This window comes from Aricia agestis, chromosome 1 (genome assembly GCF_905147365.1).
Source record: "Aricia agestis chromosome 1, ilAriAges1.1, whole genome shotgun sequence".
Classification (NCBI taxonomy): Eukaryota; Metazoa; Arthropoda; class Insecta; order Lepidoptera; family Lycaenidae; genus Aricia; species Aricia agestis.
Window position 1 is genome coordinate 13,869,614 of NC_056406.1, and position 144,179 is coordinate 14,013,792.

General features: G+C 38.5%; 4 protein-coding genes across 12 annotated transcripts; 2 read left to right on the top strand and 2 right to left on the bottom strand.

Moving 5' to 3' along the window:
• Nucleotides 1-21,630: 21,630 nt before the first annotated feature.
• LOC121728066 (dynein axonemal heavy chain 7) lies at nt 21,631-95,795 on the bottom strand. 2 transcript variants are annotated; one of them, XM_042116175.1, is made up of 76 exons: nt 95,721-95,795; nt 92,266-92,498; nt 90,963-91,167; nt 90,188-90,323; nt 89,875-90,041; nt 89,415-89,568; nt 88,721-88,870; nt 88,247-88,435; nt 87,780-87,908; nt 87,063-87,310; nt 84,197-84,418; nt 83,803-83,884; nt 83,113-83,237; nt 82,289-82,466; nt 81,063-81,184; nt 80,426-80,710; nt 80,104-80,226; nt 79,718-79,871; nt 79,038-79,264; nt 78,271-78,415; nt 77,442-77,570; nt 76,634-76,796; nt 76,251-76,366; nt 75,815-75,974; nt 75,348-75,484; nt 74,766-74,996; nt 73,876-74,041; nt 73,036-73,181; nt 72,530-72,655; nt 72,311-72,433; nt 71,300-71,460; nt 70,759-70,930; nt 70,265-70,447; nt 68,711-68,842; nt 66,854-66,967; nt 66,121-66,228; nt 60,424-60,621; nt 60,151-60,274; nt 59,693-59,868; nt 57,539-57,690; nt 57,263-57,410; nt 56,678-56,890; nt 56,061-56,233; nt 53,555-53,696; nt 52,823-52,936; nt 52,359-52,469; nt 51,736-51,924; nt 51,399-51,628; nt 50,989-51,214; nt 50,678-50,860; nt 49,511-49,522; nt 49,177-49,402; nt 48,514-48,855; nt 47,600-47,670; nt 47,313-47,470; nt 46,946-47,099; nt 46,682-46,815; nt 46,321-46,594; nt 46,076-46,217; nt 45,499-45,677; nt 44,940-45,103; nt 44,274-44,415; nt 38,842-38,908; nt 38,130-38,275; nt 37,817-37,969; nt 37,463-37,592; nt 36,889-37,130; nt 36,131-36,287; nt 29,991-30,157; nt 29,046-29,054; nt 28,943-28,963; nt 28,040-28,277; nt 24,314-24,465; nt 23,237-23,374; nt 22,816-22,959; nt 21,631-21,850 (listed from the first exon to the last, which is right to left on the bottom strand). In XM_042116175.1, exons 2-76 carry the CDS (start codon nt 92,471-92,473, stop codon nt 21,644-21,646), a joined length of 11,964 nt encoding a protein of 3,987 aa, XP_041972109.1. In that variant the 5' UTR covers nt 92,474-92,498; nt 95,721-95,795; the 3' UTR covers nt 21,631-21,643. The 2 variants fall into 2 exon arrangements, with proteins under 2 accessions (XP_041972109.1, XP_041972117.1); XM_042116183.1 differs by lacking the exons at nt 28,943-28,963; nt 29,046-29,054; nt 49,511-49,522.
• LOC121728120 (elongation factor Ts, mitochondrial) lies at nt 90,584-97,916 on the top strand. 5 transcript variants are annotated; one of them, XM_042116265.1, is made up of 4 exons: nt 90,584-90,603; nt 96,377-96,526; nt 96,843-97,094; nt 97,304-97,916. In XM_042116265.1, the coding sequence occupies exons 2-4, from the start codon at nt 96,377-96,379 to the stop codon at nt 97,826-97,828; spliced, it is 927 nt and encodes a 308-aa protein (XP_041972199.1). In that variant the 5' UTR covers nt 90,584-90,603; the 3' UTR covers nt 97,829-97,916. The 5 variants fall into 5 exon arrangements, with proteins under 5 accessions (XP_041972199.1, XP_041972191.1, XP_041972176.1 ...); XM_042116257.1 differs by lacking the exon at nt 90,584-90,603 and adding an exon at nt 95,564-95,684; XM_042116242.1 differs by lacking the exon at nt 90,584-90,603 and adding an exon at nt 95,587-95,669.
• A 3,618-nt stretch (nt 97,917-101,534) lies between these two features.
• LOC121728100 (villin-like protein quail) lies at nt 101,535-116,999 on the top strand. 3 transcript variants are annotated; one of them, XM_042116218.1, is made up of 16 exons: nt 101,535-101,657; nt 105,640-105,732; nt 110,247-110,360; nt 110,450-110,688; nt 110,883-111,081; nt 111,192-111,494; nt 111,585-111,881; nt 112,199-112,399; nt 112,565-112,651; nt 112,733-112,826; nt 113,211-113,447; nt 115,018-115,155; nt 115,329-115,484; nt 115,693-115,799; nt 115,870-116,049; nt 116,742-116,999. In XM_042116218.1, the coding sequence occupies exons 1-16, from the start codon at nt 101,643-101,645 to the stop codon at nt 116,853-116,855; spliced, it is 2,574 nt and encodes an 857-aa protein (XP_041972152.1). In that variant the 5' UTR covers nt 101,535-101,642; the 3' UTR covers nt 116,856-116,999. The 3 variants fall into 3 exon arrangements, with proteins under 3 accessions (XP_041972152.1, XP_041972145.1, XP_041972158.1); XM_042116211.1 differs by lacking the exon at nt 101,535-101,657 and adding an exon at nt 102,177-102,631 and having other exon boundaries at nt 116,742-116,997; XM_042116224.1 differs by lacking the exon at nt 101,535-101,657 and adding an exon at nt 102,622-102,731 and having other exon boundaries at nt 116,742-116,998.
• A 3,154-nt stretch (nt 117,000-120,153) lies between these two features.
• On the bottom strand, nt 120,154-141,105 carry LOC121728083 (rho-associated protein kinase 2). 2 transcript variants are annotated; one of them, XM_042116193.1, is made up of 13 exons: nt 140,517-141,105; nt 138,397-140,325; nt 136,808-136,968; nt 135,641-135,850; nt 129,176-129,366; nt 128,654-128,828; nt 128,142-128,299; nt 127,683-127,884; nt 127,102-127,370; nt 125,246-125,403; nt 124,796-124,921; nt 123,110-123,320; nt 120,154-122,299 (listed from the first exon to the last, which is right to left on the bottom strand). In XM_042116193.1, exons 1-13 carry the CDS (start codon nt 140,695-140,697, stop codon nt 122,206-122,208), a joined length of 4,065 nt encoding a protein of 1,354 aa, XP_041972127.1. In that variant the 5' UTR covers nt 140,698-141,105; the 3' UTR covers nt 120,154-122,205. The 2 variants fall into 2 exon arrangements, with proteins under 2 accessions (XP_041972127.1, XP_041972134.1); XM_042116200.1 differs by having other exon boundaries at nt 129,176-129,253; nt 135,831-135,850; nt 140,517-141,104.
• Between the last annotated feature and the right edge of the window lie 3,074 nt (nt 141,106-144,179).

Genomic DNA, 144,179 nt, shown 5'->3' on the forward strand with positions numbered 1-144,179 from the left:
AAGTCGTACGAAAAAAAGTGTTTAAAAAGTGTTTTTTTCGGATACATATACAAAATATTTATTTTCTAGAGAATTTCATGATCTACAACCTTGTCTAACTTATTTTTACGATAACATTTGCCGTATAAGAGAAAAATGAAAAAATCCCAATCTCAAACATTTGACCTTTAATAAAAAAAATTGCACGATCAATGATTTTGGTATATTCTTGATAATGAAGTACTTAACGTCTCTATCACTTTTCAAGTCCATGCGAATTTTCCCTGTGTTATATTTTTGTCTATATTGTCTGGGCTAAAATGTTAGGTCTATCGCTGGAGCGAAACGAGACCAACACATAATTTTTGTATTCTCCCAAAATTAATTTTACTAGAGCGTTTCTATGTTACAAATTTGATTAATAAAAAGTTTTGTAAATCGTGACCATTTTCGAATTTAAGCTATGCAAGTCTGTGCTGTGATAAGTTTTTCATTATATTCACATTATCCTTATGAAATGGCACAATATTATAACGTAAAGTAACATCGTATCTATAAAAACCGAAACGTGAGTAACGTAAATAAGGTTCTGTTGAATATTTACGATAATAATTGTCAGTGTTCGCACGTGAAATAGTATCGTAATAATGTCTCAACGAAGCGAAACCACTCCTGCTAGATGGAGCTAGAGCTCAATTTCTCGAAGCGCATTTTCTAAGTCAGATAGGTCCTAGGTTAAAAGCGTGTTGGACCACTGCCAAAGTGGGGAACGATCTTTATATTTTATTATAACAATGTACATTCGCAGGACGCAAGGAAGTTTCCACGTACCTGCACAGGAAATTCAGCCGAACGGCGAAGCGACGACACATACATTCATTCGAATCGAGTTCACATCGATATTTCAAACGCGGGCGAATAAAAGCCGCCGAAGAGGACGCGATACGGATAAGATTCGATATCCGGAGGAGCGGGTCTCGGCGAACAGAGCTCACCCCGGGAACTCCGCCGAAGATAACAATACCGAGCCGGAGCTCTGCCCGGGCCGCGGGCTTTGCGGTGCTCGGCAACGCGGCTGTCACTACAAATGGAACTGTTGCGCGCCGTAATACGGTCCACGCGACGCGGCGGGCTGCAGCCGTGGCGAAGTGCATAGAGCGTGCCGTGTACATGTGTGAAATATGAGCCGCCGGGCGGTGCAGGTGTGTGGGTGTGCGGCAGGTGAGCGGTGCAGGCTCCGGGGCGGGCGGCGACCTCGTAGCCATAGTGACAGCCGGAATCAAATATACCTGTAATAAATTATATTGAAACGCATCTCCCCGGGTTCATGATATTGCGGGTGAAGTGATATAACAAGTTGGCATGTTTTTGTGTTGATGTGAGTTGCGTTGTGATCAATTATGAAAACGAATTTTTAACTTGAAATTTTGACCTTATACCAGTGCAATTATAAACTAAAATTAGATCAGTTTAAAAAAAAATATCATCATTATGTAAATCTTCTGTTTATGTATTGGTCCTGTAGGAATACAATAATTTAGTCGTTTTTGCATTCTCGACGCCGCCCACTGGGAGTTAGGACTTTGCAAACTGTACTGTAAAAATATAGTTCAGTATATTTTTCAGTTTACACGCCAGTAATGAGGAGGTACTAGACTAATGTTGTTTCAATAAGTAGCAGGGCCCGGGGAGAGTGTAGGGTGTAGGGCGGTAAAGGTGCGCGCCCACCTGCCTGCGTCGCGCCGCTCATACGACACAACGAACTTCTTTCAAAGCAAAATTAAATGGACCCGTCTCGTCTGAAATTTTTGAGCAAATGAGTTGAAAGAGGGAATTAAGCTGATTATTACCAGACATCGGCTTTGTCTTGTAAAGAGATGAGATTTTATAAACGAGGGACGCCGTCATGTTTTGAATGCATTTGAATTAATTAGCTTAGTCGTCTCTTACAAATTAACTGTAATGGTATATAGGTATGTTGTAGGCCCTATTGTTAATTTTACTATTAATGGTGTGAGTTTTGATGATAGTTTTTTCCAAAAATAGTACATATTATCATTTTGCAATTATAGAAACACATGTTTGATAATAAGCTATGTAGCATTCATTTTATTTCCTTTAGGTGTTGCCTTAAAATGTTTCCGTAAACATTGCGATTATTTGCCATACATTAGTAGTTATTATGTAGGCTTTAGTTGTATATTTCATAGTGAGTTAGAGGTTAAATATTTCATGTGCAGCATGTTTAATAAAGCCTATAGGTCTATTATATACAAGTGGGTAAATTTACCGTACGCACTCCGAGCTGCCTACACGGAGAGAGAATTAACGAGCTCTATTTAGCAAATGTGTGGAAATACGGAGAATTCACGCACTCATTTCTAGAATAATTATTATTTAAATCAATAATTATTGAAAGCGAAACGAAACCCGAATATAGTGGTAACGCTATAAAACCTACGTAGCTACCGCATTTATGTGTAGACTTGTGAGTTGTAAATGAAAATTCAGAACACAACGATACATGTATCAAGTTCCAAGCGCGACAGGTTAGGTACGAGTGTGTAACGGTCGTCTGAGACCTCATTAATGTTTTCGTTTCCAGTTGATAGAAGCCACATCTGGGCTCAACGAGCAAATATTGTGAGTTGTGTTGTGTCAACGCTTTCCCAATACTTTCCACGCCATTTATTCCATAAATAAAGCCAGAATTTGACGAAGTTAGGCCGACTTCGAGTGAACCCGCAAAATAAAGCCTCATCGACTTCGAAGTTACAGCAAATCGAGCGTGACTTAACGCGTGCGTGGTGTTTACCGTTTAAGAGTAAGTATAAAATTTCAATTAGTTGTGTGCTTTTATAATTTTGGACGTGGCGGTAATATCGTGGACGTCCGCGGTAAAACACTAACATAGGAAAGTAAAATGTATGGAAATATATGAGACGCTTTAAAATTTCCGTCCCTTCCGTAAAAATAAAATGATAAAATTATGGCTTTCTAAATTTGACGACCTCTGTGGCTCAGTGGTGGAGCGCGTGGCAGCTCCAATCCCGCCGACGGAACAAAACCTTTTCAATGTTCCCGGGTCATTGATGTGTAAATTGTGTAATAAATATGTGTATAATTATTATAAAAAAATTGAATATGTAGATTGTACATAATATAATATTAAAAATTAAATATATTTCCGTTTTCTGGTACCCGTGACACAAGTCCTTCAATTACTCAGCACGGGGAGAAGCGTCCATAGATATTTATTTATATTAGCAGATGAAAAGGACAATATTGTTACAATTTTAATCAGCGCCAGTAAATCCTAGGCTTAAGGGAGGATAACATCAAACAGACGGTGGCGTATTCGGCTGACAGACGTCCATGATTGAGTGGGCCCCGATAAAGGCCCAAATGGGCCCCCGATACAGGCTCTAATGGGCCTCATGTGACGCTGGAGGCCGCGTAGACAAATGAGGTTTGCGAAAAACACGACTCCCTAATAGCACCCGCCGGGGTTCGCTTAAGAGAAAACGATAATTGTTTTTCGCAATACATAGATAGACTGATTATGAATATGAACATTTCGCTATGGATGCCTTATTAGCAGAGATCGGAATTGGGTGTGTGAAAATACCTAAAGTTTGCAGCGGGACATAATATGGAGCTGTTACAACCACTTAAGTTAAACCGGTTTTGGATTTTACCGGTTCAGTTTTGTATAATACCTAATGTATTCTATGACAGTGTTAAATTCCGACTTGTTACTATTGTAACAAGTCGGAATTTAACTCCGTTGAGGTCAAGTAAGCAGGGCAAGTAAAAACGGAGCGATGCCATTAAATTGAACGCTGCGCTTACATGCGCGAAAATGTTCGTTTTCCTTGCATCAATCTGTAGCAAAACTTTTTAACTTAAGATACAGGTCAAAAAAAGATTAAAACCACATTAGCATTTTGCAGACATGTAAAATTCTGTGTTTGGCCGACAAAGTAAAATTGAGACTAAAAAATTAATTTAGAACTGTATAAGCAGCTTGTAAATGTTTATAGTTCGGTGTTTCAAAGGTAAGGAACATGTTAAAAAAAAATACAAAACTGAACCGGTAAAATCCAAAACCGGTTTAACTTAAGTGGTTGTAACAGCTCCATATTATGTCCCGCTGCAAACTTTAGGTATTTTCATACACCCAATTCCGATCTCTGCTTATTAGTTATCAAATCAAATCAAATCATTTAATTCAGGCATCAGAGGCCCATATAACAAATACCTTAAATCTAACATACATATAATTATATAATAAATACCTTAAAACTAACATACATATTTTTACTTAAAAACTAACACTGTCACATTTTGCCGGCGACGTGACTCGCTTCGTTCCGGAGTCTCCCCCGGAACCTCCGATAGACTACATCCATCGGCCAGAACTCCGGCGCCTCGAAAGTCGACAGAAGATTCGTCGGTACTCTCACCACAAAGGTGAAAGTTATGAAGTTTTAGAAGTACTAGTAGTAGCAATAAAAATAAACAGTTTAAATCATGATCATTTTAATGAAATTGTGATACTTATCATAAAATTGTGGAACAAAACAAAAATCCCCGCTGTGTAAACTATAAGCAAAGTTTCCCGAATAATAAAAGAAATACCGAGACCAAAACTAAAAAATATCGAGCAAACATACCACGTGAAGATAAGTTATATATTGCATGAAATACGTATGAGCGAGTCGTTTGAAATATGCGGCGCGCGTACTCCGACCGCAGCCGAGCCGCGGTCACCGCCGCTCGCTCCATCTCAAAGGAAATCTCATTTTCCGACCTCCACGCCACCCCCCGCGCCCGCCGCACCGGCACTCACCCCCATCCGGACCCACAAAGGACGTCTATTAAAATCATTTGAGAAAATTCAACACTCCACTTACACGCGCTGTTCTTTGGGTTTTTGCAATATGCGTAAAAGAAGGAACATCTTGGTTCTAGTCAAATATTACAACTTTTTTATGCCGACTCTAATGAAAATTCAATAAGCCGTTAATGCACACGTGGGTTGACGTGGGCCAATATGACACGTTAAAAGGTTCAACGTTTCGTTAAAAGGTTGAAAGTAATTGTTATTTTAGCAAACGCTAAAACGCTTGAAATTAAAATTTATATTAAAACTCGAGCTTACCACGCTCAAAGCGCTGAAGCACTAAAAACGCGGCGTGTTCTGTGTTATCATAAAATAAATGAATTTGAATACATATATGCAGGCTTGAAAATGTTCGTTACGGGGAGCATTATAAATTTTTTAATGTTTTATACTTAGCTTCATGTGATTTTGACACCCAACCATCCTGTGATTGTTAGTTTGTTACTAATATGTATTCTGTGATATTTAAAACGGTAGGGTAAACAAAATTCGACACCATAGCCTCTCTTCATATTTTTACTTTTCAAAAATTTTAAAAATACGTCAACACATCTATTTTTCCGTTTCGGTGAACTTTTTCTTTGTTTTTTCGAGTTTCTACTGAAGTTTCCTATTAGTTTTAAGGTTTTTAGATATAATTACCCTATATAGAATTTGATCGAAAAGTTCGCCGAGAAAGTATACTTTGCCGAATACATGTTTTTTATTTGATCGATTATTACTTAATAGCTTTGTCCACACTGTGCCTTTTTCTGTTCGTCAAGGGCATGCGTTATAGCGCAGTCAACAGTGAACGTGATGCCCGCGACGCATGCCCTCTGACCGTATCCAAAACTTTCGTTTTAGCTCGTAGCAACGAACGGACCGTATCCAAAACTTTCGTTTTGGATACGGTCCGTTCGTTGCTACGGTGCGTTCGTTGACGCATTCAATTATTGAATGCGCCAAAACGAAAATTGAATGAAAGAAGATGATGAAAATGACGAAATGACGATGACGAAAGCGCATAGTGTGGACATAGCTAATAACTTATTATAATTTATGAAGTCTTCTTAGCCGTGATAGGGTAAATTACGAGTAGAAGTCATTGGAAAAGCACAAAAACACCATATTTATTAATGTTGCTTTAAAAACTTACTGTTTTTCTTTAAAAACAAGCGTTCTTTTACTTTAAAAACAGGAAATCTAAAGGCAAAAAATTTCACCTTTAGATTTTTTAGGGTTCCGTACTCAAAGGGTAAAACCCCTACTCTTTGGGTACGGTATTACTAAGACTTCGTTGTCTGTCTGTCTGGCTGTCTGTCTGTCTTTCTGTCTGTCTCCAGGCTGTATACAACTCAAGAACGACAATAGCTAGAGAGTTGAAATTTTCACATATTATTTAGGTATATCTGTTGCCGCCTAATTTTGATCTATAATGGTACGGAACCCTTCGTGCGCGAGTCCGACTCGCACTTGGCCGATTTTTTTTTTTTAATGTACTTAGTAGCAATATACAATATAGCTTTTGCACGTATATGTATCAAAGTCTCAGGCCTCTGCCCGTTGACAATGTTTCATACAAACTTTCATCCCCTATTTTATTCCCTTGGGGATAGAATTTATCAAAATCCTTTCTAAGCGGACGCCCACGTCATAACATCTACCTGCATGCCAAATTTCAGCCCAATCCGTCCAGTGGTTTGGGCTGTGCGTTGGTAGATCACTATGTCAGTCAGTCAGTCACCTTTGAGTTATATTTAGGTATGCGCAAACTAAACGATTAAATTTTATTTCAGCCTTTTTACATTGCCATTTTCATTCCAGCCGCGTAAAAATTTCGTTTGGGTAATTCACCCAAACGCTACATTTAAAACAAAAACAGTCAGTGTAGAAAATGATTATTACGGAGTAATTTTTAACATTATGTTATCCTCAATGAAAAATAAATTCTGTGTAATGACAGTTTACTTATATTTTATTACCTGTAAGTTACAGGTAATATTATGAACTAAACACATTGGTTTCAGGCTGTAACCAATGTGTATTGCCCAAAAAACAAAAAACTCTAAGCTTATAATATAAGATATTAGATAGATATACCACACCACAATATACCACAAAGAAAAACCTACATTTATATAGGAAAATCTATATAATTTCCTGCTGCTACGCTTATTCCCAGTATGAAACGTATTACCCAGGTGAGTTGAAAATGTCTTCAACAGGAACATCGTACAAGCGGGGGCTTCATTATATCTGGAGAGGTCGGACGAGCACTCCGCGTGATTATAATAATCTCTGCGAGCGCCCTCCCGGCATTAAATTCTATATCTAAATCTTTTGTTTTAATTTTTAAATCAGTAAATGCATTCAGAGATAAATCATGCGAAGCATTATAACCCGCTTGCTTTTTATTTTTATCTGAAACTTGTATTTTTGTCGGTAAAGTTTCGAGTTTTGTTAGTTCTCGGTATGTCAGATCAATTTAGATAATTTCGTGTTGTTTTTCTTGATTATATCTATTTGCTCTTAATTCTTCACTTTAGAACAAAGAGTGGAACCTTTGTTTTGTGATCAAAGGTAGTTTTAGAATTTAGGGTCACGTCAGAGTACACCTCCCTGAGGCTTCACCAGGCGAGCCTCTACCAGGGGAGGTATAAATTTCATGCAGCGAGTGAATTCTTCACGAAGTCTCCGCCTTCCTCGTTAACCCGTTTATTACTCTAACGTATACCTTGTAACGAGATATCTCATCAGAGAATTAAAATAAATCACTTGCGGTAAACAGTACAGTCTACAAAGTTACAAACTAAATCAAATTGTGACAACAATTGCCAAAATTTAAGATACCTAAAAATTACCTTAAAACATGCTTTTAAGAAGTTTAAAAATATAATCTTAAGGTAAAAAGAAAATAAAATATTTCCAGAGCTTATTATTATAAACTACATTATTTTCTATAACAAAGTACACGTAGCGTGTTGTTCAAAGAAAATACAATATACAAAGAAGGGTAGATGGAAAAATATGGAGAATACGTAACATTGACGTTAACGCTCGGCGACGTTCAATTTGAGAGGCGGTGTATCAGCTTTTACACTTCATAAGCTCTCGATAAAGGGTCTCGGCTTGTGCCAAAACATTCGCTTCGTACGCTTTTACTTAAGACGCCCTCTAGACGCTCTCGGCTACGTCTGAGGCTCTCTCGATCAAATTTAATGGGCTTCTCAGTGATAAAGTGAGTTTCAATTACCGCCACCGGTTATTGAACACTGATTAACCGACGAACTTAACTCTGGTTTAAGCAATTTGATGCTTAACAAAAAGTTTATCCTTAGGTAGGATGGAAAATGGTTTTGCGGTAAACGTGTAGTGTGTATTACCTATTTATTTTACATATGGATTTTCTTATCTTTATAAAAATATATTATATCACATACCATGATAAAAGTACTAAAATAAAGTCAAATTATTTGATTTTATCCCTATAATGTTACGCAAAAGGTACACTAAACAACAAACACTACCGAGTGTTTATGTTTGCCATATTTTGGGTTACAACATCCTTGAACAGTCTTAACAACAATGGATTACTTAAACCACCACGAAACCAATATGGAAGGACGAAACGAAAGAGCCTTTGATAGACAAGCCTTAATGGAAATTGTTGGAAAACACGTGGAAAACACCCAGAGGCGTCGAACCTCCGATACTATCTCTGATGTATAATTACGACGTTAGAAAAGTTGATGTACCTGAAAATAACAAATTGTTTTAATATAAGCATAAAATAGTAATTCTACACTTGCTACTCGTAGAGCGTCGTAAGTGTAGATTGAATTTATTTTCCTGGTGGGATGAGGTAGCTATATTTTGGACAAAACATGTTTCTATAAAATATCTTGGTCTATAACTGTATGAAGTTATAATTATTTGTTACCGTTAATGCGCGTTAATCAATTACACTACAGGTATTCTGCAGATTATCTGGGTGAGTTAGTTAAAGTGCAAAAAGTTTATTCTGTTTTCGTTAAATTACATAAAACAATATATTGTTTAAATAGAATATGTTATTTTGCTGTAGAGAATTGTTAAATATTATTTTTTGGACATAAACAAAGGAATAATTTATTATTAAATTATTAAATTTAATATTATAGTTTAATATTAATACATGTTATAAAATTTTAAGTTAAATGTTATAGTAGAGGAGACCTAGTAGGTTTTGTACTCAGAACAGGTTTTGTACATTAGGTAAAGCTGATAAAAAAATAATAAGAGCGTTTTTTTATTTTAGCGGTGGGTTCAGAAACTGCAGCCATTTTAAAGTTTTGAAAAAAAAATATTCAGAAAACTGCTTATTTAGGTAAATTATAAATATATTTTAAACAACGAGGACTAAATCATTTAGTTTAGAGCAAAATAAAATATCTGCGAAGCTTAGTTAAAAAAATATGAAGCTTTATTTTTTTATATTTTAAAATGTCCCTATAGGCTTACCTAACCTTTGAATCGTCAGTGCTTTATATAATATGGAAGCTTCTTTGGGGTATACTAAACATGCCCTATCTTAATCTGACAGACCCGACGACATTTCAATATTTAAAAAAAAAATTATACCCTATTACTATACGTGGGAGAGCCATGCTTCGGTACGAATGGGCCGGCTCGACCGGAGAAATACCACGTTCTCACAAAAAACCGGAGTGAAACAGCACTTGCGCTGTGTTTCGCCAAATGAGTGAGGTTACCGGAGGTCCAATCCCTTACCCTATTCCCTTCCCTACCCTCCCCTATTGCCCTATTCCCTCTTAAAAGGCCGGCAACGCACCTGCAGCTCTTCTGATGCTGCGAGTGTCCATGGGCGACGGAAGTTGCTTTCCATCAGGTGACCCGTTTGCTCGTTTGTCCCCTTCTTTCATTAAAAAAAAAACCCACCACCTGAGAAATCTGATTTCCATACCATGATAACTAGACACTTGTCGGAAGCCTATGCAAGCTTAATCTGACACGCTCGAGCTACTCCCGAAATTCCCTCTTCCCCTCCCCAACTATTACTCCAAAATATAACAGATCGTATCAACTAGAAAAAAAAAACAATTAAAACCACAATAGTCTTAGGTTGACAAGCTTAAGTCAAAGTTTAAATAGGACTTTTACGAAGTGAAAATGCAAAGTAACTAGGTAAACTGCAAAAATAAGCTTTTTTATTTAAAAATTTCACATTTTAATGAATGGAATGTATCAGGGAATCTGCAGATTACCTGGGTAATGTACGCGTTAACGTAGCATTCTAACGAGTACATATCTTATTCTCTGTAAGATGTTACTCTTCATCTCGCGATTCGAAATGATGATGAAAATAAAGTTTTATCACGAGCGGCGCTTTCCACAAACTTGAACGCGGAATCTCTCGGAATAAAGTTGGAACAAGCCTTAGTGGATTATGTCGCCTTCGGAGTGGGATTTGGTGAGGAATTACAGCTTTCTGTTTGGCATACTTATCTTTTATTATATTACATAAAGGAAAAATACACTGTACCGCTTTTATTTTTTGTGTTATCTAGTGTCTTAGCGACAGTGTTCTTGGCTAGCGTATTACTTATCATTCCATGTTTATTGTATACTGAATTGTTACGGACTATAGTAGCACAGTATAATAGATACTGAGCTATGAAATAATAATAGCTACTGAGCCATTATAAACTTACCTTAAAAACCGGCCACGCGCAATGTAGGATTCCGTAGTACCGCTAGTTTTTGATATTTTTTTAATAGTCAATTAATGTACCATCGAGGAAATTAATCTCTAGGCAGTTGACAGACCAACATCATTTGGTCGGATCATGTCAATTCAATGTTAATTGTGATAATATGTGTGCTGCGTTTGACGTAACTTGACCAAACTGCGTAGGGGGACCTACGCAGTCTGCCATCTGCCTAGGAATCAACTTCTCTGATAGTACATTTATAGCGTGTTACACTGCTAACAACATCATCTCAGTTAAGTTTAAAGGACGAAATGAAAAGTTCCTTTATTTTTTTCACTTTAAAACTTCATATTTCACAAATGGACCCCTAAATCGGAAAATGGTCTTAAAATACTCGTAATATTAAAAATAACAAATTATTCAACGACACCCCACACGGTAAGGTGGACGCGAAAAAAAAAAATCATCCTCGCTTGATGTGTAAGGGAGGTACCTTATTTTTTTTTAATATCTTATATACCATTTTGTCGGCATCATCAATATAATATGTGCATTTATGACAAATTACAGCTTTGTAGGACCTATATTCTCTGAGCAAAACCGCGGACAGAGAGATGGACGGAGGGCCGGACGGACGGACGGACGGACGGACGGACGGACGGACGGACGGACGGACGGACAGACAGACGGACAGACGGACAGACGGACAGACGTACAGACGTACAGACGTACAGACAGACGGACGGACAGACCGAAACTATAAGGGTTCCTTGAATACGGAAGTTGGGGTGGAGTTGGCTTGAAGTCCCGCCATAAAGTGAATTTTAGCTCCTTTGTGGTGAGAGTCCCGACGCACCATCTACCGACCTTCGAGGAGGAGTTCTGGCCGATTGGAGTCGTTTACAGGAGGTTCCGAGGACGACTTCCGAAAACGTCGCGCCCCACGTCGCAGACAATACGTGTTTAGTGTTTTGGTGTTAGTGTTAGTTTTTAGTATAATTGTATGTATGTTAGTCTATAAGGTATTTATAATATGGGCCAAGATGCCTGAATTAAATAAATAAATAAATAAAAATAAAAATTAAGTCCGGCAATGCTTACTTACAATAGGTACTTTAATTAGGTTTTCTCTAAGTAGACGTTTTTCATGTAAAGTTTAGGCTTTCGCAGATTGAGTGGACAGTAATTTTAGGTATCCACGTTTATGATGTATCATGGTCTGTCTGATGGTCTGGTATAATTCACATTCAAATGTCGTCAAAGGTGAGCGCAAACATAAAACAATAGGCCGTCATTATAAAGGATTACGGAGTACATTCGGCTGGAGCGTGCTAAATGTGCTTATGATGTATCTACCCACATTCATCAAATTCCCAGCATTTGACGAGCACCATTATTCGACGGCTGCGAAACAAATGATTACAAATGAATCGGGCGGCGCGCGGGGGCTGCGTTGTCATGGCGACGCGAGACGATCGATGCGTCCCCCCGCCGCGCGCCGCCCCCCGCCCCCGCCCGCGCCTGTGTCTTCAATTATACAATGATTCACACGCTCTCGCAATGATGAATTACGCTAACGCGATTTCGAGCACCCTGCTGCCTGCACTATTCATGCAACTATTTAGGGAACCATTTGGGCCGTTTTAATGATTTTAGTCTCTACTTTCTGTATTTTTTTATATAAAGTTGAAATGAGTAAAAATGTGAATGAATTATGTGGTTGAAGCAGTACTTTGCTTTAATTTTAATTGCTGTGAATTTTACGTGCTAATGAAAGTATATTATGAAGTATGTTAAAACACATTACACAACCGTTGTGACTTATTGTCTGGGTATAATGCTAATATATATAAGTAACCAATTAAAAATAAGTATAACTTATTATATAGGGCCCCGTGCGTGGGCCAAGATATTATACTTGAATGTGACATGCAATACTGCCGTAGATACGTTTTAAATTATTATTAATTATTATATTATACTAGCTGTTACCCGCGACTTCGTCCGCGTCAACAAAATGTAAAATACATAGGTACAAAATAAAAAAGTAAAAATATGTCCTCCTCCTTTTTTAAAGTCGGTTAAAAAGTAACCCAAGTTACTCCTTATTACATCAGCTATCTGCCAATAAAAGTCCCGTCAAAATCGGCCCAGCCATTTTGGAGATTAGCCGGAACAAACAGACAGACATACAGACAGACAAAAATTCTAAAAATTGTTATTTTGGTGTATGTACCGTCTAAATATTCATATGCATGTAGTAAAAAATTATTTCAATATTACAAACAGACACTCCAATTTTATTTATATGTATATAGATGTATAGATTGACAGCTTTATGCTATAACAATACATAGGTGTATTTACATTAAAATAAATTGGGATTTACGATTGCTGTATCCTTAATGGTGTTCCAAATACAATAAAATTTATTAACTATTTGTGGTTAAAATATTATACAACAAAAGCGATAACCACAATAATTCGAATGTTACATATATTGATTGATTGTATTTTATTGAATAAAGTAATATTATTTGAGTATTTATAGTCATAATTTTAACATTCTCTGTGTTATGAATTTTAGTTAATTAAAAAAAATACATGTTTAGAATGCGCAACTTGTTAATGCCCTATTGATTCTACATAATATAGACTTTTATATTAATTTAGGCAACAAAAACTATACAGTAGAAGCACAGGTATAAGTATCTACGTTAAGCGATTGTTTGGTACAGCTGGCACTTTGTCACAGATTTGTAAAGCGATACAGACAAACCACTGCATATAAGAGGCAGAAGTTAACTATGCATCTAATACTGAAGAAACTTTTAGGAACGTATCGTGTTCATATTTGCCATTTATATACCTTTTAATTATTATTGTTAGTGCTAAAACATACAGTGTTTTGTTGTTGTCATTATTTACTGGATATGCACGACAAATACCACCACGTAGGCGACAGAAGATGACATGTACACGCGTATGCCTGTAGCAGTGCGATGAAATTACACTCCACTATATGCCTGTTTCTCTGTACTTGTGATCTTTTACTCTATGTCATAGAGATAGAATATAAAAGTACTACGATACTATCGCTACGGAGCTACGGAGCTACGAGCTCCGGGCTACGACACGCACTCGCCAGATACTCGCTTGCTACAACAATGCTACGAAAGATTAATCTTAAGGTATACGATTTATTGCATAGTTTTTGTTAATAATGTGAAATAATAATATGCCCATCGAAGTAACTAATATAATAATAAATAAATAATAATATCTATGGACGCTTCACACCACGTCAGTCTGGCCCCGTGGTAAGTACCTGAAGGACTTGTGTTACACAGGTACCAGACAACGGAAATATATTTAATACTTTTATACTATACACATATTTAAGATTTTTATTATACAATACACATATTTAATACATATCCATGACCCAGGAACTTTTGAAAACTTTTTGTTCCGTCGGCGGGATTCGAACCCGCGACCCCCGGCTTGAGCTATCAACAGCCCACCAACTGAAACACAAAGGTCGTCTATATATATTATAATAAATAATATTACAGTATTGCATTTTTTGCGATAACAAAATAATTGAATGCTGTCCTCATTCAACAGTTAACTAAAATGCAACTATCAATATATTTGCCCAATTTCAATATAAAATAAAGTAATCGGTAAGATAATAATTGTAATTTTAATAAGTAAAATCTGAGTATTACGTTCGTACGTTCTCGTAGCGGAATAAAACAGACATAACATCGAGTACGTGCATAAAATGCAATTTGTGTGTGCCCCGGCAGGCTTAATTAAAATGAAATATGAGAGGCGTGTAAGGGTTGTTTTAATCCTACTGTAATTATTTTCCATTGAACAGTAAACCGATTTCCGAATCAAAGCTTTAATTTCGATTCGCATTACCGACGTGATACCACAGAACTCGACGTACCCGAATGTTTACCGGGCGATGTGCCTAGCCGCCGATTTAATTTGTTCCAACGTAGGTTCCGACTATATTAAAATCGGAACCGCCGGAGCCGACGAGGTGGTAACTGGTAGCTATCAGCCCGGCCGGCCAGCCGACATCGAGGGCCCAAAATAGCCACTTAATACGACGCGCCAAAGCGAACTGTATGTAGGCTTTTATCGGATCAGAGTCTAGCCCGAGCAAATTCATCCAGCCCTGGAGCTTTTGCCTTTCAGCTGATACCTACAATTGATTTATTCGAACCACTAAAACCTTCTGAGTAACATTTCGATGTCATTATAATACATTTTCTATCGGAAAGGATAGGACTATGAGACTCTTCATTTTGATTGATTCTAACTTTTTAAATTTACATGTTTTCCTTCACACGCATCGCTAGTAAATAGTTGAAAATTCATTACAGTAAGGCCAGTTACAACACTTATGTTTTTTTTAAAAACTCATCGTTTAATAGTAGCAGATCAGACGAATTAAAAATCTTAGAAAGAAAATAAAAACCTAGAAGAAGTTTTGCTACAGCGAATAATTCCTAGTTCCCCACCTGAGTACTGGACCTGCAGCTGAGTCGCGCAAAACGACGACCAACAATGTAATTTATTACGTGGCGACATTATTGTAACTTCCTAGTTCGTGCCGTTTCGAAGGATTAAAAAATAATCACTTTTTTCTATGTGCCATTAAGAAATTGCTTCATAAGTTAGTTAAAGCAGGTTTGCCATCTGCATATCGTCGGGGATAGTGCAAATGCGCGAATCTACCATACGTAAAGTCCGCGTATCTGCAATAGATCAAATTTTTACACATCAAGTAACTATTTATATGCTCTATATAAATAGTTACTTCGTAGTCCGCGTATCTGCAATAGATCTAATTTTGACGACCTCTGTGGCTCAGTGGTGAGCGCATCGGTAGCTCAAGCCGGGGGTCGCGGGTTCGAATCCCGCCGACGGAACAAAAAGTTTTCAATGTTCCCGGGTCTGGATGTGTATTAAATATGTGTATGATATAATAAAAATCTTAAATATATGTATAGTATAAAAGTATTAAATATATTTCCATTGTCTGGTACCTGTAACACAAGTCCTTTAGGTACTTAGCACGGGGCCAGACTGACGTGGTGTGAAGCGTCCATAGATTTAAAAAAAAAATTTACACATCAAGTAACTTTTTTTTTTATGAAATAAGAGGCAAACAACTTCCGGCGGCCATGGACACTCGCAGCATAAGAAGAGCTGCAGGTGCGGTTGCCGGCATTTTAAGAGGGAATAGGGTAATAGGGGAGGGTAGGGAAGGGAAGGGAAGGGAATAGTTTAGGGTAGGGAAGGGAATAGGGTAGGGGTTAGGGGATTGGGCCTCCGGTAAACTCACTCACTCGGCGAAACACAGCGCAAGCGCTATTTCACGCCGGTTTTCTGTGAGAACTGGTATTTCTCCGGTCGAGCCGGCCCATTCGTGCCGAAGCATGGCTCTCCCACGTATATTACTATTTATACTAATTATGAAGATATTTTCCAGAAAGTATAATAATAATAATATAATTATTTATGCTCTGCGACACTTACGCGGATTTGATTTGACCTAACTACTTTTACTAAAATGGGCACCTAATAGCTAGTTATGCGGTATTGAAATAAGAAGATAAGTTAATTTTATCAAATGTACCTATAATAGTCAATTCAACGCAAAAAGAAATCTACTCACAATGCTTATTTCTTACTAAAGTTTTATTATTAAATGAACTTAAAAGAAAACTCAACTCTTTCTATAACATTTCTTTGAAAAAACAGAATTTGACAAAAATAAATAGAAACGATCATAGTAAGAACAACAACATTAATGATAGTTTAATCTTATTTTGATTCAGACAGTATGTAACTATCAGCCTTTTTAAAGGTTTGCTTGAATTACAAGCCTCTCCAAGCTGTCGCACAGGTTTGACAGAGTCTTGTAAAAATTTTTTATCACCAGTTTTTCTCTTACCGTAACAAAAGTAAGTATTCCTGACCTAGAATTCTTAATCCCGTATTCTTAAGCCTTTTTGATAACATGCTGTGTGCTGATTTTCGTTTCCTTATATGCTAGACTCAACTTCAAGTTCCAAGTTCCTGATTCCTGTAAGAAACCTGGAACCTATTTCCTTACTGAAATAGCGAGTGTTGCAAGTTTATCCCCATTAGGAAGTTGAATGTAATTTATATCCGCTGTATTAGTCGTCTGATGAAAGTAAAAGTTTGATAAAGCCTGTACCATGTTAAAAGTTGCAATGCAGTGCAATGTTGACCATTTAACGCAATTTTTTTTTTATTAAATCAAGTAGTTCCTGAAATTAGTGAGTTCAATCAAACAAATAAACAAACTTTTTAATATATTAAGTATAGATAAAATATTGGCTGTGGTTTACATTTTCAGCAATATTAGGTACGTTTTCAAGAAGACTTGTATAGGTTTTAACGATTCACAAACACTCACCCGGTGACATTAAGTCATGTACGCGGTTTTGATACTTGCGGGCGGCACTTTTTAACTTGCAGATACGCAGTTTTGTTATTTGGCGATTTCTGGCTTTCTAATGGCCGAATGAAACTATATCAACACAGTTGCAGACAATCAAATTTGAGAATGGATTCCCCGCAAAAACTCATTTTAGCTACATCTGTCAGATACTCGGAATTAACCAATGCAGGTTACGCGGATTTGCATTATCCCCGACGATATGCATACATTTCTTTGGAGGCACATGCAATGTACTCTTTTTACTTATTTACAAATCAAAAGGCAGAACTGTAAACAAATTAATTGCAAAAAAAACTTGGGAGGTGTCAAGGGACACCCGAATAGAACGAAGTTATTTAGCTTATGTTCAAAAAACCTGCATATACATACACTCAAAAAAATAATCGGCCAAGTACGAGTCGGACTCGCGCACGAAGGGCGTACCAGTATAGAGCAAAATTATACCAAAACTTGTGTTTTTTGTATTTTAATTGCCCCCCTTACATTTTTATTTTATTTTAATATTATTTAAAGTACAAATATTTATTATTATAACTAAGGATTTTGTGGAAAATTCAAGTACCTACCTTTGCCATTATTGATATAGAACAAAAAAGGCCCAAAAAATGACCTATTTGACTATGTATTCGATAAAACTTCGATATCTGCCCTATTACTAAGACTTCGATGTCTGCCCGTCTATCTGTCTCCAGTATGTAAGAACGGTAATAGCTAGAGAGTTGACATTTTCACAGATTGTGTATATATATATATATATATATATATATATATATATATATATATATATATATATATATATATATATATATATATATATATATATATATATATATATATATATATATATATATATATATATATATATATAAAATATTTTAAAAAACGCCATCTATTGACGCCCACGAATACTGACAACACGTCGCTGTTTATTCTCAAAAAATCATGATAAAAAAAGTATAATTTTATCAGGATTTTGCTTGAACGAGTTTTCCATATTTGGCACGATCCAATGATTCGGAGATTTTACATTAAAGTCTGTTTGCGTGTAAAACGATCTGAACCGTGACAAAGCGACTCATCTGCAATTGTATAATTTAACTACGACTGGTTTCAAACATCGTATATTTCATATTAAATTATACCCGTAGGTATCTACTATCCTACTGACCTTACATTATTATCTAAATATTTATCTACACCTTTCTAAGTTCAAGTCAATGAAACTTTTAATCATCTGCGATCATAATGGTTCGACACGTTTAGTCATTAACCGAAGTCATCAACGCGCTTATTCATCACCAGGGATAACGCTGAGTCGGCGCGGCAAGTGGTGCTTGCTCCGTTTTGCCTGTGACCATTTTGATTTCATTTACATAGTGCCGCCGTCTGCAGCCAGATGTAGCGCTGCATTTTTTAATAATTCTTCATACCGAGATAGCGCACGGTGCTGTCTTAATTTCTTTTTAATTTTCCTGCGGTTTTCCTACTTTAAAATACGGGGAGCTGGGTTTTTAATCAATATTAATTCAGTATCTAATTGTACTAATTCTTACTCGTGATCAAGATATATTTACCGTCGATTCAGCTTAATAATCATTATTATACTGATACCTTAAGGCAGATTTATAATCCTACTAATAGAACATTTGTCGACTGTAAAATATGTTAGAGATTACATGATATTGTGGAGTCTAAAATTTTCTTTCTTTATTATTTTTCACATTATAAATCCTCGAAGGAGTTTCTCATTTTCCACTAATTAATTATTAAACCTCTCGGAGCGCAAACACAATATTTTCTTACCTATCTTGTTTCGAGAGCGGACACGGAGCGGGCACAGAGCGGGCGCGGGGCGGGTAGCGAGAACTCGGCTAATTAGGTGCCGTGGGCTCCGGTATAGAATACTTTTTATGTGCCAGCTGTAATTACTTTCACGTCTGCAACAGTAATTAATGTCTTTGATGAGCGCCGCTGTAAAACTTGATATAAAACTTCGTAAGATAAAGTGAAAAATCAGTCCAACAGAGTGGACAGAGCAACACGCCTTATCTAAAATAGGAAGTTTGTGTTCTTTTATAAAGATACTGCTTCAAAATATGTAAATTCATTTCTAAATTTAACGGCGCGCAAGTACCTATAAAATAAAATGTAATCTGGGAGAAAATGTATTCACCGCGATCACGGGCTATTCAGTGAACTTGGACAGCTGCCATGTTACTTTAACAATACTTATTGACGGGGGAATTAAAAATTATATCGCGCAGTTCGCAACGCTCGCAACTTGTGGTTAGCTTTCTTTTGTTTTAATATTTTTATTAGAAAACCTTTAATCTTTTATGAAACGAAAATATTTTCAGAGCAATTACAGTTAAAGTTTAACCATCAGAATATTATAGTGATTTAATAAATTAATTAACATACTGAACTGAAATTATAACCAAACCAGTAAATAGTTAGAAGTACGTAAGTATAATTAATTACAAAAAAGCTACGATATGCTCTGAACTCGGAACAGAATGTATTTGCCTGGAGAGCACGCATATCATGTCCTTAATTACTAAGAATCGTCATTTCATTATATATATTTTGAACTTCCATAATGTAGGGACACCTTCTATATAGTTATATGTTTTATTAAATTATGCACTAAGAAAACTCTCGAAAGGGAGGCTCAACCCGCCTTAACTAACTCAATTGCTGATGCTCACATGCACGTATTTACGAGACTGCTTAATTAGATGGGGCCATTATAAAAAAGCAAGGCACAAGTCTAACAAGTGAAATTTCTTCATTGGATTACGTGGAGTATGTTGTGTGAAGAGTAATAAGTATTCGTATGGGGTGGGCGGCGGGGCGGGCGCGGAATCAAGGGCGTGTGGGGGCGGGCGGGGTGCGGGGGATGCTGCGCGGGGGGCGGGGGCGGCGCGCAGATCAATATCTCGCGTTGCCGGGGCGACGCCGCGCCAGACCGAGTGCCTCCCGTACTACGCCCGGCGGCGCGGGGGGAGTGCGGGGGGAGCGGGCCCCACACCACCCTGCCCGCTACTCGCTTATTTAATACATGCCGTATCTGCGATGCGAGCTTTTTCATGCTAAATGACAGGGCAGCGTAATACGCTTAAATTCTGAGTCATCGCGCCGGTAATGGTCGCCGGGCTCGATTAGAGCGAGCGACATATAAAAACGAGCACTTACTGACATTGACCCCGAAACGATGGGGTGCACTCCCCCCGACTCTCGTAACACATTTACGATTACAATCGAGATCACGGCGGTAAGTAACGGAGACGAGCTGATAGTACGAGATATAGGTACCTACCCGCGAAGAACTCATTTAATGTTATCATACAATTTTCATTCGCCTGCCCTACTTCGTGCTCCTAAATAAGATTATCGGTTTTACCTGGGCAGAAAATCTTCAGTTTGCTCAGTTGCCACTATAATATAGTTCATTATAATAATAACTTTTGCACTGTCTACCTCTATATCAGACGCGGTTATGAATCTTTACATTAATTAAGCAGATCCACACCACTTTAATCCCCGCTGCGTTCCATTTTTATATCGCTACGCAGCAGCCGAACCCATCGTAATGAATTAGTTACACGAGTGTAAAATCACACGGCGGAGGGCCATCAGTCTCGCGGCACAGAACAATAAATTATATTAATAGCGGGGACGGTGAGCCGGGACTCGGGAGGGTGCACCCCGTGTGGATTCGGGAATCGTAAAACATTCTACGATAGAGTTATTAATCCTTTACTATCTTAGCTCACGAGTGAAATTATGTAGTTCTGGTTAGGAAATATGATATTATATGTTAGAAATGTTGTTAAAGTTTTAAAATGTAGATGAGCATTATATCACAAAGTGGATCAAAAAGACGAAAAGTTAAATCTCGTGTCATCTTCGTTACGTTATTTCTTTAAATATCAAGAAACGGAAAATTAACGGTACTTAAAAATTATTAACTTGCTCTTCATTATCATTTGTATGTCATGCGTCAGGGATTGTATGGTAATATTTATACGTAAAACTTTTTATAGACCACTAGCGACCCGCCCCGGCTTCGCACGTATATAAAATATGATATAGCCTATGTCACTCACTGAAAAAATTATTAAAATCGATTCAGTAGTTTTTAATTCCACCAAAAACCTAAATGTAAAAATGGACAGCCAAGTTCCATACAAACAAGCTCTTGTCTATGGACTTCGCCGTTAAAAGGATGGAGATATGTATAAATGAGTGCCAAGTTCTATGGAAAATTGAAATATATGATGTTATTTAAAATATAATGTTAGACCTTAAATCACTCTATCTATTAAAGAAAACCGCATTTAAATCCATTGCGTAGTTTTAAAGATTAAGGAACAAAGGGACATAAAGGAAAAAAGCGACTTTGTTTTATACTATGTAGAGATGTTCAGCAAGAGGACATGACGAGACCAATAAAAAAGATATAGATACAAAATATATTTTATTATTATCATTAATTAAGAAAAGTTTAAATAATAAATGTAATTAAAGTAACAATAAAATTAAATTCTGAGATCAATAAGGCAGCTGCGTGAGGAGCGCCACGCCGCGCAGCACCCAGTGCGTGTGCGGCGCGGCGGTGGGCAGCAGCGCGGTCAGCACGTAGTTGGTGGAGTGGCCCGTGGTGGACAGCACGCCGCGCCGCGACGCCGTCTTGTACAGCGGGCACGGATATACCTGCCCACCGCCCACCTCCTCGCGTTTCTTCGGCAGCAGCCACATCTGACAATCGAAATCAGATCAAGTTGATTTGGATTGTTTTTTACAGTCCGAAAGCAAACACCCAATTGCACCACTACCAATGGGCATTGTCCAAAAAAAATCACATGTTCTTTTTATATTTTTTTTTCGTTAAAATAGGGTATTTTAAGAATATAAATTAAATAATTTTGAAATTCATTGGCTAGTTTTTTCTCAATAAATTTTTAAAGTTTCGCTCTGACGTCATCATCTGCCGCCAATTGACCTCTGCATATGTTTTAAATTTCCTTTCAATGTTATTTATAATGGCTGGTTCGTCAAATGCAAGTTCTCATAATGTGAAAGCTGATACGAGAAGCTTACCAAAAGTTCGAAACGTAATGTTGGTCGAATTTATTGCTAATTTAACGCCATTGAAGGTCAAACAAAGGTTAAACGTATTTGTTCAAAAATATAAGTAACTAATGGGTATTTTTTTCGTTTATCTACAAAAAAACGATCACTGACCTTATTCCTCAAAATGTTTTTGTAATGAGCAAAATTAAAAAAAATGGACAATCCCCATTACCAAATAATATGAGCAACGAGCATCGAAATTGACAAATAAGAAAAAAAAAATGATACGAATACAGGAATGGTAGAAACTAGAAACAGACGCAAACTCCTGCGAAATTAAGGTTGAAACTAGGTTAGTATGAAAGCACCCACTGGCGCTGTCACTAAGGCGTACTGGGAGCAATGGTAATATACCACCCAGTAATAGCTCTCGCTGTATACTACCCAGCACAGGGCCTGTAGACAAGTGGCAAAGCGCTAACGCTGACGCTAACGCTAGCGCTACAAAATGTATGCGATTTGACATTAGTCATCGTTTCGCTAGCGAATACTAATGTCAAATCCATACATTTTGTAGCGCTAGCGTTAGCGTCAGCGTTAGCGCTTTGCCACTTGTCTACAGGGGCAGGGCGGTAACGTGAAACACCAACCACAGGGAACTCGTCGTACAGCACTTTGGGGATGGACTCGTCGACGATGAACTTCTTCATGTTCCAGCGCGCGCCCTCCATGAACAGCCCGTTGATGAACACGCCCTCCTCCGGCGGCGTTGTGATGTTGGTTTGTCGTTGCACCTAAAATCGTTCAAATAAATTTAAGTCTATGAATCTTCATAAACTCGTATAAGTGTAAAATAATAAGCTGTTAATTTTTTTATAGCCATAGAAAAATACAAAAGTTATGTTTATTCAAAAGTATAATCCTTTTAAAAAGTTTAGAACAAAAGATCACCCTTTACAGTTAATGTAAAGAAACCATCAAAACAAAGAAAACGATCAGCGATAACAAGTTCTTCGTACAATGATAGTCTAATGTCGTGTATGTAATCAATTGTAGTTGTAACTTAAATACCTCAAAATGGAAGGCAAGCTGGTCGATGGGTATCTTGTACTTGCGGGCGTAGCTCTGCTGCGCGGCGGTGAGGAAGGCCTGGGGGAAGTAGAAGCCCGACAGCCAGAACACAGGCGGCGGACCCAGTGAGTGCCACTTCTATAATATTAGACACTTCTTGAGAAACGAACACGAAAACAAATTTCGATGATAAAAATACATGGTGGTAATTGGTAAGCATTGTTGTAGACATCGCCGTTCAAAAAGTTTATTAAATTATGTTAAATTAAACTTACATAATATAATATTATGACTGTTATAATCTTGATGCCGTACAGACACGTAGGTATTCATACATTTTAGGAAAGAGTTCATCCTATCAAAACCAATCAAGTCACAAAAACATCAATTAAAATGTAGATAACTACAAAAAATACAGCATTGAAATGTTTAAGCAACTGCAAAGTGGCTTGTATTTCACATTTCCTAATAACGAAATTGCGTAAATTACATTTGGTTTGGATTTACAACAATAAAGCGAAATTAGCGAGCGAAACCGCAGGCCCGCTAGCATCTAACAGAACAAACAAACTCGCGAAGTACAAATGTTGATGGAATTGGAATAGCACGGTCTCGCGTCGACCACGTGGAATTGAAAATTGGACTATTGGAAAAGAAAATAACATTTATTTTACAACATGTGAAGCCTATACGGTTCCCAGATTGTTACACAAATTGCCTCTACGAGTTTAATTAAACTTGAGGTTGGGTGTTTGTGCGAAATATTTGAACTGACGTTTGATGAATAGGGTCTGCGGTATGAATTATACCCACGCGCCAGGTCTCGCCCATGGGAATCTTACCCGAATCCCGATATTAATGAAATTTCACTTTTTAGAGGTGAGGTGTGTTACGTTGAGTACGGTGAGGCACTCTCGAACAGAGATCGTAGTTTGTAAAAGATAAAGATACTGATCGAAAACAAATGGATATTTTACGAGCTTGTAAAGTCATTGAGGATCCATTTTAATATGCTGTTCTGGAAACTTGTGTTCAGTGAAAAATAAATAAATAGATCGTGATTTGAGTGGGACTCACCTGGAGGAAATTCAGTCTCTCCAGCAGATCGTCGAAGTAGGATGCCAGCGGCTTGAGCGAGGGGTAGCTCTTGTCGGCCCAGAGCGAGGGTACGCGCCCGCGCACCATGCTGGTCAACACCTCCTCCGTTATATCCGTCAACACGCTTACACCTAATGGAAAACATCAAAGAATTATGCCTATAACATACGATACGAGTATTCTTGTCATCACAAAAAGAAAAGGATGCAAAGAAATTTCGGGTCTTTCGCTGGTTCGCACCACAGAATTTCGAACCACGGTTCGAAACAGCGAAGAACCGTTTTTAAAAAATTTTGTATTCCCGATTCATACCGCGGTGATTGGAGTGGTGTGAAACCACTAATTAATTATTTTTTGCTATGGGTGGATTCGGACCACGAATTTAAGCCAATAATTATTGTAACAAACTTTTTTTAGTCTCATTTATTTATTTGTACAGACGTATAGAAAAGTGGTTTCAAAAAGGAATTAAAACACATTTTTAATAAAGAAATTACATTTCTTTCAAAATCATAAAAAATGTGAAACTTTAATAATAATAATAATAATAATAAGGTTTTAATTTAAAATAAAAACCTTATTATTATTTTAATCACAGTCGTAAATTTTAAATATTCAAAAAGAAAATAATCTTTATAGAAATAATTAAAACTATATGATTGTATAAAATCACAGTAAAAAATTAAACAAATCAACAAGAATAGTATTTAAGTAATGTAAATAAAAAAAATTAAAATAATCAAAAATAATAAAAAAAAAACAAAGTAGTAAAACAATCAAAAGGAGTAAAATTATTATTATTATAAAGTTAATTTTAAACCCTTAACTTTAACCCTAACAACTCTTTTATGATGTTACCTATTCTTTTAAGTCTTAAAAGCTTTTATTTAACTTGCTCTGTATGTATGTAAGTATGTATATTCGGGTGAAATCTTGGAACTCAATTTTGGAGTAGATTTATTTAACCTATCGAGCTGAAATTTTGCAGGCACGTTTAGTTTGGATGACAATACATGATATTGTATGTGCCATCACTCTAAATCCAATATGGCCGACCATCCAAGATGGCGAAATAGTTATTTTCTATGCAGTTCTACAATATGGATATTAAATGAAAGGGAATTTTTGAGAGTAACTCGAAAACGAATGTCATGTCATACTACATCCAATATGGCACCTCATCCAAGGTAGAGGTATAGTTATTTTTAATGCACTTTTGCAATATGGGTATCAAATGAAAGGGCTCATTGAGAGTAACTTGGGAACGAATGTAATGTCATTCTACATCCAATATGGCGTCTCATTCAAGGTACTCGTAGGAGGATATAGTTACTATTAATGCACTCCTGCATTATGGGTATCAAAATATGAATAGGCTCATTCAGAGTAACTCGGAAACGAATGTAATGTCATTCTACATCCAATATGGCGGCTCATATAAGATAGAGGAATATAGTTATTTTTAAAGCACTTCTGCAATATGGGTATCAAACAAAAAGGCTTATTGAGAGTAAATTGAAAAGTCATGTCGTGTCCTGTCGTGCCGTGTCGTGTCGTGTCGTGTCGTGTCGTGTCGTGTCGTGTCGTGTCGTGTCGTGTCACGACTTAACAATATGTCAACATTTAATTACTATTATAAAATAAATAATATAATATCAGTTTACTCAGTTAAGTTAGCACTTACTAGTTTATTATTAACAAATCACGCGACAAGCTTTTATAATAATGAAAATTGTATAATATATTGAAGTTATAACTTAATAGTTAGAATTTTTAAGGGGAAATTTATTTTCTTCTTTTTTAAGTAAGTATATTTAAATAAAAGCTTTTTTTCAAAAACTTTTTGCTTATAATTTATTTTTACTTTAGTTTGGTCTTAAGACTTGAAATTAATATTTTTGATTTCCTAATTATGTTGAGCTTAACTGTACTTAAAGGAATATGTAATAATAGAACTATCTACACTCCGGTTCGAATCCACTAATTCAAAAACGGGTCTTCTCTGTTTCGAACCGCGGTATGAATCGGGTAATTAAAAAACCAATGTTATTTAACCTAGCGTTAGAATACATAATAAGGAAAGTAACAGACCTTGACAGGGGCGTCCAGCTTAATGGAAAACATCAAGTAATAGGCTATGCAGATGATCTGGCTCTCATGAGTGAGAAAAAGTCTGATGTCGTGGATATGGTAAGGACCCTTGAGAAGGAAGCCAATAAAGTCGGACTTAAAATCAATCATGGCAAAACTGAATACTTGCACATGCGGAGATACAAAGATAAACGACGACCACCTGAAGATCTTTTAGTAGATAACATCTCATACACAGGAACAGCTAAGTTTAAGTACCTAGGTTGCACTATAACCGACACAAATTCTAGAGTAGATGAGATCGACATCCGAATCCAAAGTGCTCTTCGGTGTAGTGCGGCACTCCATAGAATTTTAGTGTCCAAGATCCTAAGTAGAGGTACGAAGATACGAATATATAAAACTGTAATTCGACCTATACTCTTATACGGCAGTGAAACTTGGACCCTAACTCAAAAGGAGGAAACAAAGCTGTTAGTAGCTGAGAGAAAAATACTGCGCAAGATTCTCGGACCGACGAGGGATGAAGATGGCAGTTGGAGGCCACGGAAAAACCTTGAGGTTGAAAAACTCGTGGCAACGCCCAATATTATCGGGGAATACAAATCTCACCGAACCCGCTGGCTCGGTCACGTAGAAAGAATGAATGATGACCGAGCGGCTAAAAAAGCGTATGTGGGGCAAATGACTGGCAAACGACCGGTAGGCCGTCCCAGATACCGCTGGAGGGATGAGGTAGAAAAGGACCTGAAGGCGTTACGAGCCGGATCATGGCAAGATGTCGCACAGGATCGAAATAAATGGCGTGTGCTTGTGTCAGAGGCCAAGACTCAATTTGGGTCGCTGCGCCGCAGTAAGTAAGTAAGTAAAGTAAGTAAAAAACAATCCTTCGCTGTATCGAACTGCGGTTCGAAAAACTGTGGTGTGAACCAGCGACTGACCCGAAATTTCTTGCCCTTTTTTTAAACTTTAAGCTTTAACATGTAGATGGATTTTTAGCGTGAAGCCAGAGCCATACTGCGATAATGATAGCGACTGTTTAATTAATGTATTACGTATCATGTCAGATCTATGCCTCCTTCAGTTCCTATACGATTTTGATAAAAATATTTAACTTTTCTCAAAAGGAAATCATTACAGTTTCCAAGAAGTCGTGAAACGTGAAAATACATTTCCCGTACAAAATATCGAAAGCTTTTTATAATCAGCACGCTCCAGTCGCCTGGGCCCTGGCTATAAGCCAGAAATCCTAGCAGTGAACAAATCTAACCCAAAACAAATCACATAGCAAATATCCATTAAAGTCGAGTAAGTTTTAACGAAATCAAAAACGATTAGGAATATTTAGCCATTTTTGTTTTCTAATTTTCTTCGCATTTCAATAAAATTTTGATAATAATTATTATTATTTTGTGTATGAAGAATTTGGTAGCGACAAAAATATGGGCTTTAAATTCTTCTGCCCGCAACGCACCTGCAGCTTTTCTAATGTTGCGAGTGTCCATTGGCGACGGTGGTTATTTTCCATCAGGTGACCCGGTCGCTCGATTGCCCCGTTATTTTATAAAAAAAATATAATAGGTTAAAAAATAGAAGAACAATAGGTTGTCATACCTTGAACAGCGCCAATGACGGCTCTCGCGCTGGATCTGATGACGCGGACGAGGCGCTCGTACCGGGCGGCCTCCTGCACCACGACGATGGACATGGGCGTCATGTCGGCGGGCCGCACGGCGCCCTCGTGCGACGGTCCCCACACCACCTGCTCCGGCAGCCGCGCCAGCACCTCCTCCGCTATCACCATCGCCTGCTCCTCCGGGGATACCTTGGACTCGCCAGCCGCCATCGTGTCCTAAATAGTTTTTGTTCTTATATGAGGAGACATCCTACAGGAAAGGACGGAGTCCCAGAGTCAGAGCATAATGCGGTTTCATGATTCTAAGGCCAAAAATAAACTTGAGGTTAATAAGAGGTCTTGATGACATAAATTATAATCCCTGATCCTCAGGTAACCCAGCACCATTTCCTGTTTTAGTTTTACAGCATGAATAATATTATTATATCTGAGCTATATTATAAACAAGCTATATTCCTTCTCCCGATTGAAACATGCACAAGCTTAGATACATCTAGAAGCATTCGCAGCAAAGCATTTTCCTGAATGCAACAATTTTAATCTATTTGAAGCGCTGTGACAACACTTTAAACTGATGAGCCGGAGCGGAGATCGACTGCTACGTTACAAGCGCCGACGCCCGCCGAGAAACAAAATTAAATACTTAAATTAAGTTTGCTTTAGGAGAGACGTGTTTGAAATTCAAAAAACCCGCAACCCAGTACGACGAAAATTACATTAAATACGTCATAACGACATTACAACACCACCACGCTCAATAGCTTTCGGGAATCATCGCTTTCGTTGTATCATTTTTATTTAACAAAACAGGATTGCCGAAGGCTATTAGTAGACGGATCACGTATATAGACACATAATACACGACTTAGGTATATACTTACGAGGTATTGTTGATAGAGGTCCTTTGTGCATGAAAAGTAAAATACAATTACAAGAGGCTCAACAAATGAAATACATTACGATAATGTCAAAGCCTCCACTCACCGTGCGATCCTGTGGGACGCGATCGATGAAACAGAATACATTATGAGAGTATTGTACCGAATTGCTAAAATATGCTCATGCTAGAATACTGAAAACAAAAATGATATTAGAACAAACAAAAATGAATTCATAGATTATGATGAACGGCGATTAAAAAGTACTGTAACTAGAATGAATATTTAACTAATTAATTATTATTATTAAGCATCTATTGATATCAGACTGCAATATTAACAATAATAATTAATAACAAACAATTATTAAAGTTTAATATTTTATAAACTGTATTTTTTATTTGAATACATAATTATTATATTTTTTTTTATATTCTGTTAGTCTCACAACTTTAGCTTAATTTTAATTAGCTTACAAAAAGACAATGAAAAACAAACAAAGTCCGAAACGAGGAAAAAAGTAATAGCAGCTTTTTGAAAATTTATGGCGTACTTTAGAATTAGTTGGATCTTTATTTTAGCGAAATAGTAGCGGGTGGCCTCACGTTCATTACCTGCCCGGTACTTAGTACGTAGTTTGGCTGCGACCGGCGCGTTATAAATTTTAAAAGAAAATTAAGTGCTCGCCCGGGAACAAAATAGCACGTAATAAAAGCCCCAAAGGAATAAATGCAAAATCCTGCTACACGTTTCGCAACAAAAATATTTTTATTGCAATACTTGCTTGAATATGTTTGTTTTAAATCTTTACATCTGCCCTGAGATTTAAGTGAGCATTTCGTTTCTTGTCAAAGTTTTTCCTGAGACCCACATGCATAATTATTATGAGTAAAAATTTAAAAAGTAGTGTGCTATGTTTAACTAAATTCAAAATTTAAGTCTAATTATTATAATACGACGTTTAATACAGTAGGTATAATATAGCATAAGATGATTAACTACATTTACCGACATTATCCTGGGGGTTCCTCAAATTCAGTCTATCGAATACCTGCGTGAGCAGCGCTGTATCTAGCAGGTCGGCGGTCTCGCGGAAGTGCTTGGTGATGTCGGCGTTGGGGTGGAAGCCGAACACCTGCGGCGGCGTCGCCGTCGGCAGCGACCGCGCGTATGACACGAACTCCGAGTGCTCGCGCACGTGAGGGATGTAGTACACGCCTGGACCATAAAAAATAAAATAAAAATAAAGCACATATGGGACGGTGCAGTAAGGCAAGATAAGATTCTAGAGATTCATTCAAAGGCAAAAGGCGGTGACGTGATTCGGCAGGGTCTTGTCAATCCTAGGCGGCAGATCACGATGAACAATGACTTGCTATAAATCGTCGAAATAACGTAGGTCCATCCATCTGCTAGTGAATCTATTTCTTGAATAGTAAGGTACCTAAGGTTTGGAGGTTAGGATTCCTCTTATCGACAACATCCAAAACGATAATATTAATTATATTTCGCGCCTCGTCCTCGAGATTGGTATTGAATTTATTTATTTTTACTTGTAGTAACACAGATTGACCCCACTCAGTTGAGAATTTTCGTGCAGATTAAAGTTTTTATGCTGGTATCCCAACCCCGCCCCGTCGCCTCACCGCTGTCATAGCTGTGGCTCCTCATTGACACTTTAGTGCCCGACCACTCAACACGTTTTTACATTACCTGTGAAAATGCCGAAACGTTCGCGGACGTGCCAAGAGGATTTGGATCGACTTCTGAACAAAGTCCGAAAATTAGAGAAGAAAATTCGTGAGCGAGAAAATGTTAACCCTGCGGCGGCGCGCGATCATGCGGAACCGGCCGCCGCCAAGCTGGCGCCAGCGTCGCCCGCGCCACCATCTACCCTCACGAATCATGCGCCGACAGGTTAGTTTAACCTCAATTTGATTATTATATCAATAACTAAATATAGTTAGTTTTAAAATATTAAAACGGAAATTAATTATCAATTTATTAAAGTTTATACGTATGACAGTTGGCGTTCAATTCATTGGGGATTGTACCTAACTTGTTACAGCGTATTAAATAATTTAAACTTATTATGTTACAATAATATAATCGGCGTTCAATTCGCTCGGAATTGTACCCACACAATTTAATGGTTTGCGATCAATTCGCTTGGGATTGTTCCTTACCTGATTTACGATATAATATGAATGTAAGCGACAATTACTTATTATGTTACAATAATAATATAATCGGCGTTCAATTCGCTCGGGATTGTACCCACACAATTAAATGGTTTGCGATCAATTCGCTTGGAATTGTTCCTTACCTGATTAACGATATATGAATAATGAATGTAAGCTACTAGCTAGCGATCAATTCGCTGGGAATTGATCCTAACTTACTGTTTATCCTAACTACTTTTCAACTTATGGTTGATGGCGCTCAATTCATTTGGAATTGTACCTAACACAAAATTATGTAATCAGAAACCATATTTAGTTGCTTGCATTATGTCAATTGAGATGCTTACTACTCGTATAGAGAAATTAATTTTCTTCATTGCGTTATGCTCGTGAAAATCGAAATTACATGATATTTTTATATCTTTATAGGTACATACGGAATCGAACCGTCCGACTGGTCTCAGTATGACTTAGACCAGGTCATTTACGATCAAAACTATGGAAATAGTATTAATTTCCAAGAGGCATTCGTCGAAGATGTAGCAGAGACTCCGGAGGCTAATTTCATTGGAGATGATAACCCAGAACCAATAACGCCACCTATTATAGTAGGCGAAAGTTCAGCCCTAGATGCAGATGCCCTCGAAATCCTAGGTGACGATCCGTCACTGACTGAAAAACATGGTAAGGAAATTATTCCTGAACTGGCCTCGCGCCTTCAACACATAGCAACCACAGGCATTAGCTATGAGATGCGCAAGGATTTATTATCAAAGTATCTGATCCCATCTAACTGCTCTCATATTGACGCTCCAAAAATTAACCCTGAAATAAAAGCTGCTATTCCAGAAACGGTAGCTAAAAAAGAAAAAGGATTAGCTGTCAAACAAAAGCAAATGGCACACGCCATTTCATGCCTAGGAGAAATTTTATCTAATGAAATGAATTCTAAAAATAAAAATAAAGAATCATTACAAAAACTTATGGACTTAGCGAGACTTTTGTGTGACATTCAGCACAATGATTCAGTCACAAGACGGAATTTTATAATATTTTCACTTAAGAAAGACGTAAAAGAACATCTTTCCAATACGAAGATTGATTCCTTTCTGTTTAGCGAAGCTCTACCTGAAACGCTAAAACATGCCAAGACAATCAATAAATCTATTACTGAGCTTAAGGCAAATACACCTGCCAAACCTAAAAAGCCAGTTACCTCTTCTATGAAGCCTTTAAACCGCAAGCCCCCGGGTACAGCGTACAGGCCGCAGACCCAGCCAGGGAGGAACTACCAGCCTGCAGCCCCCCGCACGCAGCAGCCCGCGCACTCATCCAAGACGTTATCGCGTCAACCAGCAGCGAAAACAGCTCCACTGCGCCGCCGATACTAAATACAGTTAAGTACGCTGGTCGTCTCCATTATTATTATAAACAATGGTCTCTTATTACAAAAGACCGCACCATCCTATCTTGGATTAATGGTTACAAGATACCTTTTATAGGCCCTGTACATCAAGAGTCATTACCTCCATTGCACAAACAATCAGACTCCGATAAAGCTCTGTTTCTTGAGGCAATTAGCGATTTAAAAAGAATCGGTGCCATTTCAGAGTGTAACCCTTGTGAGGGACAATTTATCTCGAGTGTTTTTCTAACGCCAAAACCGAACGGTAAAATGCGCTTTATTTTAAATCTTAAGAAATTAAATCAATTTATAGTAACGGAACATTTTAAGTTGGAAGGTCTTCGAACAGCAATTAAATTAGTTACACATAATTGTTTTATGGCAACCATTGATCTCAAGGACGCCTATTTTTTAATAAAAATTCACGATGACTCAAAAAAGTATTTACGCTTTATTTTTGATTCTAAATTATACCAGTTTAACGTTTTACCGTTCGGTCTTAGCACCGCACCTTTTGTCTTTACAAAAGTTATGAAACCAGTAGTCAAATTGTTACGTTCTGCTGGTCTGATGTCTACAGTATATTTGGATGACTGGCTTTTGTTTGGTCAATCCCAAGAGCTATGTCTTGTAAACATTGAAACCACGAAAGACCTACTATCTTCACTTGGTTTTATTATTAATTTAGACAAAAGTAACCTCCAACCTTCCATGAATTGTAAATATCTTGGCATGATTATTAACTCCTGTGCAATGAATTTAGGCCTACCAGCCGAGAAGCGGTCTCGAATAAGACGAGAATTAGAAAAATTTAAAAATGTAAATCGCTGCCAGATTCGTAAATTAGCTCAACTCGTAGGTCTCCTTGTATCCGCATGCCCTGCGATCGAATATGGCCTTCTTCATACCAAAGAAATGGAGCGTTGCAAATTCCTTAATTTACGATATGATGATGATTATAATAAGATAATGACCGTAAGTCCCACAATATATCCTGATATACAATGGTGGTTAAATAATATAAATAGTTCCGTTCATAGAATTTTAAACGATAACTATGTATGTGAAATATACTCAGATGCCTCAACTACGGGGTGGGGGGCTGCGTGTGATGGGTTGACGGCAAGCGGCCAGTGGTCTGAGTCCGAGGTACAAAAACACATTAATTATCTCGAACTCCTGGCTAGTTTTATTGCCCTCAAAACTTTTGCGCGTGATCTATACAACTGCCAAATCCTCATGCGTATTGATAATTCCACGGCAATCGCTTATATCAACCGAATGGGTGGAATCCAGTATCCTCACCTGACGGAAATAACGCGTAAAATTTGGCAATGGTGTGAGGATCGTAAACTTTTTATTTTTGCGTCTTATATAAAATCAAAAGACAATATAATTGCCGATTTTGAATCGCGTAAATCTCACCCGGATATCGAATGGGAATTGGCCGACTCTGCTTTTTCCCGTATAACTCATTCGTTTGGCAGACCAGAGATCGACTTGTTCGCCAGTAGAATTAATTATAAGTGTAAAAAATATATTTCTTGGCATCGAGATCCAGATGCCATTGCCATCGACTCATTTACGGTGCCATGGGATAATTGTTTTTTCTATGCTTTCCCTCCTTTCTCGGTTATCCTAAAAGCTCTTCGTAAAATTGTTTTTGAAAAAGCACAAGGTATCATGGTAGTTCCTTTATGGCCTACCCAAGCCTGGTACCCGCTTTTTCAAACACTTGTTGTGTCTAATATTATAATTTTTCCACCTCATGAACATGTCATAATATCCCATTGCAGCTCACGTCGGCTACACGAATCAATTACCCTGGTGGCAGCAGTCTTATCCGGAGCGCATTATCAAAGCGTGGCGTGCCCACTGGTTCGCTCGACATAGTATTAGCTTCGATTTCTAAGAATACACTCAAGCAATACGAGGTTAGTCTTAAAAGATGGTGGAACTTTTGCCAAGACAATTCGTCTGATGTTTTTTCTGCGTCAGTCCCAAATATTATTTATTTTTTGACTCATATGTATAAGCAAGGTTGTCAATTTGGGACTCTAAATTCTTGCAGATCTGCCTTATCGCTGATAATCGGCAGTCATATATGTAATGATGATAGAATACAGAGATTCCTCAAGGGCGTATTTCGTCTTAGACCAGCATTGCCGAAATATACGGCTACTTGGGATGTAAATATAGTTCTAAATCACTTGGGTTCGTGGTACCCCAATGAGGATTTAAATTTAGAAAATCTTTCAAAAAAGACTATTACTCTTTTAGCTCTTGCCACTGCCCATAGAATACAGACTCTATCTAAAATAAATATAAAAAATATACAAACTTCTCTACGATGTATTAGTATACCAATTCCGGACATCTTAAAAACAACTAGACCTGGTTCGAATCAAACTATACTTTACTTACCATTCTTTCCACATAGGGACCAGATATGTCCAGCGAAAACCCTGAAAGCATACTTAGAAAAAACTCATCCATTAAGAAAATCTGACATATTATTCATTGGTTTTAGAAAGCCTCACAAACCAGTCGGTGCGCAGACTCTAAGTCGATGGGTGAAGTGTACGTTGGGTGCTTGCGGAGTAAACACAACGATGTTTACTGCGCACAGCACGAGACACGCCAGTACATCGCATGCGCATAGGGCGGGCGTCAACATAGACGCCATACGCAGCACGGCTGGCTGGAGTGACAACTCGCTTGTGTTCGCTAAATTTTACAATAAACCTGTAATCAATGATAATTCCGAATTGTCGCTAGCCAATTCAATTTTCAACGGCGAGGAATCAATTAGAAACAATAATGTTGTATAATAATTATTAGAATTACAGTTATTGATCAAAAACATCTATTACTGTTATAAGAATATTATAATTATTATATTAATAATTTATTTGTTAAGTTCATTTAATTGGTTGTGACAAATATGTTTATTGTCAATACCTAATTCTCAATAAAACACTGATTTTGTAAACATATTTTGCAGTTTAGATTATTATTGATGATTTCCTTAAACTCTTACTCTCAAAGTCTACAAGTAAAAATAAATAAATTCAATACCAATCTCGAGGACGAGGCGCGAAATATAATTAATGATTAAACGAACTTACCTGTACGTGAAGTTCTATCATAATTATATGAAGCGCCTCGTCCGAAGAGATTGGTAACCCGCCCGCCCAAACTAGTCGTTCTCCCAGAACATTAAGGAAATACATCAATTAATAATTATTGGTGTTTAGGTAAGTCTCTAAACTTAATGAGGAGCCACAGCTATGACAGCGGTGAGGCGACGGGGCGGGGTTGGGATACCAGCATAAAAACTTTAATCTGCACGAAAATTCTCAACTGAGTGGGGTCAATCTGTGTTACTACAAGTAAAAATAAATAAATTCAATACCAATCTCTTCGGACGAGGCGCTTCATATAATTATGATAGAACTTCACGTACAGGTAAGTTCGTTTAATCATTAATTATATTACTTTGAAACTCTACCGTCTGCTACACCTAGATTTCACAATCTCAAAATAGGTTTTTGGCACTTGTTTTATGTGTGACAGTTTCATACTACTAATAAAAATATTCACCGCTTGGATCGAGCTTGTGGTTGTCCTCGGTGATGACACTGGGGTTGTAGAAGTTGTCGAGGATGGTGTTGAGGCAGCGGCGGTCCCAGTCGTCCGTGACGCGCCCGCCGTAGTTGCACTCGCCCGTCAGGTAGCGCAGAGCCACGAATTGCACGTCCTGATTCAAATATAATGTAGTTCTTATAGCTCAGACCTTGTGATCTACAAAGTGATGAAGCTTTAAGATATTGTAATAATATTATGGTCGTCCGATTTCGCAATGCTATTGAAAAGTGCGCGACGCGTCGAGTTTAAGGAGTGAGCACACTGAGACGGGCCGTACCGGGGCTCAGCGTGCCGGGGCTCATCGCAAATATCCGCCTCAATACAATTTGTATGGAAGCGGAAATCCACTGCACCCCGACACAGTGTGCGATACGCGCATCCGCTTCCATACAAATTGTATGGAGGCAGATTTTTGCGATGAGCCCCGGCACGCTGAACCCCGGTACGGCCCGTCCCAGTGTGCTCACTCCTTTAGAGTAAGCTGCCGTAACAAATTAAAATCGTCTAAATTGATATGACATAAAGAAAGCTAGGCTAAAAAATATTAACCTGATGTTAGAATGTAAAACCAAATTGTGGGATCTATAAAGTAATCACGTCAATTTATATGAGGTGAAACAATATAACGTGGTATTTCCTAAGAAAGCTTTATCCGAGCCCTATTCACGCCGTTTTCATGATGACACATATTTCCAAGACAATGTAAAACTAACCTCATACTCGTTCAAAAACATGTAGAGCTGAGTAACACTGATCCTCAGATCGGTCTCATTGAACTCGTATCGGATGTTCCAGCCGAGCGGGCCGAACTGGCGGCGCTCCTGCACCACGGCGTGAAAGAAGCACAGCGCGAACAGCAGCTTCTTGAAGAGCTCCGGCTGCTTGTTGCCCTCGAACCACTCGGGGTCGTTGATGGGGTCGCTGTTGTATGACCGCGCTATGTTCGCTCGCAGTCCTGTAAAGAAAAAGTTGTTTTTCGTATCTCAAACATTTAAAGTGGCTTCTCTTTAAAAAAAAAAACACTACGAAAGTCATGTCGCCTGATACAAAGAAATGCGTCCATCGACCTATCCTTATACGATTTTTAGGCTTACGAAAACGGCTGATATAGTTCAATGGCCGAATTTCTATCTTATTGGCAGACCGAACTTTATCCAGTGAACATTTTGAGTAACATAAAAATAATGAGTTTAGGTACGTACAATTATCGCAATATTTTGTCTGAAGGGTTAAACTATTTGATTTAAAAATTCTTAAACTTATCGTTTTGCAAATAATAATTACAACCTTGCGGCGGCTCGTTGGTCATTTTGATTCCATTCTGCAGCACGTAGACGGGGAAGTGATCGGCCGGGTACGATGTAAGCCATAATCGAAAATCGGGATGCGTCGTGTCCGGAGATAATCCTTCGCAAATCTACACAATACACCTCAATAATTGTAAATAACGTCCACTGATGTAATTTCAAATGAAGTGCTAATAAATCGCTACCAATTCCTTTCAAATAAAAGCGATTTAATTACATTTTTTAAATATGAAAGTAATGTAAATGCCCGTATAATACAGGCATATTATATCCTCACATACAGAAAATACGACGAAACAAAGAAATAATAATTATCACCATAAATCATAATCACCTTCTCCAACATCGGCATCCAACTTTTAGCGAGATGACAGTTCTGCAGCACAACCCACGTGCCGCTTCTCACACCCTCGTCAATCAGCTTCACCGCGATAGGCCCTTGGCCTTGGCCCAGAGACAACGAGTATAGGCGAGAGGAGCCGAAACCCTGAGAAAACCACTTTCTTTACGGGTCAACGCCAGGAGAGTTTTTTTTAACCCAAAACATTGATCAAAGATAACAGTTTAAATTGAATCGACGAGTAAAGACACAATTTTAAGATTATTTAAAGAGCCAAGTTCCTAATAATATAAGAAATGCGTATTACCTGGTCATCAGCAAACTTCAACAGAGTACCCATTGGATCCGATCCAGGGGTTAATACGAATAGAAGTGGAATACAGCAGTGCGAGTCTGAGTAAGAAGACTCAAGGTCAAACAGAGGTGGCTCCACTAACTCGCGACCCAAGTGACCTGAATGGTTTATTAGAATTTATAACATATATCTCGCAAGAAAAACAGTTATATTATCCGTAATATTAATTAATAATCGGTCAAGTGAGAGTCGGACTCGCGCACGAAGGGTTCCGTAGCGATATACAGCGCAAATAGGAAAAAAATGTGTTTTTTGTATGGGAGCCCCCCTTAATTATTTATTTTATTTTTATTTTACTATTTAATATTAAAGTACACATAATATAATAAATCATGTAAAAATTTCAAGTGCCTATATGTTACCATTGTGGATTACGAGCCAAAAAGATAAAAAAAAACGTTTGCTGTATGGGAGCCTCCCTTGAATATTAATTTTATTTTGTTTCTAGTATTTGTTGTTATAGCGGCACCAGAAATAATAATCTGTGAAAATTTCAGAAGCTTAGCTATAGCGGTTCTTGAGTTACAGCCTGGAGACGGACAGACAGACGGACAGACATCGAAGTCTCAGTAATAGGGTCGTTTTTACCCTTTGGGTTCGGAACCCTAAATAACTAAGTAAATGAAAGAACGGAAGCAGATACGTAAACATACAAAAATCTTACTTTCCACGTATTTTAGGACACCAGGCACCATCATATCCAAGCGCATACATCGAAGCACCATCAATTTCTAAAAAACGGTAAAATAAGAGTAATTATTAAAAGATTTACTAGTTTTGAAATGAAAAGACTCTCTCTCTCTCTACTTACAAATCTTCATGCAAAAGCGTTTTAGAAGTAAATTATTCCATTTGCAATTTTATTTATACAGGTAAAAGCTTTTTTTTTTTTTTTTTTTTTTTCCTTTATTCAAAGCATTACAATAAACTTACAGAAAAACATGACATAGTTTCCCATACAAAAACCTAAAAGGTTTATCGGTTTGGGAGAGACGTTCTGTTTATATACTATTCTTAAACTACTTTAGTACCTATTTAATATTATTTTATGACTACTCTTACATTACATAACATTTTAAGTTAACAATTACTTTAATTTTTAAACTATTTTAGTACCTATTTGATATTGTTTTATGACTACTCTTACATTACATAACATTTTAAGTTAACAATTACTTTAATTTTTAAACTATTTTAGTACCTATTTGATATTATTTTATGATTTCATATCATTATAAGTTAACAATTACTTTAATTTTTTAAACTATCTTAGTACCTATTTGATATTATTTTATGACTACTCTTACATTACATATCATTTTAAGTTAACAATTACTTTAATTTTTAAACTATTTTAGTACCTATTTGATATTATTTTATGACTACTCTTACATTACATACATTTTAAGTTAACAATTACTTTAATTTTTTAAACTACTTTAGCACCTATTTGATATTATTTTATGACTACTCTTACATTACATAACATTTTAAGTTAACAATTACTTTATTTTTTTTAAACTACTTTAGCACCTATTTGATATTATTTTATGACTACTCTTACATTACATAACATTTTAGGTTAACAATTACTTTTTTTTTTTTTTTTTAAGAACTAAGGTTACACAAACATGTTATTATTAATTGTATTTCCACTTGTACACCTGCACATGCACATTGCACATGCATGGATGTACAATGTACATATGCACATGTAGTAGGCATACATACAATATGTACACCTCACACCTGTACTCTCTTACATTGAATTTAAGCACAGATTACTAAAAAATATTTCAGTTAGTGCTCAAGCTTGGATTTTTTAAATAAAATTTTTTATATTTGCCTTTATAATTAATTGTATTTGAATACATGTATTGTAAATTGGCAGGTAATTCATTTAGGTAAAAAGGTATGATATGTTTTAATGTTCTAAAGCCATAAGTGTTTGTTATTTTTGGTAGACAATACTTCTTAATATATGATACTGGTCTTAAGTGGCTAGGTCTTACATGTTCCTCTAAGTATTCAGTGATTCTCATTTCAGTTAGAATACAAAATTTTATTTTATCATACACATTAATGACATTACAGTATTCAAATAATTCTTGATCTTTATTTTTAAATTTATTAACTATGTTTTTGGGTGTTATGGTCTTTAGTATTCTTATTTGTAGTTTGTAAATATCTTGGATGTATGACTTGAATGTTAGACCGTAACTGCTAAGTCCATAACTTATTACAGAATCTGCAAGAGACATATAAAGAAGTCTTAGAATTTTATATGGTAGCTTATACTTAAGAACTGCCAGTCTACTTAATATTGATCTTAGCTTTGTACATACATGGTCCTTATGAGCTCCCCAGTTAAAGACATTATCAATAATGAGGCCTACATACATATGATTATTTACATTTTCAATTGGTGTACATGCGCACTGTGCTGCAATACTATGGAGGCACCTATGAGTGTGAGCAACGATGAGGGGCTTGTATTGGACTTTATTGTGCGGTGAGTGTATGTGCATAAGTTTAGTTTTTTCTGCATTCAAAACAAGCCCCACATCGTGTGCCCACTTACATAAGTTATCAAATGTCTCCTGCAGTTTGGCCTGTATTTCCACAATACTACTCCCGGCCACGAGCAAGCAGGTGTCGTCAGCAAATTGATAAACTGAGGCTTTGTTCACGACTTTATGCATATCATTCACATAGAGGAGATATTCTAATGGACCGATTATCGAGCCTTGGGCTGTTCCTGTAGATGTAGGAATATGAATGCTGTTTTCGCCTGCAATCTTTACTGAAGTAGCACGATTTGTATGGTAATTTTTAATCAACTGTAGAAGGGGGCCCTGTATACCATGTCTTGATAGTTTATCATATAGTGTTTTATATTTTAAAACATCAAATGCTTTACTGAAGTCAATAAACACAACAAGAATGTGTTTTTTCCTATTTAAATTCTGGTTTATTTCATCAGTAAAGTTTCGAATCAGTTGGGTAGTGCTTTTATTTTTCTGAAACCCATACTGGTTAGGGTTTATAATGTTATTCTTAAACAGGTAGCTGTTAATTTGATCACATAGAAATCGTTCAATTATTTTATCAAGACAAGATAATATTGTTATGGGCCGATAATTATTATAATCTGTGTGATTGCCTTTTTTATATATTGGTCTTACAATACCTATTTTTAAAAGATCTGGATAGATTGAAGATTCAATACAGCAGTTTATCAAATGTGTAATTATTGGTACCATTTTGTTTGAAATATACTTAATGTCCGCTGCTCTAATTCCATCAAAGCCTGGGCTTTTTTTATCATTTATACTGAGGATAATTTTTTTAATTATTTCAGGGGTTGCTTTCCGAAGACGCATGCATCTGTCTGGTACAGTGGAATAGGTATCTCGTGAGAGAATGGGTATCGAGCATGAATTTTTGTTGGTTAAATTTTTAACGTTTTTATCAAATTCCTTTGCAAAATTATTGGCTATTTGGAGGGGGCTTAACTTGAATGATTTTAAAATAATGGATTCTATGCTGGATGTAACTTTACCGGTTAAATTATTTATAATTTGCCAGATTTTACGAGGATTTTTAAAGTTATCACAAATATTTTTCATTGTATAATTATTTTTAAGTGTCTGTACATATTTATTTACTTTATTTCTATATTTATTGTATAATAATCTATTTTTAACGTTATTTGGATCTTTATGCCAAATGTGAAAGAGTTCATCTCTTTTTTTACACATTTTCAGAAGGGTTTCATTACTCCATGAGCACAACTTACGCTTACTTAGCTGGTTGCCAGGACTAGTACTAAATATTATGCATTTATCATAAATTGTGTTAAAAATTTTGTGCATGTTATTAACAATGTCATTTGGATTTTTTAACAACATCAGAGAATCCCAGTTTATACATGACAACTCAGAACGAAGCTTCTCATTATTTAGTTTAGTAAACATTTGGGCCGTAGGCTGCTTTAAGTTACATTGAGCGCCGAGTATCGCACAGCCGGTTATACAGTGATCAGCTGGTGCGTCACTGATAACGGCCGTATAGACTTCGTGCGCTGTAGTATTTCTAATCAGAATGTGATCTATGCATGACTTGGTAATAATATCTCCGTATTTCTCAGTACGTGTGTAGTTATTAATACCACATATAAAACCCAAGCTACTAATCTTATTCAAATATTTTGTGATAATAGGACTCGGCTTTTTTAAGTCCAGGTTCATATCACCCATTATGATAAAATTTTGTTTGCTGGGAAAGTTATCAATTAGACTAGACAATTCTGTGACAAAGTTCCTTTTGTTTGAGGTAGGTGGCCTGTAAATTGCACATATACTATATTTAGCATTTAATACACTTATTTCACCTGATACACATTCAAAGTTATTCACTGTAAAGTTGGACTGAGTAAAGTTTAGTGAGTTATGTACATACAATAAGACTCCACCACCTCTTCTTTGAGTTCTTAATTTAGAGAACATAGTATAGTTAGGTAAATTATATAAATTACACACCTCCTGTTTTATGTTAGCTTCTGTTATCAATATCAAATGAATTGGATGTGTAGAATTAGTAACAATCCATTCAAGACTATTAAAGTTTTTGTACATCGAACAAATATTCACATGAAAAAGTAGTAGTGATTCATTATTAAGCGGTAGTTTATCTGTAAAGTCATTCCAGTGCGTATATTTTAATTCTGTTAATTTACCATCAATTTTATCATCTAAGTCCATCTAAAACATAAGGACTATATTATATATAATAAACATAAGGACTATATAAAGTTTTTTCAGGCTAGTTAATTCAATTAAGGACATAGATTATCTTTTATACGTAAAAAAGGAATATTGAAATAAAAAGTATGAAAAAGTTTCTCAAACCGGTTTATCGAAGACTTTTTGGGCTCCTTTTAATGTAGCTATATCCGCCTCTGAGCGCACCATGAGAATCTTGCTCTTCTCATGTTGCCTAATCAGGACTGCACCATTTTTGCACCAGATGTAGGAGTATAGTTGCTTTAATTCTTCTTTGGATTTCCATAGCAGATATGCTGTGTTAGGTGACAAGACTTCCCGGAGATACATCTTGTCGCTGTCCTCTCGTCCTATGTGTGTAGTGGATAGCGGGATGGATTTTGCTGTCTTCAGCCATTGGTTTCTGGCTCCTTCTCGCAGACACACTACAATAGCTGGTTTTACAGGTTTCGTATTCTTTTGATTCATGGCCTTTGGCCGTTTTCTATACGCTTTAATTATGTTTTGTGGATTCTGCTCTAGAACAGTGGCTAGTTTTGAGGCAATTTCCTGAGGATTTTCGTTTTCCATTTCCGGAACTCCACATATTTCTAGTTGATTGGCTAGTTTCTCTTGTTCCATTTGTTGCAGTTTAATTTCAAGCTTTTCGTATTTTAGACTTATATTTTTAAGGTTGTTTTTTACATCTATGCACTGGTTCTCAATGATTTTTAGGTTATGTTGGTGATTTTTCATTTCTGCGTTAAAATCATCGATTTTATCCGAGTAGTATTTCAAGGTGCGCTGTAATTCTTCTGTGATAATTTTTCTAACCTCCTGTTTAATCTCCTTTAACACTTGTTGCACAAGGTGTTGCTGCGTGTCTATTTTATTTGGATCAAATGTAGATGGGGATTCGATTTGATCCTCGATGTCGTCTTCCTCGGGAACAATGAATGATAAACGCTTCGGTTTTATGGAATCGGTACAAGTTTTGCACTTCCAATCCGCCGAGTCCGCTGAAAGCGCTGTCAATTGTTCGACGGACATGTTGGCACAACCGGCATGCAGCCATTTGTTGCATTTATTGCATGACAATCCCGGAGATTTTTTATTTATCACTTTAGAACATTTACTGCATTTAACCATTTTCTTAGATTTTATTAGTTTTTATTGCAAACACAGTTAAATTTGTGTATTTTGGCGATACGTAACGATGTTTATTGTGCGCGTGCTCCGGTGTTGCCAGAACGAGTGGATTGGATGACTATTTCTACATTTGAATTCCTATTAAAGTTTGTGCATAAAATTATATAGATAAATCAATAGTTACCTCGAACGAGTCTAACTGAGTGTCCCAGGGCGCTGGCAGCGGCTGGTTTTGAGGATCGACGGCGTTACAGAACGCTTCCCACTTTTTCATATTAGACTTGAAGTGGTCAAGTATGCCACGGAATTTTTCCAATTCGTTGAGCCTATACGAAAAATGACAATTCTCGATTTATCAAAAAATAATTTCTTTACAAAAAACCTTCTTAAGTTCTTATACAGGAGATTTTTCTGTTTACGTGGCAGTCGTTTTCTTTCTTATCCTTTTAATTAGGCTCTATAAAGCGACGCATCACGACGTTTTGAATTTAATTACAAAGCCAACCCAATTATGGTGTTGTGCATCTGTAATGGCACATGTGGCAATCAGCCCCGTGGAAATTACCAGCCAATTAAACGTGAATTAAGTTAGAGCACTTGATGAAGCGGGAACGGGATTCACACACAAGCCTTTCATCATCGTGGTTTCGTGTCAATTAGTACAGTATCGAATGAATCAATGTATCTATATATTTTATATTTACATATTATATATATAGATACATTTATCTAAGTTATTTGTATTCCGGAATGTTTTTTTATGGATCATAACTAATTTGTATATTATGGTGTGTGCTGAATCTGATGATAGTTCTTACAAGCTAAAACTTACGATTATATCCATACCCACCCAATAAAGTCCTTCCATGCCTGAGGTCCTAGGAAGGAGGAGGGGTTATCGGGCACATGTCGTGGTTGCGCACCCGCCAGTAAGAACAGCACGTGCGCCGGCGACAGACGGCCCTCCGCAGTCTCTATCGTCATCGTCAGCAAGAGGGAGAATACTAACTTATCCTATTAGGGCAAATATCGGAAAAACAGATTAGAAGTTGAAAACTTTAGAAGAAAAACTTGTTCATAGAGGCACGTATTAGGGTGCGTTTCCACCAGAGCTGAACTAAACAGTGTTAATAGGGTATATTTTTTTGAAAATCAATAGAATCGCTTCATTGGCCTGACCTCGCTCGGCGAAAATTGGATTTTAAAAACACATTCATCGCACTGCAACTAAGCTCAGCTCCGGAAGATATTATGCAGCCTGGAAATAACGAAGTATCAAGTATAGCTTAATACAAATTAAGGTTTTCATTATTTCACAAGCTAACTTAAAAATTAGTATATTTCACAAGCTTAGATAAAAAGTATTCAAGGAATAAATCAAGCATAATATAAGAATCATCGTTGCTAACCTTCTCAAAGAGACTTCTACAGATATTATTGTAGAGCGAGTAAGTGAAGTGCGTGCGTAGTATGTTGAGGCGCTGCGGGATATCGTCCACTCTGTCGGTGTTGTCGATGGACGACGTGAACAGACCCTCGAACCAGCCCAGTGAGTATTGGTACATCGGGTCGATGCTTGCTAACGAAGCTGTATTGAACGATAATAGAAGATAACTTTACAGTTATAAATAAGCTAGCTGTCCCGGCAAACGTTATCTTGACATATAAAGTATATCGCCCATAATATTATTTTATTGAAGTGACTAAATAAGTATGGCACCATGGCAACATCCATCGCTATCCCGTCGCACAAACAATAGTCGCCGTCAGTCTCGAGTTGTAATAATTTAGTATTATTTATTCAACAAATGCACTTATCAATATAAAAAGTAGCCAGTAGCCGATTCTAAGACCCACTGAATATGCATATAAAATTTGATGAAAATCAGTAAAGCCGTTTCGGAGGAGTACGGTAACTAACTTTGTGACACGATAATTTTATATATAAGATAATATATTATAGGATATTGAACTACTGTAACTTACCAATCAAGAAGAACAAATTCGTACAATGGACAGCAATAGGCACGTAGTTGTTTCGAGCCTCATCGATAGCTTTTTCTGTGACCGCAGCTACCTCCTGTTTTTCTTTGATTTCATTTGACGTATCTTTAGCTGAGTTTAAAACCTAAAACAATGTTCTTACTCTAATGCCCATCACCCCCATACATAATGCTGACTGCTGACTTCATTTTCTATCACTGCAGCAAGTAACAAATCACACAAGTTACCTGAACAGCTTCTTCGTCTTCCAGCAAGTGTTCCGACGTGGAAAGAACATTTAGTATCTTCTTTTCGATCTCTTGCAATTGGCGGCGATGCTCAGCGCCTTGAGTGGTCAAGTCTGACTTAGCTTGCTGTAAGTCAGGTCTTTCCCTCGCCACCGTGCGCGCTAGCAGTTGCGCTTGAAGACCGTCGACAGCGAGCATGAAGTTTACCAACGTCACTCGTACGCTCACTTCTGGTAGGTAATGGGGATTCGCTAGCTTTGTGCTTATATACAACCTAAAAATATTTTAATTAAGATTGATGTATATTATAGTATCATTCACAAAATTGTCTTGAGTATTACGTAAACCATTTACGCTTTACCTGAAACTTTTACTGTATTCCACGATGGTATCCCCAATTTTTATACACAATGCTCCTCCTTGACGGAATGTCTGTTGCTGAAGTAATGGTTCGAGCATTGGGTCGAGATCTTCCAATACATTTTCTAGAAGCACCTAAATAAAAAATAATTTTTCTATAAACCGGTTTAATTTTTTTGTAAGTATACAATTATATTTTATAAAAAGACTACAACATTTTTGTCAATACTAAAAAATAATGTTACGTAATTTAAAATCAAATTACCGGTTGTCCGAACTGCACCGCATTTTCCATGACTCGACTCAAATCAGCCTGAGTCATTCGAACCACGCTGAGATTATTCGGCTTTTCCATATTTTTGATCCAACGATTGGCCTGACCCTGCGGATCAATCATCAGGGGCCACCGACGAGCACTCCTGCATTACACATTTAATATGAGAATCCTTACTAATATCATTAACGCGAAAGTGTATCTGTCTCTGTCGTCTGTCAAATAAGTTAACCAATCTACAACGCTAAGAATTTAAGAAAAAACTGGGAGCTACTAGGCAGTTCTGGGTGTAAATCCATAATAACTTAAAGCTCATGAAAAACCTCTTGTGAGTTTCAAAGGACATTAAAAACATTACTTTATAATAATAGCGCTCTCGACACTGAAATCGTCTGCGGGTAGGCCGTCGATGTTCCACTGCTGTATCGTGACCGGCTCCCCTAACGACTTGATCAGGCTGAAGTTGAGCGTGCACACGATACCGCACTCGTGACACGCTTCAGCCCATTTCTTTATCTAGTGAGAAGATACGTCGCTATTTTAGGAAATTCTACACGAAACAAGAAAAGGTAAAAACATTTTAAAGATATTTTTATGTACTTATTAGATCATTGTATGTATCAGGTCTGAAATATTTTTAATTACCTGTTCATTCCTAAATGATGCCGTAAATGGTCCCAAGTATGCAATAATACCAGACGCAATAAGAATGTCCCCTGAAATAAAATACTCATGTATCTCTAAACTTTTAAAACTGTAGAAATGACAATTCTGTACCTTAAAGATATCCAAAAAATAATAAGCGGGGGCTGTTACTACATCGCTATAGAAGCCAAAACAAACAAACAAACTGTGGTTAGTTTTTTATCTGACTGTCTGTCTGTATGTTTGTTCCAGCATCACACGAAAACTACTGATCCGATTTGAATACGGTTTTCGCAGATATGTTTATCTTCTTCCAACTTAACATCTGGTGTATAAAATTTTTCCCCCACACCTAAGAGGGGGTCAGATATTGTATCAAACTTTTTTTTAACATGAAAAATACTGATCCGATTTGAATATGGTTTTCGCATATTTGTCTTCTTCCAACTTCATATCTGGTGTATTCCCCCCCCCCCCCCCCCCCCCCCCAACCCTCAAAGGGGACCAAAGAGGGGGCAGATTTTGTATCAAACTTTTTCTTGAATAAACTTACATCATATTATAAACTGCATTTGCCCCCCCCCCCCCCCCCCCCTCCTGGTAATGTTGCCAAGCAAAAACATGTTGCGTCGTTAGTGTTGAGTTAATTCTTATTTCTTAGAAACAATATTATAAATGCGAAAGTGTATTTGTTTGTTTGTCTTTTCTTCGCAGCTTAACGAAGCAACCAATTGACTTGATTTTTGGCATCGACTTAGTTGAAAGGATAGAGAGTAACATAGGCTACTTTTGATCTTGGAAAAACATCATGTTTCTAAAAGAGATTTGCAAGAATATTCGTATTGTACACGATTTTCGAATTCCACGCGAGCGAAGCCGCGGGCAAAAGCTATGCAAAATACAAAAATACATACCTGTCAGAGAGTTATAAGTATCACGCATTGTCTTAGCAATTTCTGTCCATCTAATCCTCTCCCCTCCGAGACCCGATATGAGCATTTCAGCCCTCTTCAGTTTGTTGCTGCAGTCCAACACTTCCTCGTCCAACATTTTCTGTTGCTTACTCTGCTCAGTTAGCACGTTTTCTAGGTTAGCTAGTTTCTCCTGAACTTCCTTGAGCTGCGCTTGTTTGACAGCCAGGGCCGCCATCGCTTTGTCATACACAGCTTGAGCTTCGGCCAGCCGCTGTTTCTTTGGGGCTACTATCTTCGCCACTTTGTCGTATTTGGTCATTGCAATCACCCATTTGCACATGCCTGTTAATTTTATGTTTTAGTGAGAACCTATTATTATTAAAAGTATTATGTAAAATGCTAGATGTTTTCCGCGACCCCGTCCGCTTTCAATAAAATACTACGGGAGATGTACGTTTTTTCATGATAAAAAGTAAATTCTGTTCCGCTGTCAACTGTATATTATTATGTATGAAATATCATCAAAATCTTTGAAATCATCAGAATCTTACCAAAGGCTAAAATTTGTTTCTTAAAAATACTCTCGATAAAAAACTCATTGGCAAATTCATGTCAGACAATTTTCACAATGTACCGTATGCGAAATAAGGATTTTCCACATACCCTCGGCCGCGACGGACACGGTTTTAATTTTTTCTGGCACGAAGCCATCGTCCTGCATCACTGTCGCCATGAGTTTCTTCATTACGGCCGGCGGGATGTTGTCCTTATCGTAGTTCTGGAGGGTTTCCAAGAATTTGATGTCGTTGAGCAGCTTCTTGGATGGACCCCAATAGTCTTCTATAGTACCCACACCAGACGGGTTCGGAACTTTGTCTGGTTTTACCTCCTAAATATTGGTGTAGGTATTAGATGCCAATAAAATGGAAGTGAAACTACAATGAAGTTGGCAGATCTTTTACGTCCTTTTTAAAAGCTATTGAATTTTTATACTTACCGGGTCATCCCACTGAGTGTGCATAAAAATAAAACTTTTAATTAATTGTGTTCATACACTTTATTCAAGTGTAGGTAGCAAAAATTTACTAAGAAAACATTTATAAATTAATAATAATTGATAATAATAATTAGTGTTTTAAGAGCGCATATGACCCTAACTTGACTACATACTTTAACCTAGATCTACAAAATCTGTAAGGACTAGAAAACTGATTTTTTGACACAAGTAACTTCAGTTCATGAAGATTAAATGCTCAAGACGAAAACACGATTACTCAAAAAATGCTCGATGGTTTCTTTTTTACAAAAAACCTTGTTTTAGACACATTTTTGCTCGGATCTTCGAAGTTTGCTGTCTTTTCTTTAATATTTTTTAATATCTAAAAAGGTATTGATAAAACCTAAATTTGCTCAAAACACTTTTTTCATAATCATTATAGTTCGTCTTTTATTCAAGTAAAACTAACTAGGCGATGATTCCGCGCCGTCCTTTTTCACCTGGCATATGAAAGACGGGCGTGAGTGTGAAGAGAGAAGGACGATGATGGATTTTTAGAGTCAGGTGAGCTCTTAATATCGTACGTGATAAATCTACTTGTATCAAAATATATTTTGCAGCCTCGCTCCAGTCTTAGCTAATACTCGAACGACCTAAATATATCTGGGTTATATAAACAATGTATTCAGGTCGGCTACAACCTAAAGCTATAGCCCAGCATCGCTTTACTACCGAGTTCTTGTTTTTCTATGTTTCTAATTTTAGTGGAAATTTTATTTCCCGCAAGCTTGATTACTTTTAATACTTTACACAAATATTGTAAGCCTAAAATTAAACTATTTGCTTGACTATTTTAGTCAAGCAAATAGTTTAATTTTAGGCAAGCATTTATAAGGTTAATCAGAGTAGGTAAGTCTAGATATAAATTAATTTAAGTTAGCTAAATCAGCGAGTATTTTGTTTCCCTGGCACCACGATGCGCGGTGACACAACAAAAGATCGTAACCATAGTCGTAACTGCACTATGGTGCCAGCCAAAATAATTATTGCATTTATTTGGCATTAACCCGAAGCATTAACCTGAATTATCTGGATTTGCCCTGACAAGAGTTAGAGGAAATCGGATACGTTTGGAACTTTTAACTTTAAATTTACATGTTGACTTACCCTCAATATGCATATGGCCTCCATGACCAGGCGGATGCCTTTCGGTGGACTCTTCATGGTCTTGATGAATGTGATGTCCTGGGGAGTGAGCGTGTCCAGGGCAGCTAGAGCTGCGTTGAGAATTGGCATCGCCTCAGCTAAGTCCGCGTCACATTCGTCTTTTATTTCTTGGGCTTCTTTCGCCTGTTGAAAAAGTAAACCCATTTATGTGTCGAAACAATTTTTATTGTTCTGATTTATTTGTATACGTTTTTTTTAATATACTAAATAGCTTTATTATTATAAATTTAAATTTTATATATAAAACTTGCCTGTTTTTCAGCTGCAGCTTGGTCGACAAGCACTTCGGCTTCTACCAAAGCAACTGATTCCTTTTCTTTCTCTACTATAGAGGTAGTTTCGGCCACGGCTGCTGCCGCTGAAGCTAGTTTTGGTTGTAACACCTCCAATGCCTCTTGCAACGCCGCCACCGATTTAGCAGCCACGGCGAGTTGTTCCAAGCCAGTTAGATACCGCTTCTCACCCGATAGAAGTTCCCTATATTTTGTGAATTGATTTCAGTTAAGAAATAAACTCCGTGAGATGATGCACAAAAGTACCAACCAACCAACTATATTTTTGTATTGCATGTAGTGTTTTATATTACTTTACTGCGTTTGCATATCACGAAATAAAAAGTGTTCAAAACTCTATAAATCAATCGCTCAATAAAAGCACTTACGTTCGCTTCGAAGCGAGCAACGTTTTAAACGTGTTAATAAGCTCGAGATACGCTGTGGGTGTGACGTAGTTGTATCTCTTGAGTCGCAGCAGGAACTGGTCGGTGAGGTCCCTGGTGTCGGTGTGGAACATCTGGCACAGCTTGATGGACGTCTCCCGCTCCAGCTCAGTCAGCTGCACGTCCTTTAGAAACCTGGTGGCCACGGCCAGGAGCGCGTCGGCCGGCCATTCCTATAAAAATCCTTATGTTATGAAACTTTATTTCAAAGATTTCTTTTTATGTAAATACGTCATAAAATCATCGTGCAGCACTATACGATCAAGTAATGCTGCTTCACCTGGAACCAATCTATAGTGCAGCAGTTGACGAGCGAGGGGAACCGCCGTATGCGCGTGCGCAGTGCCGTGCCGGCGGGCGACATCGCCAGCACCACGTGCAGCTGGTCGCGCACCACCGACACGAAGTACGCGTACAGCGCTGGCGCGCTGCCGTCCGTCTGTAGCGACTTGTCGCGCTGACGGTCTATCTGTTTGACGAATATTTTTCATAATATAGCTTATATAGCGTGATTAAAACATTTAGCGCCTGTTTCTCCACTTGCTGATAAGTGACGAATAGGATATCCACCAACTAACTTGACAGATCAAGTAGGTATGAAGAATCTGTCGAAAAAGTTGTGAATAGCCTATTCGGCACTTTATCAGAAAGTGGTGTAACAGGCCCTTAGTATGTTTATGGCTAATAGAACAATCGTAATCTTGTCGAAGTCCGTATGTCCTGAGAGTGCAGTAGACACATTGATGAGTTTTATGTGACAGGTCTTCACATAGCCGTCCTGACAATATTAGGTCGCATACGGTATTATATCATGTATCATGCTATACCATTCATTATGATCAGAATATTACAAATTATAAAAGAAACATTAAAAAATAAGGAACTTCGTTCTAAAAGACTTACAACACGCATCTTCTCGCATAACTCCGATTTTTCATCAGCATTAAATATATTGGGCACCTCCCCCGAGTTAAGCATGTTGTTCACATCTTCCAGGAAACCCTCCTCTTTGATCTTAAAACAAAACCATAGACGATACAAACATTAAAATTGTGAATTTTTAAGAGATATAAATCAACAAAATATATAGTACAGGAATTACGTCGTAGTCAAACTTATGTAAATGAGCATGTTCAAATCCTAAAGCTTCCTTGTGGAATTTTAATATACGAGTAAAACCTGAATATTTCATTTTTAACACATTCTCTTCAACACACAGCAACGTGCTACGGTATAAATTGGCTCGCCATAAAATGTAACGTCGGAAATAGGTTCCGGGCAAAATACAGCTTCTCACTATTGATGGGAAAATCAATTCCATCGACGCGTCCAGTGACAGCTCACAGCGGTGAGAGCGTGCGGCTTACCTGCGACTCTATGAACAGGAACACCATGTGTAGATCCGGCGTACTCGACTTTTTCAATAACGTTTTCAAGTCCTCCCGCCACTCCGTTTTCCCATAAGTTCTACTCATTTCGACCTAACATCAAACAATGATATTATAAACTCGAATATAAATAAAACGTGTCCCAGTTTAAATAACATAACATTATAATAACCGTAGCGAAAACTGGCGTCGACACTGCTAGTATTTGCTTATGCAATTTTAAAATTCATGCTTCTAGTTGCGGGCTTAATCTGAATGCGAACATTCGCTAGCTCCAGCGCTCGGAGGCCATAATAGAGAAAATCCTATACGCCGTGAACGTAGCGGCCGCAGTAATATGCTCCGAAGTGGCGCTCACGGCCGTTAGACAATAGATATTACCGACTTTAATACCGCAACATTCAGAGCTGTTGTTCCACTTATTTCTATCAGCACAAATGTTAATTTATATTCTAAAGAGTTGCAATCAAAGCTTATAATAAGCATTTACCGAGTTTTATTAAAATAAACATTTTTTGTATTTAACTTCATGTTGTTCTCGAGGCAATTTGACTAACACGGTTATGGTTATTTTGTGAGTCATTACGGTGACTGAATTTTTTCATTCATTCAAGATTTCTGTGAAGTCATACCAAATTTCTAAGTAGATGCCAGACAAGGCACGGGACCTCGTCTCAAGTTATATAATATACCATAGATCATCATCATCACCTGGAAGAGGTCGTACTCGTTGATGTGAGCGGCGAGGCGAGTGAGTGACTGCCGGCCGGAGCCGCCCAGCCCCACCAGGAGCGCGTGCGAGCGCGGCTGCGCCAGCACGCGGCAGATGCGGGATACGTGCTCCACCGCGAATCTGCCCAAATATAATCAGGAGCCTGATTGACTATACGTGCTCAGATTCAGGTACAACAACATGATCGCGTAACAGCCGCACTAAGCGTTGATCAATGACCGCGTTGTAATTTTAGTGACCCACTGCACTTGACTGAAATCTATATAATTATAAAAATGAATCCAAATATCCCTAGGTCACGACATCACGGGTAAACGGCTGGACCGATTTTTATGAAATTTGGTATCAAGATACTTTGAGTCCCGGAGAAGGACATGATAGGATACATTTTATCCCGGAAAAATGAACGGTTACTGCACAATATACTTTTATGATTTGCGCGTAAACTATTCAATCGATTTTGATGAATTTTGGTATGGAGATACTTTGAGTCTCGGGAAAGAACAAGGGATACTTTTGTTCGCGGAAAATGTACGGTTCCCGCACAATAAACTTTCATCATTTTCGCCTAAACTATTCAATCTATTTTGATGAAATTTGGTATGGAGATAGGTACTTTTAGTCTCGGGAATGGACAAGGGATACTTTTTGTCCTGGAAAATGTACGGTTCCCGCGCAATAAACTTTTATGATTTTCGCCTAAACTATTCATCTATTTTGATGAAATTTGGTATGGCGATACTTTGAGTCTCGGGAAAGGACAAGGGATACTTTGGTCCCGGAAAATGTACGGTTCCCGCATAATAAACTTTTATGATTTTCGCCTAAACTATTTAATCTATATTAATGAAATGTGGCATGGTGATACTAATTTTAATCTATTTTTTCTTAATTATACCAATACGAATTAAATAATCATCGTTAAGACAGGACGACATCTATCGGGTCAGCTAGTTGTAAATAAAAAGGCCTGCAAGTATTTACAATCGTTGAGACGTTTAGTATTTGGCTGTAACAAAAAAAAGTTCAAATCATTTGGAAATGGAATTCCTTCACCGTGTTATAATATTATAGTAGGTAATTACTAATTAGAGATGATAGCTTATACAAAATATATTTACAACTATACATTGTATCCTTCATTATAAATATCTACCTATTCTGCACTTCGTATTATTCAATTTAAAAACTATTCAATGTTTTTTATTTATCTTTACTTATTCCTTGTACTAAAAATACTTTTATTTGGTTGAATAGAGCCTGAGCCCTGAAAGGCATGGCAAGAAAATATAGAGCCAGTGTATTTATTTCATGAGAAAGTATGCGTTGACTCTATTGCTCTCGTATTTTTATTAAGTTCCCATAAAATCCGGACGATGCATCTTAAAAGTACACGAAGGAAACTCGGGACGAGGAAACGAGGAAAAATTTTCTTACTTTTACGTAAGAAAAAGTCCAAAGGAAAAAGGCGACTCGCGGCGGTAAATTGTGTTAGCTCTTGCAAAGTTTAGAAATAATAATAATATAGCTAGTAAATGGATAGTAAAACCGTGTTAGCGCATTATATAATATATAAAGTAATAAAATAAAATAAGTCTTAAAATGGCCAAAAATTGGATTTAAGAAAATAAATAATGAACGTTTAAAAATATACAAAAAAGTGTAGTTTATTTTCAAACTTTGCCGTAATTTTATGTCGAGTAAAATGATTAGCTGATACGTGAATACGTAGGTGTAGGGTATGCCGTATGTAGGTGTATTAAATTGCAGTCAAGTATCAAATAACCCGGCGCCCAATTAGCGTCAAACGTGTGCGCCATGGAGATGAGCTGACGTGTAATACACTACACCTGATATTAGATCACACAAGTAGGCTATACATTTACAGTATAGTGACAGAAAAGTAGGAGGGTACATTTTAAAATTCAAAGGATTTTTACATTCGTGACATAATATTTTAGCTTTACACACTAAACTTCCAAAATTAAATTAAAGCTACAGTACTTTTTATATGTTACTTTACATTGAGACTTTGAAAGTACTGAACCGATTTTGGTGAGATTTAACACAATCGATTAACATAGACATGAGACAAAATTAAAGTTATAGACAATATTACGAGTATTACACGTGAATTTTGGTAGCGCGATGCTAATACATCGTAACATGGAACAATAAATATATCTCGTACAACCGAATACGTCTGTAATATAGTATCAGAAGTTACCCATAACCTCATGCCGAAATTCGCTCAGAGCCGTACATCTTTTCTAGATCAAAACTAAAAACTATCCTCTGTTATCAAAATCAGTTTAACTCAAAGACTCGGCAACGCACCTGCAGCTCTTCTAATGTTGCGAGTATCCATGGGCGACGGTAGTTGATTTCCCTCGGGCGACCCGTTTGCTCGTTTTCCCCATTTATTTTATATAAAAAAGTAGCAATATACTCAATTTCGGTAATAATAGCTTAGATACACGGTACCTGAAAAGAACGAGGTTCATGGGCTTCTTGGACATGTTGTTGTACTCTACGAGGAAGGCGTCGACGGTGGAGTTGAGGTGGTCCATGTTGACCGTCTCCATGTAGAAGCGCGTGTCCACCTTGGGGTTCGCGAAGTCGCAGTATATCAGCTTGCGGAGGTGGAGGTCCGTTATCTAGAACCAACCGGGTATGAGTCTAGTAATAGTAATAATTATCGCGTAAATCCAGTATCCACGTTTGATATATCTGTCGGTTTATGCTTAACCTTTCATTCGTACACAATAACTATATTGCTGAGTATTAAAAATGTTATTGTACTGTATAAAATGATAAAATCGTCACTATATCATATTAAGGCTAAAGTTTTAGAAAAATAAACGGTAATTAATGAGCAACCTAGTTTAATAATAATACGACTAGCACTATATAAAGTAATTTATGATATTATGATTTATAATAATTATTGATATTTCTAGCCAGCAGGCTGATTCATAAAATAACACTTATTTGGAAAGGGAAATCGACTCAATTCACTCATTTGCTCATGCAAAGCCATATCTCGATATTTACATTACAAGCGAAAAATCTGCAACAAAGAATCTGTATATTAAGCTTACCGGTTCACCCTCGTTGTCAGCAAGCCTCGCGAGCATGGTGTCGAAGTCATCATTGAGGTGCTGCGCGGTGGCGCTCCGGAGACAGGAGACCAGCCACTGTCTGTCGGCGTCTTCCACCAGGCGGTCGGAGAAAACGCGCAGGCACTCGTGCACCCACAGACGCTTCATGGACTGCAGGTCGGGAGTCACCTCGGGCACGGAGAGAAGCACGCCCTAATTAGAGAAAAATAGGACTGTAAGGCACATTGGCCGAGTCAAAGCTTAAGTCAACGCTTGATCGCATATATTCTAATATTTCATTTTTTTTTTATGTTAAAGAAATTTACAAAAAAAAACTTTATTTGATTGGTCAAGTAGACCTAATTATATTTAAGCAAATAACAATGGATACTTGTACGTAAATCTGCCTACCAAATAACGAAACGATTACTGAAGTTAATACGCTTTACAGTTTAGAATTACTAAATTTATTATCATTGCTTTAATTTCAATTAATATTAAAAGTTGCTGCAATAACATGCAGTCTTATTATATGAAAAAAATCAATACAATTATCTACTGAATAGTGAATGCTCTTGTATTTACCAAGATAACTCTTGAGAAGTCTCTCAAGTTGAAGGTATAATGAGACTTCGACGGCGTGGGCAGTAGGTTGAGACGACACTGCTTATATACCTCTAGAGTCGCGTCTACGATTTCTTCAATGCACGGATCAAAGTCCTTTGAAAACCCTCTAGAAGTACAATGAAAATATAAATGTATTTTTATTTCTTATTTACGCCCATACTTTACACATACTTATAAGTTATAACATACACACAACATCAGATGTCTTAGAAGCAATAACTAAAACATAGTCACCTTGTATCCAAGTGCCATAACATAATCTTGCCGAAAATGACTCGCAATGTTTCATCATCAAACTCGTCAATACAGAAGAACGAGAAGTGTCTGGAAAAACGTGGCGTCACCAACTTCGCACCGGGCGTGGGCTTAGCCATCGCGCACATGAACTGTACAAAAAATAATATAAATTGGTCAATGCTAAAAATGGAAACTTTTTGTAAATGTTAAGAGGATACAACAGCGGCTAGAGAAATGAAAAAAAAGTACGTGTAATATCTATAGCTGTCTCCCTTACCTCAAGCCTATACCGCAGAACGCGATAGAGACAACTGCAGAAAATCCAGAAAATCAACGATTCGTTGTCTCCTGATTCCTTCTCCAAAACTTAACCGATTTAAGTACTTTTTTCATTAAAGATTAAAAAAAGGCTTGAGCTGTGTTCCTATGTTTTGCTTTTTTTGTATAATCTAGCCAAATCTGTTTTCTGGACGTTTGAACACAGCGGAAAATCTGGCCATTTTTTTGGGTTTTTGAACGTTCATATCTTATTTAATAATTAAATTATGAAAAAAAAGAAAACATAGGGACATTGTATTAGTGGCCGTAGATATTCAGGGAAAAAATTATAACTCTACTAGCATTATCCAGGGAGGAAACAGGGGACAACGTTTGTATGGAAAAAAGGGCGATGTGGAATCCTCTTAATGCTGCGTTGATCTCATCTGTAATGAACGTAGCGATGTGCTACGCCACTACGCTACGCTTGCTACGCCGCAACCGCTACGCGTCGGCGTAGCTAGATAGGACAATAAATAAATTTAATGTAGACAGACGTTCACACGTTCATGTTACGTGTAACGTAACGTGAACGTGTGAACGTGTTTGTAAATAGGCATGTTTCGAATAAGATTGAAGTATAAAATATTTACAAGCTAATCGAGTCCCATGTGTAAACTCGCATTTCACATTGCACAAACGAGTCGTATGATAAGCTCGCTTTAAAGTCGATAAAAAAGCGCTCGCGACGAGTACAAGCATTTATTTTGTAAAGTTTAATATCGTAACATAAATCCCGCGTGATATTTTATCAGGATTACGGGCGAGAGGTTGGCGCGCCGCCAGCGCCGGCTCCGGGCGAACAGGTGGAAACAGAGATCAATTATAAAGGTGCTACGTGACGCTACAAACGACTGCCGGTGAAATATGCTCCGACTTTACACTCCAACTTTGTAGCTCACAATGACGCGCTTGCAAATGATAACGTGATATATGGACTTACAGAATAATGGAGGAGTTTTGTATCGGGATTTAGGCTACATTTTTAAAAATGAGAAATTCGATACTAGTGCTTAACAACATAAAGTAGCTCCTAATTTTATATTAGTGTGAATTTAGTATTAGGTAAAAGATTTTTCACGTTTTTGGTATTAGTAAGTACCTGAATGACCGAGCTTTGCTCGGTATAGCAAACACTCATTGACTTCGTGTTACTTAATAACGCCATCTGCTGGTCGTTAAAACAATTAGTTGCTAACAAAATAGTATTATTATTCGCCAATAGATGTCAGGAAGAGTCATATTTTTCAGTTTATCGATTATCGATAAAACACGAATAAAAAGACATTTTCTGAAAATGATTCCTAGCTAAAATATATATATATATATATATACAAGAATTGCTCGTTTAAAGATATAAGATATACTAAGGTCCACTTGCGTAGATGTGGGTTAAAGTTAACCCCGGATTAAATGTTATCACTTTCGTAAAATATATGAAGAATGTAAGAGACAACACACTATTTAACCCGGTATTAACTTTGACCTGTATCTACGCAAGTGGCCCTAAGTGTTTCTTTTACTCTCGTCTCTCACACATTCCCTCCCTTTTCAAACTTGCAGTCTTTTAGATAGATCATCCATTTCTCTTCCTTATACTATAACCGTACCCCCAGTGGCGAGGCCGTGTTCGCGTTCGTGGCGAATGCCCTGTTTGCCACCCCCTAGGGCGTGGCGAACAGGGCATTTGCCAAGGGCCTCGCTCTTGCAGGGGCCTTGCAATGTATTTTTTCGTAAGGCAAAGGGCCTCGCAAAGACCTGCCGCCCAGGGCCTCGCAGAGACTTTCGCCCGGGGCCTCGCAATGGGTAAGGCCGCCACTGCGTACTGCTCACCTGAACATCCAGCAGGTGCAGTGCAGCGTTGGTCTTGCGGTCGTACCACAGCTTGAGGTCGATGGCCTGCCGCAGCACCTCGACCGGGGGCTGCGCGCCGTAAGTCTCCGGCTGCGGCATGCTCACGTCGTCCACGAACACCACGCAGCGGCACCCGATAGGCGGACCGTACACACCTAGTGGGGAGTAACTTCAGTGCAGCCGGTGTGATAAGTGTAGTGTAAGTTACTAGTGACTACTACGCGGCGGTACCCGATAGACGGACCGTACATAGTGAGTCGTGAGTCATAGTCAAATAATCGTAAAAGTAATAAAAGTCTGTATTTGTTACTACCACCACAGCAGCACCAACAAAGGCAAATTACAGATGCCTGAGGTGAGGTGAGGAGTTACGTGAATAATCCGATGTGCTATGGTAGTTTATAATGCTTTAGCAAAAACACATCTTCTTAATTTACCTTTTCTTCTCTTATCTAATTTTCCCATAATTATATCTTGCGTCTGGTTGCAATTCGTTTGCGCGGAGAAGGCCATTAACAACGCTTTATAGACTTTTGTGTCCACCCTCCGCACTAAGTAATCCTACAACAAACAAAGAATGAAAAGTGACTCGCATTTACGTTCCCGTTGGGCTACACAGACACGATACAGCTAAATTCCAAGCGACGAATCGAGCTTAAAGTTATTTTAATTATTATAATATTATCTATTAATTTAGAAATATGACATACAATGATATAGGAGGATTTCCCGGTACCGGTGGGGCCGACCATCATGACGGGCTTCTGGTGTGTGACGAGCAGGCGGAACAGCGCGAGGTAGCGCACCACGTCCACCGTGCTCACCAGGATCTGGTTGGGCGGCGTGTCGCGGCTGATGGGCGCCGCGGACGCCACGTCATCCTGCCACGGCTTCCACTTGCCTTTGCCCTGCATCGTGACATATTATATAGACAAGTGTCGTGAAATGTAGGCTAAAGCTGATCGCGCCTATGTCAGCACCGAACGCGCCGTACGCGTCGAACGTACGTGCATAGTACACGAAATGCGACGCGTACGGTGCGGACGAATGTGCGAGGTTCCAAATCATTTCATACAACGAATTCTAAAATGCGGCGCGTATTACACGTATACCGACTTAGGCCAGTCAGATTTAAAGACGATACTTGATTAAATATTATTATTGTGTTTCATATTATTCTCTCTTGTTCTTTAAATATCAGATATAAATGACAGAGTGGCCGTGACTTATAATAATAATTAACTCAGGGTAAACCATATTAACCTACATTGGCAATAACGAATTTTTTTTCTTTATTTATAGGCCTTACATCTTAAGATTAAGTCGGCCTTAAAACATTAATAATTACAAAAGACTTAGATCTAAATCCCTTAAATACAATGAGTGGATTACATAACTTAAAAATATATCACTGCATTCAACCTTAAAATTAGATGACATAATGTTATGAACAAAAAAGAACAAATTGTTACATTTAGCATGTTGTACAAGTTCCAGCCTGATGCCTTCGTTCCTCCTACATTCCATGAGCATGTGATAGAGGTCCTCGTATCGGTTGCAAGCGGTACAGTTGGATTGTCCGTTTTCCCCATAAGGTAAATAAAATTATTCAATGGAATGTGGTTTGAACGGCGGCGGAAGGAGAGAGTTAAATCTCTTTTATTGAGATTGGCGTCTGCGAACCAAGGACGTTTCGGTGGTTTGTCTAATAAGGTCCTATACCAAATACCCGAATTTAGAGATTTTTGTTGAAAATATTGGTTCCACATATCAAAACATTTTTTCTTAATAGTTCCTAAATAATCATAGCAAAAAGGTGTCACAACAGTAGACGTACCGACGGATCGTGCCGAACTCGCCAAAGCGTCGACAATCTCGTTTCCGGAAATACCTACATGAGAGGGCACCCACTGCAGGCGAACATTAACCCCCTTTACGTATTAGATTGTAAATACATTTAATAACGAGGAAAGCTTCGGGACTACCCGTGCTACCCTTACTACAAGACATCAAATGTAAAAGTCCGCTCTTAGAATCAGTAACGATGACAACACGTCGATAGATAGTAGTTTCTATGTATTGCAATGCTTTAAGTATGCCTATTATTTCTACACTCATGATCGGAATGATATTATTGTCAATTAAAAATTGACCTTTGATCTTAGATTTAGAGTCGTAAAATGCACAACCTGCGTAGTCAGAAGATTTCGAACCGTCCGTGTAAATATGTACGTAGATACAGTATTTAGTGGACAGTAGCTCAACACTAGCCGTTTTAAGTTCTATCGGGGACATTAACTTTTTAGCCCTATGTACGACGTCCTGAAATGGAATATCGTAACTATGTATATCGAGTTCGTATGGAGGCCAAATGTTGTATCTCGAGATTGATAAGTGATTAAAATTCTTGTAACTTTCGACGATCACAGGAAGACCGTTCCTGTTCCAATAATGAGTTCCGGAATCAATCTCACTTATAAAATCGACCACAAGTTTTATCAAATAATCGTCGCGGCGCGAAAAAGTTTTAATGTAAAATTTGTCAGATAAAAATTGTCTTCGAATTTTTAAAGGAGGTATGCAAAGTTCGTTTTCTAATACGTGAACAGGCGTTGTCTTGATAAAACCACCGCATTGCCTCAGTGACTGGTTCTGGATAAGATCCAATTTGCTAACAACGTTCCGATTGGCGTTGGCGAATATGACACTTCCATATTCTAGTCGACTCCTGATAAGACTTATATACAATTTTCTTAGGTGAATGGGATGAACTCCCCATTTGAAGCCACTGACACAGCTTAAAATATTATTGTATTATTATATATTTGTATTTTTTGGTGCGTCTCATTAACCTGTTTTTTCCAATTCAATCTATGGTCGAACCAAATATCTTAAAAATTTTACAAACTTAACAATCTCTAAGGTTACATTATACAATTTAATTTCGACAGAGGGAACGCGATATTTTCGGGTGAATATGCATATTTTAGTTTTACTGAGTGACAACTGTAAACCGATTTCGTTTAAGAGTTTTTCAAAACGATTTAAAGTCTCCTGCATTAGAGAAGCACATTCGGTGATTTCTTTACTACTGCAATATAAAACAAAATCGTCCGCATATTGCCCAATTCTTAATTTTGGGGAAGCCAAAACTTTAATTTTAAGTGACCCAATATTAAATAAAATCGGGGACATGGGGTCCCCCTGTGCCAAACCGTCGCGACAAATTCTCACGATCACCTCACCATTCGTCATTTTATAGACAATAAACCTACATCGTTTGATTACAGAAACCAGCTCGGCCATTGTGATATGATAAAACGTTTGATCCCGGGAATTATTAAAAAACTGATTACGCGGCGGGGGAGCCGCGCCATCGGGAGTTAGATTCCTCACGAACTGTTGCGCCTCCTCCTCCGTTAACGTGTTCGTTCTACTCGGATAACCCTTGATCCATCGAAGTTTACGCCACATATCGGTGCAATTCGTTTTATAATCGACACTTTCACAGAATTTCTGCCACGAATCTAGTTTGGCCTGCCGTATTAGTTTGCGGGCTACGACCACCTTCTCTTTGAAAGCTAAATAATTTTCTTTTCGTACGGTTTTTGCGAAGTGTTTTAAGAGCGAGCCTCCTTTCTGCTATCGCTCTCGACAGATTTTGATTCCACCAAGGCTTCGGTTTGAATTTAGAAAGAGGACCTGCGCTAATTCGTGTCGAAGGTATGAAAGCATCTGCTGCGCTACTAATGATACCGAAAAGGTTATCATAATTTTCCTAAACGCTATCACTAAAAATAAACGTGTTACATTTCGATTCAATGTCCCATTCGTACCCTTCTCAATTTGCTCGTTTAACGTTTCGTTTTGAAAAAATTTCACATAGCGAATGGTTTTTAATTTTGATCATAATAAGTAGATGATCGCTACCAAAATTTTCGTTAGTGACTGCCCACGAACACTCCAGCACCAAATCGGAGCTGGCGAAGGAAATGTCCGGAGAAGAACAGACTATTCTGTCGTGTAATTTTGAAATACGGGTTGGGCTCCCATCGTTTAAGAAGGAAAAGTTATGGTCCGAGCAAGATTCTGCAATCATACGACCTCTGCCGTCAGTAGTGTAGGACCAGGAAACATGGTGAGCATTGAAGTCACCTGCTATTAGGGTTTTCACTCTAAAGAGAGAGAACAATTCGTCAAAATCTCTCTTCCTTATCCTAACATTACTCGGTGAATACACACCTAATACGTATTGAAATGAACTTTGATTAATCAATTCTACACACAACATATCGAGTTTATTCGATGGTAAATTTAATTCTTTTACTCTAGCTGGAAGTGAGACATGTACTAAAGTAATCAAACCACCGAACCCGTCATTTCGATCCTGTCTGAAACAGCAGTAGCCCGATAAATTTATAATAGAGAGAGATAGATGAAATTTCTATCGCTAGAAAGCCACGTCTCGGAACAAATACATATGTGAACACTTTCCCTGCTCAGAAACGTCTCCAATTCAGCTTTCTTCGGCAAAATACTACGGCTGTTCCATTGCTAAGCTTTTTTAATCATACGAGTATTCCGATTTTTAACCTTTCTTGCCGAAATTTCTTTTATAACTTCTTTTAAAATTTTAACTAACTGTCCAATATCATCCGTGTACGTTAAGCTTATCTGTAGAATACTTTCTTTACCGTACGATTCATCTAAGAAACTCATAAATTCTTTAATCGACATGGGGTAATCGCCGCTTTCCAAAATCTTTTCAATTTCTGTCATCTCCGAGGGTTGTATGTCGATCGTCCTTTTTGGTTTTTTAACAACTTTCTTAGCCGGGTCAGTGTCGTCGATGGAAACTTCGTTCGAGTCAGACTCACTCATAGCCTCGCTATCTGACAACAATATTTCTGTAGGAGCGGGCGCGCTTTGCGACGATTCGGTCGTAGTAGGCGGATGCGGTCTTTTGAAAGTTACGGGCGGACGGAAATTAGGGACATTCAAAATATCACTAGCGTTGTTAGCGGGATTCGAATTCTCATTCGACTGTGTATTGCTTGCAGGACACTTATTAGCGACGTGACCTTCGTTTTTGCATAAAAAGCACCGTCAAGTCATCGAGTCTGAGGAAACGTAAATCCAGTAGGATGTACCATCATAGTCCACCTGAATACGTTCAGGCAAAGTATTAATCGGAGGTTCCGGGGAAGACTCCGGAACGAAGCTAGTCACGTCGCCGGCAAAATGTGACAGTGTTAGTTTTTAAGTATATATAAAATATGTATGTTAGTTTTAAGGTATTTATTATATAATTATATGTATGTTAGATTTAAGGTATTTGTTATATGGGCCTCTGATGCCGGAATTAAATGATTTGATTTGATTTGATTAATGATTTCCGGTGGAACGTAAGCCTGCCGACGAAAACTGAGTATATGATTAAACCCGGGCTCGGTGATACCGGCCCCGATAAAAGATATCGGTGAAGCCAATTCTATCTTCATCTCGGTTAACTTTGCTTCAATTACAGAGTGCGGTATTATCGGACATACGTTGGACAGTATGATGCGTTTATTCCTCGTTATCAGTGGACGAATCGGTACTTTCATATTGTTTAATATGATACACTGATGGACGTCTGTTTACTCTTCAGCGACTTCCTTAGAGGAAACGAATAGGCATACACGGTTAATAGACATCCTACTGAGGAATCTAATTTTTGCGGGATCGATAATTTTGCCGAAGGCGTAGGCATAGTCTTTTATTTGCATGTCGTCTATCGCGTCTACGATCACTGCTTGTTCTTTTGCCAGGAAAACGAACGATCGGGTAACGGACGAGTAACTTTTGGGTTCCATCGTTCCCGTAGTCAGAAACGATGCGCGACTAGCGAGTAAACACTCGGACCGATAAGCGCGGGCGCCGGGCGCGGTGCGGCGCGCTCGTAGGTAACACGCGAAAATGTAATTGCTAACAATAAGCGCACGTGTAGTCTCAGCGACGTATCGAAAGCAACTGAATAACGAATCTTGAATTGGCAAAAATTTGTCAATCTATATCTGAGTAGCTGCTGGCAGTATAGATGGGAAAAAAACAGTATTATTACAAACACTGTTAAACAATGTTTGTTTATGTTTGAAATATTAACATTTATAATACATACTAACATAAAATAAACTTTACAAAACATACCAACTATTCATACTTAGCCAATAAATTTATTTTGAGTACCGCAAACCTTAATTAACGTTATGATACCGGCTAAAGTAAACAAAGCAATGTAAATTAATTCAACATTTTGGTTTCCTATGAATATATTATTTACTTTATGAGCTCAAACATTTCATCAGTTTCAATAAGGCCCCTCGGTCTCGCTAAGCATTTGAAGCGCTCTCGGATGCAAATATTACCTCTTTGATAAAACGATAGTCGTAAACAAGACCGTCCTTTGGTAGCATGAATATGTATTGCTTCTCCGGTTTCGGAATCTCCTTGCCGTACCCGAGCTCCTCTTTTATCTGTGAACATTCCATACAATGATACAATTAAGTAATGAAATATCTTTAGAGAGACAGTATTGTTAAATTGTTACACAAGTTATGTTAAGACATTTAATAGTTTAAGTAAAATATAGTAATAATGATCACTACCATAATATTTTTTTGTAAGAACATATTATATTAAATATTAAACACATAACTTCTAGACAGGCGCGGTCGCAGCCTGAAATTTTGGGGGGGGTCACTCAGTAGTCACTACACTATATTTTTTTATCTGCGCCTTCGGACGGTTCTGGGTTTTATTTTATTTTCAATTTTACCTTAGATTTTGGGGGGGGGGGGGGGCATGTCCCCTGTGACCCCCTCCCCCCCTTCGGACCGCGCCTGCTTCTAGAGTCTAGTAGCTTGAAGCCGTATTCATCACCATCAGTCTAATAACTATGATGATGAATATTTGGTATACCGTATTGCATAGGTACCTAGTATTAAAGCGTTCGTAGTCACGGAAAAGGACATAAACAATTTTTTATCGCGGGAGCTTTACAGTTCCCGCGAGATTTTAATGCGTGTGCTGTAATCCGGGAAATTTGAACATACTCGTACTACTAAAAAGTATTTTCACTAAATTATAGAGCTAAAATACCTTTTGTGGAAACTCTTTTTCTAAAAGAGCACGGAACAGCAGGTCGAACTTGGGCCGACTGGGGCCGTCCAGCGTCGCGCCGATAGACCAGATGCACGAGAAGAAAAACGCGCCCTAATTATATAAAATAAAAACGATTTATTTTTAATTTCATTTAAAGCAAAAAAACTTATATTTTCTTTACTATAAATTAAATTAACTGAATGGATCTACTAACTACTTTAAAGTTGTAACTTTTATTTTTGAAGACTATTAAAGAGAGTGACGGAACCGTTCTGTGAAAATGTTGATTAAAGTTTAGCACTAAAAGAATATTATGTGGGTAATATAATTCTCTGAAATTAAAGCACATAACATCCCGGTTTTACGGTAAGCACTAAAGACATAATATACGTGGGAGGGCTGTATGCTTCGGCACGAATATTTCGACTTGGCATTGGCTGTAAAATAAGTTTGCGTAAAACAGAGTTACTGCATCGTATGAGATCTAGGTTGGGGAAAAAGTTTCTTCGCATTTTATATAAAAATTCAAAAGGTTTTTTTTTATAAAGTTTATTTACAATTGACTAAAGTATGTAGGTGCCATTTTGTTCGATAACTTTTTGCCATCTTGTTGGTAGAGACATGATCCCATTGCTATAAAAAATTTGGGGCTTCTGATGAAAAAACTGCGACAAGTGATTTTGGCAGTCCTCTTGTGATGTCCTAACCTGACACTGCCTAAGAAATTCTGCAGCGACCGAAACAGGTAGAAATCTGAAAGTGCAAGGTCAGGACTATACGGCGGATGCATTAACACCTCCCAGCCAAACTCCCGTAATTTTGGCTGAGTGGCTAAAGTTGTGTGAGGTCTAGCGTTATCATAGTGAAAACCACACCTCTTCTGTTGTACAGTTCAGAATCGATGGCCCTGCCTGGCGGTAACAGCTCATAATGAATAATGCCCTTCCAATCCCCCCACACACACAGCATCACCTTGTTGCGAGTTAACCCGGGTTTCGCCACAATCTGTGAAGCCTGACCAGCATTTGAGCACGATCTTTTTCGCACGTTCTTGTCGTACGTGATCCACTTTTCATCACCAGTTACCAGCTTCTTCAAAAATGGTTCGGTTTCATTACGTTGTAATAAAGAATCACAAATGAGTACACGGTTCATTAGGTTTCTTTCAGTGAGCTCATGAGGCACCCAAATATCGAGCTTTTTTGTGTACCCAGCTTTTTTCAAATGCGCCAAAACCGTTTTGTGGTCAATCCCCAGTTCTTCAGCTACATCGGAACTACTAATATGCCGATCATGCTCCACTTTTTCAAAAATGGCATCAGTTTTGTTCGTAACAGGGCGACCAGAGCGACGTGCATATTTGATATCAAAATTACTGGATTGAAAACGCTTAAACCAAATTTGCGCTACTCGCACAGATACTGCATTAGGTCCATAAACATCACATTTTTTTGCGTTGTTGTGTTGCATTTTTACCTTTTTTGTAATAAAATTATAAAATGTATCTAATTTGTTCATTAGAATCACTCATTTTAACAATAATAAAAACAAATGAAAATCTCACATTTACCTAATTTAAATTTGGAATTGCTTCTTTAAAATTAAAACTTTTTAATGATACTAAAATCAACCAGATACAATTATTGGTATCTAGCCCAAGAGATTTTATGACAAGTTCACACAAAGAAAAGACTTTTTCCCCAACCTATTATTACTATCAAGCAACCTAATCTGTATATTCTAAAAATTCAGTAGTTATAGAGGACAAGATATGGGGCAAGATAGGGTAACTAAGGTTTACAGCAAAATATTTTTTTACGTCTTGTCAATAAGAGCTACACTAATGATTGTTACCTCGAGCTGTGCTCTGATGTCGAGGTCTGACAGCTGCTCCACGATCTTTTCATCGCGGAAGTCGTCCATGAAGGTGTCGAACAGCGTCATACATGCCACCACCAGGTTGCTCCGAGACGTAATATACATTTGCTGAACAAATTGTGTTATTATAATGTAGAGCAATTGTGGCACAAAAACATCAAAGTTTTGGAACATGGGAAGACAAGCTACAAATACAATGAATCCGCATTTTTTTACCAATCGATAGTCTTTGCTTGTACATACACTTTTTTGTCAGTAGTATATTATGCAGATTTATATAAAGCATTAAGCAAGTAAGCAAGTGTAGGCTACCAGGTATTGAAATGAAAGATTCAAGAGATTAAGTGGACTGTATTTAAGGTTCCAATTTTACGATTAGGTATAACTTATAAGTACAGGGGCTGCAGCCAAAGTCTCTTTCGTTAAAAACAATGACGAAATTCGTTATCAAAATGTATGGGATTTGACATTAGTCTTCGAAAGCGAAATGTCATTTAGCGATGACTTATGTCAAACCGCATACATTTTTGATACATTTTGATAACGAATTTCGTTATCGTTTTTAACGAAAGATACTTTGTCTAAGGGGGCTGGGCGCCTATAATAACAAAGATAGATTGCTGCATTAGTATTTAAACTATAGCTAGCTCTGTAGTATTCGCTCGCGCATAAAGCCTCCTCTACATATCGGCGGATGCGTCGGGAGATGCATCCGCAACTATATCTGCGAATAAATTGCGATCCGTCCACACATCTGTAAGTTAATCAGTCTATGCTCAATCGTGAAAGACGTAACTCGTGCCGCAAAAAATGGATATAGAGACAGTAGCGGCTGCTTCTATATACTTAATTAACACCTATAATTATTACCTAAGAGTTCACCGCAGAAGAGTAATAAAAAAAAATGGAGCAAAAGAAGGTGGTGGATGCTGTCTATACACAGAAACAGAACAAAGTAATTGAAAATATATTCGAAATAAATATTTTGGCAATATTGACTTATATACCTAATAATAATATTTATTTCATTTTGATTAGGGCGAGCATGGAAAAGCAGCTTGCAGAACTTTGCGCTGAACCATCTGAAGAATTTTCTAATTGGTAATGTTAGCCATTTCGATGAGAAACACACGTCCACTCCCACTAAATTTCCGTCGAATACGGATACATTGGCAGACGTGTGGACAGGCGCCTTGCATTCGCGCTCGATCCCTTTGATCCGTGTCGAAAAACCGACACCAAACGGATGTGTGGCAGATGCATCGGCCGACGTCAAATACCTACCACAGACAAGCAAAAACCGTCGTCTACACATCGGCGGACGCATCCGCAGATACAATCTGCCGACGCGTCCGCCGATATGTAGAGGGGACTTTAGGCGCATGCGCCGGCAGCCGGTGCAGCTATGTGAACGCGCCCCGCGCGCCCCATTGCGGTGCAGCCACAACAGCAAGTAAAGTAATATTGAATAGATTTAAAATCCTGTCAAAAAATTGTGAAACCGGCTACATATATTTAAAAAAATCTTACTTTGACAAGTCCAGAAAGTTCGACGAGCCACAGCAGCGGCGACATGAACCTGTGGAAGAGCGAGCGGATGATGTTCCTGTTGAAGCCGTGCAGCTTGTCCGGCAGCGTGTTGAGCCACGACTCCAGCACCACCTTCCAGCCCAGACCCTTCGGCTCCATATATATCATGCCGCATCGAGACACCTGAGTCATAACGAGTCTTGACACATTTCATTTTCATGTTTCATTTATTTTGTGACTCAATGATCCGGTGATATAGAACTTGATTTTAATTAGAGTTTAAGAAGCGGGGCGAGTCTGGGGCTATAACAAAACTCGTGCGCTGTAGTTTTAGAAAGATCGGCCACCATCGTTTAAATCGCTAGAATCCCTTATAAAATTTAGGAGAACAAAGTCTCAATTGGAATAATATTAAAATATAAATACAGGGAGTTACTATATTTTTCCTTAAAAATTAAAATATGGTTTTTACTATTGAAGACACGTTAACATACCGTGGCGGGTGAAGCGGCTTCGAGGTCCATGGGCTCGAATATGAGATTGGTGGTGGGCGCCAGCTGGATGATCTCGCCGCTCATGAGACACAGCTTCTTGTTGTCGTCCAGCACTGTATTCAGGTTCTCGATCCACACCGCGTCCACCGGCCCGTCGAATACCAGCCATTTTCTTAAGTCGGGTAAAACAAAAAATCGATATTACTATAGCACAAAAGTCGTCCAACGTCATTTGTTTGGACTATATAAAGTCAATATTTTATTCAATATTGTATTAGCTCGACCAAATTACATAGATCCATAAATTTCCAGACATGATGATACATATTTATATTTGCCATCAGTTTTCGTCTTGCACCAGTCTGGACTCTGGGTAAAAATAAAAAAAAGGTAATAAATAGGTATCTTTCTCGTTCTTTATACAAAATAGAGAGGAGGCATGTAATATTTTAACACGAGTGTACAAGAATCTTTAATGGCGCAAATGGAATTAAATCCTCTGCAAAAAAAACGTGTTTCAATCCCAAAGACCAAAGCCCACCTGTTGTCATTGGTAGACACGGCAAAGTATCTGTAGGAGACGGCGAGGATGCCGTCGGACCACTCGTGCGAGACGGCGTCGAACTGCCCGTACAGCTGGCCCATCGTGATCGACTTAGGGTTGATCACGATCCACTCCACCGGGTTCTCCGCCATCAGTTTCTATAATGTACAGACCCTGATTAAGTATTCGCCTGTAAGATCATATAACAAATTGCTACTGGGGCTTTAAATGGCAAATAAAAATGACAAAATTACCGGACTTACAACAATCAAAGATCAAGCAGATGACACCAGCCACCAACAGGTGGCCAACAAGGAAGCCCTCACTACCAACAGAGGGCAGAAGACATCAGCTACCAACAGGTGGCTAACAGAATACCTGAGTGGAAATCAAGAAGAAGACACCAGCCACCAACAGGTGGCAAGCACAAAATAACGAACCAAGAAGCCTCCCCAGTGAGTGGGACCGGCATGGACCAGCACTCTATAACACCCCAGATACTCCACCCAGCTTTGGTGACCCCATTACACCCGAGCCAATGCCACAACATCGAAAGGCAAAGGGTGGACGCAAATCGAGAGGAATTGGGAAATGCCGGACTTACCCCCTGGGCTCCAACTGAGGCCCAAAGAATACCGCAAGAAGATGACAACACCCCGGAAGATCAAGACTTTGAAGACATCCCAGTCAAGAAGATGACTTCCGGAAAGATGACAGCAGCTATCAACCAGGTGGCCAACATACCAAAACCATAACACCAGAGGGTACGGCACTTAAGCCCCTTCAGGGCAAATAACTGTTTGACGCGGAAAATGTATGTTACCGAAATTATAATAAAAAAGAGACAAAAATAAAATAGAATTTAACAAGGGCACGGGCCACCTAGGCCTGTGGGAAAAAAAAACACATTGCTACTTAATTATATCCGTCCATTATGGGCCAACGTGAAGAAATTTTTATACTAAGTGAACTTTATTTATAAACTTTACCTAATGCAGCAAAACTCACCTTTTCAGATACCAATCCCAGCGCATGTCCAAGCGCCTGATAGCATTTGGTCTTGCCGGAAAAAGGTAGTCCCACTATCATCAGCCCGTGCCGAACGAGGATCATCTCGTATAGTTGTAAAACCTGTTTTAATAAAGGATTTATTTACAAGTATACATTATTGAAATATTATAATGTGAATAACACATTAATTAATTAAAATATAAAGGATTAACTTACCTTCTCAATAAAGAAGTCGTTAGCCTGTAAGTTAAGTGTAACGCAGCATTCCTTCAGACAGTCCACCAGATGAGGCAGACCGGCTTCGGGCAGCGGTAGACCGGGGAACAGATCACCGATGATACCCTGTGTAAATTTTACACCTATATTGAAAATTCCTCAAAAATGTATTTACGACTACCATAAGCAAAATATAATATTTCAGCCGAGAACTGCAAAATGTCCACAATAAAAATATACAAATGTCTAAAGCGAACGCAGCGACTCATTGTGGAAACGAGGTCATATAATATACTAGATGACGCCCGCAACTCCGTTGCGCCATAATTCGTTTATCGCGCGGGTACCGTACATTTTTTCGGGATAAATAGTATCCCATTTTTTTTCCGGGAATCAAAGTATCTCCATAACAAATTTTAACAAAATCGGTTCAGCGGTTTGGGCGTAAAGAGGTGACAGACAGACACACTTTCGCATATGTAATATTAGTATGGATGGGTGGTCACCATGAACAAGGGTACGTCATGCTCGAGGAACTTGGGGAGGTTGACGTCCTTGATGGAGCGCAACAGGATGACGTCCTCGTGCTCCGCCGGGTACCGCAGCTTCAGCGCCGCCGCCGCGCGCAGCACAGACTTCACCGCACGCATGCCTGTAAGTTAACTCATATTGAAGGAGAAAGTTCAAATTTCTTTGAAAGTAACTGAGATGATGTTGTTAGTAGTGTTAAACACGTTATAAATGTACATTCTTTGACCATACAAAAATTTAAAAAAAACTAGCGGTACTACGGAACCCTATATTGTGCGTGGCCCGACACGCACTTGGCCGGTTTTTATGATTCTATTTGGCGACTATGCTACCGAAATAATATACCTAGTAGTTTGGGGGTGTGTTTGCTACTAATTTTCCTAAAAACTTTTAAACGAATTTTAATAAAATTTCATATGGTATTACATTATGATATTATGTAGATTGTAGGTAGGTACTACTTTTATCCAGAAAATTGTGAGTTTCAGAAAGGTTTAAGTTTTAATAACGTTCATCTTGTAAATCGCTATCATAAAATGAGTTGCTTATAAGTACGTTGCTTATGTCTTACCAACACCAAATTATGTCACGTGTGTATCACTATAAAATAAGAAACAAGAATTATGTGTGCTAACATATTGTATTAAGCATGGCCAAATCTATTTTGCAATACAGCTGAGTCTTAGTCATACTTTATAGTCTGACTTAACTTAAAAGCTACATTGTAAAATGTAGAGTTCCCACGATAATTCCCCTTGCATGTAAATAAATTCACGAATCACAAATAACATTTTAACACGAGACTTCAAGATTACCATAATCATAATGACTCTGCGAGGAGAGCTGCTCGGAGCACAGTCTGTAGGTGGCGACGATCTTGACGGCGAGCGGCTTGGCGTCGAGGTAGCCCGCCGCGTACAGCTCGATCTCGGAGATCAGCACGTAGTCCGGCACCATCATTGCCACGGAGCGGAACAGTGCCTAAATAACATTTTAAACTTTCGCGTTGCATTATAATGAAACTTTTTAATCGGGACTTAATGCGACTTATTTAAGTGGTAATGCTACTACGAGTACATACTTTTTCTCGACTTTCGGCCGTGTTGCAACGGCCGTGGTCACGAGGGGACTCCGCAACACGACCGAAACGTCGAGAAAAAGTATGTACTCGTAGTAGCATTACCACTTAAATAAGTCGCGTTAAGTCCCGATTAAAAAGTTTCATTACAGTGCCTAAATGTTCCAATTTAGATAAGGCTTTTTTTGAACTTGGAGAAATATGACGATGTTATTCCAAACATTAGGCCTACAGATTATACAATAACTGTGGCTACATACAGTAACTGTCTAAACACATTAGGCCGAAGTTACGCGGCGGAAATTCCGCATGACTATCTAAGCCCGCAATGTATTTTAAATTACCGATGACACACTATTCCGTCGCGTTCCGTCCGTATACTATGCGTTTGACATTGCGGGCGTAATCATGCGGAATTTCCGCCGCGTGACTTCGGCCTAGTGTGTTTAGATACATCTTCAAAATCATGACGTCCTTGTTTCGTACTTTCATCGTGTCCTTTAAAATTTACGCTTAGCTTATAATGACACTTTATGCAAATTGAAACAGTCTATGCAGATTATCGTCTATCTTTCAGCAGAAAATTCAAAAAGTTTCAAAGGGCCCTCAAACATTGCATGAACTAACCTTCAAATTATCAGGCAGCTCGGAGCGTCCCGCGTACCCGGGGTTCATGGTGATGAAGACGGCGCAGGTGGGGTCGAGGCGGACCAGTGTGCCCTCGAACAGCAACTCGGCAGCACCCGAGTTGATGCCGCGCTGGATGGACAGGATCTGCTGCGCCACCACCGACAACACCTCCAGCTCGATGCGGTTGAACTCGTCGAAGCACGACCACGCGCCGCATGATGCTAAACCCTAAAGTCAAAGATGAACGCAGCAATATTTACAATACTGTGATAGATTCGGCATAGATCATGACTATAGATAATTATTATTATATTGATGATGATCTTTTATAGCGTCCACACAGGCTTATTAGTTAGGCATTTGAAATTACTAATAAGACTTTAAATGACAATATAAATGAGTTGACTTGTCAAGTAGTGATCCAAAATTATCCATGGGGCTAGCATAAAAGGAATGAAATGATCATGGATGCTGGACATAATATTAATTACGTTGATGCACAGTAGATCCCCTGCTAGAATCTAGTGATATTGATGCCCATATCGATGGGTACCAAAGGACTGTAGCTCAAAAAATTACTTTAAAGAATTTCCCGAGTGCGATGTAGTCGAGGCCGTCGGAGCAGTTGAACACGACGCACTGCTTCGCCACGGCCTTGGCCAGGTCCTTCGTGGTCTCCGTCTTGCCCGTCCCAGCAGGACCCTCGGGAGCGCCGCCTATGACAGATGAGCTATGTAGCTTGATGTTTATACATTGGGGTTTTAAGTTTAAATTATTTTTAAGCGACAGTATGGCATGGGAATTTGGTGTCCTCGTGCCATTTGCATACAAAGGAAATCTTTCAATAGAAAATAGTTTAGAAAACAAAATCATCTTAGGTACTGGAAACATTAACAAGACGATCCTCAAGGGAGAATAAAGGAAAAAAGATATCCTGTTACTTCATTACAAAACATTGTAAACAAGCAATGCCAGCTTTCTAAGTTGCCAAGTTATACTACTTAACTTTATTAACACAAAAACAGTACACTCATTTGTCTATTTACCCAGGTTTAGATGTAGAGCACCGAACAGTGTCCTGAAGCAGCGGTCAGTGAGCGGCGTGACGACGAGGCGGCCAGTGTTGCCGAGGTACTCGTACCCGTACAGCAGCTGCGAGTTGATCATCCGCGTCACGATCTTGTGTGTATGTTCCTCTTCTTGCTCCTATGGAAAAACCAAAGAAATGTTTGTCATCCAAAACACCTGCAACTTATTTGCCCCGAAATAGCTCCGAATCGCTCTTTCCCGGGCATTTTTATCTCCATGCCTATCGACGTTGGTTCAACAGTTAAAGCATTAAGATAAAACAAACAGAGAAAAAACACTTGGGCATATTTTAAAGTTTAAAAAATTTAACACATCATATAAGCATGCATACTTAAACGTCAGTAAAAAGGCATTCTTGATGCACAGAATTGTAGTTTGCAAGTCAGATCTTACCTCCCAGTAGTATCTGATCTGCGAGAGCCAGTTGAAGTCGTTGTCGACTCGTATGTTGAGGTCGATCAGCTCTAGTAATACGTCGCGCGCGTGCACGTCCAGCACCACCAGAGCGCCTGGATAAGTAACGAACACGTTTACATTTCTCCCATTTCGGATGCGGATTTATTTTCGCGAAATGAGATTATTTACAAGGGCCAATGATATATGGATTTCATCATTCTTAATAAATTGTTCTAGACAATACGCTACATGTCTCTTTCACTCGAACAACAAACATTGCTATATTTTATTAGTTTTTACGCCGCCCTATGGAAACGAAAAAAAGAGACGGCCTTGAAAAAAATCTCCAGTTCAATAAGCAAACTTTTCTATTTACTTACCAAGTGTAATGCGGTTCTGCAGACTGAGCTCGCCGCGGACGAGGTCGACAATCCTTGAGATCTGGTGGTTGCACTTCTCCCAGTACGACCGCATGGCCGGGATGCCGGCGTGGATGGACTCCGTCACCTCCGACGTCCAGTACGTCATAGCTATACATTGCACCTACAATGTGAATAGTAGTACTATGTCATAATAAAACATTACACGCATTGGACAGGATTTTGTCTAATGCAAGGATAATAAGATGCCTATACAAATTTCTAACCCGTGGTTAACTTTATGTTTGGGTATGACAAATCTCATTTACTATATGGTAGAGCCATGCTTCGGCACGAATGGGCCGGCTCGACCGGAGAAATACCACGGGCGCACAGAAAACCGGCGTGAAACAGCGCTTGCGCTGTGTTTCGCCGAGTGAGTGGGTTTACCGGAGCTTTCCCTTCCCTATTCCCTTCCTTACCTCCCCTACCCTGTAATCCTATTCCCTCTTAAAAGGCTGGCAACGCACCTGCAGCTCTTCTGATGTTGCGTGTGTCCATGGGCGACGGAAGTTGCTTTCGTCACCCGTTTGCTAGTTTGCCCCCTTATTTCATTAAAAAAAAGCTACGACACGTAAGAATTAGGCCGTTATAAATTACTTTACATTATACATTACTCGTACATTCGCGAACCTTCATCTTGAGTCTACACGTTCACGTGTGCGGTGTGACTTAGAAACAAGTAGCGAAAGGGCAATGGCTAAATTTTACATGTTCCGTGACCGGGCCTTCTAAAGAAGATCTTAATAAAGTATATTCAAAACTTTACCGTTTGTCCAGGCCAAACGAGCACCCACTTTTCCCTGTCGCTGTTGACGTAGTCGTTGTACGCGAGCGCCACCACGTGGTGCACCGACGCCTTCATCGCCGTCTCCAACTCTAGCAGCCATTTCTCTACCTATTTAATCATATTACTAATATTATAAATATGTGAACATTTAATATGGTGTCTTTACTCTTATGATAACATTAATACAATTAAGCGAAAAAGAAACGACACATCAGTTAAGTTGTGACTTATATGAAACTAGACGGTTTTGTAAAGAAATTTTGAAATAAAGTTGCGGAAAACGTCTAGTAGCGCGCAGAAGTAAATCCCATAGGAACTTTACATATACAAGATGTAACAAAACTAAGTAATAATACTTTAGGGCAGAGGTTCCCAAATTTCTTTTGTCTACCGCCCACTTTAAGAACAAATTATATTTTAGTGCCCCCATTGCTTAAATTTAAAATGCATCCTGATGAAATAAATCACCCCCGAAGAGTGTACACAATGCCCCCATTTTTTTCTGGGTCCCACACCCTTCAGACCTTCAGCGCCCACAAGGGGGCGTTATCGCCCACTTTGGGAAAGGCTGCTTTAGTTTGTGTATGTATCCCTGATATAGAGTACACTTTGAAAGTAGCAGAGCTGAAAGAGCAATAATTTTTTGGGATTTGTATGGGCAAGCGGCCCCGCGTCATGAATTTTTCCATAGAACGATGAAACAAGGGTAACTCTTTTCGCGCTGCTTATTTCACAGCGAACTCTAAAAATTAACGCCAACGGAATATCACTTCAACTATACGCAAAATTATACTGTTACAAAACCCACCTGTCCCCTAGCGGCGACGGTGTTGATGACCGTGGTGAGCTGCACCACCTCGCCCTCGGAGGACTTCATGTGCGTGATGGCCATGTCCTCCGTGAACGTCAGCCGCGCGATGCCCTCGAAACACTTCTTGAGATGAGGCTGGACACTGCGGGGGCAACAGTTGATTACTATTATTATTTATCACATATCAAAAATGTCGATGCAGATTTGACGCTGAAATTGTAATACTATGACAATCCAGTGAGCTGGCAACCCCGGCATGTGTGCATTACGCTCCACAGTCTACTTCTAAAATTAATATTAAAAAGTGCAACATTTCATTTTACTCATCACCAAAGTGAAGCTAGAAGTGACTACGACCTGTGATATTGTTTTTCACCATAATTTTTTAGTATAAACAGTGGTTTGCAACTAATTACATCATTGGTTGTAATATTTTTCTACCTTCGTATATTCAAGATTTGTTGTTGTCATACAACAAAAGTCAAAAATTCTCAAGTCTCTCAACTGTCAAGATCCCATCTGTCAAAATCAAGTGACAAGCGTTAATTTGACTTTGACATACGAATAGTTTAGACTTAAACAAATTACACACAAAAATTCGACAGTAAAGTTACATTTCAAAAACATAATATGGAATTTGACTTCGTACTGTAATGTCTATAAATGACATGACACATTTAAACTAACGAATGCAATTTGACTAAATACCCAGTTTCTAAACAAATCCATACTTACCAAAAACGATTCCTCTGGAGGTATCTTACCGTGTAGGGTCTTTGGTCTCCGATAGAATCTCCAGCAGTTCATCATTGGACAGGAAGAAGAAACGCGGGAAGAAGAGCCTCTTCTTCTCAAGATACGCGTTGAGGCCGCGCTGAACCATCTCCAGCAGGTTGTTGGACTTCTTGAGGCGGTCCAGCATCTTCTCTATCGTGATCACGTCGAGCACGCGCGGCTCGGCGTACGCCGCCTTCATTATTTCTCGCCACATCTAGTAAACGTCATTATCGTGATCATTGATGTTAAAAAAAACACAGCTGAACATATAACATCCATGTTTTTTGGTTGTCAGTTAAAAATAAAACCACAATATCAATATTATACGGCCGACCAAGACTGTCTTCTTTTAAGTATAGTAAACTGTCCGAATCTGTAATTTAAAATAGCAAGATAATGTATAGTCTGTCAAGAAAGTGAAGAAATTAAAAAGTGGCAACATCGTAATGTCATCCCTTTCAAATCAACCTAAGAAAAAAGGCCACTTATTAATTTCTTCACTTTCTTGACGGACTATAGAATCGTGTTTCACGTGCGATATTATCACTGCGTTTGGCAGATCTATTGCAATGAGGTTGAAAGATGGAAACCCTTCCTAATATCTATGAAAAATCAATTTTAAACATTTCAAAATATCTTCCTAAAAGTAAGCGACAAGAACACAAACCTTATCGACGGCGCTGAACCGTCGGCCCTCCTCAGGTATCTGCTGCTGGATGTCGGGCGACGAGAAGATGGGCTCGAGGTACATCCACGTCGCCTGCACCTTCAGCCACTCATCCAGGATTTCCTGCAGCAGCACCAGCTTGCCTTCCCACTCGCTATCAAATCATATTAAAATTGTAAATATGATTTTTAATTACGTCTCATGTCCTGTATTTGATTTTTTAGATTTTATAATATGTTCAGTAAATATTTTTTCATTTAAACGAAATATTACTTTTATTATATAAGCAGCAACATTTTATATAATTGAAAGCTACTTAAAAATTATAGATAATATCAAAATATTTTAATTGAAACAGAAAAGCAAAGTGAGAAATTGGAAATTACATAATAGTTTCCTGGAACGGCTTGATATAGGGCGAATTTTTCATAGTCTGAGTCTTGACGATGTGGTCATCCAGCAGAAGTTGTATGTCGTCGATGCTTGACAAAATATACGTCCCCGTATCCCTATAACAAAAATAATTATTAAGTACTAGTAGTTCCTGAGATTAGCGCGTTCAAACAAACAAACTCTTCCGCTTTATAATATTAGTATAGATATTATAGACCGTGTACGAAGGAATTAATATCGAAAGAAAAATGAAAACTATGAACGTAGAAAACAATCTACTAGAATAGGTCGGTAAATAAAAAGTCAGTTGCTTACTTGTACGGCAAAATCTCAAACACCAAATCAGCCCATTCCTTCATCATCCTGTCGAGCGCTTTCTCGAGGTTGTTCTCCTTGGTGGCGGCCTCGGAGATGCCCTCGAACTTGTCGATGTAGTCGACGAGGTTGAAGTCGATGACCTTCTCCAGCGAGAGCTCGTCGTCCACGACTATCGGGAACCCGACGATCTCCGACACCTTCTCCCAGTGGCGCGGCTTCATGCCCGGGTTGCCCAGCGTCTGTATTATGGGCATGTGCGTCTTGAATTCGTCCATCTTCTCCCTAAACAGATAATACGTTAATCCATATACTAATATTATAAATGCGAAAGTGTCTGACTGTCCGTTATCTCTTCACGCTCAAACCACTGAACCGATTTTGCTGAAATTTGGCATGGAGATACTTCGAGCCCAGAAGAGGACATAGGATACTTTTTATCCCGGAAAAATCGCGTCCAAATTTGTTTTTGCATAACATTACTGTATAGATCTCGTTGGACTTCCTTACCATTGTAAGTAAACTTTTTATAGCCGTTAAAAATATTACAAAATCATAATTTATAACCATTGCGTTAATTGATAAATATTACAAAATCATAATATGACCATTGCGTTATATGTTAGTTAGTATTTACCTTACAGAGCTAGCCAGTGTGTGTGTGTCAGGAATATCTTGAAAAGCCTTTTCCAGTTTGTATACAATTTTGTAGTAGTAGGTGACGTCACCCTCGATATCCTCGGGGTCAAAACTGCCCACCTAGTAAAGATTATTTAAATAGAGATTTTTGTGATACCAATATGTATATTGTATAACTTACTAAAATTGTCAGGCAATATCAAATATCAGCAGCCCCGGATCTTCAATTTTTTTTTAGGCGGGGCAATAACTGAAAAATGCCGCCCCGCCTACCTACTTATGTTTATTTTCACCTTTATCATCCATATAATTTCAGCTATCAATATGTATATTTAACAGGGTAGGCAGTGGCGGATTTACCAATAGGCTAAGTAGGCTGGAGCCTATAGGGCGGCAGATTTAGAGGGGCGGCAAATTTAGCCCCATTTTTTTATCTTACAGAAATAAAAAATCCCACCAAAAACATTTCTTGTAAAATATTGCCGAGACGACCACATAAGGTTTACCCTGTGAAAAAGATATGAGATCTCATGTAGAGCCAATTAGCTTCTGAATCTACACGGCCTAACTCTACTGACCCTAACTTAAACAAATTATACATACCAGTAAATATGTAAGGTTTCGCCGTTTCGCTACCGCACAGGGTGAAACCTTGTGTGGTCGTCTCAGCAAACATTTTCAAAAAATGTTCTTGGTGGCCGGTGGGATATGATTGTGAACTAAACTAACGTATTGAATTTCAAAGGTCAGTTATAGGGGCAGCAAAAATTGAATAGCCTACATGCGGCAAATCTGTAAATCCGCCACTGAGGGTAGGGTTCTAAAAGCGAGCGAGAGTCGGGCGCGTATTTTGAACTATGCCTACGCGCCTCGCGAATAATAAAGGTGCGTGCAGCACGTCTCACTCCGCGCTCAGGGTATTGGTGAAGTTAATATGGCCATGAAATTGCTGTACTTGTGTTATTATTTATTCCGTGGTCAAAGTTAAATAAATGATAAGTTTTCCATTGGTCCCTGAAGTATGAATTTGACCGCCCCCTGAATTTGCCGCCCGGGGCATAGGCCCCGGCTTGCCCCCACCCCCCCTAGATCCCGGGCTGAATATCAGGTTAGACTTGACATAGTCCGACTATATAACATAATAAATTGGCAAATGGAGGACCTCCTCCATTTATCAGTTTCCATGATAGAACACAATATTGTATGGATGATGGATATAAGCACCTTCGCCTTCATCCAATTGTTATATTTCTCTAGGAAGTCGTAGCCGGCGTCATACAGCTTCTTGTACGGCGCGAGTTTGTCGAATATCGCCTTACGTTTGGGGTACTGCGACAGTTCCCATCCGAAGGCGGTCTCCTCCTCGTTAAACTGATCGATCCGTTGAAGCGCATTCGACAACCTAAAAATAAATGCTTTCAGTAAAATATGAAACTTAATTATTTAATTGAATGAAATAAATAATTAAGTGGAGTGGTTTGTGGCCTTACCGCATTAAATCGAAATAATTTATAAACTTAATTGATGTGGGAAGTGGTAACATTATTAATTATTCAGTTTTTGATTACCGGATTCCTGTTTCTTATTTAAGTATTTAATGATGTAGACAAATTCACAGGAATACCACCTACATTTGAATTAAAACATGCATAAACGCTGAAATATGACAAGTTTTTTTTTTACAGGGGGTCAATGACCGCTAGCGCTTGGTTACGGCATTATGAGAATAGTTTGAATTCTAGGACACAGCTTAATTTTTTTACGGTGTGATATATTGTGACTAAAGTGGCACGGTCGCTGTAGGATAAGATGGGGTAGTTAAGATTAAGGCTTCGGAATGCGCTCTTATCCTAAAGACGTAGGTTACATGCTCATTTTCTCATCAGTTCAGACTTGAGTCCATCAATCTGGTAAGATTGACGCGAAACTGAACGTCTAAGAAGTTGATTGACAGACTGATAATTTCTTCATTATGTACTTTTTAGCCATCAATCTGAACGTGTAACATACGTCTAAGTATCCTATCTCGTCCACCGTTCTGTACTAACTTTTCGTCGAGTCTCCGTGCGCGGACGACGTATTTGGGCAGCTCGGCGATGTCGCCCCAGTACTGCAGCTCGTTACACTGCGTCTCGTACGTCGACAGCTCCTCTATGAACTTCGCGATGCGGACCTGAATGTTTACGACACATCTAAGACGGGTGCTCACAAAAGGGGTATAGTAACGCATCGTCCTCCATACTAATATTATAAATGCGAAAGTGTGTCCGTCTGTCCATCTGTAGGTATGTCTTTCTGTCTATTCGTTACATCTCCACGCCCAAACCGTTGAACCAATTTTCCTGAAATTTGGTACGAAGATACTTTTAGTCCCGAGAAAGGACATGGGATACTTTTTATCCTAGAAAAAATGCCCCGCGCGATAATCGAATGTTGGTGCAACGGAGTTGCGGGAGTCATCTAGTTCAAGTACTTATATAAATAAAAAAATATTTCGATAAGCTGACTAAGCAAAAAAAATGATGATACCTAGCTTTTCGTTTAATATAAAACATAAAATCGGAAACTAATTTTGAATTTAAATGGAACTTATACAGATCTACCTATTAAATTGGTATCAGTAGAGTCTAGAGATCAATATAATCTGTGAATGTAAATTCGGTCATCAAAACCCTATCCTCTTGTTAATCTTCTATTATCTACTTAGTAGTTAATGTTCAGCGGGAACAAAGGCTAACCTTGAGCAACTCCTGGTATTCGACCTTCTTCTGATCGCAAATGACCTTACACTCCTCGATGACGCCGGGTAGACGAGCGTACCTAGAACAGAATATACAACCGTTAAAGGCCTAAAAAACTCTAAGCCTAGTAAGAGTACCAATTATTTATATTAAGTATACTCAAAGCTGCAATATTTTGTAATTCTTTTGGGAAATTATGTTTGGCACATAAAGTTAATATATTCCGCTAGGTATATTAACTTTATGGTTTGGCATATTAATAACAAATCGGAGTTAGTGCTACTAGTTAATTTGCGCTGGAAAAACTAAGGTGTGCGAACAGCGAATAATATTATGTTACCATACAGTAACCACAGGATACATACACTAAACTAAGAAACCATAACCCTACCAGTGGAAGGTCTGGTTGTTGGCCTTCATCTCCAGCGGCGTGAAGGTGGTGTGGTCGGCGAGGAAGACGATGTACCGCATCACCTCCCGGAGCCGCTCCTCCATGGCTCCGGCCAGCGTCCCCTCCACCGTATCGCAGTACTCCACCAGTGCCATCAGCGCGGCCGTGTCCGGCGGCGGCGTCAGCAAAGTGTTCGCGATGGAGGAGTACTCGTCGAATATTCTATAGTGAGATGTAGTACTAGATCCCCTAGCCAAGATGTATTACTTTATCGCTTCTTTATAGAATTTCCGATCAAAATGTATTGAATTGACATGAGTCGAATGTCGACTATACGTTATCGAACGCTTATGACAATCGCATAAATTTTGATGTCGATGTTATCGAACGCTTGAGTCAATTCCATACATTTTAATCGGAGATTCTATAAAGAAGCGATAGGCAACGTCTTGGCTAGGGGCTCAGTTCACGTCGATATAAGACGTGACGTCGTAACGGTATAAGAAGAAATCAGTGACTGTTCGTACCATGGTCCATGGCAGTAAAAATGTGACAAATGGCATAAGCATGCTGCATCGCTGTACCACTAGGCATTTTAAAACACAATAACATTATGTGAATACTAGATGTCCCGCGCGGCTTCGCCCGCGTAAATTAGGAATTTTACAGAAACCGTACATTTTCCCATAAAAAATATTTCCCCCGTTTTTCCCACATTTTCCTGAGTTTCTTCGGTCGTATTAGTCTTAGCGTGATAATATAATATAGCCTATAGTCTTACTCGATAAATGATATATCTAACACTGAGATAAGTTTTTAAATCGGACCTGTAGTTCCTGAGATTGACGCGTTCAAGCAAACATACTCTTCAGGTTTATAATATTAGGTAGGTATAGATTTTTTAAATTATCGCTTGACAAACTCGTGTCTCGATCTAAAAGACTGAAATGGTATAATATGGTAGTGATGTTGATGATGATGATGATGAATGTAATTTGCATAGTAGCATATGCTTTCTGTGGGGCGATTTCCGGTTACCTCCAAGTGTGCACGAATACTTCTCCAGTCTCTCGGTGCCACCTGACTAACGGATCAAATCTGTACGTCGGTGGTATTCTGAATTCTGATGAAGCAATCGTGACAGTGTCCCCGGGCAACGCGCGCTTGAAACATCTAGCGGATGTGGCAAGCGGGCGGCTGATCGCCGTCGTTCAGGGGGGAGAGACGAGCTAGGCTCACCCTGTCGGGACTGGCTGTGTAAACAGCCAAGTATCGATGGGCAGTCTGGTGCGTCTCCTCCCCCGGACGGCGGCGATAAGCTGTTGTCAGATTCGGGATCAGTCGGTCTGGGTTGGGTTGAGGTCTGGTCTGTGTTTGGGTCTAATGCCCTGACCCAGACTAGAACTCAACTCGACAACAAAAACCCAATCCAATCGGTGCTATCCGACCCGTGCCGAAGGATGCGTGGCTGGGGGAAGTCAGCCGTGAACGGAGGACCCTCGATACCAGGCGACCTCGAGGTGTAAATAGCCTTACCCTTGCAAGCGGGGCTCTGTGGGGGTGGACCTTTTATTTCCCTAGCTTCTCGTGGGAATTCTATGGATTCTGATAAAGACCAGGATATTCTAGTGGCCGAACTGGAAGCTCTATGCTCCACGGAAGCGATGGTAGTCGGCGTAGCCGAGGACCATTTATTGGCTGGGTCTGTCGGGGCAGAGGACACTAATGTGTCTGGCACCCCCTCCGACCCCGCAACAACTAGCGTTTCTGCACCTTCCTCTTCTTAGGCTGGGGCTGGCGCTTCCGCTAACGCCCCTAAGGGAAGAAGAAGGCTCAAGGGTCGCAGTGACATCAGGGCTACTTGACCTGCCTTCAGCAAAAAAAAAATGCTTTCTGTTCTTAAAACAACGCTGAAACTCCCAAACTTGTATCTATAAAGAATCAGGAGTTCTCTCAGCACCTTTCGAACCACGGTATACCAGGTATATCTCGGTGCAAAATCTTACTTGTTGGTAGCATATGCTTAGAATACTTCTCACGCAACCGAAGTCACCACATGTTTCCCTATAAGTTTTGAGGAGTTCCAACGATTACTTTTGGATCCTTCATCTGATCACCACTTTTGTGAATATACTACCAAATGGGGATGATACCCTATATACCAAAAAAAAATTTTGAAAATCGGTTAACAAACGGCGGAGTAATCGTTGAATATAAAAAAACGAACATAACACCTCGCCCATTTTAAAAGTCGGTTAAACTTGTAGCCTATGTGTTATTCTGATGTATAAGCTATATTATTGTAAAGTTTCATTAAAATCATCAGTAGTTTTTGCGTGAAAGAGTAACAAACATCCATACATCCACACATCCATACATCCAAACAAACTTTTGCCTTTATAATATAAAATTAAATTAAGAAATAAAAAAAAAACCCGCCAAAAGCCAGTAAAATATATTATTTCTTTAAAAAGTAATGAAATAATATATTTTACTGACTTTAAATTTAAATAATTCCTAAGTGTAAAGTGATATTTTAGTCCATAATTGTTGTCACGGTGTGTCGGGGGACCGCTAAACACCCCTCTTTTTGTCGGGGGTTAATTAGTAGGAAGTAGGATAGTAGGATTGTGTGGGTAACAAGTGGCTAATTGAAAATATTTATCATCGCCGCGTTACGTATCATTTCGAGTCATTAAATGATTTTATATCATATTCTTATAATGCCGGCGTGAATAATTATTTGAAATAATTATTCACGAAATAATTTATTTCATTGTAATGTTTATAAAAAAAATAATTCCATCGAAGGGCTTTCGTGTTTGGACTTTTAACATAATTCAAAATCAATACAAGCAGCACTCACGCCTTAATCATATTCTGATAATCCTCCGTCATGCGGCGGAGCAGCGCGCTGGCGAGGCGCGACGCGGCGCCGCGCAGGGCGTTGATGAGGTCGGCTCGCTGCATTCGGAACATGCCTATAACGACCGTGCTCTCCAATTTCGACGGAATTTCTTTCGCCATATTTACATACTTCACGGCCTCCTCACAGTATTCCTCGAATGTTTTCGCAGGATCCGAATTGATGAAATTTTCCACGTCCTCGAGTGACTGAAAACGTTGACGAGTGTTCGAATTTACGTTAAAATTGTGTAAGTAGCTGATGTTTTGGGTTCCAAACCCAAAGAATAAAAACGGAGCCCTATTATAGCTTAGACTTCGTCGTCTGTCCGTCTGTCTGTTTGTCTGTCTCCAGGCTGTATCTCAAGAACTATTTTTGCTCTATAACGGTACGGAATCTTTCAGGCGCAAGTCCAAATCACAGTTTGCCGATTTTTTGCTATAAAACTATGTCCTTAAATTATGTCCTGAAAATTGTCGTAGCCGCGTAGCGCCGTAGCGCCCTCGTAGCACGCACACGTAGCATCGCGGCATCGTACACATGCCATGCTACGCAATAACGTGTTAAATATATTTAATCAAAATAATTATATCTGAATGAATATTTAATTATTTTATTGTGTAAGTTTTTTATTATTATTTTGTTTAAATTTAAAACAACATACTATCAAAACATTACCTCGCCATTAAGGAGACACACGTAATCATCAAAGTCCTGAACTCTAAGCTCGGGGCCGATCCTTTGTTCGTTTATCAAGTTAGTAACTGTCGTCTTGTAGTGTTCCACTAACTCTTGATCGATTATTGGCTAAAACATAAAATGAAAAATATACAATATATTTTCTACAACTAATTTTAATTTATATTTGTTACAATTTAACGAACTACAGTCATTTTGGGTAACTTTGAATTGCGGTTTAACTTTGAACAATACATTATTTTTTATTACTTTGAATTGCGATTTAACTTTGAAGTCTGAACAATAAAATAATGTATTGTAACAAAATTACTGTGATTATGTTTTCGTAATAGGTACGCTTTAAACAAATTTGAAATAATTTTGTAGATTACCGTAAATACAAATGACTTAAAGCTCGTCCGAAACTCTAATTTAATTTTTTTGACAATTTTATTTATATGCTCCACCTTGAGAGTGCCCTTATTATCGCTGTAGTCCTGGTACAGCGTGGTCTCCAGCCGCGGCGTCTGGCGGCAGGCGTCTGCGATGTGCTCGTACAGCAGCCCGAGCTGCTCGCCGAACTGCTTGAACGACGGCTCGAACTCCACACACTCGTTTTGGAACGTCAGGTTTATTATGAAACCCTGGTTCATACCCTGTGGAAGACCACGACTTTATGTCTTCTACAATACGTCTTCAATTTTCAAGCTTTCAACTATTCAACTATATCGGAATGTATCTATTAATTATTATATCTATGTGTTGTTCAGGAGAAATGAAAGGAGAGGTGTAAACGATTTAAATAATATGGTGGTCCAACTACATTTTGTCGAACACAAGCGAAAGTTAGACATTATATTCTGTCTAGGATTTTCATTGCCCGACTAAATTAGAAGTAGATCCGCCATCTGGCTATGAAAAGTATAAAAGTTAGTACTTACCCCAACATCTAGAATATATTCTGTGAAATCTTTCATGGACTTGAGACACAGAGTCTGCAAGTTGTATGTCATGATGCAGGCGACACAGTTGTAGAACTTCTTCATTTTCACCGGCTGTTTCGGTTCCGGTATTTGCTTTTTCTTACTACCCTAAAGTTTTGAAACAATAAAAACTTTAAGCTGTTAATTATTTAAGTTTGAAACGAGGAGCTAGTTACTTCCTAATCTGTCGTAAGCCTAAAACCCATGGGCGTACCCAGGTTCTGGGCCAGGGAGGGGGGGCACATACCCAGGTTCTGGGCCAGGCGGGGGGCAAATCAGATTTTTTATTAGCTAGGTGTTTATAAAGAATAAAAAAATTATAATTTTTAGTTGTAAAAATATTGTATTGCAAACAAATGACAAAATTTCGTTTTCTTAATTTTTGATTTTTATAGATAAAAGTACTAGATAGTATACTTAGTAGGGAGGTCGACATGATCCGGGGGGGGGGGGCAGCTGCACCCCCCCCTCGGTACGCCCATGCTAAAACCTATTTTTACGAATAATATAGGACGGTGCGGCAGGCAGACATAATATTTGTAAAATATGGTCAACGTTCGGGGACCCTTACACTGCTCTTATTTCCTGACTCATCTGTATCATCTCGCATATAACACCTAGTTCTCCCCTATACGACCCATGCGCTAGATACCTGTAGGAAGACGGCCTGTATGGTGGGCAGCCACTGCAGCGAGAGCACGTTGCCGGCGGCCTCCACGTGCCGCTTGCAGATGAAGCAGAAGTCCTGCAGCTCGTACGCCTCGCTCGACGACATTATGTCCCGCATGCTGATCAGCCGGAGCTCACTTGGAATAATAGTTTATATTTGAATGATTCAATTTGCTTAAGATTAAACGGACTTTTCCAGAATAGGAATTATACTAGCTGATCCGGCAAATCGTTTTACCATTTCAGGAAAGGGAGGAATCGTATTTTTTTGACATTGTAGTACATAATATCAAATAATTATATCATGACAATCGCAGAAACGACAGGTGCGCTGTGCACTGGTCCAGTCGTTTTGGAGATGTTTGGTAACAAACATCACAGTTTTATTAAGTCGTACTTGGCAACGTCGCGCAAATTTTCGACTATTAAAGCCCTTCACTTACTTGAACTGTTTCCCCCAAATCTGCAATATTTGGGCAACACAAGGGTTGACACAATGCAAATTCCTGGTGGTGTATTTCTTGGCAACAACGTATCGGTTTCGCCAGGCGTCGTCCTTCTTAGCTAACTCCTGTTTAAGTTCCGTGTCATCTTCTTGTAATGATTCCTCCTATAATCGAATAAAAATATTCACATTTTCCTAACAATCAACAACGTAAATAACTAGATACCCAAACATTTTATATGACTTTAAAAAAATACAACAAAACATGTTGCGATCGTATATTATAAAACAAATAGATAATAAGCAGTTACCGTATTCGGGTCTTTTAAAACGAAATCTACAATCGCCTTCTTCATGCTCATCATAAAGTCTTCTCGCATTTCGTCCGTGCACGTCAACAAAGTTTTCTTCCATTTCTTCAACTTTATTGGTATGAGCTTGTGAACCCTATAATAAGAAACGCGTACGTGAAATGAGCTGATGTATACTTAAGTGCTTATAATATTACAACATTGAGCTACGCAAAAATATTTTTTGTAGCAATAAGATAACGGACCAAGTTGTTTATTATCCAGGTTTCTTTCTGCTTTTAGTTTAACTAGATGCCTGTTAATAATAACTGGAATAGTTTAGGTAACTGAAGTTAAAATTTAAAACATTTTTTTAATGACGAAGCACCAGATTATTTATATCTAATAGCCGCCCCCTATCAAAAGGGTAGCATTAAGTTACTCGAAGATGGATGCGGTATCTAAGATTGAGAGTATATCCATACGAAAGTGTGTCTGTGTGACTGTCTATCTACTTATTTACGTTAGGTACTTTACTTTATATTACGTTACTTCTTCACGCTTAAACTACTAAACTGATTCCCATGAAATTTAGAATGTAGATACTCTGAATCCCGAGAAAGGACATGGAATAGTTTTTATCCCGGAAAAAATTACGGTTCCCAGGCGATAAATGAATTTCGGCACAACAGTTAACAAGTCGCAATATTTAATAACTCTGGCGTTCTGCCGAAACTCAGATACCCCTTCGGCCTGACCTGGGTATCAAACTAGACTCTTTACGCTCAACGCTTACCTCAAAATGATCTTATTATCAAGAGGAGCTACGTGAATGGTGTCAATTCCGTATTTGATGTAGTAGTAATAACGCAGTAGGTTCTTCTCCTCTCCCGTGGGTATACAGTCCCCGTCCTCCCCGGGCTCCGACTGACAAATCAAATTCATCAGCTTGGCTCTAAAATCTTCTCTTGCTTTCCTCATAGCAGTGAAACTTTGCATTACTATAAAAGGAAATGTAGAATGTGTTTTGTGAAAGATATATTTACGATTTATCTACCTAACAAATGTGTAATTTAACATTAAATTATCACGGGATAATTCACGCAATAATATGGACTTATGATGAATGGATGGACATCTACTTATGTACTTAGGTACATATTCGAAACTTTTAAGTTATATACCGTTCAGTATCGAAAGCCTAATTCATAAGAAAGTTGGTAAATGCTAGGTAGCTAACATAATATTATAGGTACCTAGTTACCGTTTAACACATAATCATGTAGTAGATGAAAAATGCTTATCTGAGGTGAAACATTCAAACACCTATTCAGCAAATAATAATAATAATAATTAAATAATAATAATATCTATGGACGCTTCACACCACGTCCGCGTCAGTCTGGCCCCGTGCTAAGTACCTGAAGGACTTGTGTTACAGCCTACAGGTATCAGACAATGGAAATATTTTATCTAAGTAATACTTTTATACTATACATATTATTATATTTAAGATTTTTATTATATCATACACAATAATATATTTGATACACATCCAGACCCTACTTTTTGTTTCGTCGACGGGATTCGAACCCGCGACCCCCGGCTTGAGCTGCCACACACTCGACCATTGAGCCACAGAGGTCGTTAAGCAAATCATCAAATAATTTTAGATACTTAGGGTGGGTTGCACCAACTTACTTTAACTATAACTGTAACTTTAACTACAATGCAAAATGTCAAATCTTTGGTTAAAGTTAAAATGGACGCCATCAAGACGCCATATTTAACCATAACTATAGACTTCGAAATCGAGCTTTAAATGCACGTGGCGAAAAAAAGAACTAACGCTGTCATCATACAAAAACGCCATTTTTGACAGTTCTCCTTTACCAGCAGCGCCTACGTTCTTATAAAGCCTTGTCGCACCAGCAATGTCTTCTGTCAAATTATGTGGTCAAAGTTAATGTTAAAGTTAAATTAGCCTTAACTATAACCATAAATTTGACCATAACTTTAACTTTAACCACGCCTCTAGCTCTGGTGCAACCCAACCTTAGGTTTTTTTATATTAAAGAAAAATTTTATATCTATTTTACCGCTAGATCTTTTTCTGGGGCCCATGCAACGCTGCCTGCTCGTTTTTAATTTCGGCGCTGGTAATTTCAAGACTTCCTCAGGTAAAGAAAACAATGGCTGCGTTCTTATTTTAAAATCTTCTGGCATTTTAATTCTTGGCAATTTGGGTAGTTTGACATCAGAAGTAGATGGACCGGGCTGTCCCTTCTTATGATTATTTCTTTGCATTTTGATAATATACGCTCTTCATATGCTAAAATTAAACATGATTAAAGCCTTAAAGGCAATATTCTATAAATTAATATAGGTTCTAACTTCTACCAATTAAGTAATATAGGAACCTAGGTTTAATATTCTAGAGAACAAGGCAATTAGGTATCTAGTAGTAAGTATAGTAGTAACCGTTAAAATATGAAATTCGTCATCCTTAAATCTTATATGAGAGTTCAAAAAAACGACGAAACACTTGGAGAAAAGGTACTTAGGTAGTGCCTCCGCTTCGCTTGCCTCGTCTTGGCGGGTGCACTACCGTGCACCCAGATATGTAGTTATTATTCAAGATTAAATGTAACTATTCATATTATTATTATCTATATTTAATTAAAATTGTCCTGGATTTTGCATTTAGAGTTTAATAAAAGAGACATCTGTTAATTGCATTAGGAACTTTGATTTATTGAAGCGGGCGTTTGGGCCACCAAGATTCGAAGCTTTGCACACGAATTCTATAAAATACATTGAGTCTTGAGATGTACTATCAGAGAAGTTGATTCCTAGGCAGACGAGGGACTTACGTAGTTTGGTCGCCGTACGTCAAACCCAGCCGACAGATCACAATTAACCGATTCAATGCGGCGCACGTTTTTGAAGAATTGACATGATCCGAACAAATAACGTTGGTCTGTCAACTGCCTAGGAATCAATTTCCTCCATGGTACATACGTAGTACATAATAACTCTATAATGTTATAGTATTGGTTATAGTTTAATATTATTTTATTATCGCTAGAAGGCCAAATTCAAAAATCATCAGGGTCACTATGATATTGACTCTGGGTAAACGTAGTGATTATAATATTCTCTTTGCTCTGGGTCACTAATCACTATTAGGTCAGTTTGCTATCTGCGCAAAGCAAATAGGACTTGGCTTGGGACTCGGCCTCTGTACACTTTTTGACATCCATTTTAACTGAATGAGTAGAAATAGAATTCAAACTTTTGTAAAGCGTAGTTTTTAACATACGGTTCTAATTTTCTGTTATCCCAAAAATAAAAAAATAGGCCAAGTTGGACTCGCGCACGAAGGTTTCCATTATAGAGAAAAATGGGTAAAAATGTGTTTTTTTTTGTATTTGAACGTATTATTTTATTAAATTATTATTTAATTTAATAATTATTATTAAAGTTTAAATACAAAATATGAGTATTTTGTGAACATATTTTCAAATGCCTACTTATTATCGATATCAAGCAAAAAATTGAAAAACAATACATTTAAGTAAAATATTTTGTTGTTTCGGAGCCCCCAATACCTATTTAATTTATTTTGTTTTTAGAATTTGTTGTTATATGTTATATCGACAACCTCAGAATAGGAAAATAAGGAGAAGTGTTATGTAGCGTCGTTTATATGGAAACCTATGTCGCCGACTTCATTGACACTATATTGTCAGCATAGTGTCAACGGTACACGGTCTAGTGATGTCCGGTCTATCTACGGTGTCGATTAATTATTATTACGACGATATGGATGTATTTTGGTAGGTATTTAAATAATATTAAAAGAATGAAAGTGATAAATACTTAATTAATATTACATTCTAACAAAAACAACTTAAAAGGGCCGAAAGGGGTTGAAATCATCCGTGATTACGAAAAACTTTTACTATGGGACCAACTCAATTCGGCAAAATAATCAGCTGTTTGGCAAAATCGTAACTAGGCAATAGCTAATCAAACATTCATAATATTATATAACCAGATTTTAAGTTGGAAAAAGACAAATATATATCTGCGAAAACCGCATTCAAAACGGATCAGTAGTTTTCATGTGATGCTGGAACAAACATACAAACAGACAGACAAAAAACAAGCCACAGTTTTGCCTTTTCATGAAAATCGTTGGAGCCGATTCCGAGATTCCAATTATATATATGTACAAGAATTGCTCGTTTAAAGATATAAGATAAAAAAACTACTTGCTAGATTTCGTTCAAACCAATTTTTGTTGGTAGTTTTTATAGTAATGTCCATCATATTATATATTTTTTAGACTTATCATGCCTCTACTTTGGAAATTAGGGGGGGAACACACATTTTACCACTTTGGGAGATTCTCTCTCGCAAACTATTCAGGTTAGAAAAAATGATATTAGAAACCTCAATATGATTTTTGAAGACCTATCCTAATACCCCACACGCATAGGTTAGACGTTATATGAAAAAAAAAGACGGGTTGCACTCCGGGAGTGCCAGTAGAAGTGAAAACTTGATTATTAACGTTGTGCACTATTTTTTTAACTTATTTTTTTATGAAAATCAATTTTTAAAAAATTGATTTTTTTCATTAATCGAAACCCTTACAATCGATTAAATTTTTAACCCATTTTTTATGAAAATCGATTTTTAAAAAATCGATCTACAATCGTTTACCTTACAGTTTCATAGTTTTTACCCATCCCACAAAGGTGCTCAACGCCGCTAAAAAAGTTTTTACTTCAAAAATTTTTGTTTCAGTTGTACCTATGGAGTCCCCATAGTTACAACTGAAAAAAAAATTAAAACTTAAAAAAAAAAGCTATTTTTGTATCAAAATCTTAAAGCGGTTTACAGACTACAGCTACTTACCAAGTTTCAATAGTATAGCTCTAATAGTTTCTGAGAAAAGTGGCTGTGACATACGGACGGACACACAGACAGACAGACATGACGAATCTAAAGGGTTCCGTTTTTTGCCATTTGGCTACGGAACCCTAAAAAGGGATGATACTACGATGTTGCCACTTTTGAATTTCTTCACTTTTATGCCAGACTATACACAATCTGTGAAAAATTCAAAAATCTAGCTATAGCGGTTATTGAGATACAGCCTGGAGACAAATAGACGGACGGACAGACGGACAGACAGACATCAAAGTCTTAGTAATAGGGTCCCGTTTACCCTTTGGGTACGGAACCCTAAAAACGATTAGTAGGGTAGACCGTAAAGGTTCGGGCCCACGCGGTACAGTCTAAGTCTTCGACGACTCAATAGCAAAAAAAAACTAATGTCAATCCAATGTCAAATGTCGTTTTATGTCAATGTCAAAAGTCAAAGTTCCATTTTAAAATTGAGGTTAGAATTCTTTTAATACTGATTTTATATGATTTTATTTTAATCAATAACGAAAGTATTCCACTAACCGCTAAAATAACTATCAAAAAGGTAGAAAACCTAAGAGTGATAAGTATATTTTAAACCTTTATTCAAACTTACCTAATACATTGCATATAGCAATTAAGTGTTTCATTTATCTTACGTCTTTTTTTACACTTTTGTTATTAGATTTAAAGTAAGTAAATCCAGTTATTTATGAAATAAATTAAAACGATTGGTCAATTAAGTATACTATAATCTATAAACCAAGGGGTAGGTAATGAATAAACAATTTGTTTCCATGACAGCCACAGAACTTTTTTATTTAATGTTTATGAATTTTATGATAAATCCTATCCGTCCCTACACCATTACGCACAAATAGTAACACATTATTAAATTATTGTTTATAGGGTAGAAAAATACCATGAAGCAAAAAATAAAGTATTGTAAGGTAAAACCCAGTCATCACTCATCATTGTTGATGCTTGCTTTGTATATAGTATACTTGTATTCTGTGGGCAAGGCCTTGGTCGCCATTCGCCGCACGATTTCAATAACAACATAATGACATCATAGAATGCTTATGGTTTTGTAGACTGTAGAGCCTTCAAACAAGTGACATTACATCTAAATTCTAATAACATATTAGATTATATGCTGTGATTATGAATAGTTTTAAGTATTTAACAGGTAGATTAAAATATTCTCTACATATAAGCATAGAAACAACATTACCAAACTGTATGTGAAAGATTTGTAAAATTATTTTTTAGATGATATTTCAACTGGTAAGAAAACTGCACACAAATCCTGTTTGCAGAGCTGCAGAATCTTCTCTACTGGCTAAGCTTCGAAAGAAGACAGGCTACACTATTGCAAATTGCAAGAAAGCCCTTGAGATGCACAATAATGACTCTGAAAAGGTGAGCTAGTGTTTAACCCATCAATCCCCAATTATACCCCGCATAACAATTGAAAATCTATTGTGTCTGTGAAACCCATGATGGAGGTGATAATATTTATGATCAGTATTTATGTTATTTTTTGTAGCAACATTTTATCTATTGTGTTATAATTATATTAAATACAAACAAAAATTAATAATTTGTTGTCTCAAGTCATTTGGATATTAACCTGAACTCTGCTAGAAATGTTCAGCTCCTTAAGGTGTTTTCATTACACAAAGAGACCATTAATTTATAAGACTTAATATTATTATTTTTAATATCTGCATTTCAGGCTGAAGCTTGGCTGAACGAACAAGCGCAAGCTATGGGCTGGGCAAAAGCTACAAAGTTGGCTGGAAGGAAAGCTTTGCAAGGTCTTATTGCAGTCAAATTTGATAAAGGACATGGTACATTGGTAGAATTAAATTGCGAGACAGACTTTGTTGCGAAAAATGATAAGTTTGCTAAAATGCTAGAAGATGCAACACTTGCATGCTATAAACTATCACACAAGAATTTGAATGCTTCTGGACCTGTAACAAAGGTAATATTGTGTTGATTAAGTTTTTCTTTCTTACAGCCTTATTAGTAAACTAGAACAGTAGTAACTGATCGATGTAGTTGCTTTTGTACTTATTTTACATCCTCCTAACTTTTTTGAGGCAGAAACAATTGATGTTTTGGATGAAAAAAAAGACAAACAAATGGAATTGCTGGAATTGTTTAACTTATTGTTATTGCTTTAATTTTCAGATGGAACTGGATAGTGAACAGTTAGGAAATCTATCTGCAGAGAATGGTAAGAAATTATCTGAAATTTTGGCGCTATTTATCAGTTCCGTGGGAGAAAATGCTGTTCTTCGACGGGCAGAATGTTGGAAAGCCAACAGCAAAGATGTTAAAATCGCGGCGTACACTCATCCGGCCACGGCGGCGGTGTCTGACTATTCTAGTGGAAAATATGGCGCCCTTCTGGCATACAGACAGTCTAATGAAATGGAGGACATCGGCAAACAGATCTGCCAACATATTGTTGGTTGTGCGCCACTGAAGATCGGAGACAAGGATAAAGATAAGCCGGCTTCCAATACAGATGATGAGACGTGTCTGATTTTCCAAGAATATTTGCTAGATCCCTCTTATACTGTTGGTGAAGTAATGGAGCAAAACAAGGTGGAAATTGTAGATTTCATCAGATTTTCATGTGGTGAGGTTGTTGAAGCGAATATGCCCGGTGTGGAGAAGCAGCCTTTAGATACAGTTCAAACACTGCAGTAGGTTTTATGTTCGAAACACTCATAGAGTATTTATTATATTTGTTAATAGTTGTTAAGTTTGCATTTACCAATAAAGCTATAACAAAGTACTTAAATGATTTTATTTATTTTATTGACATAAAAGTTAAAGTGAAACATGATTAATTTAAAAGCATGATGATGATATTACACTATACTAAATTACGATCTGTTTTTCCATAGAAATTTTCTGCAATCTTTTTTCCATAGCGGCGCTATTTGGTTCGGTTTGAACTTGCATCCATGGTAGCTAAGAATGTCCGAAGGGAATACGTAAAGATCCAAGGTATACTTTTCTCTAGTTCTGAATGAGACCGCCATAGGGGGGCGCAGGTAACAGCCACAAGGACAAGTCTTTAGCGGCGGAAAAGTATTGCTCTGGACGTGGACATCTAATTTCATTTCATGAAGTTTGTCAGAGAGCGACTGCGTCGGCCTGAGCGCCCTTGCTCTGGCGCAACTCATTTCTGGGCAGTAACGAAAACCAATACTCGATAAGGATTTCTTGGTTATTTTGATATTCTGCTCCGAACACTCCTCATATTCACTTTCTCCATCAGAATTATCAGTGTTGTACATAATTTGTAGAAATTATAATAAAAATAAATAGATAAAATTTTGAGTAAGTAAATATGTTAGAACGTTATAATTTTGTCAAACTTTTTTTTCGAAATCAAGTGTCAATCCAACCCAAAAAATCCAATTGAAGTATAGGAGCATATTAAATACTTTTTAATAAGGCTTAGGGGCTATTTCACCCATAGACGTATTTATATACTATCGTATATGGTTTCACCATCTTCCTGAAAAGTGCCGGATAGGCATAAAGTTGTGGATAGCCTATCCGGCACTTTATCATGAAAGTGGTGAAACCTAGGACCTTAGAATTTATAACTATACGCGTTTTATAGACTGGATGGTGGATTTACTGAAACATACGCACCGAGATCTTTCTTTCTGTTTGTATGTAGCACCATGGACGGACGGACGGGACGTACGATGTACGGCATTTCATATCCTCCTAGCTGCCGCTTTATCCGCCGTACCTTTATTAAGAGTCCTCTCGTCGCTAGTCGCAGGGCGAAGCAGCTAATTGTGTACCTAATGCTTACCTGCAATTTATTATTTTGCGCCACAGCTCACAGGTAATTCTGTGACAGTAGGTCTCGTATTCCAAAGCGAAGTCATTAGGATTATTTCATTTTAATTTACATAAGTTACAGTCACCGAGTACCCCCAAACCCGTAGTACTACGTTTCACATTTACAAAATATAATGTTGTTATAGTTAGATCTAATGTTCAGGTTGTGAGGTTCGGGCTTCGGCATAATAAACTTAAATGAACAATAGATAAAGGCTTTGTCAGGATGATCAATCGTAAACATAATATCTCTACGTAGAGTAATTCTAATGACTATAAAACTCTTTGCTTTTTCATCATTCAAGCGTAAACTAATTAGGTAGATTTGCATTATAAAATAACTATACCTAATACTTACCGCCATGCTCTACTGGGCTTGTAGTTCGTTCTATAAAAGATCTAATAAGATTACCTCATCGGTGATCCGAAAATAATCCCCTCGCACACAAACGACTTTTTTATTTTTTACAAAATGACCTATCGGGTGAAGATTGATAGACACTTAAAGTTGAAACTTACTGAATAGTAAGTAGGTAACTAGGTAGTAAGTACGATTTAAAATAAGACCACTATTAATAAAAATAAAGGGGGATAAAGTAACTTGATCGCTTAAAATAAATTCCATTGCCTAACATTGAGCCTTTCCGATTTCAACCAAATGTTTAATGAGTGGTAAGAGGTATTAGCTGGGTACAGTAGATAGGCAATGTGTCTACCAGGGACCAGGCGCCACCATGTAGCATAGTAGAAAAAATTATTATTATAGGTAAGTTCAACTAGTTAGGTACATATGGCAAACTTAATAGGACTTAAAACCATCCCCGGATCTTCAATTTTTTTTAGGCGGGGCAAAAACTGAAAAATGCCGCCCCGCCATATATATATGTTATATATGAAACGGCCACGACGCGTTCTGGTAATCACAGAAATACCACAAAGCGAAATTCGTGTCGTGGCTGACGTGCTATTCGACAACAACGCGTTGTGGTAATCGAGTAAAACCATGACGCGTTCTGAGCATTTAAAAACAGCCACGACGCGAATTCGTGTTGTGACTTGTGGCCCTAATGAAAACGGCCACGACGCGATCTGAAACCAGGCCGTGCTACGCAGGAGTAATTTTATAGCGCCCAAGTGTGTGCGCAATACACAAGAGCACTCTGGTTTCAATGAACTAGGCCAGATATGCAGGGGTAATTTTATAGTGCCCAAGTGTGTGCGCAATACACAAGAGCACTCTGGTTTCAATGAAACCAGGCCAGTTACGCAGGAGTAATTTTATAGTGCCCAAGTGTGTGCGCAATACACAATACAGAAATTACGCGTTCTGAGCATTTAAAAACAGCCACGCGTCGTGGCAGTTTTTTAATGCTCAGAACGCGTCATGGCTTTTCTCGATTACCACAACGCGTTGTTGTCGAATAGCACGTCAGCCACGACACGAATTTCGCTATGTGGTATTTCTGTGATTACCAGAACGCGTCGTGGCCGTTTTCACTAGGGCCACGACGCGAATTTCGCTCACTGAGCGTTTTCGGTCTTTGAGCGTAACCATTGCAAGACCCGATAAGCGCTATATAAGCTGGCTCATAGAAGCGCGAATATAAGCTGGCTCATAGAAGAGCGCAAATAATTTTTAATTAGTTTTAATTTGCTAAAACTTCGCTCGCAGCTTGCAGACAAGTACCAATTAATAGTAAACATTTAACATAAACAAACAACTCACATTTTTAAAACAAAACACTGTCGTGGCGAGAGATCGACGAGGAAGTTTTCGAATATAGCTTTATCTCTTTCGCACTCACGGTAACCAGACGCGTGCTGCCCCGATCTGCGATTCCTGCAGGCGAGCGGGAGCCGGGCGCGTATTTTGAAATTTGAACTATGCCTACGCGCCTCGCGAATAATAAATGTTCGTGCAGCACGTCTCACTCCGCGCTCAGGGTATCGGTCAACTTTATATGGCCATGAGATTGCTGTACTGTACTTGTGCTATTATTTATTCCGTGGTCAAAGTTAAATAAATGATGAGTTGTCCATTGGTCCGTGAAGTGTGAATTTTGCCGCCCCCTGAACTTGCCGCCCGGGGCACAGGCCCCGGCTTGCCCCCCCCTAGATCCGGGGCTGCTTAAAACTTGATACTACTATTTGTTGTCTACTTGTAGTTTGGCGAAACTTACGTATCTAGCATGGAGTATAATTCGTCTATGGTATCTAGTAATGTTATGGTCAATTATATGATTGCAATCGTACCTAAAGAACTGCGAACTGTGTGAACATTTTGCAAACTTTTGTTTCGACACAGCGCCACCAACCGGGGCTATTAAGATAACTATTAAGTAAGTAGGTACCCGTAATTAAATACGAGTCGTTTGCATGTCTATAGTAGGTGAAGCGTATAATTCGCTTATGAAACGAATTGTTCGCACACTTTTCAACATTCGGCTATTGTAGTGCGTGTCTAATAAAAGTGAACGCGGATAGAAGTGACACAAAGAGCGCACCGGACCGTAGATCCTCACGTAGCACCACATAGTCCTGCTGGGTGCCGTGCCACAGTTGGCCAGTGCCACAGTGTCCAGTCGCTAGCTCGAGCCACAGGTCCTAGCGTGCATGCCGCGAGCCATAAAAGTGATTAGTCGTGGAAAGAGTATTGATGGATGTATATCAGGTTCATCTAGCATGTTTCATATTTTATCAGTTTGCCGTGTCTAACTTTTACTTCGTAGCATATCATTACAATTTCACTGGCCTTTACGCATTTCTGATTTCCAATCTCGCTGAGCAAATATTATTTAATTAGTTTTAAAGTAGCGAAATTAATTATGTGACTCACTCTGAACGCAAATTAATAATTATTAAATATATGTAAGCGCTAATTTGCACTTCAAAGAATGTTAATTGTTTGTTCTGAATTCTGATAACAAACCGACTTCGTGCACTACAGAACTGCTGTGACCTGTGAGCAAAAATCTTAAGTAACCATTAGTTACAACCCTTTAAATCCCTTTAAACAAAGTCTCAATAAAAGTAACACCAATCAGTAGAACAACTTTAGTTTCATGACGCTCGATAACATGTAGAAGATTTTTTCACTGCATTCGGCAATGTAAAATTAATAGCAGTGCAAGTGGAGTGAGTAAATAATATTTTAGAAAATCGATGTGGGTATTCAACAAATTACTACTTTGTGATCGTGCATCAACGTAGAAAAAGTTTGCTCCGCATTATCGTCGACGACGTGTCCCGGTTTAGTTTAATTAAGTCGTTATATCGTGAACTGAAGTAAGATGAAAATGCGATAGTGAAACAGCAGCGGCTATCAATCAGTCGACCGCCTCACGCCACAGACTTTCCAAAGATTTAATTAGCTCCTGCATTTAATAAATATGTTTGTGCAGTCAGCGTGAAACAATTTTCTTTTCTCGACGTCGCTCTGCGGTAATCGCGGAGAGTGAGGTGTCTGAGTCAGCCGGCGAGGAGTCCGCACTTCTCAGTTCGATGGCCAGCCGCCAGCCGCCAGCGGTCTGACTGTGCACCATCAGTGCTCGCGGCGTGCGGGTGGGAGCAACACGTAATGAAATCGCCGTCACTCCGCATATAGCGCCGGCTACGAAAATGCATTTGAAGTTAGGCGCCGAGCAAGTAAACAAATTTGTGTTTATACGTGCATGAAACTAAAAGTGTTCTGAATATTTTTTCCTATTAGGAGGGATTTGTGTTAGTTTAAAAAATGTGCAAGGAGGTAAAAAGTGAACAGAGTCGTAATTTCATTTTGAAATTTTGATTTTTTGTACTTACTTATAGTATTTCTCGCACTAAGTAAAGATCAGGAATGGACTGCACGAAGTAGTAATTTTCAAAGAGAATATAACTATACTACGTAATTTTAGGAGAAAGTAAAACTTTTTACAAAGAAACGACTATGTAGCTACTTAGTCCAGTGTAAAAACTTAGCACAGGTAGGCGGTAAGTCGGTAACGCACGACGACATGCGACAATATGACGACGACATGTTTTCCGGGATATTGTAATTAAGCATGCTCCAAAATTTATGTCACGTGCCACGCCATCTCTCCTCTCGGGTTGTAGTAAGTACCTATCTTAGGGTTGGCCTGGAGTAAACGGGGCACTATGGGAAAAAAACAGAAAAATTTTGACGAAAAAATGCAGCCCCCTATGACCATTGACCACCCCTTTTTATTACACCAATCGATAAGGGGCGCCAAGGGGAGCAAAAAAGCTCTGATAAACTTTTCTCAAAAATCAACTCTTGTCGAAAGACGGGCCAAAATGTTACCCTCGTTAGTATGGAAAAACACTTCAAAATGGGGTACACCAAAAAAATGGGGTAGGTTTGTAAAGGTTTACAAACCTACCCCATTTTTTTGGTTTAATATTAAGTGGACGGAGCCCCGCTACGCGGGGCTCCTATTTCTGGGAGGTTGACAAAAAAATAACCACGTAAAGGTTTACAAACCTAACCCATTTTTTTGGTTTAATATTAAGTGGACGGAGCCCCGCTACGCGGGGCTCCTATTTCTGGGAGGTTGACAAAAAAATAACCACGTAAAGGTTTACAAACCTAACCCATTTTTTTTTGGTTTAATATTAAGTGGACGGAGCCCCGCTACGCGGGGCTCCTGTTTCTGGGTGGTTGACAAAAAAATAACCACGTCGTATTGGGCCAACATTGCTATATAATTATTAATTACCCACACTTACATTTCGATTTGTTTTTCGACAGGCGTTAATTTTTGAGAAAAGTTTATCCGAGCTTTTTCGCTTGCCTTGGCACCTTCTTTCGATTGGTGTATTAATTAAAAAGGGGTCGTCAGGGGTTAATTTTTTAATAAAAATTTTCAAGAGCTCACCTGACTAAAAATCAAACATCGTCCTTCTCTCTTCACACTCACGCGCACGCCCGTCTTTCATATTATGCCAGGTGAAAAAGGACGGCGCGGAATCATCGCCGAGTTTGTTTTACTTGAATAAAAGACGAACTATAATGATTATGAAAAAAGTGAACTTTTGAGCAAATTTAGGTTTTATCAATACCTTTTTAGATATTAAAAAATATTAAAGAAAAGACAGCAAACTTCGAAGATCCAAGCAAAAATGTGTCTAAAACAAGGTTTTTTGTAAAAAAGAAACTATCGAGCATTTTTTCAGTAATCGTGTTTTCGTCTTGAGCATTTAATCTTTATGAACTGAAGTATTACTTGTGTCAAAAAATCAGTTTTCTAGACCTTACAGATTTTGAGATCTAGGTTAAAGTATCTAGTCAAGTTAGGGTCATATGGGCTCTTAAGTGTTATCTTCATACGAGTAACGAGGTTTTTCGCTTGGCCTAATTTTCAAATTTTCCTATCGGCCTCTATATTATGGCCGGGGGTTGATTTTTGCGAAAAGTTTATCAGAGCTTTTTTGCTCCCCTTGGCGCCCCCTATCGATTGGTGTGTTCAAAAGGGGTGGTTATAAGAGGTTAAAATTTTGACGCAAAATTTTCCTAACATAGTGCCGTTTCCTCCAGTCCAACCGCAACTAAGTAGTGAGGTTCTAAATCCTTTTTCAATTCCATTGAAGCGGAGCATCATATAGACCTAATAGACTTAGGGCTAGGCTAGTTCTAAATTCTAATGGACAATATTGCAGTGCCAAGCCCATGTCTTTTCTATTTTTGCCTTACGATACAATAGCTAGGCGGTCCCTAGACACACCCTAGATGGCTTGCCATTGTTAGGTATATTCTACTATTAGCCACTAACGCGAAAAACTGCCAACTTAGGTACTTATATACAGGATTGAAGATTCTATTAAATATAGAGTAAAACTTGACTTCGTAGTTTTAAAGTAGTTAAGAGGCCGGGTGCATCACTGAAAATATAGTAAAACACTAAAAAATATAGAAATAAATAGTAAATTTACTACAAAATATTTAAATACTAAAAAATATTCTTTAGAGTTTAAATATTTTGTAGTAAATTTACTATTTATTTATTCGTGTTTTACTATATTTTTAGTGTTTAAATATTTTTAGTAAATTTTTGTGCAGGAACCTATTAATAATTACTATTTTAAGCTGAAAAATAACTCAAACATGTTAAATATTTTCGTATGAGAAAATGATTTTGGTATTACGTATGTATGAGAATTTCGATGGCACCCGGCCCCTTAAGCTTTTAAATCAAACATAACTAGTAGTAGCGGCAATCTGCAACCATATTCTGTTCATGCTATAAACTATAAAGTATAAAGTAACTAGATAATAGAGGTATATAAAGATTACATGGAAACTAGGTAGGAAACTGGATAAGAACTTGAAACCTGAATAGTTTTTTTTCATTGTATAAAAATTTATAGATTAGATTATTAGTAGAACTTAACATACAACAATGTTTTCTTAGATTCCACCAATGTTAAAAGCTTCGGTAAAGGGATCAAAATATGTTTGTTACTAATGTAAAGTTAGGTACTATGTTATATTAAAAGTTTTTGTGCGTTGTTACGCCAATCCACAAGCCAAAAAAGTAAGAAACCTTTATACTTGAGCTGGGTAAAACAGTTTTGACACGGCTTCCACTTAATACACTGTCAGTATTATAGTTTTAGTACAACTAGGATTACTAATTAATATTGAGTTAATTTTACAGGAGGAAGATGGCCTCCAACGTTCAGTGCCGGCCGACTCCGTGTTTCGCACCGTACCTCGTGACCACACCACTTTCCTGATATGGAGAGTCGCGGTATGTTAACTATATTTTAACCTAATAGGCGATTCTATCGATCGAAACATAATATAGAAAATATAGTTCCAGACTCCAGCGCAAAAATCTCCCAATATGATTTCTGCAATTTCAGTTAAGCACAATAGCTACCGCTTTGTGTTCACATTAAATTAACAAGCACAAAGGGTGCCAAAACAATAGCCATTGTTCAAACTTACGAAGTACCAATTTAAAAAGTTAACAGTAAACACTAAACAGGCAGGTCAAAGGTAGCGAATGTGCCAGCAAGACAAAACAGTGGCAGCAAAGAAGCAAGATTAAAATTTAAAATGATCAAAATACGATAGGTAACTAGTTGCAGTTGATATCTGAGAAGTCAGAAAGCATTCTTTCCTTTTATCTTTTTAGCCTTTGTTTACTATAGTTCAGGCATCTCTAAGTACAGTACAGTACAGTTGCTTACTGACAAAATATAAAACTTTAAAATATTCCTTGTAAGTTGTATCTAAGTTTTACACAAGTAATTATAGTTAAGTAATAATAATAATCATAATTAGCAGCAAAATCTATGGAGATGCAGATAAGAGATAGCTGTAGTCCTATTAGATGAGGCGCTTGCATCTGTAGGTAACTATGTATCTGGTTTTCATAGGCGAACGGAAACCAAATTATGTAAATTTATCTAACGGTCAAAGTGTGGGAATATCTAACAATCGTGAAAGGTTGACACAAATAATGCTGCCTGAGTGCTCATACTAAACAATGATGCTATTGCATCGCGGGCCCTGTGGTCTGTGGATCGTGGTGAAATTATGTAACGTATTAAATTATCTAAGGGCGCTCTCTCATGCCTTACAGCATCTCACGTGGCCTCTCCCACGTTGATCCACGAACCACCGGGGATTATAAGAATCAATACAAACAATTACATTTTTCGTAATGAAAAGGAAAAATTGACGTTATGAAAAGAGCTCTGTGATTGTTCATGATTGATGTCCATAATTAAATGCATGTTATTGAAATATTTGTAACAATCATAATTATAATTCATCAAACGTAGGTACGTACGTGACTAATGACTTGACTAGTTATAAAAGCTCGAATATAAAGTCACTGCCAAGGGCCACCTTGACCTACTATAATAAGACCTACCTTATAGTATAGAAAGGCCTTAAAATTTTGACTGTAATTTCTAACGTTACCGATAATGAGTAGCAATCTTGTAAACTAAACTACTAATTTTATGGAGGTGCTATTATGTTAGTCACCGTTTTCTACCCAAACAACCAAATGAACGGGCGCGGCGCGGGACAGAAAGTAGGAAGAGAAAGGAAATTGCAGGTTGGCGTTTTGTCATTTCGCTCAAGTATAAACAGTCATACTCACGGTCAAGGAACAACTTCATTTTCTACAGCTGTTCCCTTACCATGGCACAGGCTTTGATAGGGTTCTAAACCCGCAGCCCTTAGCTTAGCCAATAGCCACAGAATATACTTATTATAATGGATTATCAGGACAATAAGTGACCCTTTACACACAACTTTCTTCAAAGCAAAGATAGTAATTAATAACAATAATATCATAATTGATGAGCGTAGATGCGAGCAAAAAGATGTGTGGTCAAGTTCGTCCATAATAAACAGGCGAACATAATAAATCTCCTCCTTTTTGGAAGTCGGTTAAAAACCGCTTGTACCTAGACTACCTACGTAAACAACTCCATCAAGTTAGTTGACCTAAAGAAAGTTGCAATTTTGATTTAAGTAGGTACTTGATAATAACGCCGAATGTTTAGGTAGTGTGTGTTGATGAAGAAAATATATCTACCGGCAGATAAGAAAATAATTTTCCAGACAATTATGGAAAAGCCATTGAACCTTTTTATGGATATTTACCTATAGACCTCAACACGTGCGATAGTGTAATGTGTTTATTGTATGATATTTCGCAATACAACTAGGAATAATTAATTCATAAGTGTTTATGAATCATAAAACTAGGAGAAAGTTGTGACAGGCGACAACGGCAATAAAGGCGTATGTCCACTTAACTGCTTGTCATACCGACGCAATGCGGTATTGACCATAATTATTAATATTATAAATAAATTCTAAGGGTTATTTACATTGCAACGTGTCGGGGTGTGGCGATGCCATGTGATGCGATGCATTTTGGGTCAAAACTGCGAATTCGCATCGCAAATATCTGCGACAAAACTCATAATAAAAATGACATTGCGATACGAATTGGCACGAGTTCGCAGTTTTGTGTAGGAGCCCTTAAAATGAGCCTTTCTAAACTAAACCTTATTTATTAGGCATAGGTACGGCTTACCAGGAAAAACACATTGAATTGACGGACTTTCCGCCCGCCGCGCATCGCCGTGTTGGTCTGCCTATTTCAATTTTAAATAGCTCTTTTAAAATGCATCTCAACGCCTAATCACATCGCAATGTGAACTGACCCTAAGGACGGTCATTGTCTTTGACTAATATATTATCAAGTATGGCATGGGCGCACCGAGGGGGGGGGGGGGGGGTACCGTCCCAGATAAGCCCAAAATTTTCGGATTAGTAATTTAGATAAGAGAAATCTAATCAGGATGTAGCATTGTTAGGTATCTAGTTAGATCGATGAGGTATCGGTAACGGCGGATGACTCGTCGGCTCTATACTGGGTACCGCTAGCCACAGCCGCCAACCGACCGAGACTATTTTAACTAACTTATTGTCTACAATCATTAAAAATATAGGTCACAAGATTCATTTGTTACGCTCACAAGGAAAAAGAAGCGAATTCCGGTTTAAGTGGAATTAATAAAGTCTAATTGGTGCAGATTTGTGTCGTTTTTAGCACCCGCTAAAAATTGTTAAGCTACTCGCAAAAGATCATTAAAGTTGTATAATTTAACGAGCCTAATGATTCTGAAATCTCAGCTGTGGTGGTACCTTCGAGACTTTCCAATATTATTTATTTATTAGGGTGCCTACTTAGTATTTCTTGCCTGTTTGCAATTTCAATGTGAAAATGTTTGTGATAACAATTTAATTAAACCATGCTTATGGCTTATAGTATTGTTTGCTGAATGCAGGTGACACGTTAATCTGGTGCACTGCAATGATAACTAGAGTCCAAAATAGTCCTTTTACTCTTGTGTCTCTTGCACGATGAGATTGAGATAAGGCTTTATCCCCGCGGCACAATCTCAAGAGTTTCAGCTGATTTTGGAGAAGTCTAGTCCAGTCCAGATCGGTTTCCTATTGTTTGAATGATCCTGGATATAAATAACATTCACATCTTCTATTAGAAAACGTAGATGTTTCGGTGAATAATGCCTTCATGATCCAAGTCGTAAAAACTATCTAGATAGTAAAAAACTTACTAATGTGAAATTTAATTTGAGCGAAGAAAACGGAAAATTGTTATCGGGATATGTCGGGTATTTACAAGCGATGGGTAATGGGTATGTAATTAATGGGTGTAATGATATGATAATCTGGACCTGCCGAGACAAATTGTTCTCAGATGAAAGCGTTTTGAACAAAAAACACGCGTGATCATATGCGGACCGAGCCGCGGTCCAATTCAGAGAATCTAGTACGTATCAAGTGGCATGATACTGCATCTACTGCATCTACTTGCATGCTTGGAGCCATGGGCGTACCGAGGGGGGGGGGGGTGCTGGGCAGGAAATAAAAAAGAAACGTATACCTATATAAGTTCTAACTCCTAGTCCCAGGTTGTTGCCTATTTGTAATCTAAAATTTCACGATTTTTTTAACTCTAAATTAATATTAAATGATTATGTGAAAATATTATTCAATTCAAAAACACCTACATGTATGTGTAGTGTTTTTGAATTGAATATTAGGTATCTTCTTTATTTCATAAATTGACGACGAGAGGGTAAGAACGGGTGAAAAAGTCTGGAATCTTGTAGAAAGCGAAGCAGTAAATTATAAATATTTTTATCGCAACTTTTCTAGTACCTATCGTAGACATTAATTATATCTATTACGTTTATATCGAGCGGCGAGATTCTGTATCAAAATACCGTTTCCATTCACAAGCAAAGCGTGACTGATCAGAAAAAATATGACAGCGGATACTGCCAAGAATTAGAACTGGCTTCAGAAAATATAATCAAGTTTATTTATTTCATAACGGTCTCTCGTAATGCGTGCTGGAAATTGCTGATACTGTTGCTGAGATTGCAAAAAATGTTCGCTTTGTTGTTATTAATTGAGTAAAAATATTTCAATTTTCAAATATAGTTCCTTCGTCAATTTATTTTAGTTTGTAGATATATCTTTTCTGGCATTCGTATTTATGTTATTATACAGAAGCTTTTTCTATTTTAACTATTAGGTAATATAGTCAGTTTAGACTTTAGATTGTACCAACTTTTCACTAACTTTAAAGTACATAGATTATTTCTGGATCCTAGTCGACGGTGTCCGTTGCGATAAACTCTTATTCGAGAGCTATCTTCCAACCATACACCTACCTAAGTACAAAATGTTCTGCTTCAGGAATCAAGTGCTGAACTGCTTCCGAGGTCACACTATGGGACATTCTACGACGGAGAGGCTTACCTCATCTACTCCTGCTCCCTGCCGGGACAGCTCGCCGGTCCCGATGTTATTGTAAGTTTACTTACTCTTTAAACTATAATGCTATTAAAATATACTTTTTATTAAAATTTGATACTTTAACTTTTCCCTGTTTATTTTAGCGTCGTGAGATCAAAGAGAATGGCAGCGGCGAGTTCGCCGAGCGTCACATCCACGCGTGGGCGAGCGAGAGCGGCGCGGGCGGCGGGGGCGGGGCTAGCGGCGCGGGCGGGCCGGGCTCGCACGCGCTGCGTCGCGCCATGCAGCTGGCCGCACATCTGGGCGCGCCTGTTGTCATACACCGGGAGACCGCCGCTAGCGAGTCGCCGCGACTCCTGTCCTACTTCCGAGAAGGAATGAGGTAAACACTTAACTGACTTATTAAATACTCATTGGGTAAAAAATATAATATAAATACCTATAATACCAGTAAAATACGTAGTCGCGAAAACTTTTAATTGGCATTTGTATTGTTACTTTTGAATCCTTTGTACCTTTGTACTAGCTGTAAGTTTTCCTTTAAAATAAAATAAATAATAAAAAACTCGATTTCAGGATCCTATGCAGTGGCAGTATAAACGGCGGCGCTCGCCTGTACCGCGTGCGCGGGCGCCGGCCTGTCGTGTTGCAGCTAGAGTCGGTCTCGTACTCGCACCTCACCTCCGACGGCGTGTTCGTCCTCGACACCGCGGCCGTCGTCGTGCTGTGGCTCGGCCGCGCCGCACACCTTATCGAGAAAATGTTTGGCGCTAAGGTAAAATAATCCGAAATATTTGGTCTCATTTTGTCAAAATATGTATATGTCCTAAGGTCAAAACAAATAATATGAACCTGAGTCCTAACGTTTGAGGGCTTCTGTCTCAGGTGGCGTATCGCCTAGCGCGGGGCACAGACAAGGGCATGATAACGCGGCGCATACTGATCGCGCACGACGGCTACGAGCAAACTCTTTGCCCGGGCGACCACGGGTTGCTGGACGCGCTGCTGCAGTTGCGCGCGCGCCCTGCCCGCGCCGCTGCTGCCGCGCCCGACCCACCGCGCCCCGCGCGCCTCTACCGCGCCACGCAGCCGCTCCGCACCTCTCCCGTCGCCGCGTCGCACCGCCCCGCCGCACGCCTGGAGGAGTTCAAACGCGCACCACTTTACCGCGAGGATCTAAGCGATGACGTCAGTATCGTCACCCTATTGAGAGACGTTATGTCTCGTCGGTTAGGTAATAATACTAGTTATCATATTTTTTATATTCTTTGTGAGCAGGGAGTGTATGTCGTCGACGGCGGGTCGCGAGGAGTATGGGCGTGGGCGGGGCCGCGGTGCGGGCGCGGCGCTGCGGCTGGTGCGCTAGCAGCTGCGCGCGGCTTGGCGCGAGCTAAGCGTCGGTCGGCCCCGGTGGCGCTGGTGGCGGTGGGGCGTGAACCACTGGAGTTTGCTGCGCTGTTCCACGCCTGGAGCTGGGCGGACGCGCGACGCGATGTACGCCAACGGGCCGCGCGCTCCGCTACTACACGTCTCGATGCCAACAGTCTCGCCTCCAACGCATGGCTCGCGGCTGAGGTAAATTATTCTTAATAATATTTTTGTAAGTAGTAAGTTAATAATTTGTAAGTTTTGTCATGATGCATGATATTTTAAATAATTTAAATATTTTTTATTGTTTTTATGATATTGTAAAAGCGGTGAGTTCGTCTTTAAGAAATTGATATGCGTTTGTATTTCATAAATGTATTACGTGTAACAAACCAAATAAAATAAAATAAAGAAAATGCAAATGAACAACAACATGCGAAAGATTTTAAAATTCTAGTTTCTCATTTAACTGTTTAGTAGATCATGCATGGACGTTTCAAGTACCTCATAAGACATAACCGCAGGCACAGCTGCCGGATGACGGGTCGGGCTCGCTGCGGGCGTGGCGCGTGCGGCGCGCGGACGAGGTCGGTGCGAGCGGCGCGGGCACGCTGGCGGAGATATCGCGCCCGCAGCAGGCCGTGTTCTACGACCGCGACTGCTACCTCACGCTCTACACCTACCACGCGCCCACCGGCGACCAGACTATACTCTACTACTGGATGGTACCACCTCTCTCCGCTAAGATCGAAATGACGTATCGAGACACACAATTTCTTATAAAATACTTATATATTTTTTTTTGTAATTTACCTCGTTATTTTGATACTAGGTTAACAGTTTCTAGCTTTATTTTTAAGTTTAACGTATTTTCTTTCTTTATATTTCAGGGTGGCTCTTCGCCAAATGATTTGAGGAATTTGGGTGCTAAAGAAGCCAAAGACCTCTATATAAAACTAGGGCGTCTTCCTGTTCAGGTATTCGTAAAGTTTTGACTGCAACATTAAATTTCTAACAAGTTAAGACAGTATCAATCAACTCAAATTATATTGTTGCAGGCTTGGGTGTACCAAGGCAAGGAACCAGCACATTTCCTGCAAATATACAAAGGGCGGATGATAACTTACATCGGCAGCGCGACCGATTATGATCGTAAGATTAATAAATTATTATTTTTAGAATAAATCAAAAAATTTCCACAAACTATGGGCATACGTCCAACAATCGTGAGTGTCTAATTTTCTACAACACGTGTTATTAGCATCTTTTTGTTAATCTTTTTTATTGTGAGCAATTAGAGATGTCCTAATGCAATTGAAGTTATACAGCAAATATTACGTCACGTGTACAACGCACAGAAATCGTCATTACCATGCCAGATGCTAATGTACCTAAGTCAATTTAAATTTCACAATTTCTACAGCGAAGTTAATCAAGAGTTATGTCAATTCACATAACGTTAGGGGACATGGCGCTTGTCCTGAAAAAGCAGTTTTCAAAGGAAATTTCCATGTAAAGTGAAACATGCCTGTGCAGCTACCGGTAATCGCGTGGTGGCGCCGTCGCGCGCGCTGATCCGTGTGTCGGGGCAGTACGCTCGCGAAGGCCGCGGCGTGGAGGTGGCGGGGGCGGGCGTCGGGGCGGGGCGCGGCGCGTGCTACGTGCTGCGGGAGAGCGCGCGCGTGTGGGTGTGGTGCGCCGCCAGCGCCACCGGCGACGAGCGGGAGGTCGCCAAGAACCTCGCCGCCGCCGAGCACACCCTCGTCATGCAAGGTACACGTGACATTACACTTAACAATGTATGTCATCTACACTACTATTATAAAGAGGAAAGATTTGATTTTTTGTTTGTTTGTTTGTTTGAGTCGAATAGGCTCCGAAACTACTGGACCGATTTGAAAAATTCTTTTACCATTGGAATCCTGCATTATTTCTGCTGAACATAGGCTAATTTTTATTTTGGAAAAATATAAGGTTCCGTAAGATATTTGGGATTTTCGGACGCAAGGTTTAAAAAATCAACCAGAAAAGTTACTTATTTTGCGTACGCTGCCTAAACTATAAAAGATAGAGGCATAAAATGTTCTAAGTAATTATAGATCTTTTAAATATCTACAAAAAAGTCCGCGACACACTATACCTATCTATGTTGAGTGAGGCACAATAACCATTTTTTTATTAAAAAATCTAGAATTTTTTTTGGACTATATTTAAATGCGTTTATTTAAATCATGCTATTGACCCTTATCAAAATAAATTATTTCATCACTAAGTACAGTTAATGTAGATAATATTTGGTCTTTGAATGATTAAAATTGGACGTTTGGTTTTAATGTTATGGCGAAATTAAAATATTACGATTTCTGCTGCACGTTGCGAATTGGGCGTCAAGGCGCGTTGCGCGGGTGTGCGTGCGGTAGGGGAGAGATTTAATTATCAGTGCCACAGACTCGCCCGGAGAGTCCACGTAAATATTACCTCGATCGTGGGAATCGCAGACACAATAGATTTTCAATAGTTATGCGACAGCCGGGTGCTGCTTTATTGATTTGATATAGACTATCGTGCTTCATTATTATAATCCTAATTTCAAAAAAGCTTTAAAAGTTATGACTACGAAAGTAATATTTTTAGAACTTTTTAAAATAAGTTTTGAATGACTATTATTTTTGATTGCTATTATAATTAATTAATTTCTTTAACTATAAATCTCCAATAGCGGCAGCCGGCTGCCAGCATAACAATTGAAGATCTATTGTGTCTGCGATACCCACGATGCCGATGTACGATGGAAGTATTAATGCATATTTTTTAATCCACACTATTTCTGCTGAATATAGGCTATATTTAATGAGAGAAAAAAGGGAACCGTATTAAGTGTTAATAATTGTGTGAAAAATCTACCAAAATATTCCTTCTTGCTTATGCTTTATAAATTATAGACTATACTTACTTATCGCAAAGTGATGTACTATAGTCTTATAGTTCTGCAGGTAAGGATAAAATAATCAAACATAACACTTAAAATATAAAAATATAAAAAAAATACAATAAAAATGTGTTATATGTACATAATAATTATAATATAGTAGTTGCAGGCTAAATAATGTAAACTATTTTTATGTTCTGCTTAACTTAAAGATTGACTACCTTTATTTAAAAAAAAAAATTTAAAAACCAATGTCCACCCGTGCGAAGCCGGGCCGGGCCGCTAGTGTTTTATATTTTGAGCATAACCAGGAGCGGTCCGAAGGGGGGGTCACAGCCCGGCGCCTGGCATAAACATACAGAGTATAAAAATTGTGTCTATAACAATATACTAAAGTGTGTTCCCGGTTTTCAGGCAAGGAAAAACCAGAGTTTTGGAATGTGCTAGGCGAACGACGTAAACTGCTTGTCCCATCACCGCTCAAGGAGGTGGAGCGTCCGCTGCCACCGCGCCTGTTCTACGTCGCGGCTCAGACGGCGGGACAATATACGTGTAGGTTTACCTATAAAGCAAAATCTTATAAAGCAACTAATAATAATATTTCAACTATATTTATCCGCACGGAAAAAAGTATCAAAACGGCTAAAGGGCGGGATACTTTTTAAATGCTTGAAATGTTCCGTCAAACCCTTGGATAAATCATAATTTTTAACCTTATATTCCAGTCGAGGAGATAATCTCGTTCAGCCAGCTGGATCTGGCGCCGGAGCTGTGCGCGGTGCTGGACGCACACGGCGCTCTGTTCGTGTGGCTGGGCGCACACTGCGGCCCGCGACTGCGCGACGACGCGCGACAAGTCGCCGAACAGTATCTGCAGCACGGTACAACACCTAACTATTTGGAAATTACTAGCTATGCTGTAGTAGCAGGAACGGTCGTTTCGATCAGAATCCAAGCGCATGTACAGATACTTACATTGTAGGTAGGGTTTCGTATTAAAAAAAGCACCCGAAAGCGTTGAACCATTACAATCGAAGTATTATTTGAAACGCATTCAATGAGTTTATAATGGAGTGTTTGATGTTTCAGACCCCGCCGCTCGGGACCCCGAAACACCGATACTAGTGCTCGGCCAGGGAAGGGAGCCCCCTAACTTCACAGGCTTTTTTCCTCAGTGGAAAAACTCCATGTGGAAAGTACGTAGTTGCTGCGATTACTCTATTTTCACCTTTTTACAAGATCGAAATTAAATGTAAACGTGTTCAGGGTCACAAATCGTTCAGCGCCATCGTGAGCGCTCTGGAGGGAAAGGCGATAGTGCGCGGGCGCGCGGCCCCGCAGAACGGCAACAGCGAGTGCTTCGACCAGCACGAGAAGTACTGCCTGTCCTTGCTGCGCGGGCCCAAGGAGCACCTACCGCCGGACGTCGACCCGCTCACTAAAGAAGTACGCAGACGAAACCTATCATTCTATTGAAAAAAATGTTTGAAGTTAAAAGATGTAAACTATTTTAAAGTTATTAAAGAAAATCTGCCAAGTGCAAGTCGGACTCGCGCACGAAGGGTTCCGTACCATTATAGAGCAAAAGTACTGGAAAATTTGGGTTTTTTGTATGGAAGCCCCCTTAATTATTTATTTTAATTTTATTATTAAATATTAAAGTAAGTACATACATAATAATTATTTAGGGTTTTGTGAAAATTTCAAGTGTCTACAGACTACATGTTATCATCATAAAATACGAGTCAAAAAGGTAAAAAAAATCACGTTTGTTGTATTAAATATTACTCCCCACCCCCCACCTTAAATATTAACTTTGTTTTGTTTTTAGTATTTGCTGTTATAGCGGCAACAAATATACCCAATCTATGAAAATTTCAGAAGTCTAGCTTTAGCGGTTCTTGAGATACAGCCTGGAGACAGACAGACGGACAGACATCGAAGTGTCAGTAATAGGGTCCCGTTTTTACCCTTTGGGTACGGAATCCTAAAAAGAAGCTCTCAAGTTAGAGCTAGATTTAAACTATGATATTTAAGCTGTGTTTACCTCTAGTTTAAATATTGATATTGACTCGCTCTCACTCTTAAAGACGTGGAAACTATAAGATTTATTGGAGCTTATAAATGTAATTTTTCAGTTGTATCTAACTCACGACGACTTCGTGTCCACGTTCAACATGCCCTACAGCGAGTTCCGATCCCTGCCGCTTTGGAAACAGAAGGAACTCAAGAAGTCGGTTGGTCTCTTCTAAATTATCAATATATCACTAATCAATAGTAATTATTATGCTTAGTTGTTAGAATTAAAAAAATAAAATAAATAAAAAAATGTGAAACTTGGTGTGATAAAATTAGGTGATAAATTATTATTATTTGTTATACCAAATTTCATAAAATTATTTTATAACATGTTTTCAGTATTGTATTATTATAATGGTTGTTACTGTTTTGTTAATTTTGCAAATTCTATTATACGTAGTATTATAATAATGTAGTAATAAAACGATGAGCTTTTAAAATGTTATTTTATTTTTTCACAAATGTAGCACTTACAGTCTATGCATTAATTTTATGATAAAATTAATAATATTCTTTACAATATACAAATCCTTATAAAATTCATAAAATATTGGTTTATTTCAAAACATATGTACATAATAATATAATAACTATCGATACATATAACATGGTACGCCTAGACGATATGGGAGGGGCCGTAGAGCTAAGGCACGTGGTAATTATTGCAGTACGTACGGTCGCGCCGCGCACGCCGCGGACGCGCGTCGCGCACGCGGGACGCTCACTACCTACACCAATCCTAAGCAAAACATTTACCAAAGATACAATTTAAAATATCAAAAATATGCTTGAAACGATACAAGAGACGCGCGGGTTAGACATGCGATATATTCTTTACAAATGAGAAGCTAGCTAGTTAGGAACTTACAATTTTAAATTGATAAATAAAGTGTTACAATTTTAATATTATCATAGATATATTATTGTATAGAATAAGAATAAATAATTTACATAATCATGATTGTACAGTATGTGATATAGAACGGTGACATTCGGAGGAGAGTATTTCTTGTTCCACCACCCTATAGGTACGTTGTTACCGATAAAAAATACTCCCGAACGATGGCACGACCGTTAATTAGTTCTACACAGTATGCGAAGTAAATAACCGTCCTACACGAATTAATTAGTAGTAATGACGAGGACGACAACGGATAACATCCTTCTGAAGATATTGCGATTACGTCGAAACTTAATTTTCCAAAATTTCTTTGGCAATAAAAATATCCAAACGATTTCGGGTGCACGCGGATCGGGGTAGCTGCCCTCGCGAAAATTTCTAAAATGCATCTAAAAATAAGCACTCTGTTGAACTTTTAAGTACGTAACGTATATTTGAAATTCGTCTGTCGCGGCGGCGACGGGATTGCACTTACATCTAGACAAAATAAAAGCGATAACTGGTCAAGCGAGAGGGACGACTCGTCCCCATAGAACTATAATAAACAAAATCAACATAGCTTTGTTGGAGGAATGTTAACAGTTCGTGAAGCGTAACAAAATATAGCATATCGATATAACAACAGGTCGGCGGCGCCGGCGCGGGAGCCTCCTCGACTTAGCACCACGGTGTTACACGTCATATCACAGCTGGGGGCCGAGCCGGGGGCCAGCGGGGGCCGGGCCGCGGCCCCCCCGATAGCAGACAAGACAATTCCTTACTACGAGTAACGAGTTTACGTATAATATTGGCTTAAAAGAGTCAAAGCGATTCGAGCGATGTTATGTCGCAGAAAATTAAATTTTAATGTTACTGTCACTCGGTGGACAGAACAGCAGCGTCGAAAGCAGTATTTTGTACTATTATGACGTAATTCTTTGAATTCGATGCCGTGCATTTAAGCATGAGTTTAAAAATTACATGAAAGCAACAATGATAATAAGTAGACAAGAGCCATGTACTTATTTGTATAAAAAGTGAACACAAATATTTTAGCACTCAAAAACAATGAAACTACCAAACAAAATCTTCAATATTTATAATTGAAAGTTTTTGCCAAACTTATGATATGCCTTTTGAAACGTCTGCATATTCGAGTACAAAAACTTGTCTCATTATACTTTGTACTTTATTGATCACTGAATCAGACGCATAGTAAACATTACACAATATACACATGCGACAGCGAATCCACATCGGTGTTATACAATCTTAACTTAACGATTATACACAGCCGGTTAGCTTGAATGTGTTTTGTATAAAAAAGTGCACTTTTGTACATGTTAGGCAACTAAAAGATATTGGCACTTAATTTTGTAGTTTTTTTAATAATTTTCGAATTCAGTGCCACTAGCAAAACAGAGTAATAACATGTTTGACTGTATTACAGAACACTAGATGTCCCGCGCGGCTTCGCCCGCGTAAATTAGAAATTTTACAGAATCCGTAGGTACATTTTCCCATAAAAAATATTTCCCCCGTTTTTCCCACATTTTCCTGAGTTTCTTCTGTCGTATTAGTCTTAGAGTAATAATATAATATAACCTTCTCGATAAATGATGAGTCTTACTCGATAAATGATCTATCTAACACTGAGATAAGTTTTTAAATCGGACCTGTAGTTTCTGAGATTGACGCGTTCAAGCAAACATACTCTTCAGGTTTATAATATTAGGTAGATATAGATTTTTTTTAATTATCGCTTGACAAACTCGAGTCTCGATCTAAAAGACTATGAAATGGTATAATATGGTAGTGATGATGATGATGATGATGATGAAGAATGTAATTTGCATAGTAGCATATGCTTTCTGTTCTTAAAACAACGCCGAAACTCCCAAACTTGTATCTATAAAGAATCAGGAATTCTCTCAGCACCTTCCGAACCACGGTATACCAGGTATATCTCGGTGCAAAATCTTACTTGTTGGTAGCATATGCTTAGAATACTTCTCACGAAACCGAAGTCACCATATGTTTCCCTATAAGTTTTGAGGAGTTCCCTCGATTACTTATGGATCCTTCATCAGATCACCACTTTTCTGAATATAATACCAAATTGGGATGATACCCTATATACCAAAAGAAAAATTTTGAAAATCGGTTAACAAACGGCGGAGTAATCGTTGAATATAAGAAAACGAACATAACACCTCCCCCATTTTGAAAGTCGGTTAAAATTGTAGCCTATGTGTTATTTATTATGTGTTAAGCACATGAATTGAATAACAAAATTTTTTTCAAATTAATCGTAGCACCATCTGTCAGGACAAACTAAAATTGAAATAGAATAATATTGAATGCGATGATAGCGCCGTCCGCCGGATCTAATGTTAAACATTCCAAAATCAACAACTCCTTATAAATAAGAAATTAATTGAAAAAACATTTTCCAGTAGACCAAACTGTAAATCTAAACCATTCTCGAATCTCCACGAACACACACAAAAAATTTCATCAAAATTGGTCCAGTCGTTTAGGAGGAGTTCAGTCACATACACACGCACACAAGAAATATATATATTAAGATTTAAGTCCATTGCCATCTTTGAAGGCTAATATAACCTTTATAAGACTTTTAAGTAATTTAACCTTACAGAGGATTATTACTATTACAGAAATGACGAGCAATAACTATGAGCGGCAGTTCTCAACACAGTATGCAGAGAAATAAGGTTATAATAATTTAGTCAAACATCTTATCCCAACAATTACTTGATTCACATTTTCTAATGTATTTATGATTTCCAAACATCTTACTCTACATTAAAGTGTTATTACTCGTGGAAGACCGTTTGCAATATTAGTAAACACTTTAGTTTTAGGCTGGTAAAGTTATTTCATCTTGTTCAAGTACCGCTGCCACAACTAACTATTAGTCAATTAAACTGTATGTTTGATTCTCTTGAGCAAATTCTATTAATGTAGCGATGAATGAAGTATATGGCACTGCTCTTCGTTAGTTCTCAAACCTACAACTAACCTACGTATTGAGTCCCTTTCTTATGTTAAATTCGTTAAAGTGAAGTGTCGGTTAAAGTAACTGGTGCGTATGTGAAATATTTCAATTTGTTTTAAAAAATAGATAAATAAATGTTTACTACAAATAGAACAGCCAGTCTTTCGAGTTTGTTAATATTGTCTATGAGCAGTGACGTCGAATGTGATCATATCACATCAGGCTCATAGAACTATTGATAACGATATTCATTTTAAAGTATTATTCCTTTTCCTACGTTTTAGGACCATAAGGTTTCACGTCTTAAAAAGACAACGCGCAAAATTAGGCCGTTACTTCAATTGAACAAGCAAATAACATAAAAATGATATTTTTTTTCATGTTTTGTGATTGAGTTAGTATAAATTCTAATTTAGTAATTCCTCAATACTTTTCTTACAGAAAAAGTACAGCATTATTTCTATAAGGCAATTCCTAAGCATCGAGCGAGAAAAGTTACTCGCGCTGCTGATTAATCAACCAGATTCCAGCTAGCTCCTACCTCATCAAATTATTTTAAACAAATACGTCATCTGACAGCCATTGTTTTCGATAAGTGACGTAAACTTCCCAAGTAATATGAGTAGGTAGAGCTACTTTTGTTCATGTCCAAATCGAAATTCCTAACAAAGACATATCAAGAATTCCCCCATATGTTAACCATCCACACTCCGGGCCGACGCATGACGCGTGTAACATGGCGGTTGGCCCGGCACGAGCTTATAAATAGAAGCGAGATACAAACGAAATATAATATCAACAATACAACTAATATGTACATAATCAAATATAGAAAACAATATTTATATCCTTTACATTTAAATCAACCTGATGATGATTCATATTTGATATTACATACATAAATTGTTTTAATCGTACGACTTCATGCTAAATTATAAAAAAATATATAAACGCATTGCAGTTTTCTTTTTTCATATTGTAAGAAAAATTAAGTAAGCACGAGCAGTCGTATTAGAGCACGATTTAAAATCAATTAGTAAAAATGTCAGATCTGTATATTATATCATTTTAAACGTCGACATCATAATAAAATTTATAAGTACATAAATAACGATCACAGCAGCAGCGCTGACGATATATTTGGATAACAATTTTGGAGGAGGCCTAATTTCGTAGAGGACTAGCTTATATCAAACTGTCTAAGGAGCAAAAGTTAAGTCAGTCGAGGCCCTTATATATCTGGTAGATATCGTGAGTTCGTGAACTCGAATTCACAAAGTACTGTCGATACGTGCCTACGAGACGAGATATTGTCATAAAACTGTTTAAATTAAATCAACATCGATCGGTCGTCGAGTAAGTCGTGTCCTCGAGTTCACGAAGTTAATATTAACAACTAAAAATGCCAGAACGAAGCGAGCAGTCACAACCGCCTTAGGTTACACAGATAACTAAGCTAGTGGCAAAATATTAACAATGAAATACACTCGTAAACATTAACAATAGAGGCCTTAATGCACCAAATAGAATCGAGTTAACAAAATGAATGTTGGTTCCATAAAATACGTCAAACGCGAGTAACGAAATGTAGTAACGTGGGGCTCACGTGTGCGTCGCGGCGGGCTCACTGGCGCGGCAGCGACGCGTTGGCGGGCAGCGTGGAGCTACGCTGCGACGCGTTCATGTACGACGACTTCAGGTTCGACCGCATCGAGTCCCTGTAAACGCCAGCACATTAGGCATCAAGTTCTACAAAGTATCCTTTTAGAATTATTAGATCGTTTCAAATATTTGAATATTTTCTCCAAGTGTAGGTACTATTAAGAGGATACACCAGGGGCGAGAGAAATTGAAAAAAGGTATTTGAAAATGTATTGCTGTCTCACCAATCTCAAGTCTCCCACCGCAGAGCGCGATAGAGACAACACGACAAAAGTTCTAATAATGGAACAGAAAATCTTCGATTCGTTGTCCGCTGATTCCTTCTCCAAAACTTAACCGATTTAAGTACTTTTTTCATTAAGAATTAAAGCAAGGCTTGAGCTGTGTTCCTATGCTTTATTTTTATTTTTTTGTATATTTTAGCCAGTTTTGTTTTCTGGGTGTTTGAACACAGAGGAAATTCTTGCCATTTTTTGGGTTTTTGGACGTTCTTATCTTTTTTAATAATAAAATTATGAAAAAAAAGAAAACATAGGGACATGCTAAAAGTGGCCATAGATATTCAGGAAAAAAATCATAACTCTACCGGCATTATCCAGGGAGGAAACAGGGGACAGCGTTTGTATGGAGAAACAGCGGTGTGGACTCCTCTTAAGGCTATTCTATAAGGTAGTAATGTCTATACCTAAAATTAGGGCGTTAAAACAACAACTACTTCTTAAAAGCTATGCTATAACGTATCTTGCCATATACATTTGCAAAAGTTTCGTGTCATGTGTCCATATATGTAGTCGTCAAAATAGAACCTCTCTGGCTGCGGTGACATCATGGTCCGATTTTCAAAAAGCCAGCCTTAAAAAAGTTACCTAGGCGAGAGCTTGGTGTGGTCGTGGTTGGTGATATGCGCGCGGTAGCCGTGTCGCTGGACGCGGCGGCCGAGTCGCGCGACCCAGCGGCGCTGGTCGGGCGCGGCGGGCGCCAACAGCAGTAGCTCGCGCGCGCGGTCCGCGTGCAGCTTGCACGCCGCCACCCCCTCTCCCTCCGATACGTGCTCCGCGTGGATCTTCATCCGGCACCCTAGATAACGCATATTGCATTAGAGTCTCTACAAGATATTGGTAAAGTACTATCAAAGAAATAGATTCCTACGCTATCTGGCCATATTACAACGATTTCAGAATAAATGTCTGAAAACAGTAGCTAATGCACTTTTGTTCATAACAAACTCTGAGATACATAAATATTTAAAGATTACCACCATAAACGAAGAGGTGTCTAAATATATAAAAACATACAAGAAAAGATTAGAAAATCACACCGACAAACTTGCTAGGGGCCTGCTAAGGGATCACGACATAAGAAGACTGAAACATCTGCATATACTAGACCAAAGATAATGAATAATTGTTCTAAAGTAATGAAAGAGCTGAGTGTTCAATGGAACACCTCTCATAAAAGTAACTACCAATGAACACACCATCTGATAATGGCTAGTGAAAGCCGATAGCAGATAATAGAGGAGAAAAAAAATGTTGTATACAAACGACATTACGCGCCTATGACATGATGACATCATCATGACATTAGCCAATCCGGATCGTTTTCAAATAACGGCGGTTCCCAATATTTGATCTATCTCTGGTTTTGCCCTACTAGAGATAGGAATGGCTCACATTAGACATTAGAGACATATATTTTATGTCAATTATGAGCTATTCCTATCTCTAGTAGGGCAAAACCAGAGATAGATCAAATATTGGGAACGGCCGTAAGTGGCGCGAGAAACGTGGGAGGGATATGCTTCAGCACGAATGGGCCGGCTCGACCGGAGAAATACCACGTTCTCACAGTAAACCGGCGAGAAACAGCGCTTACGCTGTGTTTCGCCGAGTGAGTGAGTTTACCGGAGGCCCAATCCCCTACCCTATTCCCTTCCCTGCCCTCCCCTATATAGTCCCTTCCCTTCCCATTCCTACCCATTACCCTATTCCCTCTTAAAAGGCCGGCAACGCAACTGCAGCTCTCTGATGCTGCGAGTATCCATGGGCGACGGAAGTTGCTTTCCATCAGGTGGCCCGTTTGCTCGTTTGCCCCATTATTTCATAAAACAAAGGGGGGGGGGGCGTTGTGGAACTCATAAAAAATGTGTAGATTTGTCATAATAATAAAATTGTAATTTGTAATATTGTTGATTTGTAATTTCGTTTCGCCTGGATGCATTTTAAATTAAAAAAATGGGAGGCGCTAAAACATATTTTTTTCTCAAAGTGCGCAGTAGACAAAGTTTGCGAACCCCTGGTTTACACGTTAGTGACGTCACATACAAAGCGCGAGGCCATATTGCTGAATAAACCGTTTCGGCGGCTTATTTGAATTTTGAATTTTTATTTACATGTGTCTAATAAACACGTATTTTAAAATAAAAATTACTTTCGATGAACTTCTTAATCGCAATTCGCAACCTAGTAATTCAAGATAAAAATTAAAAATCTGTCAAATACCCTATTGCACAAAAATATACTGTAAATATGTTAAAAATGTATTGTACTCACTGCGACACTCGTATGCGGGTGGCGGGCGGAACATGTGCCACATGGGGCGCGTGCACACCTCGCACGTCGTCGGTATGTGGTACGTGATGCTGACCAGGTCGTGGCCCTTGTGTTGTATCGTATTGCCTGAATTAAATAACACGTGTTTATTAGTAATTCATTGATAAAATACCATTCCTTCTTCATATAGGTACACACTGCACAAGGAACGAGAAAGATAACATGACATAGAAACAATGATTAACATTAACTCAAACAGGCGCAAGGTGTCTAATGTGCGGGAACCATACCTACCGGCTTTTCATTATCTAAGCTAAAACATTATCTATGTTTCCCGGATCCAAAGTTTCTACATGCGAAATATTCTCAAAATCTGTTCAGCGGCTCAAACCTAAAGAGGTTATGACAGACGGACAAAGACAGATGGATGATATCAAGAGATACACATACCTGTGTGATCGGCGTTGTCCGGGGGCGCGTCCTGTGCGTCGCCCGGCCGCCGCGCCTCGCCCTCGCCGGCGTACAGCAGCTGGAATATGCGCGGGATGTCCTTCGCGTCCGCGCGGATCACGTCGCCCTGCGTCACCGACCGCACGTGGAACACTTTGCTGCAATACAAACGTACATATATACACTTCTCGTTGAAAACAATTAGTGAGTCCGACGTTGTCCCGTCGTATCTATGAAGTTTAAAGGTAGCCTTTCGTTTTTTCGTCAGTGACGCCGCGACTGTAAAAATGTATGTAAGTGACGTCACAGTTTCTGCGTAGCGTCACTGCGCTCGACCTCAAACCATGCCTTTTTCACAGTCGCGGCGTCACTGACGCTATAGACGCTCGCTTCGAAAGGCTACCTTTAATTTTCAAAAGAGGTAAGGTTACGTCATTTGAAATAATTCCTTAAGGTAATAAGCTGTTAAAGTAGTCTAAAGCCTTTTAATTTTCTAAGTAACTTTTTAAAATTTTTCTTTCATAAGAACTTTCCTCTATCCATGTTAGCAAACACAACAAAAAAAAATTTGCAAATTCAGTTCATATATTCTCCAAATAAGCGTCCATCAAAAATAAGCCAGAAAAATACTACGAAAAGGTCAAGAAAAAGGTCACGGTGAGAATAATAAATTGTGATTCACTGCCACGGAATATTAACAATGATAAACAATTCAAAGTTATTTAAAACCTAAGCAACTAAGCAGGCTGTATCGCGAAATACCCTGTAGGCTGTACGGCGGATGACCAGTCAATTCGATCTTTTGACCCTCCAAAAACTGAGTTGTTTCAGCTGAGGTGTGACAGCTAGCATTGTCGTGATGTAATATGATTCTGCGTTGTCGGTTGTCCTTTCTTATTTCTTCAAAGACTTCTGGTAAACAAATGGTCGTATACCATTCAGAATTAACCGTTTTACGATTCTCTAATGGCACTGTAGCCACATGTCCATTAATTCCAAAAAAACAGGCGACCGTTTGCTTCAAAGTACTTTTTGCACGAGTAACTTTTGTTGGTTTCGGCTCATCTTGGAACACCCACACCGTTGACTGTTGTTTAGTTTCGGGGTCATATGCATAGATCCAAGATTCATCACCTGTGTAGATATTATAAACGGCTTTTGACGTACCACGGTTGTATTTTTTTATCATTTTTTTGCACCAATCGACACGAGCCCGTTTTTGATCGATTGTCAAGTTATGCGGAATCCAACGCGAACATATTTTTTTTACAGCCAAATGTTCGTGTAATATCTTATGTATGCTCGTCATACTTATGCCTAAGGACGCCTCTATCTCGCGATATGTAACATGACGATCACGCATTATTAGTTCCCGCACAGCATCTATATTTTGTGGGACAACAGCTGTTTTTGGGCGACCTTCTTTATTTTCATCCGTGAGCATAGACCGCCCACGATTAAACTCACTGTACCAGTGATAAACAGTGGTTTTTGATGGTGCTTCATCTCCAAAAGTTGCGGTGAGTTGAATAAAGCACTGTTGTTGATTTAGCCCACGCCGAAAATCGTAGTAAATCATTGCACGAAAATGTTCACGCGTTAAATCCATGGCAAATGAAGACACGCAATTTTCAAAATGACGCCACAATGGAAAAATAATTGACAGTCACATGAAACAAAATGTATTCTTCAACCAAAGAGTTCTATTTTCAAATGTTGTAATTACTTTTTAAATATTGTTCTTGTAAGTGGCCAGTTCCGGATACATAAATAGCAGCCCTCGTATATCCTATTATATATTATATAAGGTGTAAATTACACCATAATATTTAAAAGTGAAGGAGTTAATTTCCTACCTCAGATCCAGTATCATAACGGGATCAGTGGTGTTCTGCTTGTCGTTCTCGGAGTTGTAGAAGATGATCTTCTTGGAGGAGACGACCACGTACTGCTTCTTCCAGCCGTGGCGGCGGATGTTTTGCTTGAAGGGCACGGATAGCCAGCCCTCGAGCGTCTGCTCGTTCTCGCCGTCCTCGGCGTCGGCGGACGACTGCGACGCCGTCTCGCTCGTCAACGCCGCCAGCTTCTCTTTCAGCTGCTCGATTTCCGCGTCCTTGCTGTCAACCTGGATGATAATTTGGTGTTAAGTTACTTGTAGGGTTGCAGTCTAGTTTAGATGAAGTTGAACATAACGATAGAGAATTTTTCGAGATACTACTAACAGAGAAATTGCTTAGTAGACAGACTTTGTTTGGCTGGACATACAGTCAAATAAATGGGACCGAGTTACACATAGAGCAAGAAAAGTACAAAGAACCACTACCTATTTCTAAATCAATTTATCTGACGGTATTCTTTTTTTTCTCAATTTCATTTTTACCCATTTATCGTTGGTAACATTACGTTTGAAATAATCTGGAATGTGTTTTGACTGTACCTCCATGGCGAGACGGAGCCGCGTTTGCTGCTCATCGAGCAGCTGCTGCTGTGACTCCTGCAGGTCTCGCTGCAGCTTGGCGCTGAGCTGGTCAAACTTCTCCTTCTCCCGCGTCAGCTCCTGCTGTAGCTTCCTGTAATCCTTGTCTTTGCGCACCGACATCTTGCTCTTGTTCTTCGTCGACGCCGGATTCATATCTTTCCTGATAAAATAAAGAACATACTATGTACAATTTTGAATAACGAATGTTTAATATGAGATTTTAAAAATTATGAACTTTGATGAAATTCCAATATTAACGTGTAATAACGTAAATATTGGAAAACTGGCTTACTCATGCTGTACATTGTGTACAACGCAACCGGCTAACCTAGCTATTAACTAAGCTAACTCTTTAAACCAGCTTCACAGCGCTACCGTAAACTATATTGTACGTGACTGCTCATAAACGATACCGACCTGTTCATGATCTCGGCGAGCTTGTTGACGGCCTGCTGCTTAAGCATGTTCTCGTTGTTGAGCTTCTTGCTGAGTCGCTCCACCTCGTCCTGCAGCCGCTGCAGCGTCGCCACGCGCTCCGCCAACGCCGTGCCGCTGCGCCGCAACTCGTCCACCTCCTGGGTAAGAAAAGTAATTTCAATCAGTCTTCATCGCAAAATTATTGTCCAAGCCTTGCCTTGCTAAATAAAAAGTTACATATAATGGATACGCTACACAATGTTACATGCTTTTCTATCCAAAATAAAAGTTGCTTCACTTGGCTTCGGACGCGCAAGATCCTGCGGTATTAGTACATTTTTCAGAGTTTATAATAGCCAGTAACTTTCCAGTAGTCTACTCTTATCTACAGTCATATCTGTGCCAAATTATAAATTTAAAAAATTTTCAAATTAACCAAAAATATTTGCAAACATAACTTTAATCTCAAAAGTGTTATGAAATAATCTGCCACAGAGAGTTGGTCTTCGTACCTTCCGCTGCAGGTCTATGGTGGCCTTGCTCTCGTGGTCGCGGTCGCGCAGGCTCTGCAGCATTGAGTCGCGCGCGGCGAGCTCGGCGCGGTGCTGCGCCGTCGCGTCGCGCATCTCCAGCTCCTTCATCGTCTTCTCCTTCTCCAGCTCGCCCACGGTTTCCTCCGCTATCGATCTGTAACACCACGTTAATAGGTATGGAGACGAATATGACGATGAGCCGTTAAAAAATAGCGTCGACCAAGTGAGGTGATTTAAATTTAAACAGACAGAAGCGAATACTGCCACCCTAAAAATTATTTCATATGCAAAGGTCAAAGTTACAAAGTTAATCAATGATTAGAAATCACGTCTCCTTCGTTTCTCGTAATTACTAAAACAAAATGGCGTGATCCGTTAATAAAGAGTTAACAGTAAGATTATGAAAAGCGTTTATTGGCCAACGCTTCGCAAGGCAAGCGTTTATTGGCTGCTGCACGGTCATGTCATGGAAAACGATCTGAATCAAGCACAAGCAGTCACCTCGCGATGGCCTCGGAGTCAGCGCGCGCGATGGCCAGCTGCAGCTGGTGCATGAGACTGGCGCGCTCCTGCTCCAGGTCTCTGGCGGCGCGCGTGCTGTCGTCGAGCTGCGCGCGCGCCTCGTTCACCTGGCTGCGGTACACCGCGCAGTAGTGCTGCTCGTTCTCCAGCTGCGACCGGAGATCTTCCATCTAGAAAAAGATCGTTATGTTAATGATTCCCTCCATTCAGTGATATAAATCTCGATCTACGAACAATAATCATAATATTAATGACATAAATGTGAAAATGTGATTTATCTTTGTCTTTATGCTTAAACCTCTGAAACGACATTGATAAAATATACAGAGACTGAGTCTCATGGAGCTACTTAGGGCTGATTTTTCAATCGTTTGATAAATTTTAATCACTAGAATGGCGTTTTGGCACATTTTATATGAAAAAAATGTCTAAGGACCTGTTTCACCACTTACTGGTAAAGTGCCGGATAGGCTATCCACAACTTATTTGACAGATTCTCCTTACTCTACCTGTCAAGTTAAGTGGTGGATAGCTTATCCGGAACTTATCAGGCAGTGGTGAAACAGGCCCTAAGTGTCATATTTATTCTTTAGAATTTAGATAAAAGTTATCTGACGATTAAAAAATCGGCCCTTAGAAAAGTTTACGATTTCTGACAGATAACGAATTACGGTGCAACATCTAGTAAACAAAGAAATTAGCTTGTATTACTTTTATTTTCAGTTTATCCTAATGTTTAAATTATGCACAAGTCGGTGTAAGTTATAAAAGTTCCCAAAACAGTTTACCTAATATCGTTTACATTTAACGGTAGGTTAAAGTAACTAATTAAAATTAGCATAACGCGCCGTTATACGGCCGTGGAGATAATGCTTCTATGGGTGTCTTAAATACAATATTATTAAATGTCTTGTTACTTTACACGCAAGTATAATAGTTTTATGGCCTGTTTCACCGCTTCCAGATAAGGTGCCCGATAGGGTTATTTGACAGATTTTCCATACTCCATCTGTTAAATTAACCGATTCAATGCGGCGCACCTTTTTGAAGACTTTCAGTCGTGGCGGCATACAATTTTTCCGTGACACGTGAGCCGTTTCATACGCCATACGAGTAGATGACACGGCTACCGTGTCATCCGCCACGTTCAAAAAGCTTTATGGTTTTTTTTTTGGTTTTTACGCTTGTATTAACTTAATTTATTTAATTGACCCCAAACTATTGTTGTTGACGAAAGGCTACGTTGTTTGAAGTTGATTTCGAGTAGTTTTACTAAGTGTAAACCTGAAAATGGCAGGTAAGCGATTTTTTTATTCAGATGTTGCAAACCTTTTGTAGGTTTCAAAGTTAGAAAAATGAGTACCTACCTATATTAAATAGATCTGGGTTTCCAAAGTAAATTATACGTTCGTAGATAAATTTGAAGAAGTTCGTAGTTAATATTTTTTATCCGACTTCCAAAAAAGAGGAGGTTATACGTTTGGCTGTGGATATTTTTATGTGTGTTCAACGATTACTCCGCTGTTTGTGAACGGATTTTCAAAATTTTTCTTTTGTTGTATGGGGTATTTGTTCCGATTGATCCGGTTCCGAGTTGGTACCATGTTCACAAAAGTGGTGATCTGATGATGGGAACCATGAAGACTCCCATTATTACTTCTTTATTTTCTTAAAAGGTTACTATTAAAAAGCCCGGCCGCACATTATCCGCTTTTATTATCAAAAAAAGTCGGACGCTCATATATTTTGACACGTCAGAATTCTGATAGTATGCGGGGTCTATAACAAAATGTATGAACATAGTACGTTCCGGCGGGCGTCCGAATTTTAGTGATCAGAAATTTTGGATAATGTACGGTGGGCTAAAAAAGGAGACAGCACCTACTTTTTTCAATTCACAGAATATTCAGAAAGGAAGCCTATAAGCTTGTTTTACGTAGAAAATTTAGATGGTTTTGTTCGGAGCAGAACCTTCTGAAATGTAATTTGAGGGAGATACAATCGCTTTTTAAATGACACGGCTCACGTGTCATACGCCACACGTTAAAAACCCATAAGACGTGGCTGCCGTATTATCCGCAATGAATGCACCTTTTAAAAAAGGTTGACGGCCCCTACTTTTTTTCAATTCACAGAATATTCAGAGGCGAAGCCTATATGCTTGTTTTACGTGGAAAATTAAGTTGATTTTGTTCAGAGTAGAACCTTCTAAAGTGTAATTTGAGGGAGATACAATCGTTTTTCAAATGACACGGCTCCCGTGTCATACGCCACACGTTAAAAACGCGTATGACACGGCTCCCGTGTCATCCGCACTGAATCGGTTAAGTGGTGGATAGCCTTATCAGGAAGCGGTGAAGCAGGCCCTTACTATTGCAAATTAAACTTCAGGAAGAATATTTTATTGCTACTTATTATAATTTTGATATTTTTACTATTTAAAATAGGTATATTTCACAGAAACTTAAATAACTTCTTAATTTGTAATTCTAAAAGCCCCAATATAAATAAAAAAGTTGATTTTATAATATGTATCTCTACATTTATCAGTAACTTTACAAGCTGGTACTTAGTAGAGATTACGATATTGCGAGTATGACATTAATTTATACAAACTATTAAACACTAATTGAAACTCATTTAAAATAAAGTTGATGTAATGAATGCAAGTCGAAGATGAGCAGGAAATACAATCGCACAAAGACATTCCTGATGGGGCGACGCAATAACGCCTATGTTTTATCGTCCTGTCGTCGTTAGCGACTTACCGCACTATTTATTTTAATCAAGACCAACAAATTCCTATAAAGGACGTCCTCACATAACCAGTCTCGTGTGGATATTATTTAATAAATTGCATCAGAATATCCATCTAGAAGTTTCTGTGATTCCAAACAAAGTATTTTAGAAACCTTTTATGCATTGGTTACTCAGTATTTTGCTACTTGGCTTTGGCTATTATGAGGATTCGATGTTAACTACCTTGTACCTGTATTGGTTGTCTATTTATTACAAAGAGGAAAAGTTTGTATCGATCAGGCGCCAAACTCCAAAGCTATTGATTTTGGTGAAATTTGGCATTACATAATAATATGATATAAGATTTTGTAGTAAATAAATAAATAAATAGTAATAAATTTATAAGATAGCTATTTGCTATGTTCAAAACAAAACGTTTAATAAAATATGGTCAACAGAAGGTTCTTTGTGAACTTGATACATATAATGAATGTAAGCTATTCCTACAGTCGCCTTGAACTACATACTAGATTGGTAATACCATTAGGGATCCCATAGACAAAGGTCATTAATTTGTGTGAGTATTGCCCGATCGTGAGAGTTCTGACACAGCATTTGCCACCCGCCGCGTTTCTAGCAGGCACAATACGTAGGTATCGCATTAAATAACCAATGCTCATTCCATACAACTATTTAATATCTAGGAAGTATGCAAAATATTATTTATCTTATACTGCTATTGCATTATCATAAATAGTTAAGTTGAGATTCAAATTTCTTGAGCTGCTAGCTCAGTATTGACCGTGAGAATTTTGTACTTTGTAGTTCCATAGAAAACGGACTGGGTAAGACAAGGAACAAATCTATATTAACGTTGCATTAAAATTTTGTTAATCTGGGTACTCGTTAGAAAGGAGGCTGACTAATCAGCTGAGTGTAGTTTCGGAGTGCTTACTCAGTAAACGAGTGCTCTACGAATACAAAGTACAAGTATTAGGTACAAGCAAGTCATCTGTATAGTTACAATGCCGCCCATTATTACACTGTGATGGATCGGCGGTGGCACCGGGTTCAGAGCAATAAGAATTAAAACGCGGACGATGCGGCCATCTATCACTAATTGAATAGTATCTAGGTTACATTTCAAACCGTATCTTGTGACCTGTGCAATTATGCATGTCACTTTCGTCACTCATCGGGGAGACGGGGACACTGTCTAGCTCACTCATTATCTCGCGTGCAACAATTAGAGCATTGTTACAATAACATAACATTATGTAATTTCCAATTGATTTACATCTGTTTATTACGGTTCGAAGAATATCTATAGAGTAATAGTATAGTTTCAAATGAATCTATAATATAAAAAAGTGGACGCATCATTAAAAAAATACAAATGAATTTCCTAATGTTAAAAAAAACAACAAGCTTTAAATTACGCTTTACAGGTTAAACGAAAACATTTCAAAGTCACGCCAGCGTTGTTTACTATTTGTGTATTTACAAGCCGCACAATATGATAAAGATAAATCAAAGCCAGTAATCTAAAATCAATACAATGCCAGTCAATGAATTTGTGCTGTTCCATCCAATAATTGTATTGTACGAGTCCTTGAAATTTGTTTATCGCTAAACATAAAGGTAACTTTTGGCTAACATAACACTCATGCGGATATTATTTTCAAATAAAATGTGATCAGTGAACTCATAGTAGCATTCGCTGAACTAAGTTTACATCATACGCACTACCCATTATTGACTAGATATAAGTAAGTTTCTGAGTATATTATAAAAACATATTTTTATGAGCACATACGCTATTTACGGCAATGAGAAAAAAAATCCTATATCATGTCTATTTAACGAGCGTAGTGAACACCGATTCTATTGAAGAAAAGCCATGAATAGCGTAATTATGTGCATCGAAGTCCGCGTGCGATTTGTCTGAGGAGCACGGAGAGTGAGTCACTATGTCGTAATACAAAACGAAGGACAATATTTCGGTATGATGAAGCTATGATTAATACAAAAAGACACAAGACCCGATAAGTAAATAACTACCTAAGAGTTACTGTAACGTTTATTTTAAGGTGCCTTTGTTCTTCTTCAATTCAATGGTTTTAATTATGTAGCGAATAACTTGACCAAAGGAATTTAGGACCCTATAAAGTTTTTTTCAAAGCCCAATAATATCGGAAAATTCTTAATTTGCTAAAAATTTATCTTCCATAATTTTATATACCAGACCAACAAGTGAATATTCCAATTTGCAAAATTTTATTTTCTTAAAAAAATACATTCAAATAAATAATCCAAAGCCTAGGACTAATCAGTCGTCAACAGAACACGTTAGAAACATGGGAAATGTGTTCGTAGCATTTTCATCAGTAAACACAACATTTAACATCAACTCGCGTCAAGAAAATAAATAATAAAATTTGGCAAATGGCTAGGCGTTTGTGAGGAACGGCGGATTCCGATCCCCCGCATTTCAATTTGTGTGAGCAAAAAGTTCAGTATAGTAGTATGTTGTACGATGATAATTGTTGTATACTGAACCGATTATTATGACTAGAGATGATTCAATATTTGTTATAGATATAGATAGCAGTATTGTGAGAGTTCGCCTGTACGATATGATTTTATAGTTGCATAACTGATTAAATGACTAATGTAATTTTAATAATTACATTAGTCATTTAATCAGTGTATTTTTTAATAAGTCCATCGATATTGCTAGCAATTAAAACTGCAATCAAAGTTCCAAAAGTTTATAGGGACATAAAACTTGATATTCGGCCAAGTCAATTTAGATTTGGGAACAACTACTGTACTATGGTACTACACTACAGTTTTGGTCCATATCCAAGATTCAATCACATAAGTGCATACTTGTACTGGATAATAAAGTGGTCTGTCATATTTGCTTTTTATGTTTTGTCCAATATTATAAAATTTATTTCACCCATATTCAGAACTCAGAAGTGTTACCAATGCAATTTTAAACACAAATTATGCGCTTTGATGTCGTTTTATTTATTTTATCTTATATATGTCGTAGGATGATTTGATAAATCCGTGTTTTCGCGAAATCCCTAGAATTTTCGCGAAAATTCGATTTATCAAATCATCCTACGACATCGTAGGATGATTTGATAAATCGAATTTTCGCGAAAATTCTAGGGATTTCGCGAAAACACGGATTTATCAAATCATCCTACGACATATATAAAATTCTCGTGTCACAATGTTAGGCCGCGTACTCCTCCGAAACGGCTTTACTGATTTTAACCAAATTTTATATGCATATTCAGTGGGTCTGAGAATCGGCTACTGGGTACTTTTTATATTGATAAGTGCATTTGTTGAATAAATAATAGTAAATTATTACAACTCGAGACTGACGGCGACCATTGTTTGTGCCATCCTCTATATCTTGTTCTCGGCCTTGAAGCATCTTTATACCCAATTTCATCTAAAGCTCATCAGGGGTTTAAGCATAAAGAGGTAATAGACAGACAGAAAACACACTTTTGCATTTATAATAGTAGCATTCTATATCAGTAATCTATGGAACAAATCCTAGCCTACACAAGAGTTGGCAAGCAGGTCGCTGGCTATATTATATAATATACACCCTTGACCCTACCTACCCTCTGCCCAAAAATTATATGACCACTGCCCACTGGAATGTTGTAGACTCACCCTAGCATAGTGCATATCTCGCTCGGCGATGGCGGAGGCGAGCTTGTCGGAGGTATCGTGCAGGGCGGTGCGCATGTTGTGCAGGTCGCGGCATCGCGCGTCGCGGTCCGCCTGCGCCGCGCGCGCCGCCGCCTCCGCCGCCGCCGTCTCCGTCGCCGCCGACAGCCGCGCCGCACGCTCCTGCTCCAGCGCCGCTTGCAGACCTATCACCTGCACACAACACTATTATGTACTATCAGAGAAGTTGATCCATAGCCAGATAACGGATCTGAGTAATTTGGTCGCTTGATGTCAAACCCAGCCGAGTTGCAACTAATATTGAATTCACATTAAATCCAACCAAATGACATGGGTTCGTGTGCCTATGAATCAATTTCTTCCGTGTACTACACACCCATAACACAATATCTACGTCATATAATAGAATAACTCAGTTGTTGAAATCAGACTAGCTCAAAAAAGATACTTTTTTTGCCCACACGCTACTTTATACTGCGATTTGCTACTTGAAATTTCAATGTGTGGGCTTTATTGGGCACTCTAGTATGAATAATGTACAATATTATGTGTATAATTTGTACCTTCAAAGATATTGATTCATAGGCAGATGACGGACCTACGACATTTGGTTGAATTATTTCAAGTCAATGTTATGTCAGCTAGATTTTACATTACACAACCAAATTATATAGGTCCGCCATCTGCTTATAAATCAACTATCTGAAAGTATTCCAAGCCCATAACACTATATACACATTACACATGTCATATATAAAAGAGTAACTCGCTCAAAATAGAGACAAACTCTACCTGGACACGCTGTAATATTGCAAAGTTTTGCAATTTAACGTTAATAGGAATCACGCTAATGTATGTGTGTGCTTATACTTTGTTTATGTTATGCCTATGGGAAATAGTTCATTAAAAACTGTTAACATTTATAAGTCAGAATATCTTAAAAAAAACACTTGACATTGATGCACATATTATTATGATTATACAGTGGATCAACGTCAAGTTGTTATAGTATGTTTTACAAATAAACTCAATATGAGTACTTAACAAAATACAAGTGATATACATAATCTAATAGGAAAATTGAATAATAGACTAAACGCAGACCAATTGTTTTAGAAATGCATAAAAGTAAATAATATTGTTATTTACCTTCTCGCTTTCTTGGCGGTGTTCACCCTCCAATTTTTGCAAGCGTTGCTGCATTTGTCTATAGTCCACACTTAGCATTGACATCTGGCGATCCTTCTCCTGTGAAGCTGACTCTGCTCTTTGACGGGCAGTCTTTTCTTCATTTAATTTTCCTTGCAGTGCTGTGTAAAAGTAATTAAAATAATGATTTCTTAGGTTTACGCGAGTATCACTCATTATATTACAAGGTTCAAACACTTATGGATTTCATCGCAGAGCACTTTTATTAATCCCGACGTTTCGGCTACTTTACAGCGGCTGTGGTCATGGGTGGACTGAGGTGACAGGCGTCCAATTTATTAAAGTTCTTCAACTACCCGAAGATACATACATTTTTGTTTGCGTTCCAATCTACGCAGAACGAACATACAGTGTCATGAAGCCGAGGTTTCCTAGATTTGTGCTTTAGTTTATTTATCACTGGATCCCAACTAGATGGCAACACCCAACCATCTTCGCGGTTAAAATTACGGTGTTTTTTAATTTCTATGGCCTCGCGTATCATACTTGGGCGGTTTGGCTTAAGCCACAAGTACTAGCAAAAGAAGCAAGATTATCTTGCTTCTAAGAGGTATCTTGCTTCTTTTGCTAGTACTTGTGGCTTAAGCCAAACCGCCCAAGAAGTGCCGGCCGGGCGGGCAGCGCGGCGTCGCGGCACGGCAGCAGCCAGTGAAACATAAACAATACTCGATACTGTATTTTCAGACGCGTGCGAGTGAAAAGAGATTTGTTTCGTTTTATCATTTCATTACTCAGCCCCAATGCTTAAAGAGTGAAGAGTGATTTGTTTATAATTGTTAAAAATCATTTGCATGTTGATAAAGAAGAGTATATACTATACGTGGGAGAGCCATGCTTCAGCACGAATGGGCCGGCTCGACCGGAGAAATACCACGTTCTCACAGAAAACCGGAGTGAAACAGCGCTTGCGCTGTGTTTCGCCAAATGAGTGTGGTTACCGGAGGCCCAATCCCCTAACCTATTCCCTTCCCTACCCTCCCCTGTTGCCCTATTCCCTCTCAAAAGGCCGGCAACGCACCTGCAGCTCTTCTGATGCTGCGAGTGTCCATGGGCGACGGAAGTTGCTTTCCATCAGGTGACCCGTTTGCTTGTTTGCCCCCTTATGTCATAAAAAAAGAAGAGTGCAGTGTAATTGAGTTAGGTTAATTTAATTAACTAAACAGTACAAATACACTAAGGTTGCGTTTCCACCAGGGATGTGTTGCAAGGAATGTGATTTTAAGATTCAATACTCAATAGCATCGCCGTGCTGAATGATGTCATGGCAAGCTCACATCAATAAAGTGATTCTATTGGTTCTCAAAAACACATTCCTTGCAACACAACTCTGGTGGAAACGCAGCCTCATAACATAAAAATGACCAAATTTTTTATACCTGTTAATATCTTTTCCAATGTTCCTGAAGCATGCAAAATACAAATATGGTATTTGATATGTGATATTTTACTACATCATAGCATTCCTTCTATCTATACTGGCATATTAACAAAAGATTTTGGATGGCCCACATTAAGGCTGGTAAACTTACCTTTGACTAGTTCTAAATTAGCTTCCTGCTTGGAAAGTAGTTGTGACCTTTGTGTCTCTTGATGTGCTCTCACTTCTTGCTCATACATGTGTTGTGATGCTTTCAGATCATGAGCAAGTGAAGCACACTCTTTCTCCAGAGATGAAACACGCTCAGAAAGCTGCCGGTTGTCCATTGCTATTTGGTTCAGCCTTGTTGATGATCTCTCTATCTCAGCGTGTGCAGCATTAAGCCGGCTATTGGCTTCTGCTGCTGTGGCCTCAGATCGTTGTTTTGCACTTTGTATTGCATTCAGTTTCTCTGTTAATAAACTACATTCCCTTTCTAGGTTATCTCTTTGAGCACGTAAATTTGATAATGTGCCATCACTAACTGCAGCGGCAGCAGCTTGAGCGGCACTTAGCTCTGCGACTAACTTTCGTGATTTTGCAGCCGCGTCTGATTCTAATTTTAGTTTTTCATGCATTTCGTTTAATTCCTTCTCTAAAGAGTTAATTTTTTCATAGTACACTTGTGTACTGTTCATCTCTTTTACTCTTTTGCTTTGTTCTTCATCAAATCTGCGCTTCACCTCTGAATAATTAATTTCAGCTTTTCTTCTGGCATCTGCCTCTATTTCTGCTTTACGCTGAATTTCTTTTAGATCATGTTTAAGCAATGCTAGTTCCTTTTCACTCTCAGCTATTATCTTATTATTTCTGTTTTCTCTTTGTGTTAGGTCTTCTAACTGTGCACAAAGCATTTTGTGTCTATCTTCTACTTTTCTTCTACCATCTCTCTCCCTTTCCAGAAGCTTTTCTAACTGAAGTATTGCCTCTGAACCCACATTATTTATATGATTTTTTGATATTGTATCTACAACATCGGCAACCTTAACTTTGCCTTTACAAAGTTGATAGTCACCATTATAGGTGAAACCTACAAATGGCAAATGATTGCCAACAAAAGCTTTTGGCTCTGGAAAAGATTCATCTAAAGCGTCAGACTTTTCAATTTCATCAAAGTTTCTGGTGTCATCATCACTGGACAAGTCTGGGACTACTGGTGGTACAGATTCTCTTAAATTGTTAAAGCTCCACTGGTCATTAATAAAAAATGGATGCTGCATAATTTCATCAACACTATTTTTGCCTAATCTCTTTACTCTGTCTGTGAGAAGGCCCCTAATGAGAGATTTTGCTTCTTTGGAAATCTCAATGTCATCTGGAAATTGTAAAGAGTTTCTATGATCCATAATTTTTCCATATGTTCCCACCAAGCTGTCAGCATAGAAGGGTGGGTCCCCTATTAACATTTCATATAAAAATATGCCTACTGCCCACCAATCACACTCTCGTCCATACACTCCTTCCCCATTTTGCGATTGCAAGACTTCAGGTGAAATATAATCAGGAGTACCGACTGCATTACTGGCTCGTACGAGCCCATCTGGTCCCATTCTCATGCATGTGCCAAAATCAGCTAACTTTAAGTGACCATGTTTATCAATTAACATATTATCTGGTTTCACATCTCTGTGGACAAATCCCATACCATGAATAACGTCTAATGCTAGAACTATTTCCATAGTGTAAAATTTTGCCCATTTTTCTGGAATATCATAATTAGACATTAGGCTTACAAGATCACCACCAGGCATGTAATCCATTACCATATAAAGATACTTTTGGTCTTGAAAAGCAAAGTGTAACTTTAAAATCCACTCAGAGTTAGCATGTGCCATTATGTGCCTCTCTTCCCAAAAAAAGGTGGAATCTGATCTTTTTATCATTTCTACTTTACTTAGAAGTTTCATAGCATAAACTAAGCGAGTTGATTTGTGCCGGACTAGTTGAACTTCACCAAATGCTCCCCTGCCAATTACTTTAATGAGGTCGAAATCAGCAGCCTTCATACGCATATTAACTATTTCTGAGGCAAATTCCTCATCTGAAATACACAAGTTAGTGTTTAATTACTATGCTCAGTTGTTAAGATAAAAACTCTGTGCATATATAATTGGATGAAAGCCTTATGAGAAGGATATAGAACAGCTTACATAAAATGTGACAGGCTAAATTAAGTAAAAACATATTACAAATTCCAGTCAAAGTCAAAATAACAAACTTCTTAAGACTTACATCTGCTCGTGAACGCCTCCACATTTTTCATACGCCGAATAGCGGGATGATCACAATCGGAAACGAGAGCTGTAACAGTATCCAAGAGACAGTCCACGTTTCCAGTGGAGCGAGGGTCGCACAGTCGGTCTTCTAGGACACGCAAGCGCCGCAAGCGTTCCTCATCCTTCATGATATCCATACTGAACTCTTGTTTGAAATTTCTATCATTAAATGCCACCGCACATTCTTCTGATTGATACTCCGATTAGAAACACCGCTACCATTACTGCAGACCGACCACAAATCTCGAGCCCTCCAAACAATTTCAATTACAACTAAATATTATTCAGTGGTATAATCTGATATTATAAAAAATCACTCGCTAAATCTCAAATTGACATTAGATAAAGGTGGTCCTCACAACAAAGCATATGCACGTTTGCAAACATAACATATATTTAACTTTCCCAATAGTTTGTAATACACTGTATATAACAAAAAATACTAATTGAACTTGCTTTTGGCACTACAATAAAAATTATGTAAAAAAATATGATATTACACCGCATAGAACAAGAACGATGATCAAACAATAATCTGAAGTTAGCAAAACATTCCGGAATTTTACAATGGCGATGGCGACATAATTCGAGTTGCCACTTTAAAAAATACCGAGGCCCACTTGCGCCGAGTTGCGCCAGCTGGTTGCCTTGGCTGGGCCCATAGATATATATGCTGGGCCAAGCCAAGCAGTGTTGCCAACTACATTTTCCCCCTTTAACGTTGTTCGTGGCGGCCGAAAAGGAAGTTCTTCCGACCGAGAGAGATAGCATGCTCGGTCAGGCCGAAGCCCTACTGACGTCATTTCAGACGTTGTATATATCTTGCCGTTCTCCGAAACTTCGATAGCGCGATGTAGGAATGTTAGGCGAATTGTGGGTACCGCCACATTACTCCCCGCCGAAGACCTGTGGTATTCTTCGATGCGCTTGTGTTGTCAGGTGTGGGCCGAAGCTACGCGTGCAATGACCAGGAGACCCCGGGCTCTGCTTGCTGACCGGTCGTTGTAGCCTATGGCTGCCCCGTTCAAGCCAGACATGGGTTCGACCGGCGCGGAAGCCTAACGCGGCTTATGGTCGAGGCGACCCGGTTATGCTTGATGTCTGCTGACGTGGTGCGGATGGGCGGGGAGTGTTGATGATGATTGATGTCCAGAAGGATGTATGTTCTTGTCGGTGGTCACCAATTTAACGTTGTTCGTGGCGGCCGAAAAGGAAGATCTTTCGACCGAGAGAGATAGCATGCTCGGTCAGGCCGAAGCCCGCTGACGTCATTTCAGACGTTGTATATATCTTGCCGTTCTCCGAAACTTCGATAGCGCGATGCAGGAATTTTAGGCGAATTGTGGGTACCGCCACACTCCTAACAACATTTTCCCCATAAAGCAACTTCAAAACCCACTAATTTTCAACCAAAACTCAGAATATTTAAAATTACTTGGGGTGTGACCTACTAAGCACTCAAAACGCTGTAATACACCTTCAGCAGGCCAAACAAACATGTTTGTTTGTTTGGCTGCTGCTGTTGGCCAGCAGTTTTTAAATACTTCAATCTTTTTTTTCATTACATACAACGACAAATATAATAATCTGTCAGCCTACTGTCAGCAGTGTCAACTGTCAGCACTCAGCTGGTACGACTCAAAAGACTATAGAGACATGTGCTTTGTGCGGCAGTTCCATCTTAATGGTGGCTTTCGGATCTTTGCCGTGAGCGACCGCGACCGGTAACAATTCAAATAAAATGCTACTTTATGCTGCCGCCGCCGGCGGCGTAAAAGCTAGTGGTTGAGTAAAATTGCGTATGGCATAAAGTGTCATTTCGTTTGAATTTTCGTCTATCGCGGTCGCTCGCGGCAAAGATCCGAAAGCCTACTAAGCTACTTTATGCTGCCGCCGACGCGCCGTCGGCGTAAAAGCTAGTGGTTGAGTAAAATGAAACCTATAGCGTATGCCATAAAGTGGCATTTCGTTTGAATTTTCGTCCGTCGCGGTCGCTCGCGGCAAAGATCCGAAAGCCGTTTTTAAGGTTGCTATTCAAAAAAATATTCCATTCTTCAAAAATTTTACCCCCATAAATATCCCCAAAATATTTACCCCCTAAAAAACCCACAAAATTTATTTTTTCCCACTAAATTTAGTGGGAAATCCCCATAGTTGGCAACACTGAAGCCAAGTTGTAGGAGCATTATAATGCCCCCTCTACATATCGACGGATGCGTCGGTAGATTGTATATATCTGCGGATGCGTCCACCGAGGTGTAGAGGGTGGTTTTTGATTGTCTGTGGTAGGTATTTAACGTCGGCAGATCTTATATCCTAAGATCCGACCGTAAAATTCTGCATGATTGTTTTTTTCGATCAAATATATTTTAAAATAATCTTTAGAACGTATAGAATGGATTAATGTTGGGTTGCCTTGTTAAAAGTAGCCGCAAGTACCTCTAATTGAGCAAAATGAAAGCCCGTAATACAAACTTGCGTGTATTCAATAGAAAAGTAAGAGAATTAAGAAGGAATGACATTGAGGAATGACAGGACAATACACATAAAAATAAAAACGCCTGTTAAATAAAAATAGTATATATTATTGTAGGTATAAGTATATATAATTGTAGGCCTGAACATTTGTCATATACAAAAGTGATGGCAACCCTAGTTTGCGGCTATCGTGCAACTGGCAACCATGGATATTCATCTATAGCCCGTCAAAAAAGTCACGACATTAATAGAGTCGCCACTTGTTTCCGGTGTGGCCTCTTATGGCCACACTGTATCCAGTCACTATAAAAGATTTTGATACTTTATATTAAATACAGTTTAAAAACACGTTGTAAATATTATGATTTATATATATTATGTAGTTAAGAAAATTTTAAATAATTATGATGTAGTTATATCGTGTGTTTAATTTACGACATTACAAGAAACAATCTTTGTATATGTCATAGTCTGTCTCTGTCAAGAAAGTGAAGAAATTAAAAAGTGGCAACATCGTAGTGTCATCCCTTTCAAATCAATCTAATAAATAATCGGTTAAGTGCGAGTCGGACTTGCGCACGAAGGGTTCCGTACCGTTATAGAGCAAAAATCTGCCAAAAATGTGTTTTTGTATGGGATTTCCCTTAAATTTTAATTTTATTTTAATATTATTAAATAACACATATTATAATTATGGCCTTTGTAAAAATTTCAAGTGCCTACTTGTTGTCATCATTGTTACCGAGCAAAAAATGTTTGAAAAATTATGTTTGTTGTATCGGAGCTCCCCTTAAATATTTAATTTATTTTGTTTTTAGTATTTGTTGTAATAGCGGCAACAGAAATACATAGCCTCTGAAAATTTCAACTCTCTAGCTATTACCGTTCTTGAGTTACAGCCTGGAGACAGACAGACAGACGGACAGAAATCGAAGTCTCAGTAATAGGGTTCCGTTTTTACCCTTTGGGTACGAAACCCTAAAAAGAAATGACACTACGATGTTGCCACTTTTTAACTTCTGCACTTTCTTGACGGACTATATAAAAAATGCAATAACTAGATTAAACGGTTGAACTGATGTGGCTAATTTTAGTCTTTAAATATTCCTGGAAGTCCAGGGAAAATTTATAAGTGACACGA

Coding starts and splice junctions, on each gene's coding strand:
- LOC121728066 (XM_042116175.1), bottom strand. CDS start 92,473: ATGCAAAGAAATAATCATAAGAAGGGACAGCCCGGTCCATCTACTTCT. Junction 53,697..56,060: donor ATGAACCTCGTTCTTTTCAG/GTACCGTGTATC, acceptor ATATTTGGGCAG/ATTCGCGGTGGAGCACGTAT. Junction 45,104..45,498: donor GTAGAAGTCTCTTTGAGAAG/GTTAGCAACGAT, acceptor TTGCCCTAATAG/GATAAGTTAGTATTCTCCCT.
- LOC121728120 (XM_042116233.1), top strand. CDS start 96,028: ATGAAGCAAAAAATAAAGTATTGTAAG. Junction 96,055..96,376: donor AAAAAATAAAGTATTGTAAG/GTAAAACCCAGT, acceptor ATTATTTTTTAG/ATGATATTTCAACTGGTAAG. Junction 96,527..96,842: donor ACAATAATGACTCTGAAAAG/GTGAGCTAGTGT, acceptor TCTGCATTTCAG/GCTGAAGCTTGGCTGAACGA.
- LOC121728100 (XM_042116211.1), top strand. CDS start 102,605: ATGCATTTGAAGTTAGGCGCCGAGCAA. Junction 110,689..110,882: donor TACTTCCGAGAAGGAATGAG/GTAAACACTTAA, acceptor ACTCGATTTCAG/GATCCTATGCAGTGGCAGTA. Junction 112,827..113,210: donor CAGCGCGACCGATTATGATC/GTAAGATTAATA, acceptor ATGCCTGTGCAG/CTACCGGTAATCGCGTGGTG.
- LOC121728083 (XM_042116193.1), bottom strand. CDS start 140,697: ATGGATATCATGAAGGATGAGGAACGCTTGCGGCGCTTGCGTGTCCTA. Junction 129,367..135,640: donor GAGATATGCACTATGCTAGG/GTGAGTCTACAA, acceptor ATCTTTTTCTAG/ATGGAAGATCTCCGGTCGCA. Junction 127,885..128,141: donor CTCGCCGAGATCATGAACAG/GTCGGTATCGTT, acceptor TTATTTTATCAG/GAAAGATATGAATCCGGCGT.